Source organism: Myodes glareolus, chromosome 13, assembly GCF_982192425.1.
Source record: "Myodes glareolus chromosome 13, mMyoGla1.1, whole genome shotgun sequence".
Lineage (NCBI taxonomy): Eukaryota > Metazoa > Chordata > Mammalia > Rodentia > Cricetidae > Myodes > Myodes glareolus.
Window position 1 is genome coordinate 66,060,024 of NC_142038.1, and position 144,179 is coordinate 66,204,202.

A 144,179-nucleotide genomic window follows, 5' to 3' on the forward strand; every position below is an offset into this window, starting at 1 on the left:
ATTTCTAGTTATGTTAATAGTTCCTAGACTTTACAAAGTTATAGATTGTCGACAAAGGTTTATTAGTTCAATGACAGATAAGAGTCAGTGGACAGAACTGGCTACATCAAAGCAACATAGGCTATCTGGATGGAAGACGCTCCATAAATGTCACTTATTTGAACAAGAGTATAAATTTGGTATATGTATTTAGCTATATTCCAGGCTGGCCTCAAACTCACCGTGTAGCAAAGATGATCTTGAACTTCAAATCTTCTTTCTTTTACCTACTGAGTGCTGAGGTTACAAGCGTGCATCACCACGCCTGTTTTATGTGGGGGTTGGGGGTGAACCTTGTGCCACATGCATGCCAGAAAAGCTTTCTACCAACTGATCCACACCTACGACCGTGTGTGTGTGTGCGTGTGTGTGTGTGTGTGTGCATATGTTTCTGTTTTCTCAAGTGGTATTCAGCATTGTTGGGGAACAATGTGTATACATTAGAGAATATACTCTAGTGACAAGTTTTAGCAATTCATTGTTGACACAGCAAAGAGAAGAAAAAACGAGATGCGTTCATGACTCTGGACTTTATTTGCTGAGTTGGAAGTTACTACAGCAGCAATATTTATTGAGAGATGAGCCATTAACATAAAGACCAAAGGGCAGGAGTCATTATATTTACCTTTTAAAAGTCAGCTCTGCTGTGACTGTCATAGTTTACAACATTCAGTTGGAAACCACAGTATGGATGCCTGGCATCGGCTTTGGTTCCTGCTTTGTGCCACATTTCTCCTGGTTTCTGGCTTGGTAAGAAAATGATCAGAAAAATTAGAGGGCCCATTGATATCAGTCATCGAGTGATAATCATTTGCTCATGTTTTGTTTTATGTATTTGAAATTTTTATCTTAAATGAACATTTGTTGCTGGTGGACAAGGGATGGCAGAGTATTGAACATAAGATGTCACCCCGGCAGAGAGGTCTGGAGACTGTGAGAAAAAAATGTGTTTTCCTTTCATTTTCTCTGTTGTGTGACAGGTTTCTTTTGCTAAGAAAGAGATTGTGAGTTTTGAAAGCCATTGTTATTGCTGAGTGGCAGACTGATTGTCACTAGAGTAAGGACATGGGGGAAGATGGAGAAATGTCAGAGGCAATGTCCACACTTTAAAGTTTAATATGGAGTTTCCCTTCTGCACCATTGTGGGTCTAAACTAATCTTCCCACACTGATGGGCAGTTTGTACCCAAAGCTAGTTCAAGGTCGTAGACAGAATTTCTAATGACCAAGGAAACCCTTTAATTGGACTTAAAATTCATCATACTGAGCTGATGGTGTACAAATATGCACGGAGAGTTAAGGTGTGAGGTGCTGTTTCACCATGTTTGACTGCGGCTCAGTAGCTTCTCGGAAATCTCTTTCTGCACATGTGCCGGGATGATGTGTGACTGTGTGTGTGTGATCCTGTATGAGAAAACTAGGGTGTTTGCTGTGGAAACAAGGGAAGCCATCTGAGCAATTCATCCCCATGTCTTCTCAAGCATTTCAGAGGATTCTTTATTTCAGCTGTTGGTTTGTATTTGGAAGCAATTGGTCTTTACACTTATGTGACACACATTACATTTTTACAGCATGTTTTTGTATGGCATAATATAGCTTACAACACTCATTCAAATCATGTGGTGATCACGTCACGCATATCCTTTGAGACTCAGGAGGGTTAAACTAAATTGACTTAGTTTAGAGAACCCAGGCATAACTCACACAGACTGTCTACCAGTTCTGCCGCTTTCTTCCTAGTTTAAGATAAAGGAACAATTGATTATGAAATTTCTCAGAGGGCCTGTGGGAGACAGCCTTCAGTAAGCTGCTTGCCATTGCCAGCAAGAGGACTTCACTTTGACTCCCAGAACACAAATGAAAAGCCAGCTGTGATGGCATGTGCTTCTAATGCCAATGTTGGGGGACCAAGATGTGGGGCTTCTGGAGGCCGGTCGATGAGACATCCTAGCCTACTGATGAGCCATGGGTCCAGCGAGAGACTCAGAGTCAGAACTAAGGTGTCTGGCTCCTGAGGAATAACACTTGTGGATGATTTCTGGCCTGTATTATCACCTCCCCCACACACACACATGCACCTGTGCATAACCCACCCCCAAAATAAATTTCTGATTTTGGTTTCAATTTTTAATTACACATTGCATATGTAACTCTGTAATTTGCTTCCTATCCGTTTGAAAATATATGCTTTTTAGCCGGGTGCTGGTGGCACAAGCCTTTAATTCTTGCACTTGAGAGACAGAGTCAGTCAGATCTCTGAGTTTGAGGCCACCCTGGTCTACAGGACAGCCAGGGCTACACAGAGAGATTTCTTATAAGTTCTGGGAGTCAAACTCAAGTCCTCTTGCCTGCAATGACAAGCACTTTACTGAAGGCTGTCTCCTGAAGGCCCTCTGAGAAATTTTGTAATCCATAATTTTTTTGTTTCAAAAACAAGCAAACAAAAAGAAAAAAAGAGAAGCGAATATATTTTTTAATAAGTCACAAAATCTACCTATTGGTCCTTTGCTTAGAGATTTAGTATTCTTTTTTGAATGTAGAGTCCTGGAGAGACATGAGAATAAACATGATTTTCCTGAGGTATGAGGAAAAGTTTCTGTTATTATTTGGAAATAAATTTTTAGCTCTCCCAAGCACTGCTCCATGAGTGTTACATGATACATGTATGTAACATGAGTGTGTATGCTAGGACTAGAGTCTTGTGCATTGTGTTCTTTTCCAGCTTTGAAGTTGATTTTTTGTCTCTACCTTTAAACTCATTGAACAGGAAGGTTCAGTTTCTATAAGAAGTAAGAATATCTGTCTGGACAGAATGTCATGTAAACTCCAGCTTGCTTGTCTGGCATATATGGAAGAAAACAATATGTCTTATTAGTAAAAAGAACTGTGTGGTTGTGAGTTAGAGCCACTGTGGCTCATGCTTGTCACCCCAGTGCTTGGGAGGCTGCGGCAGGAGGATTGTAGCAAGTTCAAGGTTAGACAGACTGAAATGTGAGTTCCAGTTTGAACTAAAGAGAGACTCTGTTCACAAATAAATACAAAATTGGGGCCAGTGAGATGGCTCAGCAGGTGACACAGCCCTGGCCGCCAAAATTGATGATGTGAGTTTAGTCCTAGGAACTCACACCAGACACAGAGTACTGACTGCTACACGTTCTCCTCTGTCAGTCACACATGGACACCACATAAATGAATGAATGAGTGAGTGAATGAATGAATGAATGAATGAACAAATGGATAAAAAGTCTTAAGGATGATTATAATAGGAATCTAAAATTGTAACCTAATGTCATTTATATTATGAGTATCACAGTAATATCTTTTCTGTGTGTTTTTTTCACAGCCAGCTCCAGAGAACTTTGGTGAGTCTGCTGGAGATTTGATCTAGCATGCAGGGTAAGGAAGTTATGGGGTGAATGACAGGGACTGAAGCACCAGGCTGTGCCGACCCAAGGAGGAGGCGGCAGGTGGAATGCCGGCAGACGACACCGTGACTGCAGCAGTGACATGAACTTGGGTCAACACTGGCTGGCTCCATTCACCAGGACCCATCTGCCCAGCTGAAAAACAGAAGTACAAGAAAGACCAATAAAATGGCTTTTGGGTTGAGCGATTTTAGACCCTCATTTCCAAGTTAGTCACTCATTCCCACCTTCCCAGCTATGGTGACTGACATACAGAGTGACCAATGTTATTCCTAAAGTCAGCTGACACCCAAGGGGTGTGGAGAGGACAGGGTATGCCTCCAAAGTCCTCTCTCTAGTCCTCAGTCTGGCCCACAAGAGGGGCTCAAGGAATGAGAGTTCCCATCAGTTAATCAATACAAGTTAAATTAGAATCTGAGGTAACAACTTGTCTCCTTCTGATTGTTTGATTAATGAGATCCTCTTTCCTCTCATGAACATAACGTTCAATGTGTATTTTTCTTATTTCAGTCAAAGATATAGATGAGGGAATTGATCGAGACATATTCAATATCAATGAAGGTTTGTGGATTTTTCTTCATTCTTTTTTTGCTAACCTATTTAAAATATTTTTCGTGTGTGTGTGTGTGTGTGTGTGTGTGTGGCATACTACATGTGTGGAGGTCAGAGGACAACATGAACCAGTCGGTCCTCTTTTCCCACCATATGGGTTCCCAGGGCTCGAACTCAGGTTGTCTAGACATGGTGGTGGGTGCCTGTTACTGCCTGCACTGTCTTTCAGGTCCCTTCTTTGTTTTATTATCATGGTTTACTTATATACGACGATGGCTTTCCTTGTGTTATTTTTATACATGTATATAAAGTATTTCTTCGTTTTATCCCGTTACCCTCTCTACTTTCCCCCAGTTCCCTAGACTCCCACAAATCTCCACCCTTTTCTCAGTCCCAGTTCTACTCTTGTTTATTTTCCCTCTTGTGAAGTGATGGGTGTCCTAGGATTGCTTATAAAAGCCTGGGTGCGGAGACATTTACGAGAGAATGGTAACTTAACAGGTGCTAAACTGCTGAAAAAAGTCTCTTGTCCAATATGTGACCATTAACCTGTCTATAGATGCTTGGACATAGGGCCTTGTGAGCCCGTCTCCCTCTAGAATTTTTAAACCATCATCTATTATGTGGTACCAGAACCCAATGTAATAACATGATTTATTTGAATTCTTCTCTTAGGTTTGGGACTGAACCTTTTTGAGGGAGACATCAGACTCGAGGTGGGTTGTAATGATGCGTGCATGGTGAAACAGACAAACAAACAAAAGTTCAGTGTTTTAAGCACTTTTTTAAGAAGAAAACCAAGATATGGCTTTTTGTTTACCAGACTTTTAAAATTTCAAGAACTTACTATCCCTTTCCAAGAGTTGGAGTCAAATAGAGATACTCAATAATATGTTTGTAATTCTTATTTTGTATTAGTGTATGTAAACTTTAAAAACAGACAAAATAATAAGATCTTTGAGAAAATCAACAAAATTGACAAACCCTTATCCAAACTAATCAAAAGGCAAAGAGAGAACATTCAAATTAACAAAATCAGAAATGAAAAGGGGGACATAACAACAGACACTGAGGAAATCCAGAGAATCATTAGGTCTTACTACAAAAACCTGTACTCCACAAAATTAGAATGTGTAAAAGAAAAGGACAATTTTTTTTAGATAGATACCATGTTCCAAAATTAAATCAAGAACAGGTGAGCAATTTAAATAGACCTATAAGCCACAAGGAAATAGAAGCTGTCATCAAAAACCTTCCAACCAATAAAATCCAGGGCCAGATTTTAGTGAAGAATTCTACCAGAACTTTCAAGAAGAGCTAATACCTATACTCCTCAAAGTGTTCCACATAATAGAAACAGAAAGATCACTGCCAAACTCTTTTTTGTGAGGCAACAGTTACCCTAATACCAAAATTGCACAAAGACTTGACAAAGAAAGAGAATTACAGACCAATCTCACTCGTGGATGCAAAAATCCTCAATAAAATACTGGCAAACTGAATCCAAGAACGCATTAAAAAAATTCATCCATCATGATCAAGTAGGCTTTATCCCAGTGATGCAGGGCTGGTCCAACATACGAAAATCTATTAATTTAATCCATCATATAAAGAAAAAAACCATATGAACATTTCATTAGATGTTGAAAAAGCATATGACAAAATCCAACACCCATGTCAGCCACATTCAGAGAATCCGGTTTGATCACATGCTTGTTCAGTCCCAGTCCAGCTGGCCTTGGTGAGCTCTCATTCGATCAGTCCCCTTGTATCAGTGGGTGAACGTACCCTTTGCGGTCCTGACTTCCTTTTTCATGTTCTCCCTCTGAGAAGCCATTGACAATGGCACTGGGTCTTGTTTCGTCTGCATGTACTGTCTTTTTGGGATCCTGGTCTGTTTGGATGCTCACCTTCCTGGACCTGGAGGGAGAGGGGAGGAACTTGGACTTCCCACAGGGCAGGAAATCCTGACTGCTCTTGGGACTGGAGAGGGAGGAGAAGAGGGAGTGGGGGGAATGGGAGGGTATTGGGAGGAGGGGAGGAAGTGGAAATTCTTACAAATATATAAATAAATAAGAAAAACCTCCAACACCCATTCAAGATAATGGTCTGGGAGAGATTAGGGATACAAGGATTATATCTAAATATAATAAAGCAATATACAGCAAGCTAACAGTTAACATCAAATTAAATGGAGAGAAACTCAAAGCCCTTCCACTAAAATCAGGAACAAGACAAGGCTGTCCCCTCTCCATATCTCTTCAACATAGTGCTTGAAGTTCTAGCAAAAGCAATAAGACAACATTAGGAGATCCTTGTACGTTTCTCACAGCCTTCAAACTCATCCTTCTGTTTCAAATATTGCATTTCCCTCTCCATTATCTTTTCCTCCTGGAAGCCCATTTCCCATAGTAAAGTTATCTTCTGAATGGGTGGCTGTGGCAGAGGTGATTCAGTGGATAAAGCACCTGCTTTTCAAGTTTGAGGCCCTTGCTGCATTTACTACCCAGGCATTTCTGTTATCTGGAATGACATTTATTGCCAGAGTATATGCAATAATAAAATATCATTCATTTCTTACTATAAAATTGGAATTGCTTTACAAAGATTTTTGCTTATCTATTTTTATCTTACATGTATGGGTGTTTTCATGGCATGTGTTTCTGTGCAATCTGTGTATTCCTGGGGCCATGGGAGCCGTAAGAGGTCATTGGATCATCTGGAACTGGGATTATGGGTGATTTTGAGTTACCACATGGGTGCTGGGAATAAACTGAGCCCTCTGCAAGAACAGCAAGTGCTCTTAACAGCTGAAGCATCTCTCCAGGCCCTCCTTCAGAAAAAGTTAAAAATTTTCATTCATCTTATGTCTGCTTTTTTTCCCCCTGAGATTCATATTTTTAATGTTTAGTTTAGTCATCAGGTTTCTTTCGTGTATTTACTGAGTTATTTGTATGTGTGTGAGTCTGCATAAGTTTTTGTGTACCACATGCAGGCTGTCTCTGTGCATGCATGAGTTCATGTGTACCACATGCACACTGTGTGTGTGTGTGTGTGTGTGTGTGTGTGTGTGAGAGAGAGAGAGAGAGAGAGAGAGAGCCTGCATGGGTTATGAGTACCACATGCATGCTCTGTGTGTGTGTGTGAGCCTGCATAAGTTTATGTGTAGCACAGGCTGTGTGCGTGCCCCCACCTCTGTGTGTGAGCCTGCATGAGGTTGTGTACCACATGCATGCAGTTGCTCATGGCCGGCAGAAGAGGGCACTGAATCCTCTAGAGTTACAGGCAGTTGTGAGCTGCAGATGTGGGTGCTGGGAACTGAACTTAGATGCTCTTTAAGGGCAGCAGGCTGTCTTTACTATGGAGGTGTCAACAGTCCGTTCTTATGTGCTTTTAATATCTAAACATCTAACAGTATTCATGGAACACTTTCCAGCAACCTTTCTTGAGTGTCATTTCTTCTTTAGCTCCATGTTAATTATTGACATTGCTCTTCCTGTAAACTTTATTAAATGATGCTCAAAATTCAGACTCAGGCCCCATTGATTTGAGCTACCAGGAAGAACTGTTCACTCCACTTATTTCCAGGTTGACTATTAATTGGCTTTGTCTAGCTTACCTAACTGGTCCTTTTCACATTTATTTTTGACAGACACAAGGGAAGAATTCCATCATTGGAGACATCTATAGATGGCCACATACCATTCCGTATGTTCTAGACGATAGCTTGGGTTAGTACGCACTTTGATGTATCCACAGCTACTGTGTGTTCCTGAGCTGATAAATTAATGACTACCAGAATGGCCTTGTGAGATTGTGTAATTCACTTTTTAAAAATATGCAAAATGTAGAATTAAAAGATCTTAAATTATTCAACCTGAATATGTGAAATATGTGTTGGGTTTTGCCAAGTATAATATCAATTTTACCAACCTTAATGGAGAGCTAACTCACTTTGTGTTGGATGCTAAGGATATAGAGATTAGGGAGGCATTCTTGGTTTTAATAAGTTTTTTTTCTAGATTTTACTGTTATTTTAAATTCATATGTTCTCTCTTTCTCTATCCCTCTCTCCTCTCTTTATCCATTCCTTGCCCTTCCCCCCTCCCTCCCCCCTGTGTGTCTGTGGTGTGAGTGTAGTTCTGTGGAAGACAGAGAAGAGTGCTGGATCCCCTGGAACTGGAGTTACAGTCAGCTGTGAACCCCTGACATGCACTGGGAACCTATGTTGGGTCCTCTGGAAGAGCAGCGCATGGTCTTGACCACAAGCAATCTCTCCAGTCCTAATAATCTTTCTTTTAAAGCATCATTTCCTCATGTTTATGTATTTATTTATTCCTTGCAGACCTGATCGTAGAATCCAGGTCTTGGGCACGCTAGCAGATGGAATACCACTGGTCACTTCCTGACCATCGAGGATTAAAAAAAAGATTCATTTTTACTCCTTCTAGTTATGTGTGTGTGTGTGTGCCTGTCTGGTGAGTAAATACTACATGTGTGCAGTGCTGGCAGAGGTTAGAGGAGACATTGAATCCCTTGGAGTTGTTTGGAGCCATTGCGTGTTGGTTCTTGGAATCAAATTTCAGTCCTCCAGAAGAGCCCTAGAACAGCTTAACTACTGAGCCACCCCCGCAGCCCTAGCCCCAGCACAGGGTGTAAATACGAGTAAAACTCACAAAATAACCAATCAAACAAATTTACAGAAAATGGCATTGTTTTGCCTAGATTTTTTTTTATTTATTAAAAATTTCTGCCTCCTCCCATTCTCCATTTTTCTCCCACTCTTTCAACTCTCCTCCCCCTCCTTCTTCAGTCCTAAAAGAAGTCAGGGTGCCCTGCCCTGTGGGAAGTCCAAGGCCCCCCCCTCTCCATCCAGGTCTAAGAAGGTGAGCATCCAAACAGACTAGGCTCCCAAAAAGCCAGTACATGCAGTAGAATCAAAACCCGGTGTCATTATCATTGGCTTCTCAGTCAGACCTCATTGTCATCCACATTCAGAGAGTCCTGTTTGATCACATGCTCATTCAGTCCCAGTCCAGCTGGCCTTGATGAGCTCCCATTAGATCAGTCCCACCCTCTCCGTGGGTGGATGCACCCCTCCCAGTCCTGACTTCCTTGCTCATGTTCTCCCTCCTTCTGCTCTTCATCTGGGCCTTGGGAGCTCAGTCCAGTGCTCCAATGTGGGTCTCTGTCTCTATCTCCATCCATTGCCAGATGAAGGTTTTATGGTGATATGCAAGATATTCATCAGTGTGGCCGTGGGACAATGCCAGTTCAGGCACCCTCTCCTCTGCTGCCCAAGGACCTAGCTGCGGAAATTCCCTAGTACACCTGGGAACCCCTCTAGAGCCAAGTCTCTTGTTAACAAGAGTCCACTATCTTTTATCTTTTCAGGAAATAAGTAATTCCTAGTTGAGTATTAAATTATTAAAAGGTCAGAGAAGGTTTGCTAGGATCAGGAACTATATAGGCTCAGTATCCTTTGTTAGTATCTAGTATTCACTTATGAGTGAGTACATACCATAGTCATCTTTTTGTGCCTGGGTTACCTCATTGAGGATGGTGTTTTCTAGTTCCATCCATTTGCACACAAAATTCAAGTGGTCATTTTTTAACCACTTAGTAGTACTCTAATGTGTAAATGTGCCACATTTTCTTTATCCATTCTTCAGTGAAGGGGCATCTAGGTTGTTTCCAGGTTCTGGCTATTACAAAATAATGCTGCTATGAACATTGTTGAACAAATGTCCTTGTAGTATGATTGAGCGTCTTTTGTGAATATGCCCAAGAGTGGTATTGCTGCTTCTACTGGATTTGGGGAACCTATTCTCTTTAGATGGATACCTTGCTCAGCCTACATATAGTAGGAAGGGACTTGAACCTCCCCCAAAGCAATGTGCCTTACCCTCTCTGAGGAGTGGATAGAGGTGGAGGGGGGGGTAAGTGGAGGAAATGGAAGGAGGGGACGGAGTGGGAACTTGGGTTGGTATGTATAATGAGAAAAGATAGTTTTGTTTTCTTTTTTAAAAGATAAAAGAAAAAATTGAAAAAGGTCAGAAGAGGGTTGAGGAGATGGCAAGCATGAGGATGGGAATTCATATCTTCAGAAATCACATAAATGCTGGATGTGTGTGGGAACTGGCTGCAATTCCATCTTCCTTGGAGATAAGGGACCCCAGAGTAAGGTGGCTATGGAGACTAGTCATATCAGAAAACTCTAAGTTTGATTGAGAGTCTTTCCCTTAATAGCTAAGGTAGAAAAGCCATGGAGGATGAGTTCTGAGATCATTTCCAGACTCCACCCACCTGCTGTACACACATGTGGTTGTGCACCCATTCAAGTGCACTAACATGCACACACACGTGCCACATATCCAGCATATGTGCACACTAGGTGAGCTAGGTGTGGTGGGGCACACCTGTCACTCCAGCCCTCCTCTGGAGAAAAGGCAGAAGATCCTGAGCCCAAGACCTGACCAGGGTAGGAGAGAGATGGACAGAGACAGAGACAGATAATGACACACAGAGAGAAACAGAGAATGAGATAGACACAGAGAGTGATAGCCAGACATGGACAGAGAAGACATGGAGGGACAGAGATAAAGAAAGAGACAGAGACACAAAGACAGGCAGAGAGAGGCAAACAGAGAGATGACAGACAGATGTAGCACAATTAATAAAAAGCCAGAGACCGATATTGGGGTTCAACCTGAAGGTCAGAAAAGCAAAGCAGTTGGCTGTTTTTGCCTTTACTGATGACAGTATGCTGTCCTAATGGGATAAGAAGGATACAAAAGAAAATGACTGCCAAACATTGTCAAGACAAGAAGGGACAGCCCTTCAGAATATCCTGCTTCACAGAAAAGTCTTTTGGATATGCTAGTCCTATAGAAGAAAGATAGATGCCCCAATGTTGCAGAGAAACTTTGGGTGATGGTCTAGGCAAACAGCTGTTTCTGTCATTTTTCACACTTTTTGGAAGTTGCTTGCTCACATTTCTTGTTTACTCAGTTAAACTGAAGCTCACTTGGTAAAGACCATGTCTGGCACGCAGTCCTTGTGCATCACACACATCAGGGCTCTCCACAGACACCTGGCTCTTAGTGAGGAACCAAGAAGAGGGTACTGAGTGCGGGGATGGCCAAGGATGCAGCTCAGCCTAGGGAACAACTGCTTTGCAAACATGATAGGTTAAGAATTCAGAATAGATTCTCCAATTCAAATAAATAAATTTTCATATAATTGTAATTGTGGTGTTCTAGATCTTTCTGTTTCTTTCATTTAACCTATTGCATTTTCTATGTTATATTTTTATGGCATTATTCACTGATGGTGTGAATGTGCATGTGCCACAGTGTGCACATGAACTCAGAGGACCTTTCACATGTAGGTCTCATGATCTGCTCCCCTGTTTGCTGAGATCCTGGGATTTTTCAGGAACTTCCTTTACCCTTGCAATGACAAGAATGTCCTACATGAGCCAGGTCAAGCACTCTACAAATGACCCAAACTTAGCCAAGGCCTGTGGTAGTAAAGACACATGGTCAGTGGACAGCTTACCCTGGTAGACGTCTCTACAGTTTGTGATGCTTTCACACATGTTCTCCTTGGTTCTCAGAAGGATGAAGGTCTCCTCTCAGAGCTTTACTATCGGTCCCCATTTCCAGCCCGCTCTAAGGCAGTCATGCAGTGGCCATGGCATCCTGCCTTACTTTAAGGATGTGTTAGATTTGAAACAGAGAATTCAGCACACACTTTTGTCTTCCGTCAGAAATGAACGCTAAAGGAGTTATCCTCAATGCCTTCGAGCACTACCGCCTTAAAACGTGCATCGACTTCAAGCCCTGGTCTGGAGAAGCTAACTACATATCAGTGTTCAAGGGCAGGGGGTAAGTTTGAGGGTTATCTGATAAGGCTCTGAGGAGACTTGTTCCCCAGGACATTATGCCACAACAATGGTTCAAGGTCTGGAACAGAACTTCCTTTGCTATCTGGGCAGAGCGTGACTTTTAGACCTGGTTTCCTTGGCTATAAAATAATGTTTTCACAGCATTAGAGTTCCTGCCTGGTGTGCATATGTCTCTGGGTTAGGGCCACAGTACTAAAAAAAAAAAGCAAAGAGTGGAAAGAAACAAGGAGGAGGAGGAGAAAGGGGGAGAAAGACAAAAGAAAGGAAGGAAGGAAGGAAGGAAGGAAGGAAGGAAGGAAGGAAGGAAGGAAGGAAGGAAGGAAGGTAGGAAAGAAGGAAGGAAGGGACAGCTAACCTGGTGCTGGAGAGATGGCCCAATAGCTGAAGTCCTTGCTGCATAGACACAAACACCACCCCAGACACCTTTAGAGAAAAAACTGGGTGAGAAAGTTTTTCATTTAGGGAGATAGGATCGGATCCTTGCACATCACTGGCCAGCCAGACCAAATTGCTGAGCTTCAGGCTCTGTGAGAGAACCTGTCTCAAAAGGTAAGGTGTAGGGCAACTGAGGAAGACACGCTTCTGGCCTCCACACACATACACACCTACACAAACATGTGTACACAGATACACATTCAGGATAATACATAAGAAATTAGAAAATATTTTTATACATGCAACCAGACTACCAGTGTCAACCTACATGAAGCGTGAATGGATGCCATTTATACTATAGCCTTGTGAACTTCATCTCATTTACAACTGAATATTGTTTATTTTTCCTTCAAGTGACCGTATTGCAGATTGCGTTGAATTTGTTTCAACTCAATAAATCTTATTACTTGAAAGGTGGCAGTGTCACTGACCTGAACACAGTGATTCTCAGTGATTGCTGTCCCTATAAAATTCCTGTTTGTTAACTGATGAGATAACTCAACTGTTAAGACACCAGCTGCTCTTGTAGGGAACTGCACTCTGTTCCCAGCATCCATGGATTGAGGCTCACAACCACCTGTAATTCCAGTTCCAAGGGCTCAGCTCCCTCTTCCGACTTCTGGGGTATCCAACCACATACTTAGACCTAGACAAACACTCACAGAGATAAACAATGAAATTAGGAAACAAAACAACTCACGGTGAAGGGCATAGCAATGTCCATTTAAAAAGGGTTGCAATTCCCAGGATGAGCACAGACAACTTGTCACTTTGTTTATGCTGAGAGCAGTTCCATGTCCACACTCGGCAAGAGGACATGCAGTTAAACAAGTGGGCTAGGTAGTGAGGCCTCTGTCTTGTGACCTCGCGTTCCTCGTGCAAGCAGCCTGTCCCTGGTCTGCACACTCTTCATCAGGTGCTGGTCTTCAGTGGGGAACAGGCATGTTGGGAAGCAGGAGCTGTCCATCGGGGAAAACTGTGACAGAATAGCAACGGTTCAGCATGAATTTCTCCACGCCCTGGGATTCTGGCATGAGCAGTCTCGTTCTGACCGAGATGACTATGTCACTGTAGTTTGGGACAGGATCCTATCAGGTATGTTTCTCTTATATACTTAGTTATAGGTCAACTTTCTGAGGATGTTTGCATCAGGAACAGGCTGGCAGTGGGTGTCTGTGCTTTGATACCAGATATACTTGACTGTGTCTACAAATTCATCTGATATCAAATTGCAATTAGTTGTCCAATAGCAGGATGCCAAGCAGCCTGGTCTCTTCTCTAAATACACTCAGGGTAATGTTTTAAAATGATTGTCTTTGGAGCTCATGGTGGCTCAAAAAATAACATTTTAAATTTACCATTATAATTGTATATATTTATGGGCAACAAGATGACATTTTGCTATGTGAATATTAATAAAATAGCACATTTATTACTTCATTAAAATAAACTGAGTCAGCATGCTTGTCACCTCTTCAAGCATTTTTGGGGGGATAAGATACTTTGTTGCTAAGACACTAACTTATTTACAGTTTTATAATGTATAATGAACTATATGCAAGTGCAAGAATCCCAGTAACCTTTGAGTCCTCAATGATGTCCATCTTTTCTAATGACTCTTGGCCATGTTATCAATGCGGGGTCCCATTTTAGCATACTCCCTAAAGGCCTGTTTTTACCCGGTCTGCTTTGAGCACATTAAACCATCACTATTGCTGGCCGGTGACGCTGAATGTTTCCACACTGCTTCGCAGAACATTCCTTTCCATCCCCAGTTGTTTGAACCTTAGACTTTGGGCTGACTGGAAGTGTCCAGTTGTTAGTTTGACTGTTGCTGTCACAGTTTTGCATGATAGCGGGTCCAAAGAAAGGGGTGTCTGGAACACAGGACACTCAGGAGACAATGTGCACACAGTTTGCTCTATTACATTTTCTATTTCCCAGTTTAGAGTGTGTAGTAAGAGCAGCTTCAGTTTATGAATATAAAATAATTTATTAAAACATATCCAGGCAGAGAACACAATTTCAACATGTACAGTGACAGTGTGTCTGATTCCCTGAATGTACCCTATGACTACACCTCGGTCATGCACTATAGTAAAACGGCTTTCCAGAACGGAACAGAGCCCACCATTGTCACAAAGATCTCAGACTTTGAAAATGTGATTGGCCAACGAATGGACTTCAGTGACTATGACCTGCTGAAGCTGAACCGGCTGTACAACTGCTGTAAGTGATGGGCACCTTGAAATGACCTCTCCTTGCTGGATAAGGGATGTTCTGGACACGTTCGGGGTTTCTAAGATCATAAAAGTTTGATTTTAAAATAATCAGAACATCACCCAGGTCCCAATCTACTAGCCATTTTCAGCACTTGTCTTCTTACAGAGTTTGCCTTGAGATTTAGTAAAGCAGCCTGAGTCCTTGCAGAAATGAGCCCCATGCTGACTGTCGAAGGGTTTGCTAATTCCAGTGCAGACCGTTTCTGTATTCAAGCCTCTTTTAAGCCATACTGAAATGTGCAGTTGTCCCGTAGGTGAGACAAAATAACCTTTGCTGTGGCATTAAGGTTTGACTAACAGGAGGAATATTGACTCAGCTTTTCACAAATAGACGAGAAAAAAGGGTTGGTGTGGACTGGGAATTCACACCCACAAACTAAGCTCGTTTTGGGCTTCTGCAGGCAGAGAAGTGTCTTCCAGTCAGCAGGTCGCACAGTCAACCAGATGCTCCCTTTTCTGTGACGTTTCTCATAGCTCTGTGACCAGCTCAGGTTTGACTGCTTACATCCCTGTGTTGAGCAAACACTCACATCGGATTCCTTCTTTGCTTTTGTAGCATCTTCGCTGAGTTTTCTGGACTCCTGTGATTTTGAGTTGGAAAATATCTGTGGCATGATCCAAAGTGAAGGGGACAATGCTGACTGGCAAAGGGTATCACAGGCCCCCGGGGGCCCAGATAATGATCACTCCAACATGTGCCAGTGCAAAGGTAATGGATTTCAGGATCAGTGGCTCTGGCCTTCTTTTTCAGTCTAAAATATGGGTGATTCACCTCTCATTTCTATCAGAATTATTACTGGCTTTATGATAATCTATTTTTATTTTTCTAAATCATGTGTATGAGGCCAGGAACATGCACATGTGAGTATATGTGTGAGGTAAGGTCGGGAGTACACACATGTGATTGCAGGGGCCCTTTATGCACATGTGAGTGCATGTGTGCTTAGATGCCAGAGGCGATAGAATCTCTGGAGTTACAAGCAGTTGTGAGCTGCCTGACACAGGTGCTGGGAATGGAACTCTTGTCCTTTGAAAGAACTTAAGATGCTCTTAACTGCTGAGCAATTTCTCCATCTCCTCTATCATAATTGTTATTGGTAGCCCATTCAGTTTCTCCGAAGGACTGAGACTTGTGCATGGTAATGGGATGCTGTTTCTCTGCCTTACTCACTCAGAACGGCTTCCGTTCTACATCTCACAGTTTGCTTCTGTGAGGTCTCCCTCAGTACCTGTGCGGAGAAGAACCGCAATGCACCTCCTGCATGTACTTTTGTTCCAGGGGCTCTGTTGTCTCCTCTCACACGTCACAGGATGTAGGAGACAAATGAGCACCGCTGGGCTGTGAGTCACTGCACAGAGAATCCTAGCTGGATGCAATTGTGTGTCCTGGGTACCAAAATACCTACAATGACGACAGGGAGCTCCAGTCTAGGTGTTTCCAAATTCTTCCTGTTTTTGGAAGCTGCCGTAAGAAAAAGGGTGTCTAACTATGTCTCATTTGCAAAGTCCCTGCTTATAGAACTGCATCATAATGCCCAGTATAACGTCATGTTCCATTTGTTTCCTCTTGCTATACCCGAGTACCCGAGACTGGGTGCTTTATTTTTAAAATATGACTTTCTTATGGTTATGGACACGGGATAGTTTAAGAGCAGGGAACCTGGTGTCTGCTTGTCAGCTGTAGAGGAACATTCTGCTGCTTCCCAGGGCAAGGGTCACCACATGGTCACACAGAACATTCTGCTGGCTCAGGTCTCTTCTGAAAAAGACACAACTGCTCACACTCATGACTTCATGTTATTCTGTCACCTCCAAAGATCCCACTTCCAAATGCCCTCAACATAGAAGTTTGAAAGTTATTCCCCATGCGTGAACTCTGGGGCAAACCGGGCTACAGCATCCATGCATGGTGGGAACCCAGCCAACACTAAAGAAAGCAGCCTGATCCCAGAGCTCTGCTGTCTTTCCATTGCACTTCTGTGCCCGCAACAGATTCCGGCTTCTTCATGCATTTCGACACCAGCTCTGCCAATGAGGGGGACACAGCAAGGCTGGAGAGCAGACTGCTGTACCCCAAGAGAGGGTTTCAGTGCTTGGAATTTTACCTGTACAACAGTGGAAGTGAAAACAACCAAGTGAAAATCTACACCCGGGAGTACACTGCAGGCCACCCAGATGGGGTTTTAACCCTACAGAGAGAAATACAAGGTACAGTATCCACAGTCTCGCAGTTTGGATGCAGGTGAGACCTCTTCTATTACTGTGGCTACTTGCGGCAGAGCAGGGGGTGAAAACACCGACTTTCAATAGAACTTGTCTGTTTTATTTGATAAGGAAAATAAAATGAGGGTCCTTTGTGATACTTAGAAAGCATAGCTGGTCTCTGGAACTGTAGACAGTAATAAAAACACACTGTGAACTCTGGGTGACATGGGGAGGGTTGATGCCTAAAAGAAACTAAACTATGCACTGGATAAAGGCAGGACTGGCCTCAGGGAGGCCCGGGTTTGTCCCTCAATAAGCACTGCACTGTTGGGCCATCTCATTTTCTCTTACTGTGACCCAGTCTTCCCTAAGGGCTATACAACTGGAAAGAGAACTCTACCTAACCTCCAGCTTAAGAACATGAATCCCAGTGAAGGCGTCTGCCATGATATGAAGTAAATGTCCCCGTGGGAGCTATTTCTGTGGGAGGAGCTGTCCACATTTCAGATAACCGTGTATTGGACAGCTGGGCCAATTGACCACATATTAAAGCGGATGGGGAAGGAAGGGAGTGGGCCACTGTTTAGTGAGCCTCAGTATACGTAATACCTGAGAAAATCAAGACACGGAAGGATTAATTCTGGACCACAGTCCCTCATGGCAAGAGTGTGTGGCAGCAGGCCACCCTGCGTCTGTCACCAGGAGTATAGAGAGCAATGGTAATGCGGTCATCTTACTTTCTTCTCTGGGTGCAGTCACGACCCTAGCCTGTGCAATTGTGCTCCCCACATTTAGGATGATCTTTCCATTTCAATCGACCTAATCTCTCACCGATATGCACAGGAGTGTTCTCCACGGTGGTTCTCAATCCCACCAAGTTGACACTCATGGTTAATGACCAACAGGAAACACACTACTTTTTCTTCTTGTACACACTGGCCCCTTAATTTAGTGGACAAAAGCAAACACACTATGAAGTGAGTCAACTCTGCACTATATGCCACAGCCCCCTCCCATGCACAAAACCCTCTGAAATACAGGGGCTGCTTATGTTTGTGGCCACGCAAGTACAGTGAGGTTTTAAATCTCAGAGAAAATACACATGCATTGCACATGTATTCTACATGTAATTATGTAAGATAGATATTGAAATGACATATCTAAATTTTCTAAGTATGAATTATGTGTTAATAGGTATATTAATGCAAATATTAAAGTATATATATATGTCATTGTCCATGTTTGGGATGCAGATCTGCCCAGGATGAACAACCTGTGCCTATGAATGTAAGACAGTCACCCAAGACTGCTTGTGAGTCCTTCTGGGCCTCACGGGGAGGAAGAACCATACTGAAGCCAAACCTTCAAATGTAGATGGAAGGCTTTGTTCAGTCTGTAACCTATCCATGGACAGTAGCATTTTCTGTGATCTGAATGTTTACAGTTTATTTCCAGGAAGTTTTAATTGTCATTGAGTGCTGATACAGTTGAGCTTCCCTCCAGTGTGAACTGACAGTTTGCGTAACTTTCTGTCCTGTTGTCACAGGGGCTCCTGAAGTGCTTCCGCACGCCGTTTCTCACTGTAGTAGGGGTAGATGGTAGCTTGACTTTCCTTTCCCAGCTTCCCTCTTACCAAAGGTATCCTATGATTGGAAGAGAGACTCACCTCTCATTTCCAGCTTAAATGAGCTAAAAATCTCCCCATGCAGTGAGCTATATGTGCAAGAAAGGAAGGAAGTAGATGGTAGCAAAGGGGTGGGGGGGGTAGCATGGTCGGGTAAGCACTTGTAAGGCCAAGTCACTGGGAATGAATGGGATGTGGCCTCCGGGGCTTGTAAATTCCTGTCTAACTCTGCTTGAATACCACTGAAATTTAAGTATTCCAGTTATGTTATACACACATAAAGAAATCTTTATGAGAGTACCAGCAAATCACAGATGTTAATATTGCTCGGTTATTAACTAAGACAGAATGCCAGGTAACTGGTAAGCAGAATGTAGATCTCAGAGATTGGGTGCTTACCCATCTCTGAGAAAGGGTGAGCTATCTGAGAGTAAGTATGTAAACATTAAATACCCAGTGGACAGTTCAACTGCAGCAATGCCCTGAGATAAAGACTTGAGAAGCCATTCACCAAATCCATAAGTATCTTTGGCTCACCAACTATTATTTCCCTTTGAAGTATAGAATCCTAATACTGACCATGTCAGCAAGGAATTCATAGTTCTTCATCACCCTTAAAACAGTGACTCTTTCTACAGAAATACCCATTGGGAGCTGGCAACTTTACTACGTAACATTGCAAGTGACTGAAAAATTCCGAGTGGTATTTGAAGGACTCAGAGGCCCTGGATCATCAGCGGGTGGTCTGTCTATCGATGACATCAATCTCTCAGAAACCAGGTGTCCTCACCATATATGGCGCATATAGAATTTCATACAGCTTCTTGACAGCCAGAATGCAGATGTGTACAGTCCTCCATATTATTCTCCTAAAGGCTATGCTTATCAGGTTTACCTGGATCTGAATTCCTCAACCAGAGTAGGGATTTATTTCCACCTGATCTCTGGTGCCAATGATGATCAATTACAGTGGCCATGTCCCTGGCAACAAGCCACAATGACACTCTTGGATCAAAATCCTGACGTCCGGAAGCGTATATCCAATCAACGGAGTATAACTACAGACCCAACGATGAACGATGGTTTGTAACTTCTTATTTTCCTCATGGCTAGGGACTTGATCATTGTTCAAGGAGGGATGGTTCTTGGGGAATGAGAGATTGCACCGTTGGTTAGTTATGGAAGTTCAGCCTCGAAGTGAAGATTTTCAGCTTTAGAAAAAGGATTCCGTTGTGGAAGACAGTCTCCAGCAGAGGCTGTTAGGCATGTCAGCAAAGACTGTAACACTGGAATTAATCATCCCTGCGTTCTAGGTATTGGCTAAGGACTGTTGGCTTTAGAGGCTGGCATGCTTGGGTCTAATTCAAGATTAGCTAATCCCATTAGCTCTATGATCATGAATAAAAACCTTCCTGAAGTTCCACTGTTCTTGGCTGTTAAACCAAGACAGAAACAATAGCCCCATAGATTCGTCAAAAGAATTAGGAGAGGTCAATATGGAAGGCTGTGGGGAGGGAGAGCTCCTCTGACACTGAGTTTCATTCGCCCATGCTGCCTTGGTCACACTGCTGGCATTGTGGGAAACAATCAGCTCTTGAGAAGAGGGTTTTCAGTCAGAGTGGAGATGCTGGGACTCTGGTGGCAACAGCATGGAAGTGGATGGTGACATCTTATTAATGCACCGTAGAGGGTTATCACCAATGCTGGCAACATTCCCAGTCTCAAAAAGAGTCATCACCCAGGGAGCCATGATCACACTTGGAATTTCACCAATCTTTTGTCCCTGCAAACATAGAATTATGGAAAACCAAATATCATCAAGGGAGTTTATAAATTGCAAGGATGGATCAAAATGACATAGGAAAAATAGTGCCTGAATCTGATAGAAAAAAACATAACAGAAACTGGAGGGTTTAAACATTCAGAATATTTCATTCTTTCCAACACATTCCTCCGGATGTCACTAAATACCACTAAGTTCAGTTTTTGAAATAAATTATTCTTTGCTCATATAGGAAACTCTCAGCTACTCACTGCCTTGACTCAGTTTAAAGGACCCATTGTAGCTCAGAAGGCTGCTGAGACTTCCTACCTCTGAAAGCTATGATGATGTTAAACACAGCCTATTATAAATTGTTTTTTTAGGCAATGAAAGCTATTTTTGGGACAGGCCTTCCAAGCTTGGAAATGTGGCTTTCTTCCCTAATGGAACTCAGTATTACAGAACCAGAGGCTATGGAACCAGTGCCTTCATAACCTACGAGAAGCTGAAGAGCAGGGAGTTCATCAAAGGAGATGATGTTTACATCCTACTGACTGTTGAAGGTATAGAAATAGCAGTAGTTTGATGGGAGCCTGCGCCTTGTTGTAGCCATTGGTTGTTTGCTGTGTTCTTCTGGGGTTTGTTTTCAGATATGTTATAGGATGTGGGAGGAACTGGACATAGATGGGAACTTTTTGTATCAGTGATTAGAAATATGAAAATAACTTCATTTGAAACATCAAGGGTTTCAGAGTTAAACATTTATTTACTATTTTATGGACTAACAGTTGAAATCTTTAGGCTGGAGATATGTTGTAGTATTTCCTCACACAGGATACACAGCACTGTGGGCAGGCACTAAATGGGTGTTAGACTTAGATCTCCAAGTGCCAGTCAAGCATGAGTATTGTCACCTAGCACTCTGACTGGGTGTATGTGTGTGACTCGTGTGCGTATGTGTGTGTATGTGTGTGTGTGTGTGTGTGTGTGTATGTATGTGTGAGTGCGTGTGTGCGTATGTGTGTGTGTGTATGTGTGTGACTCGTGTGCATATGTGTGTGTATGTGTGTGTGAGTGTGTGTGTGTGTATGTGTGTGACTCGTGTGCATATGTGTGTGTGTATGTGTGTGACTCGTGTGCGTATGTGTGTGTGTGTGTATGTGTGTGACTCGTGTGCATATGTGTGTGTGTATGTGTGTGACTCGTGTGCATATGTGTGTGTATGTGTGTGTGTGTGTGTGTGTGTGTGTGTGTGTGTGTAAATGAGTGGACAACTCTGACTGCTTTGACACCACCCTCCTTGTTTTTTGAGACAGTCTCTCACTTTAACCTGGTAGGCTGGCTGGCTGGTCTCTAATCCCGTTATCCGTCTGACTCCCTGGGTCTCCAGTGCTGAGACTGTAACGATGTCATAACTATAACGTATGACTCCATACAGCTTTTTCTTAAACATGGGTTCTGGGGAGTGACATCAAGTCTGCCAGCAAAGCCACTCTCCACTGTAGCCTGATTCTCATTGACTGCACAGGAACGCTGGGGATCATGCACCAAGATCACCTACTTTTGTTACAAGCCCGAACTCTGAGTGTTATCTCTGTCCAATGACAAGTAACGCAAAAGCTGATTTCCACCATGCTCTCCCCTTCCCTCTGCAGACATAGCTCACCTCAACTCTACATCGACCACCCTAGACGGTCTATGAGACGCCTCCTCAGACTTGGGTCATACGCTGGGATTAGCGTGGAAAAGAGACTCCGCTGTCCTAGGAACTGCTGCTTCCTGCTTCTTCAGCTGCTCCTCTCCTGTTCCCCAGGACAGCTGTCTGTCCCGATGCATGGAGTGCCGTTAGGTGTGTCAGGTCCACATGGAGCCTGAGAAAGCCAGATGTTCGTGATTCAGTCTTACCCATTCAGAGATCTCACTTTATCTCTCCTTAGAATAAGGTAGCTGATTTGTATGTATGTGACTGTTTGCCTGCATGTCTATGGGCATGCACCACATGTCTACCTGGTGTCTGCAGAGGCCAGAAGAGGGCAGCACAGTCTGTGGAACAAGAATAACAGACCCGTGTGCTCCTACATGGGAGACACCTGGGTCCTTTGAAGAGGAGCTAGTGCTCTTAAGTGCCCTGTCATCTCTCCAGCTCCCTCACTTTGCTTTTCTTTAAGAGTCACTGTGATTCCACAGAGGTGGTAGAAATTTCACTACAGCCAATACAGGGCAAACTGGTTTTGTATATGTGGTGTTGGGGATTAAACTCGGGGCCTTGGAAGGGCTGGGGAAGGGAGCTGCTGCTGAAGTACACCTCCAACCCCAGATTATTTTGTGTCCAAGTTTAAAGTCCAGCGGTGTTGGCAAGGCCACATGTGATCCCCAATGTCATCTATTCTCAGGCACCTTGGAAAATTGTTCCTCCAGTTGTCTTACTATGGAAACATCCTCATTTTCACGTATGTGACCTTTCAGTGTGGGTACATTATCTGACATGTATGTATCAATTTTGGACTCACAAAAGTGATTCTCTTCGTTCCTAATACCTGCTTCCTTCTTTATTGTGGCTCTAACCAGGAAACAAGCCATTTAATTCAGGACTTCATAAACTATCCCTGGAGTATCAGGAAGACAGTGTGAGGTTGATTCATATGCGTGCACGCATGTGTGTTCGTGTGTGTGTGTGTGTGTGTGCAAGCATGCATATGTGTGAGCACGTGTGTGTGTGTGTGTGTGTGTGTGTGTGTGTGTGTGTGTGTGTGTGTACACTTGGGATCAAACCCTTGTTGTTCTAGACAAGCAACCCACCACCAAAAAAATCCATCTTCATACCTTCTGATTTTGTTTCACAGCCCTGGGACTGAATCTTAGGCTTCGTGTATGGTTTTCAAGTACTGTGTCACTGAGAAACTCCAGCTTACGATTTATTGTCACTATATATGTAGGTCAGGCAGATGCTGAGCTCCTCATTTTTCTGCCTCAGCACCCGGAGGGCTGAAATTATAGGAATGCACATTGTTCCAAGCCCACACCTATTGTTTAAAGTTTTTCATTTAAACCTTGTCTTACTCTCAGAGGGTAGTGATGGCTTGCTCAGGATCAAAAGTATCCACCTGGGCTGGGGAAATGGCTCAGTCAGTTTACTGTGCAAACACAGGGCCTGAACTTGGATGCACAGCACCTATGTAAGAGTCAGGCATGATGGTGCACATCTGTAAGCACAGCGCTGAGGGGGCAGGTGCATATCTGTAAGCACAGCGCTGAGGGGGCAGGGCTAGGCAGATTCTTAGAGTTCATGTCTAGCCAGGCTAGTCAAACCAATGAACTCTAGGTTCAGTGAGAGACCCTGTCTCAAAAAAGTAAGGTGAGGGGCATTAACACTTGAATCAGCCTCTGACCTCCCTACTTCTGTGCTGTATGAGAGCTGGCATGGGAATACACAGCACTTCTGCATGCACATAATCACACACTCACATGAACATGTGCATCACACTCTCACAAGAGAAGCAGCATCCTGGGTGCTTTGTCTAGGCCACATATCTTTTTGTGGACTTTCAATAAACACAGAATGAGACACAAAGACCAAACTAGGAAAAGACAATGAAGAAAAAGATATAGATATACTTCAAGAAAAGATATAATGTACTTCAAAATTGTCATTCTGTATCAGGCAGATGAAACCGTGGGGACTGAGTGATGTCGTCTCCAGAGAGCAGAAGTTATTCCAGGGAGAAAAGAAACTGTGACACAGACTTGAGAGAGCTTAGGGACATTTGATTAGGAGACCAGTGAGCACAGCTATCCTTTCAGCCCGTTCCCATCTGAGTTTGTCTTTGAGAACCTTCAGGGGGAGACACTTTACTATTTTGCTATTTCATGTCTGAATATCAAATATGTTCATTTCTAGTTATGTCAATAGTTCCTAGACTTTACAAAGTTATAGATTGTCGACAAAGGTTTATTAGTTCAATGACAGATAAGAGTCAGTGGACAGAACTGGCTACATCAAAGCAACATAGGCTATCTGATGGAAGGCACATCATAAATATTAATTATTTGAATAAGAGTATACACTTGATATTTCATTATTTAAATAAATTCCAGGCTGGCCTCAAACTCACTGTTTAGCCAAGATGATCTTGAACTTCAGATCCTTCTTCCTTTACCTACTCAGAGTTGTGGTTACAAGCGTGCACCACCATGCCTGGTGTATGTGGGGTTGGGGGTGAACCCTGTGCCACATGCATGCCAGACAAGCATTCTACCAATTGACCCAAACCTCCGACCTTGTGTGCTCGTGTGTGTGTGTGTGTGTGTGTGTGTGTGTGTGTGTTTCTGTTTGCTCAAGTGAACAGTCTGTATACATTAGAGAATATACCCCAGTGACAGGTGTTAGCAATTTATTGTTGGCACAGCAAAGAGAGGGAAAAAGAGAGGCGTGATAATGACTGTGGACTTTACCTCCTTGATTGGAAGTGACTACAGCAACAAGATGACTTGGGAGATGAGCCATTAACATGAGGATCAAAGGCCAACAGTTATGATGAATAGCTTTTAAAAGTTAGCTCTGCTATGACTATGCCAGAGCTCACAACTTTCTGCTTGAAGTCGCAGTATGGATGCCTGGCATCGACCTTGGTTCCTGGTTTATGCCACGTTTCTCCTGGTTTCTGGCTTGGTAAGAAAAAAATTGGGGGCCCATTGATATCAATCATTTAGTGATAATCATTTGCTCATGTTTTGTTTTATGTATTTGAAATTTTCATCTTAAATGAACATTTGTTGCTGGTGGACAAGTGATGGCAGGGTATTGGATATAAGAAGTCATCCCGGCAGAGAGGTCTGGAGACTGTGAGAGAAAATTGTATTTTCCTTTCATTTTCTCTGTTGTGTGACCGGTTTCTTTTGCTAAGACAGAGAATGTGAGTTTTGAAAGCCATTGTTACTGCTGAGTGGCAGACTGATTGTCACTAGAGTAAGGACATGGGGGAAGACGGAGAAATGTCAGAGGCAATGTCTACACTGAAAAGTTTAATATGGAGTTTCCCTTCTGCATCTCTGTGGGTCTAAACTAATCTTCCCACACTGATGGGCAGTTTGTACCCAAAGCTAGTTCAAGGCCTTAGACAGAATTTCTAGTGACCAAGGAAACCCTTTACTTGGACTTAAAATATGTTATACTGAGCTGATGGTGTACAGATATGCACGGAGAATTAAGGTGTGAGGTGCTGTTTCACCATGTTTGACTGCGGCTCAGTAGCTTCTCGGAAATCTCTTTCTGCACGTGTGCCGGGATGATGTGTGAGCGTGTGTGTGTGTGTGTGTGTGTGTGTGTGTGATCCTGTATGAGAAAGCTAGGGTGTTTGCTGTCGAAACTAGGGAAGCCATCTGAGCAATTTATCCCCATGTCTTGTCATGCATTTCGGAGGATTCTTTACTTCAGCTGTTAGTTTGTATTTGGATGCAATTGGACTTTACACTTACGTGACACACACTACATTTTTACAGCATGTTTTTGCGTGGTACCATATAACTTAATGACACTCATCCAAATCGGGTGGTAACCATGCTACACAAATAATTTGAGACCCAGGAGGGTAAACTAAATTGACTTAGCTTAGGGAACCCAGGCATAACTCACACAGACTATCTACCAGTTCTGCCACTTTCTTCCTAGTTTAAGATAAAGGAACGATTGATTATGAAATTTCCCAGAGGACCTGCGGGAGACAGCCTTCAGTAAGCTGCTTGCCATTGCCAGCAAGAGGACTTCACTTTGACTCCCAGAACACATATAAAACGCCAGCTGTGATGGCATGTGCTTCTAATGCCAATGCTGGGGGGACCAAGATGTGGGGCTTCTGGAGGCCGGTTGATGAGACCTCCTAGCCTACTGATGAGCCATGGGTCCAGCGAGAGACTCTGAGTCAAAACTAAGGTGTCTGGCTCCTGAGGAATAACACTTGTGGACGATTTCTGGCCGGTATTATCACCCCCCCACACACATGCACCTGTGCATAACCCACCCCCAAAATAAATTTCTGATGTTGGTTTCAATTTTTACTTACATATTGCATAGGTAACTCTGTAATTTGCTTCCTATCATTTGAAAATATATGCATTTTAGCCAGGTGCTGGTGGCACAAGCCTTTAATTCTTGCACTTGAGAGACAGAGTCAGTCAGATCTCTGAGTTTGAGGCCACCCTGGTCTACAGGACAGCCAGGGCTACACAGAGAGATTTCTTATAAGTTCTGGGAGTCAAACTCAAGTCTTCTTGCCTGCAATGGCAAGACCTTTACTGAAGGCTGTCTCCTGAGGGCCCTCTGAGAAATTTTGTAATCCACATTTTTTTTTGTTTCAAAAACAAGCAAACAAAAAGAAAAAAAGAGAAGCATATGTATTTTTTAATAAGTGAAAAAAATCTACCTATTGGTCCTTTGCTTAGAGATTTGGTATTCTTTTTTGAATGTAGAGTCTTGGGAGAGACATGAAAGTAAACATGATTTTCCTGAGGTATGAGGAAAAGTTTCTGTTATTATTTGGAAATAAATTTTGAGCTTTTGAAAGCACTGCTCCATGAGTGTTACATGATATATGTATGTAACATGAGTGTGTATGCCAGGGCTGGGGTCTTGTGCACTGTGTTCTTTTCCAGCTTTGAAGTTGATTTTTTTTTCTCTATCTTTAAACTCATTGAACAGGACGGTTCAGTTTCTATAAGAAGTAAGAATATCTGTCTGGACAGAATGTCAAGTAAACTCCAGCTTGCTTGTCTGGCATATATGGAAGAAAACAATATGTCATATTAGTAAAAAGAACTGTGTGGTTGTGAGTTATAGCCACTGTGGCTCATGCTTGTCACCCCAGTGCTTGGGAGGCTGAGGCAGGAGGATTGTAGCAAGTTCAAGGTTAGACAGACTGAAATGTGAGTTCCAGTTTGAACTAAAGAGAGACTCTGTTCACAAATAAATACAAAATTGGGGCCAGTGAGATGGCTCAGCAGGTGACACAGCCCTGGCCGCCAAGCTCAATGATGTGAGTTTAGTCCTAGGAACTCACACCGGACACAGAGAACTGACTGGTACACGTTCTCCTCTGTCAGTCACACATGGACACCGTATAAAGGAATGAATGAATGAGTGAATGAATGAATGAATGAACGAACAAATGGATAAAAAAATCTTAAGGATGATTAAAAAGGAATCTAAAATTGTAACAAAATGTCATTTATATTACAGGTAACACAATAATATCTTTTCTGTGTGTTTATATTATGGGTATCATAGTAATATCTTTTCTGTGTGTTTTTTTCACAGCCGGCTCCAGAGAACTTTGGTGAGTCTGCTGGAGATTTGCTCTAGCATGCAGGGTAAGGAAGTTATGGGGTGAATGACAGGGACAGAAGCACCAGGTGTGCTGACCCATGGAGGAGGCGGCAGGTGGAATGCCGGCAGACGACACCGTGACTGCAGCAGTGACATGAACTTGGGTCAACACTGGCTGGTTCCGTTCACCAGGACCCATCTGCCCAGCTGAAGAACAGAAGCACAAGAAAGACCAATAAAGTGGCTTTCGGGCTGAGCGATGTTAGACCCTCATTTCCAAGTTAGTCACTCATTCCCACCTTCCCAGCTATGGTGACTGACATACGGAGTGACCAATGTTATTCCTAAAGTCACCTGACACCCAAGGGGTGTGGAGAGGACAGAGTATGCCTCCAAAGTCCTCTGTCTAGTCCCCAGTCTGGCTCACAGGAGGGTCTCAAGGAATGAGAGTCCCCATCAGTTAATCAATGCAAGTTAAATTAGAATCTGAGGTAACAACTTTTCTCCTTCTGATTGTTTGATTAATGAGACCGTCTTTCCTCTCATGAACATAACGTTCAATGTGTATTTTTCTTATTTCAGTCAAAGATATAGATGAGGGAATTGATCGAGACATAGTCAACATCAATGAAGGTTTGTGGATTTTTCTTCATTCTTTTTTGCTACCCTATTTAAAATATTTTTATTTTGAGTGTGTATGTGTGTGGAGGTCAGAGGACAACATGTACCAGTCGGTCCTCTTTTCCCACTATATGGGTTCCCAGGGCTCGAACTCAGGTTGTCATGGCGTGGTGGCGGGTGCCTTTTACTGCCTGCACTGTCTTTCAGGTCCTTTCTTTGTTTTATTATCATGGTTTGTTTATATACGACAATGGCTTTCCTTATGGCATTTTCATGCACGTACATAATGTATTTGTTCTTGCCCATCCCATTACCCTCTCTATTTCCTTCTAGTTTCCCAGGCTCCCAGCAATCTCCACCCTCTTCTCATTTTGTCCCACTCTACTCTCTTGGTTTTTCTCTCCTCTTGGGAACTGATGTGTGTCATTAGGGTTTCTTACAAAAGTCTGGGTGTGAGGGATCATTTACAACTTAACATGGCTACACTGGTAAAGAAAATGTCTCTTCCACATAAAGCAACCATTAACCTGCCTATAGATCCTTGGGGGTGGGATCTTGTGAACCTTCTCCCTTTGGAATTGTTAAAACATCGTCTATTATGTGGTATGCGAACTCAATTCAATAACATGAATTATCTGGATTCTTTTCTTAGGTTTGGGACTGAACCTTTTTGAGGGAGACATCAGACTCAAGGTGAGTTGCAATGATGCTTGCATGGTGAATCATGGATGCCAGCTGTGAGTATCTGAGGATGAATGGGCCCAGGCTGCTTGTTGAGACTGTTTCTGAAGATGCTGTTGCCGGTGGCGCTAACTCACTGAGATGCTGTCCCCGAAGGACTCACATGTCTACACCTTCATCTTCCATCGCTCAGGTTTCTGTGCGGTGAAGGCCACTATCTCACATATGTGGGTCTCTGATTTTAATGATTGTAGCAGTAAGAATTTTCATTTAAAACCAGAACTGGTTTAACTGGTTGAAGCAAAATAAAACTGAATTTGTAAATATCTCCAATCTTTTTATCAAAAGAAATAGTAGTAATGCTATTATTATGATTCCCCCCTCCCCCATCACTTCAAATGGTGAGATCAAGAATGAGTTCTCCCAAAGCAGCTCTTCGAGTGCTGGTCCTGACATAGCTGTCATGACACCACGCTGAATATATGTGTAGATGTACGTGCAGAGTAAGGGGTTTTAGAACTTCAGTATCTTACTGGACATGGTGACCTGTCACACACCTTTAATCCCAGCACTCAGGCAGAGGCTTGTGGGTCTCTGAGTTCAAGCAGCCTGGTCTACATGGTAAGTTCCAGGACAGCCAGGACTGCACAGTGAAACCCTGTCCCAAAAAAAACAAAGCAAAACCAACCAAATAACCAACCAACAAATAAAAGTTCAGTGTCTTAGGCACTTTTTAAAAAGAAAATCAAGACATCATTGTTTGTTTGCCACATTTTTAAAAATTTAAGAACTTAGTTATCCATTTGTAGGTGTTGGAGTCAAACAGAGATACTTAATGTATTTGTAATTCTAATATCGGAATTATTTTGTAAGTTTATGTAAACTTACAAAACCAGACAAATTAACAAGATCATTCATAATTTACAATATACATGGCCTCGGACACAGACATCCGACAGAGCTTAGTGATCTGCAAAATCCCACAATTTCCCCCAAAACTCTGCAGTCACTCCCTTGTACTCCATATCAGAGACTCATCTCTCAGGCCCTCCTTGAAGAAGCAGAGCCGTGAGCTAGGCCTGGCATACTGCTAGGTAGCTGAAGCAGGACAGCTGTAGGTGCAAAGCCTGCCTGGGCTACCCAATCTTATCACAAAAACTCAAACTGAAGCTGGGGATACAGTGTAATGAGGCTCTTGCTGAGTTTGATCCCAATAGCTCAAAAAGAAGGGGAGGTGGAGGGGCAGGAGAGGAAGAGGAAAAAGGAGGGAAGGTGGAGAAAGTGGAGGGAAAGGAAGAGAAGAGGAAAAGAGAGGGGGAGAGTAGGTGAGCAACACAGAGGAATTAAGGATGGAGGAAAGGGGGGAAGGGACGAAGAGGAAGGCATGGAAGGGAGAGAAGATGACAGCCTAGGAAGAAGAGAAGGAAGGGAAATGCGGAGAGAGATGCCACTGAAAGCTTCCCCCTGGTCCTGGACCCTCCTTTCCCTCTGATTCTTCTTCTCACCTGAGCTAGGGCATCACACAAGTACCGAGGACTGTCAGTGGGTGACTCTAGTCCTGCCTTGTCCCTGAGCCCCAGGCTCCCTTGGTACACTGTATCTGAATGTCTATAAGACACTGCAAATGTCAGATGTCCTCTGACCTTCCCCACGAGCATCCTCCCCTAGAATCTTCCTCTCCAGATGTTCATCATTGCTTCACTCATGAAAACTTCAGGAGTTCCATTTGCGCCTAAGCTATCCCCACCGCTTCCCAGCCCATTAGCGCTCCCTGCCATCCTGTCTATGACTCTCCTGAGTCATACACTTTCCCCAGCATCATAATCCAAGCCCTGTCCTTTGGTTCCTTGTACGTTTCTCACAGCCTTCAAACTCGTCCTTCTGTTTCAAATATTGCATTTCCCTCTCCATTATCTTTTCCTCCTGGAAGCCCATTTCCCATAGTAAAGTTATCTTCTGAATGGGTGGCTGTGGATGACTCAGTGGATAAAGCACCTGCTTTTCAAGTTTGAGGCCCTTGCTGCATTTACTCCCCAGGCATTTCTGTTGCCTGGGATGACATTTGCTATATTGCCAGAGTAGATACACTAATAAAACATCATTCATTTTCTTTATAATGTTTAAATTACTTTACAAGTATTTTTTATTCATCTATCTTTATCCTATATGTATGAGTGTTTTGCTGGCATGTATCTCTGTATCGTGTGTGTGTCTGGGGCCAATGGAGCCTTAAGAGGTCTTTGAGTCACCTGGAACTGGGATTAAGGGTGGTTTTGAGTTACCACATGGGTTCTGGGAATAAATTGGGCCTTCTGCAAGAACAGCAAGTGTTCTAAACAGCTGAGGTATCTCTCCAGGCCCTCCTTCAGAAAAATTTGAAAATTTTCATCCATCTTATGTCTTCTTTTTTTTTCTGAGATGCATATTTTTAAAGTTTGGTTTAGTTATCACTTTCCTTCTGTATATTCACTTATTTATTTGTACATGTGTGAGCCTGTGTTTTTATTTATGTATATCATATGTACATTGTGTGTGTGTATCTGTGTGAGCCTGCTTTTGTGTATATATATATATATATATATATCATATGCATTCTGTGTGTAAGCTGGCATGAAATTATGTGTACCATATTTATTCTGTGTGTGCCTGTGTGTTTGAGCCTGCATGAGGTTATGTGTACCACATGCATACAGTTGCTCATGGTTGCCAGAAGAGGGCAATGGATCCTCTAGAGTTACAGGCAGTTGCAAGTTGTTGATGTGGGTGCTGGGAACTGAACTTGGATCCTCTTCAAGGGCAGCAGGCAGCCTTAACTATGGAGATATCAACAGCCTGCTCTTATGTGTTTTTAATATTTAAACATCTAACAGTACTTACAGTGTAGTTTCCAGCAATCTTTTTTGAGTATCATTTCTTCTTTAGCTTCATGTTAAATATATAAATTAATTAGTTATTTCCATAAACTTTATTAAGTTATGGTCAAAATTCAGACTCATGCCCCATTGGTTTGAGCTAACAGCAAGAACTATAAACTCCACTTATTTCCAGATTGATTATTGATTGACTTTGTCTAGTTTGCCTAACTGATCCTTTTTACATTTATTTTTGACAGCCACAAGGGAAGAGTTCCATCATTGGAGACATCTATAGATGGCCACATACCATTCCGTATGTTCTAGATGATAGCTTGGGTTAGTACGCACTTTGGAGCATCCACAGCTACTGTGTGTTCTTGAGGTGATAGATTAACGTCTACCAGAACAGCCTCGTGTGGTGCTAAGACTTTTGTTGTTTCTCTGCATAGCTATATACATTCACTTTTTTAAAAAAAATAAGCAAAATGTAGAATTAAAAGATCTTAAATAATTCAGCCTGAATATGTGTTGGGTTTTGACCAATTTAAGAATAATTCAGTCAGCCTTGATGGAGATTACCTACTTTGTGTTGAATGCTTTGGTTAGAAGCATCGCCTCAGCCCCTAACACCCCTATACCCAAGGAGTCTGGAATATTTGATGGAAAGTTCCATTCCAAGCCACCACCCCGGGCATTGCCTTAGTTCAAACATAGAGATTAAGGAAACACTCTTGGTTTTAATAAGGCTTGCTCTAGATTTTATTGCTATTTTTAATTTATATTCTTTCTTTTACCCTCTCTCTTTTCTTCCTTCATCCCCCCTTCTCACTCCCTCCCCTCACACTTCCTCTCCTGCCCCTCTCTGTGTGTCTGTGGTGTGAGTGTAGTTCTGTGGAAGACAGAGAAGAGTGCTGGATCCCCTGGAACTGGAGTTACAGTCAGCTGTGAACCCCCGGCATGCACTGGGGACTCAGGTTGGGTCCTCTGGAAGAGCAATGCTTGCTCTTGACCATAAGCTATCTCTGCAGCCCCAAAAGTCTTTCTTTTAAAGCAACATTTGCTCAGTTTTAGGTATTTATTTATTCCTTGTGGAGCTAATGGTAGAATCCAGGCCTTGGGCACGCTAGCAGATGCAATACCACTGGTCACTACTAGATCATAAATGATTATAAAAACAGATTCGTGTTTATTCCTTCTAGGTATTTGTATGCGTGTGTATCTGCTGAGTGAATACCTCATGTTTGCAGTGCTGGTAGAGGCCAGAGGAGACACTGAATCCCCGTTAACTGCTTGGAGTCATTGCATGTAGATTTTAGGAACCGAATTTCAGTCCTCTAGCTGAGCAGTACAAAAGCTTAACTATTGAGCCAGTCCCACAGCCTTAGTTCCAGCACAGGGTGTAAAAATAAGTAAAATTCACAAAATAACCAATCAAAAAATTTATACAAAATGGCTTTGCCAAGATTTTATTTTGCCAAGTCTAGGTGTTAACAAGAGTCCACTATCTTTTATCTTTTCAAAAAATATATAGTTCCTAGCTTAGTAGCAAATTATTAAAAGGTCAGAAAAGGGCTGGGGAGATGACAAGCATGAGGATGGGAATTTGGAAATCATATAAACGCTTTCTGTGTATAGGAACCGACTGTAACTGAGGAACCCCAGGGCAAGGTGGCTATGGAGACTAGCCATATTGGAAACTCTGAGTTTGATTGAGAGAACTTCCCTTAATGATTAAGGTAGAGGAGTCATGGAGGATGAGTTCTGAGATTATCCTCAGACTCCACATCCTGTGCACACTCCTGAAGAGGTCAATTCAAATGCCAAGATTCTGAAGTAATATTGGTTACATCCGCACCCATATCCAGTAACCAATGTTATTTATTCGTACTCTCAGCTTTGGTCTTTGATCATTTATAGAAGTTGGCCGAAATATACGTTTTTTATTTTATACTAGAATTTTTAATCCATCCTCCATGTTTATTCTTTCATTCAGAGCAGTGTGGGTTTTTTTTTAAGCTTTATTTATTTGCTATGTATACAGTGTTCTATCTGCATGTCTGCCTGCAGGCCAGAAGAGAGCGCCAGATCTCATTACAGATGGTTGTGAGTCACCATGAGCAACCCAAGTGGTTGCTGGGAATTGAACTCAGGACCTCTGGAAAAATAGCCAGTGTTCTTAACCTCTGAGCCATCTCTCCAGCCCCACCAGTATGGTTTTTTACAACAGGCACAGGATTTTTAAATTTTCCTGGGGAGACATGTTCTCCACAGTGATTGGGAATGACTGGACCACGTCTGATCTGGAGGCTTGTGAGAGGCCCCCCAAGGAATTTCCTGATGGTAACGGTTGCCTTGTCTTTTTCTTGTTGATCTGCATTCATTGGTCCAATGTCAGCCTTTGCTGCATCTTCCACATAATCCAGAAGATTGACACCTTCTATTTTGTCATTCCCAGAGGAAACATTATTTCTAGGGATACCTTCTCAGATGTCCTATTCTACCACAATTAAAACATTTAGGATTTTGATGTCTCTTCATATCTTTGGAAATTGTTTCTCCTACCCAAGCCTCAGTGTTATAGTCAAAGGACTCAGCATTGACTGTGTGCAGAATTCATTCAGCCATTGGTGCTGATCTGATCTTTAAAGGTCCAAGTATCTCTTTGCATTCTAAGTTGGCATTTTCAAAAGCCAGAGATTCAAAAAGTATTTGTCTAGCTTCTAGATCTGTTACCCCTATTTGTACAGCTTCAGTTAATCTTTGTAAAAAGTCACTAAAGGGTTCTCTTGGGCCTTTTATGGCCTTAGTATATGATTCAATTATGCTTCATGGTTCTTGAATCCTGTTCCAAGCATTTAAGGCTCTTGTGTGGCATAGAGACAAGATGTGATTGTTGTAAATAGCTTGACTCCATGGATCAGCATAACGGCCCTTGCCAAGAATTTGACCTTGGGAAGCCTCAAACCCTTTAACTCTACCTTGCTATTCTAGAGCTTTATCCTCCTCTCTCCAATAGCACTTCCACCATAACTGTAGCCCATCTGCTAGCACCACTGAGATTATTTTTAAAAAATGCTTGAGAAACCCGTCTTTACCATCTTCCTAACAAATAGTGAATGTATGCCATAAGATATTACTGTTTGCTTAATTTCTTGTAGTTCTTTCATACCTATAGGTTTCCATTTACAATTCTTTATATCCATTTGGGTATTGAATATTTGCCCGCTTTTTGGAGAAAATAATATGATAAGTAGCTAAAAACTCTTGGTAAGTCATTTCTGAGTCTGAGAGGTACTGGTGGTGCTAAATCCTTTGCCTATGCCTCTTCTCCTTGATTATCAGTTCTGACAAATTCCTCAATCAATTCAAATCTTCTAATCATTCTACACATGTGATTCTAAGGTTTTAAATTTTTCCTTTAATGTTATCTTCTCCTCTTTATAGATATTATCTTGAATTATTAACAAATTTAGTCAATTACTTAAAATCTGCATTCAGAGGTTTGAGTTGGGCAGAATATCAAGGAACCCAGAGCTGGCAGGAAGTTGAGAGCAGTGAGATTATTGGTCAAAGCTTGGGCCAGACATTTGCAGATCCAAACTGGAAATGCAAGCCAGAGCAGCCCCTGCTCCGAGAGTCAAAGCTAGACCTGATCAGAGCAGGTCTGGCAGAAGTTGCAGAGGAGCTTTGGCAAAAAAAACCACTTAGTAGGCAGTACCAAGCCAAATGAGCAAAGGCGGCAGGAAATTGCCAAGTCACCATGCAGTAGGCCAGCCAAATGGTGAAGCTGTGAGCCAGGAGGGTAGTTCAGCTGTGGAGTGGTAGTTTTGCTGCATAGGGTGGGAGACGGCCACGGACAGGGTTCTGGGCAGGGTCCAACAATGGCATGGACTCTGCTATGTTGGGCGCTAATTTGTTGGCATACAAAAGAGTTCCACAATAGACCAAAATAGAGTATAACAAAGGTTTATTTATCTTGGGATAAACTCACAGAAAGAGTAAAAATCTGCAATCCTCTGCACATGGTACGAACTGGAACTGAATCAGTAGCCAAGAGGACCACACATTCTTTTCATCTGCATTTACAGTACATGAGACAATGCCCAATGTGGGTTGGTATCTTAAAGGCTATTGGCTGAAGGAGTTCCCACAGCTTCTACCCACATGCACACACACATGCCACATGCCCACACGTGTGCACAATACACACACACAAAGGAAAAGGGTGGGGATAGTCAAAAGAATCTAATACAAAACTAAAAAAAAAAAAGCTTATCATACAAAAGAAATTTAGTTATGAGCTAGGTGTGGTAGGACATACCTGTCATTCCAGTCATCCTCTGGAGGAAAGGCAGATGATCCTGAGCCCGAGACCTGACCAGGGTAAGAGAGATGGACAGAGACGGAGACAGACAGGGACAGAGAGAGAGAAACAGAGAGAGAAAGAGGTAGACACAGAGAGACAGACAGAGACAGACAGAGAGACATAAAGACAGACATAGAGAGGCAGACAGAGAGAGCTGACAGAGAGACACAAAGAACATATACCAGCCTGGCTCAACTGTAAAGAGCTCAGTTTCTCTGTGAATTGAAGAAGCAGTGCCTCTGACGAATATGAGTCTGAAAAACATCCTTTGGGGGAAATATGAAAAATAATGTCTCTTAAGAATCAAGCATGTCTAGAGACACTGCTGTGCCTTTTGATGACCTCAGCGATGCCACGTGGAGCTGTTGTCAGTGTCAGAGCAGAAGGTGATAAGGTAGCAACAATGGACTACTGTGTGTGAGGGCAGAGCCGCAGTCACACACCTAGGAAGGTACACAAGGAAAAGGGCAGGACTTTCTCCAAAGATAGCGATTGGTTATCAGTCCCAGGCAGACACAGCTACAAGGAGCGGCTCCACTACTAAAAACAGGTTTGTTGTTTAAGAAGACACCTGAGTGTTCTCACAGGGGACAGAGTCACGCAATCGAGATTGGGAGCTGAAACAAAGCCTCATTCAAGCAAAGTGGACTGCACTGAAGTCTGATTCCATCTGAATGTTGCTAAGATATAAGAGAAGTCTCATCCGCCTTTGTCTTGTACCTCTGTGTTCATTTCTTTCCCCCCTCACTCCCCAATTTTTGCTACTGTGTCCACTATCCCAGTCAAAGAATTGCAGTATACGCCACCCCAGAATCTGCCCGCAGATGTGGCCCACACTGTGACAGCTGGTTAGAATTACCATAATACACACATTTGCTTTGCCGTGGTATTCGAAAAAGAACTTGCATTTCGTTACCATAGCAGGAGAAGGTCTGCTTCCGCTGCACTCCATGCAGGAGCGTGTTTTTCAGTTTTCCAGCAACCCGGTGTCCTTCCACAGCATGCTCCCTGCTGGGCTCTTGCTGATGGCTGCTAGAGTTTAATTGATTTGCTTCCCTCCTTGATAACATTACTGATTCTGATTTCAGTTTTGCTTTTGTTTTTTTTTTTCTTCATGTAACATTGGTAAAGAATCCAGAAATATGACAGAAAGGTAGAATAAACTTTAAATTTGCACATTCTTTGGTGGATGTTTTTATAACTACAAAGCTTTGCTACAAATTTATACATTTCCCTCAAAGCAGTAATCGATGTCTGTGTGATCCCTAAACATAATTGTAGACCATAAAATGTAACACCATACATTCCTAATAGAATTAGTATGTCTGCTTTTGTATGTTATACTGAACTTTAACACTTTGTATTACTTTTGCTCTGGTTACAAATGGCTCAAGTAGAAAAACAGTCCCATCCATATGAAGACAGTGCACAAAAGTGTAGGTAAAATGTATACAGTTACTTGACCTTAGATAACTAGAATTGTCCTTTATTTCTCCATCTGTATAGAAGGAATCTGTACTTTGTATTGCAAGGCAGTCTTTGTGTCTTCATAGTGTCTTCTCCACGCACAGCCGAAGTTTTGGAGTTCATTATTTTCTTTGTTATAATTTTAATAAATTGGATAGGTAGTATCACATATGTAATTAAACTGATGTGGCTGTCTTTTTTAAAAACGTTAAGGCACAGTTTTTTAGTCTTCGGTTAAATAATATCCTGTGAATATGTTAAAATTCATGAGAATTGGGATTTTGGTGTATCACTATTTGATAGAAACAGTGGCCATAAATTTGTTGATGTTGAGATGTTTTACCTAAAGAGCAGAAAACTAGCAGAAGGCGAGTACAGGGGAACAGTCGCTGGGAATCTTAGCGCTATTACCTGAATAAAACAGAATAAACAAGTATTAAGAACCATTTATATTGGTCAACTGCTGCAGTATGGTTTTCCGTAAACATGAAATCTTGATCTATTCTTTCCTTGCATCATTTCAAAGCAAACTTGAAGATATTTTGTCTGAACTACACAATTGTATAGTTCAAATCCTATGGAATGAGGTGTGACTATTATAAACCAAACGGTAAGCTGAACTATGGTAGCAGAATGGAAATCACTAGTTGAGAGAAAAATGTTGTCTTTACATGGTTATTATTATGAATTCATCCTTTTCACACTGATAAACTTGTAACGATCCTCCTTAAAAAAAAAAAACAAGCATTTCTTGAGTTAGGGCTGAAGCTCACTTGGTAGAAACTGTGTCTGGCACGCAGTCCTTGTGCATCACACACATCAGGGCTCTCCACAGACACCTGGGTCTTAGTGAGGGACCAAGAAGAGGGTACTGAGTGCGGGGATGTGCAGCTCAGCCTAGGGAACAACTGTTTAGAAAACATGATAGGAAGAATTCAGCATGGAGTTGGGTGAATTCTACAGTGGCGCATACTATTAGTTCCAGAACTTGGGAGGCAGAGGTAGGCAGGGCTCTGTGAGTTCCAGGCCAGATTGGTCTACAGAGTGAGTTCTAGGACAGGCTCCAAGACTACAGAGAGAAAACCCTATCTCAAAAAAGAAAAGAAAAGAAAAGAAAGGAAAAGAAAAGAAAAGGAAGAATTCAGCATAGATTCTCCAATTCAAATAAACAAATTTTTATATAATTGCAACTATGGTGTTCTAGGTTTTTCTGTTTCTTTAATTTAAGGTATTGCATTTTTCTTGTTGTATTTTTAAATGACATTATTTATCTATTCTGTTTATGTATGTGCCACAGTGTACATGTGGACTCAGAGGAACCTCGTCACATGTAGGTCTCAGAAACTACTCCAATGCCAGGCGGTGGTGGCGCACGCCTTTAATCCCAGCACTCGGGAGGCAGAGGCAGTCAGATTTCTGTGAGTTTGAAACCAGCCTGGGCTACAAGAGCTAGTTCCAGGACAGGCCCCAAAGCTACAGAGAAACCTGTCTTGAAAAAAGCAGGAAAAAAAAAGGAACTACTCCAATGTTTGCTGAGATGCTGGGACTTTTTAGGAACTTGCTTCATCCTTGGGTTGACAAGGATTGCTGACATGAGCCAGGTCAAGCACTCTACAAATGACCCAAACTTAGCCAAGGCCTGTGGTAGTAAAGACACATGGTCAGTGGACAGCTTACCCTGGTAGAGGTCTCTGCAGTTTGTGATGCTTTCACACATGTTCTGCTTCTCAGAAGGATGAAGGTCTCCTCTCAGAGCTTTACTATGGGGCCCTGTTTCCACCTGGCTCTAAGACAGTGATGTGGTGACCTTATTTTAAGAATCTAAGTGCACACTTTTGTCTTCCGTCAGAAATGAACGCTAAAGGAGTTATCCTCAAAGCCTTCGAGCGCTACCGCTTAAAAACGTGCATCGACTTCAAGCCCTGGTCTGGAGAAGCTAACTACATATCAGTGTTCAAGGGCAGTGGGTAAGTTCAACGGTTATCCAATAAGGCTCTGAGGTGGCTATTGTTCTCCAAGGAACATTCAAGGTCTGGACCTTCAGGTGGGGCCACAACTTCCTTTACTATCTTGGCAGAGTATGACCTTTAGACCTAGTTTCTCTAGCCATAAAATGAAGTTTGTTTTTTTTTTTTTTACAGTATTAGAGGACCTGCCTGGTATGTGTCCCTCCCTGAGTTAGGGTCACTGTATTATGAAAAGGAACATGTAGGAAGTAACAAGGAGGAAGGGGGAGAAAGAAAAAAAGAAAAGGAAGGAAGGAGCAGTCAACCTGGTACTGGCTGAGTTGCTGAAATCCTTGCTGCAAAGCCAGAAGACCTCCTGAGTTCAGATCCCCAGCACCAGTTGAGAAAAACCTAGATGAGATAACTTTTTACTGGAGAGATAGGGACAGATTCATTGACTTCACTGGCAAGCCAGCCTAGTCAGGTTCTGTGAGAGACCCTGTCTCAAAATGTAAGGTGGAGGGCAACTGAGGAAGACATGCTTCTGGCCTCCACATGTATACACACCTGTACAAACATGTGTACACAGATGAACATACAGTAAAATACGTAAGAAAATTGAAAATGGTTTCATACATGCAACCAGACTACCAAAGTCAATAAATAGCGTGAATGGATACCATTAATCCTATAGCTCTGTGAACTTCATCTCATTTACAACTGAATATTCTTTATTCTCCCTGCTAGTAAAATGTACTGTACAGAGTGTGTGAATCCATCTTAGCTGAGTAAGTCTTATTACTTGAAAGGTGGCAGTATCATTAATCTGAACACAGTGATTCTGAGTGGTTGTTGTCCCTATAAAACTCCTATCTGTTAATTGACGAGATAACTCAATGGTTAAGACCCTAGATGCTCTTGTAGGGAACTGCACTCTGTTCCCAGCATCCATGTTAGCTGGCTCACAACCACTTGTGATTCCAGTTACAGGGGTTCAACTCCCTCTTATGACTTCTGGGGTAACCAACCACATACTTAGACCTAGACAAACACTCACAGAGATAAACAATGAAATTTGGAAACAAAACAACTCGTGGTGAAGGGCATAGCAATGCCCATTTAGGAAGGGTTGAGATTCCCAGGGTGAGCACGGCTGACTTCTCACTGTGCAGGGTATGGTGCCAAGGAAGTTCTCTCAAAACTATCTGTTCTGCAAGGTTTGTTTATGCTGAGAGAAGTTCCATATCCACACTCAGCAAGAGGACACACAGTTAAACAAGTGGTCTAGGTAGTGAGGCCTCTGTCTTGTGACCTCGCGTTCCTCGTGCAAACAGCCTGTCCATGGTCTGCACACTCTTCATCAGGTGCTGGTCTTCAGTGGGGAACTGGCATGTTGGGAAGCAGGAGCTGTCCATCGGGGAAAACTGTGACAGAATAGCAACGGTTCAGCATGAATTTCTCCACGCCCTGGGATTCTTGCATGAGCAGTCTCGTTATGACCGAGATGACTATGTCACTATAGTTTGGGACAGGATTCTATCAGGTATGTTTCTATTATATACTTAGTTATAGGTCAACTTTCTGAGGATGTTTGCATCAGGACCAGCCTGGCAGTGGGTGTCTGTGCTTTGATACCAGATATACTTGACTGTGTCTACAAATTCATCTGATATCAAATTACAATCAGTTGTCCAAAAGAAGGATGCTAAGCAGCCTGGTGTCTTCTCTAAATACACTCAGGATAATGTTTCAAAATGATTGTCTTTGGAGCTCATGGTGGCTTAAAAAATAACATTTTGACTTTACCATTATCTTTATATACATATATGGGCAACAAGGTGATATTCTGCTATGGACATGTTAATAAAATACCACATTTAGAGCCTCATTAAAATAAACTCAGTCACCATGCCTGTCATTTCATGAAGTATTTTTTTGTGAGAAGACATTTGTTGCAAAGACACTTATTTGTAATTTTATAATAATATGTGCTGTTATGAACTATAGTCATTGTAATTGAAATGCAAGTGCAAGAATCCCAGTAACCTTTGAGTCCTCAATGATGTCCATCTTTTCTAATGACTCTTGGCCATGTTATCAATGCAGGGTCCCATTTTAGTTTACTCCCTAAAGTCCTCCTTTTACCCTGTCTGCTGTGAGCATATTAAACCATCACCATTGCTGGCCGGTGACTCTGAATGTTTCCACAGTTTCATAGAATCTTCCTTGCTAACAGCAGTCAATAGAAATTAGACTTTTGGCTGAACTGGAAGTGTCAAGTTGTTGGTTTGACTGTTGCTATCACAGTTTTGCATGATAGCCGGTCCAAAGACAGGGGTGTCTGGAACACGGGACACTCAGGAGACAATGTGCACACAGTTTGCTCTATTACATTTTCTATTTCTCAGTTTAGAGTGTGTAGTAAAAGCAGCTTCATTTTACGAATATAAAATAATTTATTAAAATATATTCAGGCAGAGAATACAATTTCGACATGTTCAGTGACAGTGTAACAGATACCCTGAATGTACCCTATGACTACACCTCGGTCATGCACTACAGTAAAACGGCTTTCCAGAATGGAACAGAGCCCACCATTGTCACAAAGATCTCAGACTTTGAAGATGTGATTGGCCAACAATTGGACTTCAGTGACTATGATGTGTTGAAGCTGAATCGGCTGTACAACTGCTGTAAGTGATGGGCACCTTGAAATGACCTCTCCTTGCTGGATAAGGGATGTTCTGGACACCTTTGGGGTCTCTGAGATCATAAAAGTTTGATTTTTAAAAAATCAGAACATCACCCAGGTCCCAATCTACTAGCCATTTTCAGCACTTGTCTTCTTACAGAGTTTGCCTTGAGATTTAGTAAAGCAGCCTGAGTCCTTGCAGAAATGAGCCCCATGCTGACTGATGAAGGGTTTGCTAATTCCAGTGCAGACCGTTTCTGTATTCAAGCCTCTTTTAAGCCATAATGAAATGTGCAGTTGTCCCGTAGGTGAGACAAAATAACATTTGCTGTGGCATTAAGGTTTGACTAACAGGAGGAATATTGACTCAGTTTTCCACAAAAAGATGAGAAAAAAAGGGTTGGTGTGGTCTGGGAATTCACACTCGCAAACTAAGCTCATTTTGGGCTTCTTCAGGCAGAGAAGTGTCTTCCAGTCAGCAGGTCGCACAGTCAACCAGATGGTCCCTTTTCTGTGACACTCCTCATAGCTCTGTGACTAGCTCAGGTTTGACCACTTACGTCTCTGTGTTGAGCAAACGCTCACATCAGATTCCTTCTTTGTTTTTGTAGCATCTTCACTGAGTTTTCTGGACTCCTGTGATTTTGAGTTAGAAAATATCTGTGGCATGATCCAAGGTGCAGGGGACAATGCTGACTGGCAAAGGGTATCACAGGCCCCCGGGGGCCCAGAGAATGATCACTCCAATATGGGCCAGTGCACAGGTAACGGATTTCAGGATCAGTGGCTCCAGCCGTCTTCTTCAGTCTGAAAGATGGGTGATTAATCTCTCATTTCTATTGTAATTGTTGTTGGTTTTAAGATAATCTATCTTAATTATCCAAAACTATGTGCATGTGTGTGAGGTTGGGGGTGTTCACATGTGAGTGCAGGTGCCCTTAGAGGACAGAGGCCTTAGATCCTCTGCAGTTACAAGCACCTGAGAGCTGCCTAACATTGGGTATTGAGAATGGAACTCTGGTCCATTGCAAGCACATTAGGTGCATTTAACCACTGAGCAATTTCACATCTCCTCTATCCGAATTATTATTGGTAGCCCATTCAGTTTCTCCGAAGGACTGAGACTTGTGCATGGTAATGGGATGCCATTTCTCTGTCTTACTCACTCAGAACAGCTTGCGTTCTACATCTCACAGCTTGCTTCTCTGAGGTCTCCCTCAGTACCTATGCGGAGAAGAACCGCAATGCACCTCCTGCATGCACTTTTGTTCCAGGGGCTCTGTTGTCTCCTCTCACACGTCACAGGATGTAGGAGACAAATGAGCACCGCTGGGCTGTGAGTCACTGCACAGAGAATCCTAGCTGGATGCAATTGTGTGTCCTGGGTACCAAAATACCTACAATGATGACAGGAAGCTCCAGTCTAGGTGTTTCCAAATTCTTCCTGTTTTTGGAAGCTGACATAAGAGAAAGGGTGTCTAACTATGTCTCATTTGCAAACTCCCTGCTTATAGAACTGCAACATAATGCCCAGTATAATGTCCTGTTCCATTTGTTTCCTCTTGCTATACCCGAGTACCTAAGACTGGGTGCTTTATTTTTAAAATATCACTTTCTTATGGTTATGGACATGGGAGAGTTTAAGAGCAGGGTACCTGGTGTCTGCTTGTCAGCTGTAGAGGAACATTCTGCTGCTTCCCAGGGCAAGGGTCACCACATGGTCACACAGAGCAATCTGTTGATTCGTCTCTTCTGAAAAAGCCACAACTGCTCACACTCATGACTTCATATTATTCTGTCACCTCCAAAGATCCCACTTCCAAATGCCCTCAACATAGAAGTTTGAAAGTTATCCCCATGCATGAACTCTGGGGCAAACCAGGCTACAGCATCCATGCATGGTGGGAACCCAGCCAACACTAAAGAAAGCAGCCTGAGCCCAGAGCTCTGCTGTCTTCCCATTGCACTTCTGTGCCCGCAACAGATTCTGGCTTCTTCATGCATTTCGACACCAGCTCTGCAAATGTGGGGGACACAGCAATGCTGGAGAGCAGACTGCTGTACCCCAAGAGAGGGTTTCAGTGCTTGGAATTTTACCTGTACAACAGTGGAAGTGAAAACAACCAAGTGAAAATCTACACCCGGGAGTACACTGCAGGCCACCCAGACGGGGTTTTAACCCTACAGAGAGAAATACAAGGTACAGTATCCACAGTCTCGCAGTTTGGATGCAGGTGAGACCTCTTCAATTACTGTGGCTACCTGTGGCAGAGCAGGGGGTGAAAACACCGGCTTTCAATAGAACTTGTCCATCTTATTTTTAAGGAAGATAAAATGAGGGTCCTTTGTGATACTTACTTAGAAAGCATAGCTGGTCTCTGGAACTGCGGTTAGTAATAAAAACACACTGTGAACTCTGGGTGACATGGGGAGGGTTGATAGTAAAGGAAGAACACTAAGGATTAATATGTATGTTATCGCAAATATTAAAGTATATGTGTGTGTGTGTGTGTGTGTGTGTGTGTGTGTCAATGTCCATGTTTGGGATGTAAATCTGCCCGATGAACAACCTATGCCTATGAATAAAATACAGTCACCCAACACTGCTTGTGAGTCCTTCTGGGCCTCACGGGGAGGAAGAACCATACTGAAGCCAAACCTTCAAATGTAGATGGGAGGGTTTGTTCGGTCTGGAATCTATCCATGGGCAGTAGCATTTTCTGTGATCTGAATGTTTACAGTTTACTTCCAGGAAGTCTTAATTGTCATTGAGTGCTGATATAGTCGAGCTTCCCTCCAGTGTGAACTGACAGTTTGCATGACTTTCTGCCCTGTTGTCACGGGGGCTCCTGAAGTGCTTCCGCACACCGCTTCTCACTGGAGTAGGGGTAGATGGTAGCTTGACTTTCCCTTCCCAGCTTCCCTATTACCAAAGGTATCCTATGACTGAAAGAGAGACTCACCTCACATTTCTAGCTTCAATGAGCTAAAAATCTCCCCATGCAGTGAGCTATATGTTCAAGACAGGAAGGAAGTGGATGGTAGCAAAGGGGGTTGCCACTGTCGGGTAAGCACTTGTAACGAAACGCCTAGTCACTGGGAATGAACAGGATGTGGATTCCTTGGCTTGTAGATTCCTGTCTAACTCTGCTTAAATTCCACTGAAATTTAAGTATTCCAGTTATGTTATAAATACATAAAAAATCTTTATGAGAGTACCAGCAAATCACAGGTGTTAATATGGTTTAACTGTTAACTAACATGGAATGCCAGGTAACTGGTAAACAAAATGTAGCTCTCAGTGATTGGGTACTTACCCTATTGGGTGAGCTATCTGAGAGCAGGTATGTAAACATTAAATACCCAGTGGACAGTCCAACTGCAGCAATGCCCTGAGATAAAGAATTGAGAAGCCATTCACCAAATCCATAATTGTCATTGTCTCCCCAACTATTATTTCCCCTTGAAGTATAGAATTCTAACAATGACCATGTCAGCAAGGAATTCATAGTTCTTCATCACCCTTAAAACAGTGACTCTTTCTACAGAAATACCCATTGGGAGCTGGCAACTTTACTACGTAACATTGCAAGTGACTGAAAAATTCCGAGTGCTATTTGAAGGACTCACAGGCTCTGAATCATCAGCGGGTGGTCTGTCTATCGATGACATCAATCTCTCAGAAACCAGGTGTCCTCACCATATATGGCGCATACAGAATTTCACACAACTTCTTGGCAGCCAGAATGCAGATGTGTACAGTCCTCCATATTATTCTCCTAAAGGCTATGCTTATCAGGTTTACCTGGATCTGAATTCCTCAACCAGAGTGGGGATTTATTTCTACCTGATCTCTGGTGCCAATGATGATCAATTACAGTGGCCGTGTCCCTGGCAACAAGCCACAATGACACTCTTGGATCAAAATCCTGACATCCGGAAGCGTATGTCCAACGAGCTGAGTATAACTACAGACCCAACGATGAACGATGGTTTGTAGCTTCTTATTTTCCTCATGGCTAGGGACTTGATCATTGTTCAAGGAGGGATGGTCCTTGGGGAATGAGAGATTGCACCGTTGGTTAGTTATGGAAGTTCAGCCTCGAAGTGAAGATTTTCAGCTTTAGAAAAAGGATTCAATTGTGGAAGACAGTCTCCAGCAGAGGCTGTTAGGCATGTTAGCAAAGACTGCGACACTGGGAGTTAATCATCCCTGCATTCTAGGTATTGGCTAAGGACTGTTGGCTTTAGAGGCTGGCATGCTTGGGTCTAATTCAAGATTAGCTAATCCCATTAGCTCTGTGATCCTGAAGAAAAACCTTCCTGAAGTCCCACTGTTCTTGGCTGTTAAACCAAGGCAGGAAAAATAGCCCCATAGATTCGTCAGGAGAATTAGGAGAGGTCAATATGGAAGGCTGTGGGGAGGGAGAGCTCCTCTGACCTTGAGTTTTATTCGCCCATGCTGCCTTGGTCACACTGCTGGCATTGTGGGAAACAATCAGCTCTTGAGAAGAGGGTTTTCAGTCAGAGTGGAGATGCTGGGACTCTGGTGGCAACAGCATGGAAGTGGATGGTGGCATCTTGGTAATGCACCGTAGAGGGTTGTCACCAATGGTGGCAACATTCCAAGTCTCAAAAAGAGTCATCACCCAGGGAGCCATGATCACACTTGGAATTTCACCAATCTTTTGTCCCTGCAAACTGACTAGATGGAAACATAGAATTATGGGAAAGCAAATATCATTAAAGGAATTTTATAAATTGCAAGGATGGATCAAAATGACATAGGAAAAATGTGAGTGAATCTGATCGAAAAAAAAAACATAACAGAAACTGGAGGGTTTAAACATTCAGAATATTTCATTCTTTCCAACACATTCCTCCGGATGTCACTAAATACCACTAAGTTCAGTTTATGAGATTAATTGTTCTTTGCTTGTATAGGAAACTCTCAGCTAGTCACTGCCTTAAAGGACCAAGTGCAGTTCGTGCAGTCCCTAAGGCTGCTGAGGCTTGATCCCACCAGACAGAAGGGTTTTTGTAACAGACACCATACATAGGGGTGATATCCCCACCTGGTAGTTCTCAACTCATTGTCTAGAGCAGCAGTTCTCAATCTGTGAGTCCCAACCCCTGGAGGGGGGGTCAAATGACCCTTCACAGGGTTTGCCTAAGACCATCAGAAAACAGTGATATTACATCATGATTCAAATTGTAGCAAAATTACAGTTATGAAGTAACAGTGAAAGTAATTTTAGGATTACATGAGGAACTGTCTTAAAGGGTCGCAGCATTGGGGGGCTTGAGAACCACTGGTCGAGGGTTTGGTTCTCGCTGGTGAGCAATCTCATTTACTGAGGTGCAGGGTGAATGAAAAAGTTACAGTGACTTGCCTAGGGCTACATCACAGGTAAATGGCATTAATTAATTCTCTTCAGCTTCATTCTGCGGGTATCTCAAGGCCTGGCCTTTCCTACCACTGAAAGCTATGATGATGTTAAACACAGCCTATTAATATAAATTGTTTTTTTAGGTAATGGAGACTATTTCTGGGACAGGCCTTCCAAGGTGGGAAATGTGGCTCTCTTCCCTAATGGGACTCAGTATAACAGAAGCATAGGTTATGGAACCTGGACCTTTATAACCTACGAGAGGCTGAAGAGCAGGGAGTTCATCAAAGGAGATGATGTTTACATCCTACTGACTGTTGAAGGTATAGAAATATCAGTAGTTTGATGGGAGCTTGCACCTTGTTGTAGCCATTGGTTGTTTGCTGTGTTCTTCTGGGGTTTGTCTTTAGATATGTTATAGGATGTGGGAGGAACTGGACACAGATGGGAACTTTTTTGTATCAGTGATTAGAAATATGAAAATAGCTTAATTTGAAACATCTAATGTTATAGAGTTAAACATTTATTTACTGTATTATGGAATAACAGTTGAAATCTTTAGGCTGGAAATGTATTATCTTATTTCCTCACACAGGAAACACAACACCCTGGGCAGGAGTTTGGCCCTCAGATCTCCAAGTGCCAGCCAAGCATGGCAATTGTCACCCAGCTCCCTCACTTGGGGTGTGTGTGTGTGTGTGTGTGTGTGTGTATGTGTGTATGTGTGTCTACCAGTGGCTGCTTTAGACACCACCACCCACCATGTTTTTTGAGACAGTCTCTCACTTTAACCTGGTAGGCTGGCTGGCTGGTCTCTAACCCCATTATCCGCCTGTCTCCCTGGGTCTCCAGTGCTGAGACTTTAACGATGCATGACCTCATATCGCTTTTTCTTAAACATGGATTCTGGAGATCGACATAAAGTCTGCCACCAAAAGTCACCCTCCACCTTTGCCTGATTCTCATTTGACTGCACAGGAATGCTGGGGATCATGCACCAAGATCACATACTTTTGTCACAAGCCTGAACTCTGAGTGTTATCTCTGTCCTATGACAAGTAACGCAAAAGCTGATTTCCACCATACTCTCCCCTTCCCTCTGCAGACATAGCTCACCTCAACTCTACGTCGACCACCCCAGACGCAGTCCCCACCTCGACCATCCACAATGCCTGCTCAGAGGTTGAGTGTCTGAATGGCGGAATCTGCACTGTCCATGACAATACAGCTGAGTGCAGGTGAGGGTTCCCTTGGGAGGTTCCCTGTCTCACTCTCTCACTAGATATGTTCTTGTCCTGCTGGAATTGATGCTGATAATGCACATGCATGACACTGAGAAAATGTCTTAGTTAGGGATTCTATCGCTGTGATGAAACACCATAAGCAAAAGCAGGTTGGGGAGTTATTTGGCTTATACTTTTACATTGTAGTCCATCATTGAAGGAAGTTAGGACAGGAACTCAAACAGAATGACCCCAGTTAAGACTCCTAGCAGTAGTGAAGAGGGTGTGAATAGTGAAGTCTTAGCTGGGGTCATCCTTGTTGATTTCCCTAGCACCTTGTTTCTCCCTTACCCCATAATGACTCTTTCTATCAAGATGTCTCTTTCATTGTTCCCCCTCTTTGTCCCTCCCCCAGTGCAGTCATCTGGAGTCTTCATGTTTTCACCCTCCATTCCCTCCCTTCTACTCCCCTTCCCGTTTATCCAGGAGATCTTACCTAGCTCCCTTTGCCGGGGCCCTCTATGTGTGTTCCTCTTAGGGTCCTTCTTTTTTTCCTAGCTTCTCTGAGATTGTGCATTGAGCCTGGTTATCCTATGCTTTGCTTCTGATACCCACTTAGGAATGAGTACAAGCCATGTTTGTCTTTCTGGATCAGAGTTACCTCACTCTGGATTTTTTTTCTAGACCCATCCATTTCCCTGCATGTATCAAGATGTCATTTTTTTTAACCACTGATTAATACTCCATTGTGTAAATGCACCACATTTTTCTTTATCCTTTCTTCAGTTGAGGGGCATTTAGGTTGTTTCCAGGTTCTGGCTATTATTAATAATGCTGCTATGAACATAGTTGAACAAATGTCTTTGTGGTATGATTGTGCATCCTTTGGGTATATGCTCAAAAGTTACTGTATTACTAGGTCTTGAGGTAGATAGATTCCCAATTTTCTGAGAAACCACCATACTGACTTCCAAAGTGGCTGTAAAAGTTTGTCCTCCCACCAACAGTGGGGGAGTGTTTCCCTTACTCCACATTCTCTCCAGCATAAACTGTCATCAGTGTTTTTGATCTTAGGTGGTATCTCAGAGTTGTTTTTGTTTTGTTTTGTTTTTGCATTGCCCTAATGGCAATGATGTTGAGAAATTCTTTAAATGTCCTTTGGCCATTTGAGTTTTTTCTGTAGAGAACTCTCTGTTTAGAGCTGTACCCGATTTTTTAATTGGATTATTTGATATTTTGATGTCTAGTTTCTTTAGTTCTTTATGTATTTTGGAAATCAGCCCTCTGTCAGATGTGGGGTTGATGAATATCTTTTTCCATTCTGTAGGCTATTGTTTTGTCTTATTTATCATGTCCTTTCCCTTACAGAAGCTTCTCAGTTTCAGGAGGTTCCATTTATTAATTGTTGTTCTCAGTGTCTGTGCTACTGATGTTATATTTAGGAAATGGTCTCCTGTGCCCATGCATCCAAGCCTACTTCCCACTTTCTCTTCTATCAGGGTCAGTGTAACTGGATTTATGCTGAGGTCAAGTCCAAATGTGGATTTAAGTTTTGTGAATATCCAGGATAGAGATGGATCTATTTTCACACTTCTACATGTCAACATTCAGTTATGACAGCACTATTTGTTGAAGCTGCTTTCTTTTCCCTATTGTGCAATTGTGGCTTCTTTGTCAAAAATTAGTTGTTCATATGTGTGTAGATTAACAATAGGATCTTCAATTTGATCCCATCAGTCCACGCATCTGTTTTTATGCCAATACCAAGCTATTTTTACTACTATAGCTCTATAGTAAAACTTCACGGATGGTGATGGGTGATGCCTCCAGAAGTTCCTTTATTGTACAGGATTGTTTTGGCCATCCTGGGTTTTTTGTTTTTTCATATGAAGTTGAATACTGTTAATTTCAATGCCTGTGAAGAATTGTACTGGGATTTTGATTGGGATTGCATTGAATCTGTAGATTGCTTTTGGTAATATTGGCTTTTAATTATATTGATCCTACCTATCCAAGAGCATGGGAGACTTTTCAATTTTCTGACATTTCTTCAATTTCTTTCATTAAAGACTTTAAGTTCTTATAATATAGGTCTTTAACTTGTTTGGTTAGGGTTATCCCAAGATATTTTATGTTATTTGTGGCTATTGTAGAGGGTTGTGTTTCTCTGATTTCTTTCTTTTTTTTTTAATTTATTTATTTATTTATTTATTATGCATACAGTATTCTGTCTGTGTGTATGTCTGCAGGCCAGAAGAGGGCACCAGACCTCATTACAGATGGTTGTGAGCCACCATGTGGTTGCCGGGAATTGAACTCAGGACCTTTGGAAGAGCAGGCAATGCTCTTAACCACTGAGCCATCTCTCCAGCCCCTCTGATTTCTTTCTAAACCTATTTATAATTTGTATATAAGAGGGTTACTAATATTTTGAGTAAATCTTGTGTCCTGCCTCATTACTTGTAAAAACCGAACACTGTCTCTATCCCAGTGGGGCCTCCAACTGTAAAACCCCCGAAAGTTCCGAGTGCTCTTCGCTCTACCATACAGTTCGTGCCTATACTGCACATACTACGGTACTAGGCCTGTAGCTACTGCCTGTGCTACGGCCTGCACTACCGGCTGGTCCCAAGCCACTACGGGACAGGTTGTGCGCCTTGGGAATGGAGCCTGGAGAGTTAAAAACATACAGACAAACACAGAGACAGAGAGACTCAGACATGGGTCATCTTTGAAACAAGAGTGCCAAGTGCCAAGTTTATTATGCTCAGGAAAATCTTATATAGGGATCCTTAGCCACGCCCATTTCTCAGGATTTTTCAGCTGCAGGCCTCCTGCTCAGATCTCATGCTCAGAGCAGCTGCAGGTGAGGTCTCGTGCTCAGAGCTCATGCTCAGTTCACCTGCAAGCCAGGTCTCATGCAGGTACAGGTGTTTTGCTCACTCCAGCAGGCAATGAATCTGAGGTAGGCAAAGAAAATCAAGGGGCCAGGAATCTGCAGCTTCCAACAATTACTCAAGGTGTTATCGGCTGTAGGAGTTCCCTAGTAGAGTTTCTGGGGTCGCATAAGTAGACTATCATATCATATCTGCAAATAATGAGTGTTTGACTTCTTCCTTACCAATTTGTATCCCCTTGATCTCCGTTTGTTGTCTTATTGCTCTCGCTAGAACTTTCAATCCTATACTGAAGAGATAGGGAAGAGTGGCCAGCCTTGTCTGTCTTGACTACAGTGGAATCTCTTTGTGTTTCATTCCATTTAGTTTAATGTTGGCTGTTGGCTTGCTGTATATTGCCTTTATTAAGTTTAGGTGTGTTCCTTGTATTCCTGATTTCTCCAAGACCTTTATCATGAAAGGGTGTGGATTTTGTTAAGGTATTTCAGCATCTAATAAGATGACCATGTTTTTTTTTTCTTTTAGTTTATTTATATGGTGGATTACATTGACTGATTTTTGTATGTTGAATCATCCATGAATTTCTGGGAGTAAGTCTACTTGATCATGGTGGATTTATTTTTTATGTGTTTGGGGATTTGGTTTGCCAGTATTTCATTGAATATTTTGACTGCAGTATTTTCGAATTTTATGGAGGCGTTTTCTTACTTGAGGTTCCCTCCTCTCAGATGACGTCAAGCTGACATAGAACTGTCCAGCACAGTTACTCTTTTGAACTCCATTTGGGTCTTTGGCAGCCACCATAACAATTATTTTTGAGGACATAGTACACAAGAATCTAACTGACGGAGTACATATCTTATTTATATTACTTGTCTTATATTACATGTCTTATTATATTACATATCTTATTATATTATGTGTCTTATTATATTACATATCTTATTATATTAACTATCTTATTATATTACATGTCATATTATTTTACATTTCTTTTATTATATTACATATGTTATTATATTACATGTCTTATTATATTATGTGTCTTATTATATTACATATCTTATATTACATGTCTTATTATATTACATGTCTTATTATTTTACATTTCTTTTATTATATTACATATGTTATTATATTACATGTCTTATTATATTATGTGTCTTATTATATTACATATCTCATTATATTACATGTCATATTGTATTACAAATCTTATTATATTATATATCTTATTATATTAAATATCTTATTATATTACATGTCTTACTATTTTACATTTCTTTTATTATATTATATGTCATATTATATTATGTGTCTTATTACATTATATGTCTTATTATATTACATATCTTATTATATTGCATGTCTTATTATATTATATATCTTATTATATTACATATATTATTACATTACTACATGTCTTAATCCTCACAGCAGTCCTGTCCCTCGACTCTGCAGGTTCTCAGGTCCCCATTTTCTAGATGAACATGCTGAAGTGCTGAGTCCTTAGCCAAAGTGTGGAGCCCACAATAGTGGACCAGATCCCCTCAGGTGGCTTTCTCCCTGTCCCCCCCACCAGCTCCTAACTCGGTATCAGATTAGTTATAATCCTCACCTGGTCCTATCTTCATTGGTTCAGGTAGTCTAGGGTCAAATAGTTACATACGTCAATGACTATCTCTGTTCAATTATGCAAGGGCTCATTAATGATGAAGACGTTCACAGTTGAATGTCATCCATATAATACTGTAAATGTCACCATATCTCTCCGTGTAGGTGTCCTGCAGGAGAAGACTGGTGGTACATGGGAAGACGGTGTGAGAAGAGAGGGTCCACCCAAGACACCATTGTCATTGCTGTTTCTTCCACTGTGGCCGTGTTCGCCGTGATGCTGGTCATCACTCTCGTCAGTGTCTACTGCACCCGGAGGAAGTACCGCAAGAAGATGAGTTCAAATAGCACAGCCTCGAACCCAGAAAACGTAAGTCAAGTGTGATGGCTATTATTCAAACCCTCTGGAGGGAAACCATGAATAAGAGCTTAGAATTTTTACATATCTCTTCATTTTTAACCTTGTGTGTCTTACTAAGTTAACTGAAAGACTATTTGCACTCCTATATTCGCCACTGTGAATCAGAGTCTGAACCTGCGGTCTTCAGAGCCTTCTTAGAGGGGCCTCATTATACTCTGGGAGTTATTTCTGGTTGTTTATGATTTTTTCTGGGGTGAACCACACAACTGACCCACACAGATGACTTTCCTGTAAGTCTCTTCCTCCCTAACAAGGGGGACATGGATTATCAGTGTCTTTATTCTGAGGGTCTTCAGATGGCTGGACTCAGGAAGTGGGTGGATGTGTGTTTGGAGAAGTGTCTCTCTTAACACAAGGTTCCAGTGAAAATTGCCTTCTTCTGGAGTAACTGCTTCCAATGCAATTTTTTTCATGTGAAAGGTTTTAAGTTTGCCTCAGATGAAACTTCTAAATGCCCCCAGATGTTTGAAATCTCCATATCCAAACATGGGTTCCCACTTGTATGTTCTGAGTACATACTTGGGTGCAGGCAGTTTACTGGGGAGTGTTTTGGGGAGCATCTGAGATAGAGTGAGGGCAGCCACACCGGGTAGGGGTGAGGCTGGGCTTTGGTGCAGGTGCACCTGGGCTTCAGCTGTCCTTCAAGGACTCTGGGGACTGCGACAGACCCCTCCACATTCACCTTGAAGGAAATGGACCAGGCCTTTGTTCTCACCACATGAATGCCAGCACATGAGGGCAGACATAAGGGGTGACACAAAACTGCCTGGGTGATGGCCTTTGAGGGAGGACAGTGCTTGAATGAAAGCTGGTAGGGTTGAGCGCGTACCTGGAATTCTCGAGAGAGCACAGATATGGGGAGCAGGGTGCACAGAGCAACACCGGTCTTACGACAGAGCTCAACGCACCAGATGTCACACTGAACACTGGAGCGAGAGCCCGAGTCATGGAGCTCCATTTTGTTCAGACCGAAGGATTTGGAAGATGGCTGGTGGGACAAATGGAAAAAAGAGCTCAGAATAGCAGCTTATTGATGAGCTAAAGGAAGAGTGTATTTTCTTTAGCAGAACTACAGGCTTAAGACCATGTGTGAAGTCTAAGTGAGAGTCTAGTATGAAGACACTATGTGTAGAACTCTCTTTCAATCTGTATCATTATTTAACTATTATTCCATCTCTTAATTTTGCAAAATCAGTTGGAAGACAGTCAGTGATGCTGTAAGCAATTGGTTCTATATTCATTTAGTATTATTCATTGTCTTAAACTTGAGGAAGATATTTAATGTCATCTTCCAGCAATAGAGCACACATTTTAAAAGTACATGAGCTGGGCATGGTGGCACACACCTTTAACCCCAGCAAGTGAAAGGCAGAGACAGGAGGATCTGGGTTACACAACAGTGCCAGGACTATATAGAGATCTTGTCTCCTCAAAATACCAAAAGCAGTAAATTAAATGTATACAAGTTGATTCTTTAGAAATTTTTTTCAGCTTTTTGTTGTGGTTGTTGTTGTTGTTGTTAAAACACAGCAATAGGACATCCAGTGTGGGACCCTGCTGGACTCCCTGTCTGCAGCTGTGCCTCTGAGCCTGGTCCCCACTGTTAGGAAGGATGCCCCAGACGTGGGTGCAGGGAGGGCTAAGAGTGGAGAGGTGGGACCCAGCAGTATAGGTGCAGGTGATTGTCAAGAGCCCTCCCCAGACCTGGGCGGTGTAGGAGAGATTGTGAGGGCTCTAACTGAGTCGGCACAAGTCAGAACAGTGAAAGAAACCTGAGAAAACAAAGAGATGAGGCTAAGTCAACAGAGGAGTAACAATGGGAGCGTACCAGGGACATGGCAGGAACACTGAGTGGATGCATTTGCCACCATGATGACACAGGGGACATGGCAGGGGTACCGTGTGGAGACACACAGTGCCATGATGCCACAACAGCCCTGCTCTGAGTCATTAAATCCACTGCCAGGTGTGAGGAGTCCTCTACATTTTCTTTCATCTTTGGATTTCTTCAATGTGTTTAGCGGTAACGGGTCTTGCAGATCAGTGTAGATCTTAACTGGATGCTCACCCTTCTGAGGCCAGTATGAGCCCTCACCATGTTTTCTATCTGAGACACTCAAGCCACAAAGGCCAGAACTTCTTCCCAGGGTCAGAGCAGACACTGCATGTCAGCCAGGAGGGGAGCCAGGAGACTGTCACAGGGGCTTCATTTGAAAACCTGACTGTTGCGTTGTGACCCACGGAAGAGGCAGCTTTTATATTTGGGAATTGTGTCATCAATTGTGTTTTCTCCTTTCAGCAATATGCTTTTTGAATATTAACTCAACCAGACAGCCAGCAAGTGAGATGAAAAGGATTCTTCATCATGGAAGAATTTTTCACCGAAGCCGTATGACCTTCACAGTATTCCAAACTGACCAACCCTGTAAATATCTGAATGGATAATAAATCACTATTTTCAGGAAATGTCAAAGTGGTCATCTCTCTCCCTCCCTGCCTGTCTCAGCAGCTCAGGCCTCTCTAGGTGCATAACTCTGTCAGTAGAAGGAAGAAAACAGAGACAACTTTTCACATTACTGTCCGTTCTACTCAGGGACAAAATATCGTATCTCACAGCAGCCACCGAGGGTCACTAGAGAAGACATACCCTGGGCTAGCCTCTCGGCTGGTTCAGTGCTATCCTGTCCCACAGCAGGGAAGAACACTGGGAGGCCTTTCTGGGCTTCCCTCACGGACTCTTCCAAACTGGCTCCTTTCTTCTTTTCTCCTGTGGTCTTGGATGCTTGAACCTGCCTTAATGTAAAACTAGGCTGTCATGAAAACTTTTAACTCAAAATCTGGGGTAGAGGACTCTCAGGAGCTTTTACATTTTAAAGCATTTTCTAAGGACTGTTAAACAAAAAAACAACTCCATAACTGTGAGCCAAATTTGAAACAAGCATTAATTAAATACTGGACAGGATGATGGGCTCTGGCCAGGTCCATCTCTGGGTTCCCAGGAAATGGTCACAAGTCACATTTTGCAGAGGCTTAAGAAGGTAACAACTGCAGAGGCATGGTATTTTCCTTCAGGTCCAATCAAGGGCAAGTATATAGCCTGATGTACTTCCTGTTTGGATACCTCCTGCCTACATCCAATCAGGGGCAATTGTAAATCCTGACATATTTCCTGCTGATGTAGCTCTCCCTGCCCTGGGACAAAACACATCTGTTTAGGGAGTGAAAACACATGGCTTGTTCTCTGGTGTTAACAACAGCCTCCAGCATTTCAGGAAGTTTCTGTCCTTGGGAAAGGGGTTCACAGGTTACTGTTGTGATAATCTTTTCGTACACTGTGTAAAGACGTGTCTCTGTCCTCCCTCACCTGCCTAAGGCACATTCTGATTGGTTTAATAAAGAGCTGAATGGCCAATAGTTTGACAGGAGAGGATAGGTGGAACTTCTTAACAGAGATAGGAACTCTGGGAAAGAGTCTAATGCAAGAGATTCATCAGCCCAATGTGGAGGAAGTCTGAGGTATGGTACTGAGGAGAGGTAATGATCCATATGGGAGAACACTGATTAATATAAACAAATCAATTTAAGTTTTAAGAACTAGTTAGGAACAAGCCTAAGGTAAGGCCAAGCTTTCATAATTAATAGAAAGTCTCTGTGTCGTTATTTAGGAGCCGGTGGTCCAAAGAAAGTCTGACTATAGGTTACAGGATCTATATTTTTGTTTCATGGATCTCTTAAGAATGGTGATCAAAACTTAAGATACAACTTATGGTTCTCACCGGACCCAGAAGAACTTTTATTTATGTGTGTTCCCTGATCAATATTGGCATCTAGAGGAACTCATGGTGAGATCATCTTAAATTTCATTTTTGGTTATTAAAAGGACAAGGGCTGAGAGGGCTCAGTGGTTGAGCACTTGTTTTGCCAGCAGACTAGAGTCAGGCTCCCAGTGTATAACTTCAGCTCTAGAAGATCTGATGCCCTCTTCTGGCCTTTGTGGGCACCTACACACATGTAGAGCAAACACACAGACAACACATACATACATTTAAAAAAAAAAGGAATGAAGAATAAGAATAAATTCTGGTACTGGGCGTGATGGCCCACAGCTTTTTTTATTTTTGATTTTTCAAGACAAGGTTTCTCTGTAGTTTTGAAGCCTATCCTGGAGCTAGCTCTGTAGACCAGGCTGGCCTCGAACTCACAGAGCCTCTGCCTCCCAAGTGCACCACCACGGTCCAGCTATTTTTTTTTTGTCACACCTTTAATCTCAGCACTTGGAAGGCAGAGGTAGTTGGATCTCTGAGTTTGAGGCCAACCTGGTTTACAGAGTGAGAGTCTGTATCTAAAAACTAAACAAACAGAAAGAAGGCATTCTCCTGGGGTGTGCTTTCCTAATATAAATGTGAGGGTTCCAGCTGAAGCCTCAGCACGCACGCTCACACGCACACACACACACACACACGCATGCACGAACACACACAATCTCATTATGAGATATATTTAGTGGACCATCACACATTTGTCAAAATACAGATGTTAGTTTAGATTTCTTTTTGCAAATCTCTGATGTCTACCTTAATACATGATTTCCTGCTGTGTTTCTTAAAGCAGGCTGTTGGGGTATGCTGTCTTGTAGGACCTGAAAAACTGACCTTGCAGAAATGTAAAACAAAGGGGAGTTCCAGTTGAAGAGCCTTTGCAAGTCAATGAGCATATTTTTAAAAAGTTAAATGGCTAATTTTTAAAGGTCAGATGCAATTAGAATCTGAAACTACAGGGTCAAATTTTATGCTCTATCCAGTAAAGTCCATGTGCATTTTCTCTTTCTTACCTCTCCTCTCCTCCCTTCCCCTCTTTACTCCCTTCCTCTTCTCCCCTTTCCTTTCTTCCGCTTCCCTCCCTCCCTCACAGAGATCTTCCTACCTCTGCCTCCCAAGTGTTGGGATTGAAGGTATATGCCACCATACCAACTCCATGTATATTTTAAATGGGTTTCAGCTGTGCATGGCTTGGTCACACACTACGTCACTCATTCAGAAAATCCTGCTTAAGCAGTGCCCAAAAATCTTGAAATACTTCATTATACAATATCAGAACAGCAGAGAGTGTCACTGCTGATAAGAAAAGTGTCAGTAAGTTTGGTACATTTGTATCCCCACCAGCAGTACATGAATGAATCGGTTTCCCTGACACCTTGCCCGTTTTTGTTTGTTGTTGTTGTTAACATCATTACTTTGTATTATTTAAGACAGTCTCACTATATAATCTGAGATGACCTTGAATTTGCAATTCTCCTGCTTTCATCTCCCAAGTGCTGGAATTATAAGCATATCCCACCACGCTTTGCTTACAGACTTCAATTTTATAATAGTCTTAGATTCGTGAACTATTAAGTGGATGATACAGAGAGCTTTCATCTACCTTCTCCAGATTCACATGGTCTTTCACGCCAACAATAGCTTGAATCAGAGGGGTCTTTCATGAGCATCAGAGCAACATTACAATGTTACTAGCATTGGAAGTCCAGTCCTTTCCCTGTGTTCACATTTGTTTTTGCATAACCTCTAGGTTTTGAGAAATGCATGGTGTGTGTATGCCCATCACCTACAGAACAGTTTCAGTTCTCTATGCTTGTGAGCCACCTGCTCACCCTTCTTGCCCTTCTAGTCCCAAAATACCTGGGCTACTGTCTTCACCACTTTTTTCTGTCTTTTAATTTCAGCATCACTGATGTATGTGAGGTCGTGAGCTGTTGTCACTTTGGTTTGTAGTTCCTTGTGTTCATGTTTTTCTATCATCTGCATATGAAATCCTTTAGTGTATTTTGCTGATGCTCAATTGCATTTATTGTTGTTGTTCTATTATAGTGATATTTTATTTGTGTTTTAATGAATAAAACTTGCTGAATATCAGAGCATAAACTAAGACACTTTAATCTCACATTTTTAATCTCAGGATTTGGGAGACAGAGGCAAGTGGATCTCTGTAAGTTCTAGGACACTGTGGGCTACACAAGATCAATGCAGAAACAGATCCGGGTGGTGATAGCGGCTCACACCTTTAATCCCAGTACTAGGAGGTCACACACCTTTAATCCCAGCACCAAAGGAGAATATAAGATGAGAAGAGACAGAGGCTCAGAGCTCAGTCTGCAGTGCCCAGCCTTGGTAGAGGTAAGACTCTCTAGTGGTTGGCTGCTTTGCTTTTCTGATCCTCAGCTTGAAGTTCAAGAGAAGTTCTGTCTCTGGGTATGAATTCATGAAAAAGCCACTGGCACAGGCCAGAGCTGCATGTGGGACTCCAACACCACACCACCTATCGAGGCTTTCTTTAATTTAAGCCTCTGAGCAAGTTTGGGATTTTTCTGTTGTAGCCTTCAGGCAGTCCCCCAACACACATGATTTTTCTGAACAATTCCCAATCCCCTGTGTGCTTTTCAGCTTTTCAGACATATCTCTCTCTCTCTCTCTCTCTCTCTCTCTCTCTCTCTCTCTCTCTCTCTCCCTTCTCCTTTTCTATCTCTCCACCGTGGATTGCTGGTTCTCTCTGAACCCTCTTCTCAGGCTACTGCCAAAGTAGGTAGCTGTCTTAAAATCCAGTCAGGCTTTTACTGTTCTACGCAGCAGCAATCGACCTCACATCATCAGCATCATCAGTATATTTGGTAAAACAGTTGGGAATTCTTAAAGGGAGAAATTAGTTAAAAGAGAATTCTTTCCCACATTTAAAAAAAAATTGGAAAAACCATTACAATGGAAATATTTGGGTCTCTGTATGATAATATGCTAGACAGTTTGAAAACGGAGCAATTAAATGAAAGAATATCTTATATATGTGTTACAGAAACTTCAGGAAGGCATTCAATAGTATTTGGAGGAAAAGACTTTGGGAAACGATGAGGTTCTACAGGTACCTAAAGAAAAATGTCTATAAAGATACCTTTGCATCAGTCAAAGTCCATGGAGAACTATGTGATCAGTTTAAGATAATCGTAGGAGTGTTGCAGGGATGCATCCTCTTACCACTACTCTTTAATACAGGCCTGGAATTAATAATAGCAACATCCCTAGGCAATAAGGAGACAGGTATACAGGTAGGTGGTGTGAAAATCAACAACTTGTGTTTCACTGACAATACAGCACTACTTGCTGAAAGTCCAAATTAGCTCCATGCCACAGTAAATTGGGTGGTAGAAGTCGGTGAAAATCTTGGTATGAAAGTAAACATCGAGAAGACTGAGATACAACATGTGGGAAGAGCGCACAGGATTTTAACATTGTAATAAAGAATCAGAACCTCAAGCAAACAGTCAACTTTGTCTATCTAGGAGGAAACCTCAGTTCAAACGAAAAAACTATTTCAGACATACAGAGGCAAATTGGGATAGCAAGGGCTAAGTTCCAGGCACTAGGAAAGGTTTAGTCAATAAAAGACATAACAACAACAAAATTGCAAGTATATGAGACACTTGTCTTGAGCTGACTTCTTTACAGCTCCAAAATCTGACAATGAAACACTCCTCAGAACAGCAGCTGAATGTGTTTGAGATGGCATGTCTCAGGAGGATTCTAGTGTCACATACAGAGATAGACTGCACAATGATGACATTAAGAAACATCTCCATCTAGAGAAGGACAAAAACTACAGGATACAGCAATGGTTCTTGAAATACTTTAGTCATGTTATGAGAATAAATGACCACAGACACCCAAAAATAGCACTGCTCAGAGGAGTACATGGGATAAGATGAAGAGGAAGACCCAAGAAATGCTGGATAGACAACATAAAGGAAGATTATAGAACCTTGAGAATGACAATAACACAAGCATCTAGGACTGCCCAGGATAGGAACAACTAGAGAACCGCCATAAATGGGCTGCCCATACATGCTTAAGCATTGCTGGGGCATAAATGATGATGATGATGATGATGATGATGATGATGACAACCTGGTTCAGAAAAGAGGCTAAGATTATTGAACAACAGAGTAAAAGTAGAGATAGGGAAATCTCCCAAGAACAAATTCTTGGAGACAGAGGATATACTACTATCAAAAAGCAAGCTATATATGATGTCCACACCCTGGATTTATGCTGTGCAGCAGCTTTGAATTCTTGGGACAGAATTGGAGAAATAGGAAATAAGTTGAGTCATTTACTAAAGTTATATAGGGCCCAAAAGAAGTCTTTACTGATTTCTTACAAAAATTGATTTGAATAGTAAATAGAATAACACCAAATTCAGAAGCTAGATAAATAATAACTGAAACTTTGGATTTTGAAAATGCCAGTTCTCTATGCAAAGAAAAGATAATTAGGCCATTAAAGGCAAGTCAAAATCATTGGAGAAATAACTATATATTTGAGATATAGTTAATATTGAATCTCATGAACATGATGATGCATGAATAGGAGAGGTAATTTCCAGAGGTTTTAGGAAAAATTGAAATGTCAAATGATATAATTATGGCAAACATGTCACCTTAAAAGGGATTGTAGACAGGCAATTTGGTGTGGAAGAATTGTCTGTATTCTGTTAATCATATTTTAATAAAACACTGATTGGCCAGGCAGGCAGGTGGGAAAGCCAGACAGGAAGTAGAGGTGGAGCAAAGAGACTGGGAGTATTCTGGAAAGCAGGAAGCTCCCTTCGCAGTTCTGCCCAGACCACCGGAGAGGAAAGATGTAAGCTGCCCCGCTGGAAAAGGTACTGAGCCATGTGCTAACATAGATAATGATAATGGATTAATATAAGTTATAAGAACTAATAAGTAGCCTGACCTAATGGGCCAATCATCTTTATAACTTATAGAGATCTCTGTGTGGTTGATTCTCTCTGGGACTTGCCGGTTGTGGGGTACCGGGTGGGAACAGATACCCCAACAAGCTGGCCCTCATGCTACAGCAATTACTAGAAACAATGTTTTTTCTAAGAATAATCCATTCAGAATACCTCTCCCTTCCGAATTACGTGGAACATGTGGCAAAGACAAGGGTTGCATTAAGGGAATGTAGATCAACAATAAATATTCATGGTAACCCTCTGTCATTGGGAAACTCCATGTGGAGCCTCTTGCAGGCCCCTATGTCAAATCTGGTTCAGTCATTTCCTATCATCATAGAGGAAATTCCTTCCTTGAACAATTAAAGAACCTAATGCCTGTAGCAAGAAACCATACTGCTGTGGATAATAGAACAGTTATAGAAGAAAGAACAAAAAATTCAGGAGAAACCATAAAGTGAGTATTTTGGCAAACTTATATAAATGAACAAAAACCAAAATTAAAAATATGAATAAATGATGTTGTCATTGAAGGTCTGTAGACACAGGTGCAGATATAAGAACAATTTCATCAGAATATTGAAGAATCAACCAGCCCTTTGGGAAATGAAGAGTGGTAGCAGATCTGAGAACTGTTAAAAATAAGATGATTCTGCCAATATGCTTTCTACAGTCTGGCATTCCTTTGCCTTCCATATTTCCTAAAGGATGGCCTCTTATAGTTACTTCTAACTTATAGTTAGAAGATTGTTTCTTCACTATACCTTTACAGGAAAAAGATAGAAAAATTTGCCTTCACAGTTCCTACTTACAGTAACTCTCAACCGGCTAAGAGATAGCAGTGGAAGATTCTCCCACAGGGAATGTTAAATATCCCCACCCTGTGCCAAAACTTTGCAAGTCAGCCATTGGAAATGATACACAAGCAATTTCCTGAATCTATAGTTTACCATTACATGGATGACATTTTGCTATCTGGTTCCGTGGTAGATACTTCAGAAAAAAATGTTTGAAGAAGTAAGGAAAATTTTGCCATGTTGGAGATTACAAATTGCTCCTGAAAAATTCCAAAGAGGAGATTCTGTTAAACATTTAGGCTATAAAATAGGTTTACAAAAGATTAGACCCCAAAAAGTGCAAATTGTGAGAGACTGATTGCAGACTCTTCATGATTTCCAAAGATTACTAGGAGACATTTCACATCTATGGAATAGGTTCTGATGATCTGATTAATTTAAACAGTCTAATTAAAAATTAAAAATTTGGAGTTGGAGTGTGGCTCTCTTTTTTCTAAACCAAAGCATGCTTATTAAAGTGAAATCCAAAATCTCTGAATCATGTCAGAAGAGCCACCTGATATGGAACAGAAAAAAAAAACAAATATTTAAGGACTATTTTATTGCCACTATTCTCAAAATCCTTTGATTTTATATTGACTCTTTAACAGTTTTTCTTAAGGTATAAGATAGATAGATAGATTGATAGATAGATAGATAGATAGATAGATAGATAGATAGATAGATAGATAGATAGATATTAAAGTTTTATCATGATAATAATGGTCATACAGAGTGTTAACTAATACTAGAAAAATGTTTCATCTACCTTCCTGTACATGATTTTAGGTTTGAATCTCTATCAGTTTTCTGCAGGGAACCATGAGCAAAAAGGCTTAACAAAGGAAATTAGATTCAAGGTTCTTGTTTTAAAAAAAGAAAAGGAGGTATAGATACGATAAGATAAAGAGGTAGTTCATTGAATCTTCTGTTTAAAAAGCAACTGCTAATTTTAAATGCTTTACATTGGATTGAATTTCTGTATATTGTATACAAATTTTGTATATTGATACAAATGTGAGATTAATTTTATTAAAACAGACTGTACATACATTTCTAATCTTGTTCAAGGTATTGTACCTATATACCTCATTAACAATGTAATGCAAATTTCTAGTCCTTGAAAGTTATTATTACCAACTGTTGAGGATAATAAGGAAATGCAGGTTAGTAACTGGTCACCTATTACAATTGAACTTGTAGTCACATTAGGTATGTTTTCAAGGTTAAACATTGATATACTTTAGAGAGGTCATCTTCAGACATTTTAGAGATCTATAAAATATGGCATTTAATATGTTTTAATATCATAGGTTCTTTTTCCTTTTATTATGACAATTAGGCATGTCTGCTCCTGGCAGCACCAATTTACTTCAGAGAAGATAATGGGCATCAAAGACACGCCACATGGATTTCACTGTCTTTGTGGCACAAGTAAGCCACTGGGTAAGAAAATGTCCTTGCCTCAATAGCTGATAACCTGCTGTCCTAAATTAAACAAGCAGGACACACAAAAAAGTGACTGCCAAACATTGTCAAGACAAGGAGAGATAGCCCTTCAGAATATCCTGCTTCACAGAAATGTCTGTCAGATATTCCAGGTCTGTAGGCCAAACATGGATGCCACAATATTGCAGAGGAACTTTGGGTGACTATGCAGGCAGCCAGCTGTTTCTGTCATTTCTCGCAATTTTGGAAGTCGCTTGCTTGCTCACACTTCCTGTTTACTCAGTTAATACTATTTCCTTCTTGGATCTCTGAAAGAGTTAAAGACTAGATAGTTATAGTTATAGTTTCCTTGTTTACCAGACTCAGAAAGCAAGTTATGGTAGAAAGTAAATTAGGTGGAAGATATTGAACTCACAAGATAGGATAGATATGGAATGTTTTCTCTGAATTTGTCAAATGCAAATGAACTAGACATTGTTGAGATATTTATTGCCTGTATATATTGTGTATAGTTATTGTACTTATTGTATATAGTTTTGTTGTATATATTAGTTATAACTTTCCTTTTATAATTTTAGACAAAAGGGTGAAATATAGTGATATTTTATTTTAAATAATAAAGCTTGCCTGAGGATCAGAGGGTAAAACTAAGCCATTAGATCCCAGGCAGTGGTGTCACACACCTTTAATCCCAGGACTTGGGAGACAGGCAGATAGATCTCTTTGAGTTCAAGGTCACCCTGAGCTATACAAGATCAATGCAAAAACAGAACCAGATGGTGGTGGCTCACACCTTAACCCCAGTACTAGGGAGTCTCACACCTGTAATCTCTGCTCTACAGGAAGATATAAGATGAGAGGAGGCAGAGGCTCAAAGCCCAGTTTGCAGTCACCCAGCCTTGGTAGAGGTAAGATTTCTCTAGTGACTGCCGGATTTGCTTTTCTGATCTTCAACTTTTAACCCCAATATCTGTCTCTGAGTTTTTATCATTTGTGTTATATTCTATTGTAGGAGGTCTTTATATAGTCTGGACAGTCTACTTTTGTTAACTATTACTTTAGAAAAGGATTTTCCCCAAGTCAGACACATTTATAAGCTGGCATCATGTATATCATACAGCTACATGGGTTCCACATTTTCATTATCTGTTGGACTGTGAGATTTGTAGGAGTCTGTGAATTTTGTTTTGTAGTTGCTTCCAATGGTTTACACAGTACTGTGTGAGTGTTAGGAAACGGTTCAACTAAAGAAGATCTCCTGTCTTACATTATTTTAGTTAAAGTGAGGCAGAAGAGCAGTCGTTTCAGCTTGCTGTGACATAGGACTTCTTGCCACAGCTGGAGACTTACTTTCCTTTGATGTTTTCCCCCAAGCTCCCTGTGATTAATTACAACACATATGCTGGGTGATATTTGACTGATTGCTTCCCTAGCAGCAGAAGTTAAGAGTGTCAGAGCAAAGAGCAAGACCTTTCAATGGGATGTGTTGGCTCTGGTGAGTGAGGGCAGTAACCTTGACAACCTAAGGGAGCAGATTTCAGAATTCTGCAAGCACCAAGCAACAGAAAAGGAGATGGAAGTGTGTGTTATCCCACCAATATCTTATTACAACAGAATTCTGGCAAGCTCTGACTGTGGTATCTGCCTATGCTTGTACCTTTGTGGCACTATTCATTTCTATCAGTTTTGACTGACAAGGGGCAGTTGTGGTTTAAATATGAAATGTCCCCTGTCTTAGTGTGATTATTGCTGTGATGAGACACCATAACCAAAAGCATGCTGGGGAGGAGGAAAGGGTTTATTTGTCTTATGCTTCTACATTACTTTTCATCATTGAAGAAAGTTAGGACAGGAACTCAAACAGGGCAGGAACCTGGAGGCAGTAGCTGATGTAGAGGCCATGAAGGAGTGTTACTGACTGGCTTGCTCACCATGTTTTCTTAAAGAATCCAGGACCACCAGCACAGAGTGGTCTCTCCCAAAATGGATTGGGTCCTCCAATATCAATGATCAATTAAGAAACACCCTACCTTCTTCCCTGCAGTCTGATCTTACGGAGACATTTTCTCAATTGAAGTTCCCTTCTCTCCAAGGACTCTAGTTTATGTCAGATTGATATAAAAGTAACCAGCACATCCCCCCATAGGCTCATGCATTTAAATACTTGATCCCCCACTCACGACACTGTTTTAGAAAGTATGAAAACTCAGGAGATATATCACAGCTGGTAGGGACTAAGCAATGGTTCTATAGCCCTGGCACACTTCCTGTCCCCATTCCGTTGCCTGACTGCAGGACGATGTGGGTGGCTAGCTACCTGACACTTCCATTGTCATGCCTTTCCTACCATGATAGACAATATCCGTTCCAGTTTCACACTGGAAAAAAATCCTACTTCCCTTATGTTGCTTCTCCCCAGATATTGTCACATCAACAGGAAGCGTAGCTGATATGCCAAGGAAAGTGACACTACCCTGTGGGCATGGCACAATCTCAGTCTTCAGTTACTGTGAACCATGGTCTTTAAAATGATGAGGTTACTAAGGAATTTTAAATGTAAGGTATTTCCCATTATGTAAAACTTTGTACATGGATACTTCCTGGATAGATTCTGGATAGGATTTAACCACACCATGCTTCCTAGGCAAACTCCTTCTATTATAGTAAGATATTCATTGGAATCACACACACTTCCACTCCTTCTTCTGAGAGTCCCTGAACATGCAGAAACCAACTAGCCTGCTTTTGTCAGGACTAGGAAGAGGTGGAACTTAGTCAGCCCAAGGGTCAACATGATCTTAAAATTCTTGTGCCTGCTTCCTAGACCTGGAGGGAGAGGGGAGAAACTTGAACTTCCCACAGTGCAGGAAACCCTGACTGCTCTTAGGACTAGAGAGGGAGGAGGAGAGGGAGTGGGAGGGAGGAGGAGAGGGAGTGGGGGGAATGGGAGGGTATGGGGAGGAGGGGAGGAAGTGGAAATTTTTATAAACAAATAAATTAATTAATTAAAAAAATCTTGTGGCTGTTCTAATAATATCACCACCCTATAGGCCCTACAAAGAATGGGGGTCCATTAAGATGACTTCAACTTCCCAAGACATGTTTAAGTAAGAATGTGGAGTGTGAAAGGAGGAGAGACAGGCATTGACTTCTTGAATTTTCACATAAAATTAAATTTTACCACCAAAGTCAAGTCTGACTGCCAGGGCCATTAAGTTAACACTATATATGTGTGTATGTGTGTGTTATAGGGCATTTGTTTACACTGTGTGAAGATATGTCATTGTGATTCATTTAATAAGACATTCACTGGCCCATAGCTAGGCAGGAGAGAATAGATGGAACTTCTGGAAAGAGAGAGGAACTCTGGGAAGAAGAGAGATAGAGAGACACCAGTGAAACACAGAGGAAGTCAGATGTAGAGAATGAAAAAAGAAAACGGTTATCAGGTAAAAATTACATTTCCCCCTTTTTGTCTAAGTAAAAAGGAAAGATTTTAACTTTAACACAGTAAATCTGTATACAATAAAAATAATTATCAGATAAGAATTATACTCACAATGTCTGGCCCATTAGCATTTGGCAAATTCAAAGAAAATATTATCTATTCTATCTTTGATTAGTCCAAAGTTTTATACCTAAACCTCTTTCTATTACAACATATTACCAACCTAAGAATTTTTTCACACTTTAAAACATTTTCTTAAATAAAAAAATAAGTTTTTATGTTTTTCAACCTCATAAACTTTACAACTCTCATATAAGTTTCTTTTCTGAATTGGTAACAAGGAAAACTGTGAAATTTTAACTATCTAGTCTTCAACCCCATCAGAGACCTGAGAAGGATATACTATTACCTGAGTAAACAGGAAGTATAGAGCAAACACCTTCCAAAACTATAAAAATGACAGAGTCCCCACAAATGGCAGCCAACTGTGGTGAGTGCTCACGGAGAGGCCCAGGTAGCAACTACAGCAGCATTAGCTGGTGTGACTTCTCCCTCTGTGTGTCTGTGTCACTCATTAGAGTGCCAGAATGCAGTTGGACTTTCTTTTGTAGATGTAGATAGTTATTGTTAATTATAAAAGCTTGGCCTCTAACTTAGGCTTGTTCCCAACTAGTTATTATAACTCATTTAACCTGCTCCTATTAATCTACATTCTGTCATGTGACTTTTCACCCCTCTTTCATTCTGTACATCTGACTTCCTCTGTGTCTTCCTGGTGTCTGTCTACCTCCCTTCTTTCCAGAGTTCCTCTCTTTCACTGGAAGTCCCACCTATTTTCTCCTGCCTAGCTATTGGCCATTCAGCTTTTTATTAAATGAATCACAATGACACATTGTCAAGGCCCAAAAATGTGAGCCTATTTCCACCTTGTCTAAAGGTCAGAGAGTTTTAGCTTTGTTCAAAGTTGTTGCCAACAACTGTGTCTACACACCCTGGCCTAGGGTGTGGTCACTTGGTGTTTTGGACATTGAGATGGCCCATACAAGTTGATTCATCCACTCCACCATGACCAAAGGTCAGAGAATTCTAGCATACTTCTGCTCCTTCTTTTGAGTTTAGAGGTTTGACCTAGGGAGTAGCTGCCTGTAGAATGCTTGTTCTAGAGTGGGTTCACTGCCTAAACAACAGAATGTTTTTCTCAATGATTAATGACTTGATAGTTGTCCTTTGTATCATGTTAAAGCAGTCTTTTGCCTTCTCCCTCCTGTTGTATTGGGGTATAAAAGTGTGTGGAAAATTAAACGTGGGAGAATTTCGATATTCACTGGAACTCCCTCCTGGTACTATCCTGTTTCTGTTTTATTATTTTCACTCCCATCTACATTCTCTTTACTAACTTTTCTAATCTCCAAGCCCCTATGCTGGTAAGTAGTATACTTGTCAAAGTTTTTCACACATCTTCACACAGTGTAAACAAACATCCTGTAACATATGTCTGATTGCCTGTATGTATGTATTATGATAATCATTAACTCATGTGGAGATGTATGACACACAGCACAGGCAGGACTTGCTATTAGGAGAGCTACAGATTACAGGAAGTTGTCCTTAGAACTCTCAGATGATTGGCAAAGCTGTTTTAGAAAGGTCTAACTTACCACTGGCCATTTAACCAGCCATGAGATTTATTCCATGGTAGCCTAGGAGGTGGGAGCAGACCACATAAGATGGACAATGCATTAACTCTGGGGATCTAGAGTAACATCCCTAGGAGCTAATGCTCTGTTGGCAAGAGGAGGCGCTGTGCTCGAGTCTAGGCTCTCGGAGGATCTTAGGTGTTATTTAATCTTCTTTGATCTTTATGTGGCAGATTGTAGCTTGTTTAACTTTCAACCATCATGTGTGTAGGACCAGGGAATTGAGAGCGATGTATCTGACCTGTTTAAAGTGGATCCTCTAATTCAGCTCCCTGGAACTCACAAGAATTCTTTAGATTTGTGAAAATGTAAGTTTTAGACAGTGGCATATTGTGTCAGAGTGACTGTGACAGATATTTTTGCATAATGAAAAGTATTTTTATGACTATGAAAGGCAGCATGAGAAAGAAATTTGTGAACTTGTAGTTTATTGAAATTTGTTTGGTGAGGCTGTCCTTCTAAACTGATAAAAAAAAAACCTCTCAGCTGTCAAACTGCATCAGAGATCTTTGAGAATGATAAAATTTTACTTGAGTTATTGATTTAAAACTGACAGACAACTTATTGGTTGGCTACTAGAACCCCTCCTCAGGGTCCTCCGTTGTTGTTGAGGGTTGTATTTGCCTTTTGCTGTTTAGCACAGGGCCTGCCAGGTTTTAGAAGATCCTGTGGGCTAAGAACTCTGTAGGAAGACAAACTTACTTTGACCTGAGAAGCTAGGCTGCAGTGATTCTGTCCACTGTCTGGAGAGCTTCAGTTTAGGTGAAAGGCAGTTTTTCCCAGTGGTCAGCACTTGGCAGTTGAGATGAAGTGTGGAAGGACGTTGTTCTGTGCCCATCTGTCTTCTGTCTTCTTTGGAAGAAGTAGAGTGCTTCTAGGAGCCAACCTGTTTCTTTTTGTTATGAAAAGTTTTTTTTTTAATAATTAAGCATTTAAGTGCCATATTCCCCAGATCTCTGAGTAGTTGAGGGCTGTTTACTGGGTATAGTTAAGGTAAGTTATAGAATCTCCCTGGAGAGCTGGGTCCAAGCTTGACCATACTGGCTCTCAACTTAACAGGTAAGATTTATACCTGTGAAGGCTCTCAACTTAACAGGTAAGATTTATACCTGTGAAAGTCAGAAAGAAGAAAAGAACTGCTTCCAATAGAAGGATAATGGTAGAACTGACAATAGTAGAGAACAGCTTAGTATATTTTAAAGCAGGGTTGGATTCAATATGCTGTATTTTAATAAGAGACTTAAAAGTACATGCCAATTTAAAACATGAGACTTATTGCTTTGTAGTCTGTAATGAGATACAATGAACAGACAATTATAACATTTAACAGTAAACATAGGTGCATTTAAGTTACATGTATGTACACACACACATCGTGAACAGGAACTGGTGAAGTGGATGCTCTTAGTGGCCCTACCAAAGGCATGCCACTGCACAAAACACAAATGTAACAGAGTCAGCTCCAGGGAACCAAGCAGGGAATGCCTTAGTAAAGATGGTGGGACATGGCCACCTGACTGGGCCCTCAGTTAAGATAGTGGGGAGGTCACCTGACTTCAGTCAAAATGACCACAGTCACGTGTTGTATCGAGAAGCCATGGGTTTGTTTTTTGTTTTGTTTTGTTTTGTTTTGTTTTTGAGTTGTGGGAATTTTAAATATAATAACAAGAGAGACCTAGAGGTGTGATCCACCCTGTCACCAAGCTGCCGCACCACAAGCTGCAGTGAGGAGCAAAGGCTGGAATTGAAAACAGCTGCCTCATGGATTCGACTAATCTTGTTGGTTTCGGTGGGACCAGTGGTAGCAGTGGCAAGGATAGTTTGAGGAAAAGCGGAGCCAGTGGGACACCAGCAGAACATTTACAGGCAGGTGGTTGATAGTTTGAGGGATTATATTCCATAGCTGAAAATGTGAAAACCCACAAAATCAGTGAACAAACACCACAAGGCCTGTAGAAGAACGTCTTCTCTCTTCACACAGGTTGTTGATGAAGCCCAACTAGCCCCAATCTGGGCAACTTGGAAGCCAGACAGGCTAGAAACTACTTCAAGCAGTCTCTCATGGTGGGGACCACTTACGAATGGTCTAAAAGAAAAGAAAAGGAAAAAGAAAAAAAAAAAAAAACAACTCGAGGAACTCCGGGCCGCAAAGGGAATGCACTTCTCTGTGCATGCAGTGCTAGTGTGGGAGGACCATCCCAGGCAGTCCGATCACATTTTTAGCTATGGGAGGCAATCAGAGATGAATGTCAGCAAAGGGTTCAACTGTAGCCATGAAGACTGTAATTGGGGTAATCCCCCCATTTCTAGGAACACCATAGGATTGCCAGAAGCTCAACAGTTAATTCCTCAGGTTCAGAGAAACGGCTAAGCTGACTGGAAGGGGAAAACTCATCACTGAAGACATTGGTTTGCGTAACAGTCAGTGCTCAGGAAGATACCCAGTTCCTGAGCACAGGGTTCCATGTGTCCTCAGCTGGTCCAGTTGTGGAAGGGAGAGAACATGGAAAGAAGATGGCCAAGTCATGAGCACCAATGTAATGATAAAAATAAAATGGTGCCATTCTCTGAGGGGCAGTATCAGGCAGTGGGCCACGAGAAACAGCAGGTCACAGACAGGAAGCCATTAGCAGGTGAGAGACATCCGATCCTACAAGGAGCTGCAGTGGGTGAGAGACAGAGACAGATAGACACACCATATAGAGTGAGGTTGGATATTTATTTCGTGGGTTATAGAAAGGAAAGGAGAGAGGAAGGGAGAGGGAGAGAGAGAGGGAGAGGAAGAGGGAGAGAGAGAGAGAGAGAGAGAGAGAGAGAGAGAGAGAGAGAGAAACAGAGAAAGACAGAGGAGGAAGAAGAGAAGAGGAGAAGCTATCTCTTTGGGAAAGAGTCAGAAAAAAGAGAAAGAACTCAGTCTGGAAGCAGAAAAAGATCCACTTGCCTCATCAGATTGGGGAGGGAGTGGGCAGGGCTTATATCTTAAAGGGACAGGACAGACCATTACAATCAGAGATGCTTCATCCAATAACTGATGGAAACAGATGCAGACCTACAGCCAAACATTAGGGAGAGTTCAGGGAATTCTTCAGAAAAGAGGAAGAAAGGACTGTAGGAGCCAGAGGAGTCAAGGACACCACATACAAGAAAACCCACAGAATCAACTAACCTGGGCACACAGGGGCTCACAGAGACTGAACTGAAAACCAGGGAGCCTGCATGGAACTAACCTAGGCCCTCTGCATATATGTGACAGTTGGGTAGCTTGGTCCCCTTGTGGGACTCCTAACAGTGGTCTGTTTCTAACTCTTTTACTAACTTTTGGGACCCTACTCCTTATATTGAGTCACCTTTTCCAATCTTAACACATGGGGAGTTGCTTAGACTTACTGCAACTTGCAAGCCATTTTGGGGTTTTCTTGGGTTTTGTTTTTGTTTTTTGAAACAGGGTTTCTCTATAACTTTGGAGCCTGTCCTATAACTAGCTCTATAGACCAGGGTGGCCTTGAACTCACGGAGATCCACCCTGCTTCTGCCTTTCAAGTGCTAGAATTAAAAGCATGTGCACCACTGTCCAGCTTCTTACTACAACTTTATGTTGTATTTGGTTGATATCCATGGGAAAACCTGCCCTTTCCTGAACAGAAAAAGGAGGAGTGGATTGGAGAGTGGAGACAGAGGAATCAGGGGGAGAGAATGGGAGGAGAGATGGGAAGGAAAATTTTGGCTAGGATGTAATAAAATAGATATATATATAGAGAGAGAAAGAGAGAGAGAGAGAGACAGACAGACAGACAGACAGACAATAAAAATGGGGAACAGTAAAAGGTTTTGAGCATACAAGGACCAAATTTTTTTCAAAACCATAATGAATTTGAGACTTTCTGGAAGCATTTATCCATACTGCATTGTGTCTTCACTGCAGACTTCATTCTGAACACGCAGTACAAGCACTTTGCACTGCTCAGGTTTACCAGTAAATTCTGCCACAACACCTCCACTCAGATTTGAAACTAATGTTCATTACTTTTTAACTGTATGTAGAGATCAAAGGACAACTTGCAGGAGCCAGTCCTTTCCTGGGTATCAAATTCAGGTCATCAGGCTTAACAGCAAAAACCTTTGCCCACTAACCCATTCTGACTGCATTATGAACTGCTGTGTTTTCATTGTATATCCCAGGTTTTTTGCTTCATAGAAACATGAAGGTTGATTATGGAAAAATATTTTTAATATTTTCCCATTGTTATTCTTCAATGTATAAGTATCAAACCACTTTATCTTTAAATTTGACTGTGTTATTCAAACAAATGCATCAATTTCATTAGGATACAAATTTGTTTTATTTAGTCTTCAATAAATGATAATATTTCATTTATACCTAACAATTTTTCTAAGACCTTTCTTGTGATTATGGAGATCCAACCCAGGGCCTTCTGTATGCTAAACAAGCTGTCACTACCGAGTGTACCCCATACTCTTCTCGTTTTTGTTTTCAGATGGGGATTTCACTGAGTTTCCCAAGCTGTTCTCAATTCATCTGAAGAACAGATTGGCCCAGAATCTGTGATCCTCCTGCCTCAGCCTCCCATAAAGTTGGGATTACAAGACTGTGCCACTATACAGCACAGTTGTGGCACACACCTTTATTCCCAGCATTGGGGAGACAGAAGCAAGCAGATCTCTATGACAACCTTGTCTATAAAACAAGTGCCAGGACAACCAAGGACCCTGTCTTGGGAAAAAGAAAAAAAAAAGACGGTGCTACTACAACCAGCTTAAAATAAATTCATCACTTACTATCAGTGAATGTTTGATTTGTAGGTTATTTTATATATCTATCTAGCCAGGATCGTGCAAAATTTTCTCAGGCACAAATAGCTTTCTAGGTAAACAGTTTAAGAAGCCCTGACCTGGATGTGCTGGAATGGCAAGTACATTCCAAAGTATGTGGAGGTAACATTACAACTGTGCCACAACAGAAACAAAACAGGGCCACGCGTGACCCCCAAGACTAGGCTGTCGTGTGGGGAGATGAAGCGAAAGTATGTTTCTACAGTGGAGAGATCAAGGGCATTGTTACAGCAGCCATTTTACTAACATGAGGAAGCTTACTAGATGACAAAATGCTTCTTCCTCCTGTCTTGACTCTGCTATTACCTCTCAGTGACGTGCCTGGGTCACCTGAACCAGAGAAATTATTGAAAGGGAGGAAAATCCAAGAACAGAACATAAACTATGATCGTGTTTATACTTAAATGGTCTGAACAGAAACGTTTAAAACAATACAAGAAATGAACACAAAATAAAATCACACCTGTAATCCTAGCACCGAGTGAAATGGAGACAAAAGGACCAGAACTTCAAGGTGCCCAGCTACTTAATGAGTTTGAGACCAACCCAGGCTACGTGAGACCCTATCTCAGAAAAAAAAGCAATTATAAAAACATTATTGTGTGTTACTATAAATAACATTTTATTGGCTAAGTACATATTCAAAACAAAAAATAATTACAAGAATGTTTTACCATTTTGCAAACTCAGTGTCTGGTTTAGTAAAATATTGGTGAATGCCCACATCTGCTGATACATTCAGCTCATCATAGAAAGTCATAACTAAAGAGTGTGAAGAAAATATGACCACAAATAAAGCTGTATTTGGAAAAGAAGTATTTTACAACATTCTGTGTTTTAGGTTTTGTTGTTTTTGTATTATTTTAAAAGTTTTTTGAGTCAAGTCCTTGCCAACCCTAAAATGGCTCCCTTAATTAAGATATATACTTCCCTGCTCCCATATCCATCCTTCCTCCATTCCAACCATCCCATTCCCCCAAGCTTTCTCCATTCTCCCCTTCTCACTTCTCTCTCCCCATCTTCCCTTACCCCCACCCCACACCCACCCCAAGCTCCCAATTTTTGCCTGGAAATCTTGCCTACTTCCAGTATCCAGGTGGATAGCTACATGTTTTTCTTTGGGTTCACCATCCTATTTAGTTTCTCTAGGATCACGAATTATAGGCTCAATGTCCTTTATTTATGGCTAGAATCCACTAATGAGTGAGTACATACCATATTCATCTTTTTGGGTCTGGGTTATCTCACTCAGTAAAGCGTTTTCTATTTCTGTCCATTTGCACGCAAAATTCAAGATGTTGCTGTTTTTTTACCACTGAGTAAAACTCTAATGCATAAATATATTCCACACTTTCTTTTCCATTCTTTCGTTGAGGGGCATCTAGGTTGTTTCCAGGTTCTGGCTATTACAAATAATGCTGTTATGAACATAGTTGAACAAATGCTTTTGTAGTATGATTGGGCATCTCTTGGGTATATTCCCAGGACTCTAGAGGGGATCCCAGGTGTCCAAGGAGATGGTCCCAGTTTGTTCCTTGAGCAGCTGAGGAAAGGGTGCCTCAACTGGCCCTATCCTATAGCCACACTGATGAATATCTTGCATATCACCATAGAACTTTCAGCTGGCAATGGATGGAGATAGAGACAGAGACCCACATTGGAGCATTGGACTGAGTTCCCAAGGTCCAAATGAGGAGCAGAAGGAGGGAGAACATGAGCAAGGAAGTCAGGACCACGAGGGGTGCGCCCACCCACTGAGACGATGGCGCTGATCTAATGGGAGCTCACCAAGGCCAGCTGGACTGGGACTGATGGAGCATGTGGTCAAACCAGACTCTCTGAACGTGGCTGACAAGGAGAGCTGACTGAGAAGCCAAGGACAATGGCACTTACTGTATGTACTGGCTATGTGGGAGCCTAGTCTGTTTGGATGCTCACCTTCCTAGACCTGGGTGGAGGGGGGAGGACCTTGGACTTCCCACAGGGCAGGGAACCCTGACTGCTCTTTGGACTGGAGAGGGAGGGGGAGGGGAATGGGGAGAGGGGAAGGGAAATGAGAGAAGGGGAGGAGGTGGAAATTTTTAATAAAAAAAATACATAAACAACTATAAAAATAAAAATAAAAGATTTTTGAGACAAGGCCCCCTTATAGTCAAGACTGGAACTTACTCTGTAGACCGTGTTGGCCTGGAACTTCTGACCCTCCTGCCTCATCCTCCCAGGTGCTGGTTTATGGGCATGAAACACCAAACTCATGACTATTCTTCTGAAGTACTCGGCCAGATTCTACAGTACTCGGCTGTAGACCTTTGGGTATTTATTTGTGGGGTTCTGTGGGAGGAAAGGCACTCATGAGTGTATAGGTCCTTGATGTTTCCCAAGGAGGCCGGAAGAGGGTGTCAGATGTACTGGAGTTGCAGTTACAAGTGATTGTTAGCCACCATATAGGTGCTGGGAATGGACCTCCAGTCCTCTGCAAGAACAGTCAGTGTTCTTAAATCACTGGATCATCTCCACAACCCATCTACCTTCCTTTTTCAGACGCGGTCTCTGACTGGCTTAGATCTCAATAATCCTCTAGGTTCACCAGCCCACCATGTTAGTTAGGGTTTTTATTGCTGTAAAAAGACTCCATGATCACGACAACTCTCATAAATGAAAACATTTAATTGAGGCAGCTCACTTACACTTCCAGAGGTTCAGCCCATTATCATCACGGTAGGGAACATGGCAACATGCAGGCTGTCACAGTGCTGGCTACATTTTGATCAGATGGCAATAGGAAATGATCAGTGACATTGAAAAGCATAGGAAACCTCAAAGCCCACTCCCACAGTGACACACTTCCTCCAACAAGGCCATTACCTACTCCATCATAGACACACACTCTAATAGTGCCACTCCCTAGGAGCTTATGGCGGCCAATTACATTAAAACTTCCACATTCCACCTCCTGGCCCTCATAAATTTGTAACAATGTCATAACGCAAAATGCATTTAGTCCAACTTCAAAAGGCTCCATAGTCGATCACAGTCCTAACAATGTTTAAAATTCCAAAGTCTCTTCTGAGATTCATGCAGTCTCTTAACTGTACTCCCCTATAAAATCAAAATCAAAATCTTCCAACATCTCATTGCACAGGACACATACTGTTCCAAAATGTAGTTGAGGGAACATAGTGAGGAAATACTGGACCAAAGCAAGACAGAAAACTAGCTGGGCAAACTCCAAACTCTGCATCTCCATGTCTGATGTCAAAACACTCTCCAGATCTTCAGATTCCTAATTCCTTTCAGCTTGGTTGACTGCAACACATGTCTTTCTCTTAAGTTGGTTCCACTCCCTGTTAGCAGCTTCCCTGCAAGTATCCTATAGCTCTGGCATCTCCACCATCTTGGGGTCTCTAAGGCAATCTAGGTTTCAGCTTCACACAATGGCTTCTCTAGCTCTCTATTCAGGGACACCCCTGACACATGCCTGTCTCTGCAGCTTTCCTTAGTTGTGGAGGCAAATTCCATAGCTCTTTCAGCTAACCTTAACTCTAGAACCATGTGTCCGAAGATGCCAAGTTCTGCTGCCTGCTGGAACTGAAACATGGCCCTCTCATTCAATCATATCTGTTCTTCACTGCCTAAGTTTGGCTCTTTTGGAATTTGCTCTGTAGACCAGACTGGCCTCAAACTCAGAGATCCACCAGCCTCTGCTTTGTCCTAGTGCCTCCCACAAGCAGTAGGGCTGTCAGACAAAGATACCCAATGTTTTAACATTGTGGCATGATGTCATGGCCTGTAACCGTGCAGGGCTGCAAGCATAGTATCCTGAGATAACAGTTTCCTTTCTGCTGCTGGGATAAAACAGCCCAACAAAAAGCAAAACTAGTTGTTGGATATCCGTCAGAGTAGACTGCTCGGAGACAAGTTTAAGTCAATAGAAAATCTTGTTAGCTGGCCAGCAACTACACTGGGTGCTCAGGATCCCAGTGTAGCCCTGAGCCTTTCTCAGGGTGAGCTTTCAAGCACAAAAACCACATTTTAGGTTGACCTATTTCAGTTGACAAGAACAGTTAGCCAGAAGCAGAACTACAGAAGTCAAAAAGCAAGGTTAGTACACTTAAAGGCTTTTCAAGACAGTCTACGGAGTTTGATGGATTACGTCTTTGATTTTATAGCAGGTGGTACTGTCTATGTGCTGAGTTTTATGAACTTCCATCATGGAGTCAGTTGTGCTATGATCTGAGGACCTATTAAGGTCTGGTGCCCTGTTACATGTCCCAATGGTAGTAAATGAGTCAAATGATTCATCCTTCATAAAATTGGACAAAATAGTTGAAGATGCAGGGTCCACCATTAATCAGTCATAATGAGACTTAAAGGCCCAGCCAGTGTTGGTAATATTGTAGCTAGCCAGGGAGACCAAGAGAACAGAGATTGGTATCAATTATCTGATTTATGTCTTTGTCTCTTTGTTTGAGGTTTTGCTCAATCATGGCAAGATTTTCTCTAATTTATTCCTGATTAATTAACACAGAAACAACAGGTTTTTCCCAAAGCCATACATAGCCCTCCTTATCTCATGAAAAGTAATTATAAGTCTCTCTCATTTTGAGGACCACTTCTGTGAGGGAATCTTACCACTGTTTTAATTCAGAAATGGAAACTTTTAATGCCTCTAGGCACCAATCAACCTGCCTACTTAGTTTTTAAAGTTTGCATCTCCCATGATAAGGACTAGTGTGTCCATGGCTGTTGCTGGCGCCAACCAAGAATGGGCTAAGAACAGGAGCAGCTCCTTTTTATAGTCCAAGGTCAATATTAAAACACATTTTTTTCTTCTTTCCCATTATATAGGGGCAGAATGAGTACTAAGATGCATAAAAGGAGTTCCTCGATTTGGAAAGCTGCTGTGTAATAATTCTCTTGCACACTGTAAAGACTTGTCACTTAAATTGGTTTAATAAACACTGACTGGCCAGTAGCCAGGCAGGAAGTATAAGTGGGGCAACCAGACTAAAGATGATGAGAAGGAGAAGGGTGGGGTGAGGAGTCACCAGTCAGACACAGAGGGAGTAAGAAATGAACATGCCATGCTAATGAAGATATTGCCACATGGCAGAGCATAAATAAGGAACATGGGTTAACTTAAAATGTAAGAGAAAATTATTAATAAGCCTGAGCTATTAGCCAAGTACTTGCAATTTAAATTAAGCCTTTGTGTGACTATTTGAGAGTGGGTTCAGTACAAGAAAACTCCATTTATGGAAAGCATTAGAAGAGAAACATTTAATTAATCTATTAGTATGTGCCCATCAAGAAGACTCAGAGGTTCAGTAATATTGCTATTGTACAGATGAGTCAACCTGCAAGGCAGAATAGCAGGCATCAGAACAAGATGAAGTGCCTAGGCTAAAGGTTTGGGATATTAGAAAAGCTTCAGCACCTTGTAAGTCCTTTAATGTTGATTTGGACTGCTCCCTGCCCCCAGTCACAGTGAGCTTTGTCACTCAGTGACTGACAGTTTGGTTAGCTCCTATCCCTACATAGTTTGGGGATTAGAGGTCTAAGAGTAACCAGAAATGCTTGCCGATTTCTTGCTGGGAATAATTAGCTAAGCGGTGGACCTTGTCAAGAATGGAAAATAGAGATGGGGATCCTCAGCTTCCTAGACAGTGAGGTGGGACTCTGGCCCTGGGTGTTAGAAGTACTTTGGAAACAAAACTAGGTCAGGGCCTAAGCACAGGTAGGAGGTCTTCGTTAGGATCCAAAGGTCTGGGGACCTCGAGGACAGGTTTGAATCTATCCCTAGGGTCCCTTCTTGTGGCATAGATTCCAGTTCTTCAGGCTCTCTCTGTTTCCCAAAGGCCAGAATATTAAGGAATTTTCTGGGAAGCCTCGGTTTCACAACCCCATCTGCCAGGCTGTCGGGTCTAAGTATAACATACCTTGGTCTGAGCAACTCAGGCCGTGTTGTAGGCTGCAGATGACCAGCCTGGGGAAGGACAGTTTCTGGGGGAGTGATCTGTCCCTCTGGTGTCCTCTGCCAACCTTCTTGCATTCTGTTTCTTCTTGGTTGTACCATGGAGTCTCAGGTAATACTGGGTCAGGGTATGTCCTCAGAATACCAACAGGCCCCACTCTCTTAGGGCCATTTGGAGACATCCAGGTCAGTTTGCCAGTGACCTCTTCTCCCAGGGGAATCACCGTTCTATGTCCTCCAACTAGAGAAGTAGAAGACAGCAATTCATAGGTGAAGCCAAATAGCCTCTAGGATGGCTACGATTTTCTCTTTGTTTTTAATGTCTGTTCCCTGAGTGGTGAGAAGACCTTTCTCTGTCGCTCATACCATGGACATGTGCAGTAGTAAAAGCACAGAAACTGTCCATGTAAATGGTGTTGGACTTTTCTTTTCCCCTTCTGAAAGCCTGTGTCACATTGGTCAGTTCTGCTCTCTAGGCTGGGACCCCTGGCTTGGGCCCAAATTGCTGCAATTAAAGTGACTGCTATAGATCTCACCTATCTGGTTACCTCTTTCATCTCAAGACCAAATGAGCATCTGTGGGTCCTCGATAGGCAAGAGGGTAACTGTTGAGGGATATATGATCACACTGTGAAGCCTGAGTTTGCATTTGTGTTAATTAAATAAAATCAACCTTGGGTCAGGAGGTGGAACCAGCAACTAGTTGACAGGAAGTAATCACAGAGAGTCAGAGAGAGTCCAGAAAACAGATAGAGAGGCACACAGGAAGTAATAGGAAGGGACTTTGAGTGTGGTGGTCCTTTCAGAAGAGACACTCTCTTTCTGAGACTCCAGTGTTCTTGTTTTACTGGTTTCTGCAAACTTTATCTCTCTCTTTTTTTGCTTTTAGCGATACAGTGGTGTACAGAGATAGAGACTTATTCCATAACTTAGACTGTCCTAGAACTCACTATGTAGCCCAAAATGGCCCTAAACTTCCATCTGGCCTCAGTCTCCCAGATGCAGGAATCACACAGGTGTGAGCCATCACACTGAGCTTCTGGAAACTTTTTCTAAAAAGAGACTGGGCATGGTGACACTCACCTATAATCCCAACACGAGAGAGGCAGAGGCAGGCAGATCTCTGTGGATTTAAGCCCAGCCATGGCTATCTATGTAGAGAGATCCTCATTCACGTACTGCTCTCTAAGGCCCATAACCAGCCAGCACTGGTGATGCATACCTTTAATCCCAGCAGCACTCAGGAAGCAGAGGCAGGAGATCCCTGTGAGTTCAAGGTCAGGCTGGCCTACAAACCTAGTTCCAGGTCAGCCAGGGCTACACCCTGTCCAATGTCAAAGACTCATAATCATCTGTTCAACTTAATGCCTACAGCTTCTTTATGTTGGGGCTATTCTCAGGGCTGGACAGAGGGCAGTGACATAAACAGGTAAGAGTCCCTGCCCTCAGGCAGAAGGGTGATAGGTAATGAGTAACCATGGACACACTGTCAGGAGAAGTCTCACGCAGAAATAAAACTCTAGGTGAGGAGCCCAAGATACTTCAGGGGGTGTGACTGGGTGGCTAAGACGGCTTAAATGGTAAAGACATCTGCCACCAAGCCTGATGACCTGAGTTCGGGACCCAGACCCATATGGAAAACTGACTCTTCCAAGTTGTCCATATAACAATAAATAAATCAGCACATTTTAGAGCATGTGCTTTACAAGGGTGACCGAGGAAGGAATCTGTAGTTAGCTGGCTTTTCCTTGCACTCACAGGAAGCCAGTGAGGGGTCAATGATGCAGACCTTGAAAAGCTCAGCATTGGAGACTCCGTAACAGGACCAGTTCGAAAGATGAGCAGGTGGAGGGAGTAGCCTGCCGAGGTTTGCAGTGCAGTCAGGCTGCCTTACACTTTGCCCTCTGCTTTTAAGAGTTCAGTTCTTTCATGTTCCACACAGAACATGAAATTGGGTGGCATTTATAATCCCTATAAATTCACATATGATATTTTAAATACTAGGGTTTCCTTTAGGGGTTTTCTTTCTTTTATTTTATTTTTCAAGATAGACTCTCACTATGTAGCTCTGGCTGGCTGGGAACTCACTTTGTAAGCCAGGCTAGTCTCGAACTCACAGAGATCTCCCTGCTTCTGCCTTCCAAATGCCAGGGTGAACGGCATGTGCCCCATGCCCTGCTTGGGTTTCCTTCTTTTCAAAGGCTGACTAGTATTCCATTAAAGATACAATGTGAAGATGGGTACAGAAAATGTGGTACGTTTACAAAATGGAGTACTACACAGCAGAAAAAAATGACAACAGCTTGAATTTTACAGGAAAATAAAGGTAGAAAACATTATTTTAAGTGAGGCAACCCAGACACAGAAAGACAATTATCACATATGCTCACTCATAGGTGGTTTTTAAACATAAAGCAAAGAAAACCAGCCTACAAACCACAATCCCAGAGAACTTAGACAACAATGTGGACACTAAGAGAGACTTACATAGATCTAACCTACATGGGAAATAGAAAAAGACAAGATCTCCTGAGTAAACTGAGAGCATGGGGACCTTGGGGGAGGGCTGAAGCGGGAGGGGAGAGACAGGGAGGGGAACAGAGAAAAATGTAGAGCTCAATAAAAAAAATCAATAAAAAAAGATACAATATGACCAGTCAGCTGCTACGACCTCACAGACTACAACTTCATAGGAGAGCGATAACTTCTTTTAAACAACGTCTACCAGGGCCTTTGTCTGTCCTTAGGCTACTTTCTTGCTATTGCTTTGTTCAAGGTTTTTATATATCTTCATATCAACCCTTTCCGCGTAAATGACATGCAAATATTTGCTGCAGGGACAGAAGGTTTCACTAACAGCCCTGTCCGCTACATTTCCAACAAAAGAATGACTGTTGCCAGGTGTGGCGGCACACACCCGTAACCCCAGCAAGGGGAGGCTGGGGCAGAAAGATGGAAAGATTAAAGACAGCCTGAGCTACATAGAGGGGCCTGTCTCAAAAGGGGGGGCACTGTAATGAAAACAGATAAATCACATTGCCTGGCCCCAAAAGAACATGACCAACAGCCAACATGCTTTGGCAGTGTAGCACCCAGCAATTGTGCATGGGATGGGGGTAACCCTCCTATAATTGAACTCTCCAGTAAAGAGGACTTCGTTCAACCCTTTGGTACACAGGCATTGTGCTGGCTTTGGGGCAAACTGTGGGTTATTTCCCCAGTCTTGAGACTCTTTGTTACCCCTGGTTTTCCTGACAGTGATTTTCCTCTTATCTTGTTGCATTCTGCCAGATTAACAAAGAAGCCTTGTTTTCGTGTACCTTAGCAGCTAACAAAATATCTAGCCTGTGATAGGTACCCTACAAGTACTTGTTCAACACAGCCAGGTAACTGGACAGTGGCAGGTGAGCTCTGTTTACACTGCCTCATTAATTGTGTGGTCAGCTCTCAAGCACCAGGACTAAAACAGGCAAGCACCCTCGCCACGAAAGTGTGATGTTCTAAGGGCAGGAAATGGGTAACTAAACTTCATAGTACATTTAAAGCAAGTGCATTAGGGAGGTCTAGCGAGATGACTCAGAGGTTAAGAGCACTGACTGCTCTTCTGGAGGTCCTGGGTCCTGAGTTCAATTCCACAATCTCATGGGAGCTCACAACCATCTATAATGAGATCTGATGCCCTCTTCTGGGATGCAGGCAAACTTGCAGTCAGAACATTGTATGCATAATAAATAAAGAAATCTTTAAAAACAAACAAACAAACAAACAAAAGCCCAGGTGTGGTGACACAGTGCCTTAATCCCAGCACTAGGCACACAGAAGTCTGAGTTCAAGGCCAGCCTGGCTGATCTACAGAACGAATTCCAGGACCACTAGGCCTACACAGAGAAACCATGTCTCAAAAAGACAAGCTCATTGGTTGGCGTTCACAGTGCTGTGCTAGTACCCTTTATAGGGGCTGGGGCTCCTTTTTTTGGTATTTCGAGACAGGGTTTCTCTGTAGCTTTGGAGCCTGCCCTGGAACTAGCTCTTGTAGACCAGGCTGGCCTCGAACTCCCAAAGATCCACCTGCCCCCCACAAGTGCTGGGATTAAAGGCATGTGCCACCACCAAAAACTGCGTTTTACACACGTTTATTCTCTCTCTCTCTCTCTCTCTCTCTCTCTCTCTCTCTCCCTCCCTCCCTCTCTCTCTCCCTCCCTCTCTCTCTCCCTCCCCACCACCATCCTTGTACACAGTCCCCTCCCCACCTCCCTGCTCTCTATCCAGGAATTTGTTTGGTTCTAGAGACTAGACAAGCTGCGTGCAGGAGGCTGTTTCTTTGGTGGGTGTTGCTGGTGCCTGAAGTAAGAAAGGCGGATATTCAGGCAGAGATTAAGGGGACCAGGGTGGAACTGTTGGTGCAAACGTGTAGCTGTCATCTCAGAGAGGATAAGAGAATTTATTCTGGAACCAAATAAGAAGGACCAGGGCCCAGGAACACAGATTCCATCATGGTAACAGTGTCATGAAATTCTTAAAGTAACAGAACGAAGAGTCATAGATTAAGGTACGTTGGTAGAAACACCAGGCAGGTGGGTTACAACAGCAGGTGGTGGAAGCTGGTTTTTATTTTTTATTTTATTTTTTTTTTTTTTACATTCTAAAATGTCAGGTAGGTGTTCACACAAACACAGAAGAGGACCACGAGGGGCTATTTACGGGTTAAACACAGCCCAAGATAGTTCAGCTCTTGACCTGCAGTGCCCTGGCTCCACTTTCACACCGAACTTTCCGTCAGCTCTGTGGAGCCTTGACACAGGTGTGCCCCGCCCCCAACTTCCCATCCGTGAAACCCTCAGCTGAGCGGAAGACAAGAGCACTGGCTGAGACACCGGTGACACAATCTTCAAGCCTCCATGCTGAGGACGGGTAGAGAGCCCCGAGGGAGAAGCCCCTGCATCCCAGGGCTGAGCACACCCTGGCCCAGGACACCGACACACTGAGAGGGGTCAGCAACAAGGCGTTGAGGGTTCAGTGACTGCCGGACGCCGAGCAGGTGACCGAAGAAGTGAGACGTGAGCCCACGGGTAAATAAGTATACACATAGGCACACCACCACGTTCTGCCCTGTTCGAGTCTTCCGTGTGAAAAAAAAGTGCCCCCTCGCGTCTGCTTTCCGTGCCTGAGCAGTGTGGTCTGGGCCTGTGCAACCTTGGAACTCTGGAAGGAGACTCTGCAAATGTAACTCTAGCTGCGCTCAGCTGACACATTATATATTCTCCATGGTTAAGGAAGGGAGTAAGGAGTGTCTGGGGAGTGCGATTAATTTTCAACGGGATGGTCAAGAAAGCATTTACTATTAGTACGGCATTTTAGCCAGGCGTGGTAACCTGCACCAGGAATCCCAGACTTGGTGAGAACAGCAGGATAATCCAAAAAAAAAAAAAAAATTCAAGGTCATCCTCAGCCACCAAAGAGCTCAAAGCTGGGCTGCATGAAATGTATCCCTGTCTGAATGGAAGGGTGGCTGTCCCTGCCAGTGCCAACCAAGCAGCCCCCACTTACCTCAGAGGTGGCTGGATCCAGTTTGCAGTTTCTCCGGGGTTTGCCGATGCTCCTCCAGAGACAACAGCATCAACCAGATCCCCTTGAAATGGTGCTGAAGAATCCTAGCCTCTCCTCTCTGCTTCCCCAGGCCCAGGGATGGTCACTGCTATTTTGCTGCTTCCTCTGGGAGAGCTTCCAGTCAACAACCCAGTGATTCGTAGGGAAATGGCTTTTATTAAACTCTGCCCTTGGAAGCGTCAACAACAAAGATGATGTTTGAATACTGAGAGGGAAGTTGAGGTGCAGGCACAGGGGACTGTACAGGAAGAGAGTTCTGAATACAGGAAGGAGTACAGGAGGGCCCCGCCGAAAGCATAACACAAAGAATAACAAAGATGAGGGGTAGTTGTGGAGCATAGGATAACAGCAGGAGGGGCCGCGGAGGGGTGACGAAAGGACGTTGTCATGACTTCGGCTTCTTCTCAATAGGATAAAGATCCACTGGGTGATCCTGAACAGCGAGCAACAAGAACGTTTCGTCAGCATTGTTAAGGATGCTGTATTGGGAACGATACTGAAAGATTTATGAATGGGGATAACGCAGTTATTGTAAAAATCTGCAGGGGAGCTGGTTCCCACCAAGGAAGTAGCCATGGGGATAGTGCAAAGAGGATCCTGGGAATATTTTATAAGTGGAGTCAGTCGGGCTTGGACAGGACATGAGCTATGGGGGGGGAGGAGAAATCAGGGTGGAGACTGATTTTGGAGCATTGAATTGTTTTTGGTTAAAATTTGAAAAACTAAAAGAAGCATGGTTTGGGTGGGGTGGGAGGAAATAGAGGGCTCGGTGCAGACAGAGTGATGCTAAGTTATAGGTGCTGTGATGGTTCATCTTTACTGTGACTTTCACTTGATTTGAAATCACCTAGGAGACACTTTGGGCATGCCTGTGGGATTGTTTCCGTAGAGGGCTGGGTAGGGGAGACTCAGCCTGAATGTAGATGGTATTTCACTGGCTGGCATCCCAAATTGAATAAAAATGGAAATAAAGTCGGAAGCAAGCTGAGCATTCAAGTCTCTGCTCCATGACTGTAGACACAGGAAGCAAGCTGAGCATTCAAGTCTCTGCTCCATGACTGTAGACACAATGGTTGGTAGCTGGGTTGGTCCACCCTTCCGCTCTCCCTCATCCGCACTACCCCAGCAAGCTTTGTAGCACTTCCTCAGCTAGCTCGTCCAAGGCAGCCCACGGCAAGAAGCCGGGTCAGTTCTCCTGCTCGCAGGTCCTCACATCCAGGTCCCCCACACTCATATCACCAGGGACAGCTCTACTGTTTTGCACAGGCGTGGTGCCCAACCAGGTTGATTAACCTTCCAACCCAGCCCAAAAAGTCTGGGACGCCGCTATCTGTGTCCTCCACCGATTCAGGCCTCCATCTTCTTAATACCTCCATGCTACCTGTTAAGTCTGGAGCGTAGCCTCCAGCCCCTGGCATCCATCCCAGCACCCCTGGCCTGGGAATTGATTGCTCTGGACTCCAAATCCGAGCATGCCAGGTCCTGACCCCTCCCTGGGGGCGGGGGTGAGGACCTCTCCCACGGGGTATTTAAGTGGGCTCCCAGAGGAGAAACACGTGGTTCTAGGTTTGTATGGGCTCCCCGCTGTCCTGTTTCCCCACCATGCGCTTGGCCACACGAGAGCATGTACTTAATAAAACGATGGGCATTTTGATTTGGTTTGATTTGACCAAATTGGACTTCTTGCGCTGGTGAAGCTGCCCCTTTTATTATTTTTACTTAACACTACCAATAGTCTTCACCTCTTGGCTTAAGTACCAACTTCTCCAAGGAGCACTCCTGACATCCAGTGTGAGACAAGTGTCTTCACCCAGGGCTACCAACATATCTTTGGTACTTGACCTGTGAAAGTGCTTAACTGTTTGGTTGACATTAGTTAGATGAACTATATATGATTAAACTACATTTGATGATATCTTGAAGTCATTTCTAGTACTGTGATATCCATGGCAAGTGAGGTTTTATTTCTGATAATTTTGTTATTAAGAATCAATTTATAGGGGGCTGGAGAGATGGCTCAGTGATTAAGAGCATTGCCTGCTCTTCCAAAGGTCCTGAGTTCAATTCCCGGCAGCCACATGGTGGCTCACAACCTCTGTAATGAGGTCTGGTGCCCTCTTCTGGCCTGCAGACATACACAAAGACAGAATATTGTATACATAATAAATAAATAAGTATTTTTTAAAAAGAATCAATTTATATACTATATAATTTACCAGAAGTGTGCAATGTACAATGACAGCATATTTATGATTTTGTAACCGTAACCCAAATATATTTTTAGAATTTTCATTACTCACTGAAAGTTTTCTGTATCAGAATATTAAGCCTCTCTGCTGACACAGTAATCCAAATCAAGCCAAATTAAAAATTAAAAGTCCAGGTTTAATGAGGTAAAGGTTCCTGGATGATCTCCCCACCATCCAGAGAGGAGACGGGGGAGAAGAAACTGAAAAACCACATGGCCAGTCCCTAGGAGGCAGTTTAAATACCCTGTAAGTGTGGTCTTGAACTTCTCGTGGGTGTAGGACCCAGCCATGGCAAGCTCATTAGCAGCCTGAGTCTCAGTAGTTTACCTTGAGGCAATACCTGGTTCTGAAAAAGACCACAAACTGAGACTACCCAGGCACCACCCAGGAACAGACCATCCAAAGGAAATCCCCAACATTACAACTATTGTAGATAGGTTGCCATTGTAGGTAAATGTGTGTCTAGGACCCCCCTAGACAGCTAATCAGGGGTCCTGAACTTTAGAAATCCCTCACTCCCCACCCCACTTTGCTATTTTAAGAACACAACTCTTACTGAGCTCGGGGCTCTCCAACCACTCCGATATGTAGGACACATGGAGAGTCCGAGTTTGCAAACTTGTGTAAGAATAAAGACTTTTTGCCTTTTACATGCAGGACCCCATCTCCTAGTTGATTTTGGGGGGACTCCGTGATCTGGGCATAACACAGGGGAGGAGCCAACATTTGATGGGTTTCTGTGACTGGGTGGGGTTTGGAAAGAGAGAGAGGTGGGGGAAGGGAGGGAGGGGGAGCTTCCACCTGAACACCCAGCCCCCAAAAACCCTATAGCATTTAGCTGTCAATGCTTCCTTTCCTCACAATGTCCCGACCTCATGTAGCCCAAACCTTCGGTGTGTCTATGGAGTTCCTACCGTGAACATGCTCTGAGGTGAAAATGAGCTGACTGTGCACAGCTTATTTAAACTTATTAGACTGGGGAGAAGTTGTTTTCTTGTGTTAGTCTGAGTAAAAGGAACAAAGAAGGCGTTTAAGTGCCTGAAAGTCCTTGTGGGACAATCAATCTAGTCATAAAGCATTTACTAGTATATTTCCTATGTATCAAAATCATACAGTTAATGAGAAATCATCTTCCCGACCACTCACGGGTATATGTATCCATAGGATTGAGATGCAATCGTGAGATTACATAGACACATCATATGAGATTGCACACTACAGTGCAGGTATTGGGGAGACACCACAGCTGCTTTTGCACCTGTGAAATGACGGTCAGGAGCAACAGTTTCCAGAGTCGGCGGTCCCACAGGCCTTTCCCAGATGGGGTTCTCCTCTATCAGAGCATCACTCCTCTGGTGGGTTGACATCTGAACACAAGTTGTCACCTGCTGCAACTCCCATGGCCTCTGACAACTTTGTCAGTTAATGGGCATTTGAATAGTACTGCTATGAGTTTTGTTTGTTTTGTTTTGTTTGAGACAGAGTCTGTGTAGCCCAGGTGACCTTGAACTTACAATCATCCCACCTCAACCTCCTGAAAGCCTAAATGCTGGGGTTATAGGCATGTACCACCATGACTAGTTTATAAATTTTTTGTACAAATTGTTATGTGGATATTTGTTTTCATTCTCAGAGTCTACCTTGGAGTATAATGCTGGATTACACAGTAATCTTGTGGTTAACCTTTTGAATGGACAGGCTACAGCAGGTGTATTTTTCCATTACCCTGGTAAGACTGTGTTTCTCAGTGTGGAGGACTGAACCCAGGGCCTTGAGTAGAGTAGACAAGTACTCTACCACTAAGCTCTCCACAACCCCCATGCTGTGGAAGTAGATAGCATTAGTCTTTACAGAGATCATGCAGTGGCTGGCTGGAGATACCAATGAAAGGATTTTAGATTCAGCTTAATTGACCCTTTGAAGGACCAGGGTTTATAGCAGACACCGTCCAACTGACACACAAAGGCTGTGACAACAGCCAGTCAGCAAGATGATTCAGCAGGTAAGGGCATTTGTAACCTAAGTTTGATCCCTGAGCACACAGTGGAAGGAGAGAACGTATCTCCCCGCCACACACAAAGCCACACTCTACACTGGGCACTTAAGTGGTGTCTGGAATCAGACTTCTACATACATGACATCATTATCATTTTCAACTACTCCCCAACAACAACTTAATTTTTCAAATTGTGCATTTAAAAATGATTTAACATAATTTTCAAATTTATTTAGCCATTTAATCTTATGTGATTAATTTATTATCTATATTTGAGCACTTACATGCACACGGTAGCTGCAGGTAGGATTTTATGGTGTTTAGATAATTTGTAAGAATTTTTTTACATATTTATTCATTTAGAATTGTATATGTGGAGAGCAGAGGCACACTTGTGCCACAGCGTGAATGTGGAGGTCAGAGAAAAGCTTGTGGGTGTCGGTTCTCTCCTTCCACCGTGTGCGTCCAGAGGATTGAACTCAGGTTGTCAGGCTGCTTTGCTGAACTTTCCCTTCCTTCCTTCCTTCCTTCCTTCCTTCCTTCCTTCCTTCCTTCTTTCCTTCCTTCTTTTCTCTATCTCTTCTTCTCTTCTTGTCACATGTAACCTGAAACTGGCCTCAAATTCTGTAGCTGAATTTCTGACGCTCCTACCTCTAACTTCCTGAGTGCTGGGATTACAGGATTGTACCGCTAATCCCAGTTTTAGTGACACTTGGGATCGAACCTAGGGCTTTGAACATAGCAGGCAAACTACTAGCTATATCCCCTTTTAGTATTAACAGAATACAGTTAGTATTGACAGAATACAGACTCAGTAGAGAGAGAAGTCAATAGTCATGCCTTTGAGGGATTATCTTGATTGCATTCACTGAGGTGGGAGGGCATGCCCATTGTGGGTGGCGTCATTCCCTGGCTGGAATCCTAAACTATATAAATGGAGAGAGAGAACTGAGTGACAGCATGTCTTCGTCCCTTTCTGCTTCCTGACTGTGGCTGTGGTGTAATCAGCTACTTCGTTCTCCAGTTACCTTGACTCCCTACCATAATGGACTGTGCCCTTCAATTATGAGTCAGAATGAATCTATTCTCCCTGAAGTTGCCTTAGTCAGGGTGTCTTATCACAGCAACAGAAAGAGGTTAAGATACCCTAGATGACTTTTTAAAACAAAATATTGCTTCTACTCTTATGCAGGCCAATACACCCTGCATATTTCCAAGTTTATACTACCCAGGTCACTGCCTTAAAGGCCTTCTTTTCTGCCAGGGTAAAGGGCACACACTCTTTGTGCTTGCCTCCTGGGGGTCTTCAGATTGCACCATGTGCATCTCCTATTGCCCTCTGCTGTAGCATTTAAATCCACTGGATAGACCAAAGTCTTAGACTCAGTTCAACTTTAGGTAAAATGAATTTATTCTTACTGCTATCAGAAGGATGGCAGCCTTAGAGCCAAACAGCATGCTGTGTGGAAGGGGGCTAAGGTGGGATTTTAAGATGGACATAAGAAAGGTGTGTTTTACAACTATCCATAGAACCTACAGCTGGGCAGGGTAATTGTCTTATTTCCTCAGCTTTTTTTCATTCTTTCTCATTATATAGTAATAAAAAGACCATTTCATCCCTTGCCAATAGAAGTAAGCAGATTTTGCCAAAGCAAAGGCAGCTTTTAATGCCTTACAACAGATTATCCTATTACTATCTTACCTGCAGGCCGCTAGGATCTCCCAGGCATTCCAGAGCAAAAGGTCAACGGCCCTTAAGGGATGTCTGGCTCCACATTAAGTTTCTTTAGCCAACACAAGAGACCTGTGTAAATTATTACTCATGTCTGAGGATTTTAATGACTGGGATAAGGCACTTCTTTTCTGGGCTGACAATAACACAGTGCCATCAGGTCAGGGCTGACTGTCATGTCCCCACACCTCCACACCTTCCATGAATATGTACCTGCTCACCCTCTTTCTGAATCTGTCTCCTGATCCCAGAAACCAGGATGTTGTAGAAGACTACTTGTTCATTCCCAGCTGCCCGGAACTGAAATAATTACACAGAAACGATATTATTTGCAATACTGTTTGGCCAGTAGCTTAAGCATATTTCTAGCTTGCTCTTATATCCTAAATGAATGCATTTTTATTATTTAATATTTTACCATGTGGTTCGTGGCCTACTGCCAAGGTTCCAGCATGTCTGTCTCCAGTGGTGGTTCCATGGCTTCTCATGACTCTGCCTTCTTTCTCCCAGCATACAGTTTAGTTTTCCTGCCTAGTTCTGCTCTACCTTATCACAGGCCCAAAACAACTTTTTAATAACCAATGGTATTCACAGCATCCAGAGGGGGATCCCCATCACCTCCCCTTTTCTGTATAAATAAAAAGGAAGGTTTTAACTTTAACATAGCAAGATTACATACAATAAACAGATATCAAGCAAGAATTATAGATACAATATTTATATCTACTTTATCTTTTATCATAACTTAGGAAAACAATAACTATATATTAGTCAATTCCATTGAAGACTCCAGAAAGATATAATATTACCTAAGGAAACAGGACAGTCATTCTAAGCAACTTCCAAAACTCTAGAATTGACAGAGACATCTCGCTGCCTGGACAGTCACCCAAAGTTCTTCTGTACTGTTGGGGCATCCAGCTTCAGCCTACAGGCCCATTGTATATAGCAGACTTTTCCATAAAGTAAGAAATTTCAAAGACAATTTTGCCTATATTGACAGTTTGTCAGTCACATTTTTCTGTGTCCTGTAGAATGTCTAGCAGAGTCTTTCATGAAGCAGGAACCCAAAGGATCATCTCACCTTTAGGCAAATTCAGCAGTAATTTCTCTGTGGGTCCTATATGTCCAGTTCATACAGCGTAGCATCAAGCAGTCCAGGTAAAAGCAGTTTCTTGCCCAAATGGCTAATAAACTCCATGAAGAGCCTCTTCGATTCCCATCTTACTCTTGAAGTAATTTGTGCTGCCAGGAGTAGATGTGTCTCATTGTCATGAAAAGTTCTAAGTTATTAAAACATTTTAAATGTCATATTCTGAAGGTCCCTGAAAGATTTGAAGAATACCTATATAACTGAAATATATCTCTATATATCTCGAAAACCTAACTCACATGACTACAAGCTTGACTATTATAGATGACTATCTATTGACCTATATTTCTGAATTATACATTATATTTTTAAATGAACTGCACAAACACAATATCTTAATCAAGAGCAAATATATATATATATATATATATATATAGAGAGAGAGAGAGAGAGAGAGAGAGAGAGAGAGACCTTAAATTTGCATCAACAAACCAAGATCCATACCAAAGCAAATCTCTATAGTATATCCCCCTCTAAATGTAAACAAATATTTATAAACAATCATTTAGGAAATTTGGGCATTGTTCTCTCCAAACTACTTCCTGGCTTTTGTTGAGTGAAGTAATTTTTGGGGATGTTCACGGTGACCTTTGGGGGCGGGGGTCTTGGTCCATCAGTACGCATTAGTCTGGAAAAAAATCCACAGGTTCTCATCCCCTGTGGAAACAAAAGCAGAAACTCTATTCCAAAGCAATAGATCCTTAGACTCAAATTTTGGACTCAAGAAATATTTAAAATATAGAGGTTGGTTTAACTTAGCAGACCATACAATGAAATGTCTTTCTGTACTTAGCTCCTTCACAATCAAAAAATTCAAGGAAAACACTATAGTATACATAGTCCAGATTCTCTGTGTGGATTCCATCTTTATGTGACTTATTTTTCTTTACTCCTTTTAATATATGACTGTCTGTACTCTGTCTCTTTAAAGGTTTTATTTTATTTTTTTAAATGATTTACTATTTTTATAACTCTCTATAGTTTTTTTCTTCTTTCTCCCAAATCTATGTACATTTATCCAACACTGTGACCCATTTAGAGGTCTTTTTCATCTGAATCTGTCCTTATTGAATATCTGTAATTCTTTTCTGATCAGGACAGTTTCTTAAAATACTAAATACTTCTTGAAAACGTAAACGGAATCATTGCTAGGGCAAACAAGGCCTTGACTGCTTGTTCTTCCCATTCTAAAATGTCAGGGCAGAGATCTCTTTAGGGTGAACCGTGATCACAGCTCCATTTTCAGGCACACAGTGGGTCTATGTTGTCATTAAGCAAGTTCTAACACTATGCTCACAAGCCCCATTTAAACGCTTGGCCTCCTAAAAGAGCCAGAGTTCACACTGGAAGCATAGCCCAGGAAGCCCATTTCAAAACCCTGTGGCTTTTTTCCCTGTTATCTATGAATCAGGAAGACCTCTCTTAAAGGAGCTGTGACCAGCAAACAGAAAATGTGGCTAAACTTTTTTTTTTTTTTTGTCTCTAGAATTCCTTTCCAAGCCCTCTCAGGCTTTTTTTTTCATAATTTTTTATTGATATTTATTGAGCTCTAAATTTTTCTCCGCTCCCCTCCCTGCCTCTCTCCTCCCCACTTCAACCCTCCCCTAAAGTCCCCATGCTCCCAATTTACTCAGATCTTGTCTTTTTATACTTTCTACTTCCCATACAGATTAGATCTATGTAAGTCTCTCTTGGTGTCCTAATTGTTGTCTAGATTCTCTGGGATTGTGGTTTGTAGGCTAGCTTTCTTTGTTTTATGTTTAAAAACCACCTATGAGTGAGTACATGTGATAATTGTCTTTCTGTGTCTGGATTACCTCACTCAAAATAATGTTTTCTAGTTCCATCCATTTCCCCGCAAAATTCAAGGTGTCGTTATTTTTTTCTGCTGTGTAGTACTCCATTTTGTAAATATACCACATTTTCCTTATCCATTATTTGGTCAAGGGGCAATTATGTTGTTTCCAGGTTCTGCCTATGACAAACAAAGCTGCTATGAACATAGTTGAGCACATGTCCTTGTGGTGCAATTGAGCATCCTTTGGATATATACCCAAAAGTGGTATTACTGGGTCTTGAAGAAGGTTATTTCCTAATTTTCTGAGAAATTGCTATACCAACGTCCAAAGGGATTGTACCAGCTTGCATTCCCACCAGCAATGCAGAAGTGTTCCCTTTTCCCCACAACCTCTCCAGCATAAGTTGTCATCAGTGTTTTTGATCTTGGCCATTCTTACAGGTGTAAGATGGAATCTCAGAGTTGTTTTGATTTGCATTTCTCTGATGACTAAGGATGTTGAACATTTCCTTAAGTGTCTTTTGGCCACTTTAGATTCCTCTGTTGAGAGTTCTCTGTTTATGTCTGTACTCCATTTTTTTAATTTATTTATTTACTTTGTATACAATATTCTGTCTGTGTGTATGCCTGCAGGCCAGAAGAGGGCACCAGACCCCATTACAGATGGTTGTGAGCCACCATGTGGTTGCTGGGAATTGAACTCAGGACCTTTGGAAGAGCAGGTAATGCTCTTAACCTCTGAACCATCTCTCCAGCCCCTGTACTCCATTTTTTTAAAATTGGATTACGTGTTCTTTTGGTGACCAATTTCTTGAGTTATTTGTATATTTTAGAGATCAGACCTCTGTCTGATGTGAGGTTACTGAAGAGCTTTTCCCATTTTGTAAGCTGTTGTTTTGTCTTAAAGACCATGTCCTTTGCTTTACAGAAACTTTTCAGCTTCAGGAGGTCCCATTTATTAATTGTTTCTCTCAGTGTCTGTGCTGCAGGGCTTATATTTAGGAAGAGGTTCCCTGTGCCAACGCGTTCAAGTATACTTCCCACTTTATCTTCTATAAGGTTCAGTGACTTTATGTTGAGGTCTTTGATCCATTTGGACTTGAGTTTTGTGCATGGTGATAGATATGGATCTATTTTCATTATTCTACATGTTGATATCCAGTTATGCCAGCACCACTTGTTAAATATGCTTTCTTTTTTTCAATTGATATTGACAATGGTTGAGGAAAAATTACAGGAGACACATGTGGATAGGGTGAACCCAAGTCTTAATTGTATCCTAGTCATATTGCCTTCAGAATTTCTCCTATGGGAATTTCAGTGCAAAGGGAAGATATTATTTTAGAATGAATATTTATGCCACATAAATCAAAGTAAAAAAATTAAAAACTTATGTGGAAAAAGTCTCTGAATAAGTTATTAAAAGTAAACTAAGACTTTGTCAACTAGCAGGTATAGACCCAGCAGAAATTATGGTGCCTTTTACTACTGATTAAATAAAAAAGTTATGGGAAGACAATGAACCATGGCAAAGAGCTTGTGCTAATTTTTGGGGAGAAATTCATAGTAAATATCCCAAAAGTGATAGACTTAACCTCATAAAGAGAACTTCTTGGATTCTTCCTTGAGTGGTATGTGATGCACCAATAACTGGAGCCCGTACATTTTATACTGATGCAAATAAATCAGGGAAAGCAGGTTACAAATCAGAGGAATTGAGTAAGGTGGAACAAAGTCCTTATAATTCTGTCCAGAAAGCAGAATTATATGTCATTCTTATGGTGCTAAGGGATTTTAAAGAACCTCTTAATATAGTTACAGATTTACAATATGCAGAAAGAGTTATCTTGCATATTGAAACTGTTGAATTTATACCAGATGATACAGAATTGATTTCATTGTTTATCCAGGTGCAAAACATAATCAGGAATAGGCTTTGTCCTATGTACATAACACACATCTGATCCCATATGGGTCTGCCTGGTCCTCTAGCACAAGGTAATACAAAAATTGATTAATTATTGATTGGAAGCATGTTGCAGGCCTCAGAATTGTATAAAAAAATATCATGTCAATAGCAAAGGTTTAAAGAAAGAGTTTTCTATTACATGGCAACAAGCTAAGGAGATTATAAAGAGATGCCCTGTCCCGCGCTACGGTCTCGCCAGCAAGAACGACGCGGGGCACTTAGGATACTTCTGCAGTAAAGCTTTAATGCCTCTTGAGAGGGAGAGCATCAGCTTCCAAAGCAGAGACCCCGAATGACGGGAACCCAGCCCTTATAAAGGAAACAGTCCTCACTTTTGACGTGTCACTCTTGGATCGGTCCACTGCCCATTATCCCAGATGATGCCTCGGGAGTAGGCAGGGACGCAGCGGTAGAGAGTTACAAAGCACGTGCGCTGGGATTAAAGGCGTGTGCTACATCACCTTGAACTCACAGAGATCTGTTTGTCTCTGCCTCCCAGGCATTGGGACCAAAGGCGTATACTACCACGCCTTGAGGTCACAGAGGTCAATCTGCCTCTGCCGCCCAGGCATCAGAACTAAAGGCGTGTGCCGCCACACCTTGGGGTCACAGAGGTCAATCTCTACCTTTGTTCCTAGAAGCAATGGAGAATGTGGTCCGGCCCTCCACATATCCCCCTTTTTTTACTTCTTTGCAGAAAGGCAACTCCCTAGGAAGGTAAAGATAGAGGTCGCACTTCCCAAAATGAAAACATAAAAATGGGCTTACACAGAATCTGTCCCTAGGCTCATGACACCTGGAACCTATCCGGCCTGCCCTCTGCCAATTTTCTGGGAAAGGGAATATACGGCAGGAAACCCTTAAGCAGAGCGACTTATCTCTCAGAGAGGGCCATTCTCTGTGCGATGCTCTTCAGCTCGACAACCTTCAGGGCTAGCTAAGCCAAGCACTCCACCTTGTGCAATGGACCACAGTCCTAGGGGTGCAGGAGCTGGTTGGCTTAAACCTTACTGCTTTAACATAAATAACCACACATCAGTAGAGGCCCCCTGTTCCAGGGCAGCCAGCGCTTGTGCAATAACCACTTTGTCCCTACGATTTTGGGATTTGAGTCAGCAGACCATCCAGAGGAGAAACACTAATCCATAGCATAGGACTGTTCCAAAACATTTCCACCCCCACCCATTCTTTGAAGTAGGGGAATGAGAGACACGGCCCAGGACTGGAGTCCTACGGCTAAGCTTATAAATCATCTCTAGGACGGTAGGGAGGGGGCCCAGAGTCTTATTGGTTGTAAAAAATCGGGGAGACACCGCCATCCTATGGTTGACTGGTAACAGCTTTAGGAAGGCTGAGAGTGTCCTCCATCGGTGCTCTGTCATCCATCTGCAAAATGGCAGGAGGAACAGCAGCCAGGTCCTCAGGCGAATCCGTGTGTTGTGGATCACTCTTCACTGTTCGGGTCAATCGCTCTGGCAGCCAGAATGGGCTTTCTTGATCCTGTGGGCAGACACAAACAGCTCCCCTGGATCTCAATAAGATGGGATCCGGGCCTTTCCACTCATTAGAAAGCACATCTTTCCACTTAACCAAATCTTTGGGCCGCTGCGGATCCGAACAATGTCGTGTTGCAGCATTTTGGCCATTATCATCCAGATTTTAAAAATTTATGGTGAACAGAGCCATGGCGATGGCCACCCTTGGCGTCGTGGGCAGCTCTGTCAATATTCCCCCTTTCTGTTTAAGTAGATAAGATTTGAGGGTGCGATGCGCTCGTTCTATGATACCTTGCCCCTGGGGGTTATAAGGCAGGCCTGTAATGTGGGTGACCTGTATCTGCGCACAGAACTGCTTAAACTTTTGAGAAGTATAGGCAGGCCCATTATCCATTTTTGAAGATGTGGGCTTGCCCCAAGCACTCCATGCCTCAAGGCAATGTTGAATGACATAAGAGGTTTTTTCTCCTGTAAGCGGTGTGGCATGAATAATGCCAGAGCATGTGTCAATCGACACATGCACATACTGAAGTTTTCCAAAGGCAGTGATATGAGTTACGTCCATCTGCCATATTTGCAAGGGCGTAATCCCTCTGGGGTTCACGCCAGTGTGTCTGATAGGAAGAAACTGGCAACAGCTGTGACATTGGGTTACAATATTGCGAGCCTCTTTTCTGGTAAGAGAAAAACGTTTGCGCAGGGTTTCAGCTGTAACATGAAAATTGTCATGAAAGGTTTTAGCGGTCTGTAACGGGGAGGCAAGAGCTACTGCAGCAAGCCGCGTAGCACGATCAGCCAGGTTATTGTCTAGACTCATTGGGCCTGGAAGCCCCGAATGTGCTCTTATGTGTGTGATAAAAAATGGAGCTCTCCTACTTAGTAAACAATCCTGTATCCTCTGGAAAAGAGCTGCCACTGTACTAGTAGGTTTTATAATTCCAGCGGCTTCTAATAATTTAACAGCGTTAACCACATAGGCAGAATCAGAAACAATATTAAGGGGACAAGGAAATCTTTGAAGAACCTCTAAAACCACCATACATTCCACCACCTGGGGCGAGGTGGCAGAAAAGTTCTTTATATATGTTTTAGAACCGACAACATAGGCTCCCACACCATTCTTGGAGCCATCTGTATAAACCGTCATCCCATCTTTTAACGGAGCAAAAGATGTAACTCGGGGAAACACAATGGGATGACATGCAGCGAACTGCAGTAGAGGGTGTTTAGGATAATGATTATCAATTTTCCCCGAAAAGGTGGTAACCAAAATGGCCCAATCGTCAGAGGCAGCGGCCAAAGTTTGTACCTGAGAGGAGGTATAGGGAATTATCATAACCTCTGGGTGCTTGCCAAAATGACTAACAGACATTTTAAGGCCTTTAAGGGCAATTTGAGCTATAGCGGCGGGGTACCAATCAATACTTTTGTTAGGAGAAGCATGCGGATGGATCCACAGTAACGGTCCGTCCTGCCATAGCACAGCGGTGGGTAGCTTTCTTGTTTTAAACACGCATAGAGCAAATGGTTGAGTTTCATCAATACGGCACAGCTGTGCCTCCTTAATGGATTCCTCCACTAGCAACAAGGCTGCCTCTGCTGCCGGCGTCAAGGCCCGAGGGGAGGTAATATGAGTATCCCCTTTCAAGATATCAAACAATGGCTTTAAATCAGTAGAGGGGATTTTTAAAAACGGTCGCAGCCAATTAATATCTCCTAACAACTTTTGGAAATCATTTAACGTTTGCAAATCATCCCTATAAATTTTTATTTTTTGAGGCAGAATCTTTTCAGGAAGAATAACAGAACCTAAAAATTGGCCAGTATCTGTAATCTGGACCTTCTCAGCGGCTATTTGAAGACCCCATAGCTGTAAACTTTTAATGAGCAGTGGGTAGGCTTCCTTTAGGACCTGTAAGTCCTCATGACACATAAGTACATCATCCATATAATGAACCACGAGCAAACATGGAAACCGTTCACGAAGCGGTTTAAGAGCCTCCTGTACAAACATCTGACAAATAGTCGGACTGAGACACATACCCTGAGGTAGGGTTTTCCATTGAAAACGTTTATCAGGCTCTATATGATTAATTGAAGGAACCGTAAAAGCAAAGCGAGGCCTATCAGCAGGATGCAATGGAATAGAAAAGAAACAATCCTTAATATCTATTATTACCAGACTCCAATTTTTGGGCAAAGCTGAAAGCACCGGGAGTCCTCGCTGCACAGGTCCAAAGAGGTGCATTTGTTCATTAACGGCTCTCAAATCATGCAGCAAGCGCCACCTTCCGGATTTCTTTCTAATGACAAAAATGGGTGTATTCCACGAAGAGGTGGATGGTTCTATGTGTCCCAGAGCCAACTGCTCATTAATTAGCTGATTCACTGCTTCCAGTTTTTCAGAAGTAAGTGGCCACTGGGGAACCCATACGGGGGTCTCTGTTTTTTACGGTATGGGCCGTGCTGCCCCAGTGGTGCCTAGGAAAAACCCAGGCCCTGTTTATCGACATTAGGTTTAGGATTTATTGGCTCCCGTATTCCCTGCTGGGAGCGACCCAAGCCCCTTTTTGGCCTATGACCCATTCTGATTATAATATCTTGGGCCTGAGATGAATATGTATTAGATAAGGTCAATCCCATGCCCTGCATCACGTCTCTTCCCCACAAGTTGAATGGCAGGGGGAGGACATATGGTGTAAAATATCCCGACTGCCCTTCGTCTGTTTTCCAGGTTAATCTGGCGGAGCTAATGGTGGGGTTTGCACTGTAGCCCAAGCCCTGTAGGGCATGAGACGACTCGGTAATGGGCCAGGACCGCGGCCACCAGCGCGATGAGATAATACTTTTGTCCGCACCGGTGTCCAAAATGTCTTTGAAGCATTTACCATTGACCCAAAGGGGCAGTTTGGGTCGATCGTGAAGGCTAACAACCAAGTAGGCTGAGTCCTGTCCTGTTGACCCCATTAATTTATTCTCCAGCCTCTGGTGGATGTCTGCCGGGAGAAGCAGTAGTTGAGCTATCCTGTCTCCTTTACTGATGGGAAAAACTCCACTAGGGCAAGAGCATAGGGCTTGTATCTCAGCAGTGTGCTGACTATCAACGAGACCTGGGTGGACGATTAATCCCTGTAGGGTAAGCGAGCCACGTCCTAAAAGCAGGCCCACGCTTCCAGGGGGTAGGGGCTCAGGCAGCTGCACAGGGACGGGCTGTACCCCCATTTGAGGCATCAATAAGAAGTCGGTGGAGGCACACAAGTCCATTCTTGTTCTGCCTCCGAGGGTCCCTCGGTCGTTGCCCTGACGAACTTGTTCCCATATTTTTGGGGGCCCTGGGACCGAGGGCCCGCCATCCCGTTTTTTGGATCATCAATCTGTGGGTTTTCTAATGGTGGGAGGATCTTACCATGGGCGTCCCTAACGGAGCGGCAGAGCTCTGCCCTATGATAACCTTTACCACAGCGTGAGCAAAGCATAGGGGGCGCTCTCTCCTTTTCTGATGACCTACAGTCCCTTTTTAAGTGTCCTGGCTTCCTGCATTTAAAGCAAACTCTTGTGTCTGGTCCTTTAAAAGGGCGTTGTTGTGACCGCAAGATGGCTGCAGCCAAACCTGCATTCGTCAGGGGTCCTCCTAGTTCTCTACAGACCCTGAGCCAGTCCTGTAGCCCTTTATTTTTCCTAGGGGCTATGGCGGCACGGCACTCCTGCGTGGCTTGCTCAAAGACAAGCTGCTCAATTAGGGGCGTGGCCATATCAGTATCGCCAAAAATGCGTCCTGCTGCCTCAGTCATTCTTGCCACAAAATCTGAAAAAGGCTCCTGCGTCCCTTGTATAATCTTGGTGAGCGGAGTGCTCCCTTCTCCCTTTTTTGTCAAGGCTTTCCATGCTCTTACAGCTGTATCGGCTATCTGGCGGTAGGCGCCGTAAGGGTAGTTTGTCTGGGCAGCGGCATAGTGCCCTCGCCCAGTCAGGAGGTCAAATGTCCATTGCTGTTGTTCTGGAGTTAAGGCCTGAGCGTTAGCTCTGGCCTGTTCCTGGGCTGCCTCGTGCCACAGCGCTTTCCATTCTAAATATTGACCCATGCTGATGAGCGACGCTTTTGCAACTGCTTCCCAATCTCCTGGAGTCATGGCAGACGAGGCCAATCTGTCCAACTGGGCTAAGGTAAAGTTAGCTGTTACTCCATACTTTCTGACTGACTCTGTTAACTCCTTGATTTGGTTGTACTCCACAGGCGTATGTACTCGCCCATTTTCCCCTTCATAAACAGGGAAGGCCAGGTGTAACTTTCTTTTGACCTTGTCAGGCATAAATGAAAAGGTCTTTGGCCCAAGGTGTTTCTCATAAGGAGGCGCTGAAGGGGAAGTTGGGGGAGGGCGCGGCTCGTAAGGAGGCGGATGGGCCGTTTGGGATGACCTCATGGCCCTGTCGCTGGCTAATTTTACTTTCTCCTCTGTATCCAGTTTTTCTTCCTCTTCTCCTGAGCCACTTTCGTGTTCATTTTCATGGTCACTTTTAATTTGTAGAGCTTTAAGCCCCTGCAGAGGATATAAACTACTGGTTTTTTTTATTATTATTATTGATATCAGAAAGCTTTTGACCTTGTAGGTTAATCTTCTCCCCCATTTTAATTTTCTCAGAACCACCGGGGGATCCAATTTTCCTATTTTTTTTTTTTGTAGGCGCGCCTAACCTCTCACTGCACTTAGTTTCTGATATGCTATCCTGGACTTTCTCCAATACATTTTGTCCGTCCGCAACAACAGCCTGGCAGGATTTATCTTCTAAGCAATTTTTGGCAAAATATAAGAGGACTGCTAAAAGAGGTAGCAAGGCCCCTACGAAACCTTCCCAATGCGGAAACAAGTCAAGCCCAAAACCGAAAAGTCCAAGAATAGTCATACCTCTCTGAGCAAACACCCTGTAGTTTTGAATCCTCCTTGTGTCCAAGGGGTCTCCGGCGGTGCGAGCAGTTGTCAGGGTCCCTCGGCGTCCCGGGTTTCGGCACCAGTTGTCCTGCGCTACGGTCTCGCCAGCAAGAACGACGCGGGGCACTTAGGATACTTCTGCAGTAAAGCTTTAATGCCTCTTGAGAGGGAGAGCATCAGCTTCCAAAGCGGAGACCCCGAATGAGGGGAACCCAGCCCTTATAAAGGAAACAGTCCTCGCTTTTGACATGTCACTCTTGGATCGGTCCACTGCCCATTATCCCAGATGATGCCTCGGGAGTAGGCAGGGACGCAGCGGTAGAGAGTTACAAAGCACGTGCGCTGGGATTAAAGGCATGTGCTACATCACCTTGAACTCACAGAGATCTGTTTGTCTCTGCCTCCCAGGCATTGGGACCAAAGGCGTATACTACCACGCCTTGAGGTCACAGAGGTCAATCTGCCTCTGCCGCCCAGGCATCAGGACTAAAGGCGTGTGCCGCCACACCTTGGGGTCACAGAGGTCAATCTCTACCTTTGTTCCTAGAAGCAATGGAAAATGTGGTCCGGCCCTCCACAATGCCCTACTTGCTCTTTCTATAATCAAACACCAATGCCTGCAAGAAGTAACCCAAAGGGTAATCAAAGGAATGAAATCTGGCAGATGAATGTTTTATGGAATTTGGTAAATTAAAATATGTACACCACACCACAGACACATATTCAGGTTTTCAGTGGGCCACTGCCCTGAGCTCAGAAAAGGCTGATTTGGTAATCACACATTTATTGGAAGTTATGGCTATTGTGGGTATACCTGCACAAATAAAGACAGACAATGGTCCAGCATATGTATCTAAGAAAATGAAACACTTTTTGTTTATTATAATATAAAGCACATTTCAGGTATACCAAATAAACCTGCAGGTCAGGCAGTTATAGAAAGGTCAAATCGTATTATAAAGGATATGCTGAACAAACAGAAAGGTGTGGAAAATATCCCCAGAAATAGATTGTATAATGCTATATTAACCTTGAATTTTCTTAACGCTAATGAGAAAGGAACAACAGCAGCGGAGAGGCATTGGATAATGGAAAAAACTTCTGAATTGAATCAACCAGTATATTTCAAGGATGTGTTGACCTCACAATGGAAACCAGGAGATGTACTACACTGGGGAAGGGTTTTCACTCTTGTTTCCACAGGATAAGAAAAATTATGGATACCATCAAAATTAAAAAAGATTCACTTTGAAAAGGAGAAACCTCTTGAAAAAGAGAAATGATACCACATCCACAATGATGACAATCATATAGGTGGTAAGCAAAGTTCATAAGGGTTAGGGCAGGGTTCTGCTCTTATCTTTGCAGGAAAATACACATCATCAAAAATTCAAGAGACTCTGGATTGGTGCGGGAGAATTGTCTGTATTCTGTGAATTATGTTTTAAATAAACGCTGATTGGCCAGGCTGGAAGTATAGTTGTGTCAACCAGACAGGAAGTAGAGGTGGGGCGATGAGAACAGAAGTATTCTGGGAAGCAGGAAGCTCCCTCTGCAGTCCAACCCAGATCACCGAGAAGCAACATATGACCTGCCCTGTTGTGAAAGGTACCGAGCCATGTGGCTAACATAGATAAGAATAATGGGTTAATATAAGTTACAAGAGCTAATAAGTAGCCTGAGCTAATGGACCAATCAGTTTTATAACTTATGGAGATCTCTGTGTGATTTTCTTTGGGGCTTGCCGGCTGTGGGGTACTGGGTAGGAGAGAAACCCCAACAAGCCAGTTCTTCATGTTATAATGGATATTTGAATGCTGACAGAAGATAAAATAACTATCCACTAAGGAACATCTAGAAAATAGAATATCGTTTATGAATTCAGGTATGGGTTACACTTACATTCACACACACACACACACACACACACACACACACACATGCGCACACATGCAAATTTTTATTAATATATTCAGCTGGTTTTGGAGTTGGACAATGGTTCTATACTTCGCTAAATCCAAGCGTGAATGAAAGAAACATTCAGATTTTCTGTCTCATATCAAGAGCCATCTGGGCACAGAAGAAAGACTTTAGGAAAAATTTTTATTTTCTCCATGCCTTTTTTGTCTATATCATATTCTTCATTGAATATATGTATATATGAATAATGTTTAAGTTTTTCATGATGAACAATAGATTTTTCTACAGATCCTTTTCCTGCAGTAATCTTTGAAGTTTCCAGGAAGAAAATGGAGTCCCACAGCAACAACTCTACCTAGTTGTGATGACATCATGATGCAGACAGCACTACTATAACACTGCTTCTATATTTGGGTACCAGCTGCTGAAATGGTGCACCTTCTCATGACATTCTGGCCAGAACTCCGAATAAGAATTTTGAAGGAAAAACAAACTATCTGTCGACTGCTTGAAAGTCATTTGCTACTATACTAGACAGTAATTTTGAAACTTAATCATCACTTTAATTTTGCAGGATCCCATTAAGAGAACATTACCCCCATGACAGCAGGAAGCAATCCTAGAAGATGACGCCCCCATTCCCAAAAAGTTTGTCCATAGGGTTGGGAACACTGTTTAGGGGTTGTTCATTATTACTTGTATTAGATAAGGGGTTGGGGTGAAAACTATATTTGTTTTTAAAAAAGGGGGTAGTAATAGTAGGTAATATAACTTAATATATAATAATATATATTTAATAATATAATTTACATTGGTATAGTTTTTGTATATTGATACAAGTTCAAATTATATCTGTTACTTTTGTTTATTTGTACACCTATATGTACAGATATATACAAATATACATTGTATATGTACAATGTACAGATTGTATATATGTATATGATTATTTCTTTTAGGACATTTTGTATATTGATACAACTTTTAGAATATATTTTCATATTGCATTATATATTACTCCTACTTAGATAGATACTTATATATTGTTTACATTTTGAGGTCATTGTCCTCATTTGTTGCACATTTGTTTACAGGTTATTTTATATTCTGACATGAAGTTTTAGTCTTTAAGTTATACAGGTATTAATTATTATAGGTCAATAGTTGTTCATGCTTGATATACATACAGTTAGATCAATTAGGTTCTTTAGATACATAGAGATTGTATTCTGTCTAGATAGGTATTCTTCAACCACTTCAAGTTTCCGTGGAACATGGCATTCAAATAACTTAGGGTTCTGTTGACATGAGACATGACTGCATCTGACAGCACCAATCTATTCCCAAGAGAATGTTGAGCACCAAAGACACTCCACTTGGAGCTCCTTTTCTTCTTGGCAAAACTGACCTTTGGGCAAGGAACTGACAATGCCTCAACCACTGACAAGTTACATGATATCCGAAAATGGGGAAGCAGGACTGTCAAATCTTGCCAAAACAGGATAAGATGGTTTTGAAAATTTTTCCGCCTCTGAAAATGGTCTGTCAATTACGCTAGGCCAAATCCAAAGTTGGTTGTTTCAACGTTGCAAAATGAGACTTTGGGTGATTGTTCAGGTAGCTAATTGTCTCTGTCATATATTGCTTGCTTTGGAAGCTACTTGATAGTACTTCCTGCGTGCTCAAGTAATATTATCTCCCTTATCCAGCCTTTGATAGGGCTGAAGATTAGATAGTCATAGTTACTGTCCTCTTATGACCTACCCAAGCCATTTTCTATACAAGACTTAGACTTCATAGGAGAGAATGCTTATTAAAACATTTAGCATATATTCCTTGTTTAATATTGTTTATGCTGATTGTAATTCTAATCTGATACTTAATATCTGTTCCTAGTGTATATTGTTTTGTATTGGGTTTAGAACTCTCTTACTTAAACAAAAGGGGGAGGTGCTGTGGGAGTTCCTTCTGCTCCTTCAGCCGATAACCTTTAAGATACCAGCCTACTTGGGCATGGTCTCTTTTGCTTTAAAAAGCAGTAGTAGCCATGCACTCTCTCTCTTGCTTCCAGCTCCACTTCTGGCTGCTAGACTCCTTTCCTGGTTGTGTAGAGAGTTGTTGTCTAGGAGGGTGATCTGTAAGTTTTTCCCTTTAAATAAATAACCCTTTTATTAATCATAATTCCAAACTGGTTTGGGATTGTTTTGTGACTTACACCTTCACCCTTCTATGAAGGCTTCCTTCCTCTGAGATTCCATAGCATTTATTTTTGCCATTCAAGTTGAATGTGTAGTTGTCTATCTACTTACTAACACAAAAGCCTGGGAGTATATGCCTGTATTCCCAGCACTGGGTAAGTAGAGGCAGGAGGATCCAATTGAGAGGTCTAGGTCATTTTTGACTACATAGAGAATTTGTGACCATCCCTTATGAGACCATGCCTCATACAAATAAATGACTATTAATAAGAAGCTGGTGAAAGGCCCTTGAGTTTCATGAATGTAGCAGGTTTGCTCTGAGAAGAGGATGAGATGCAGGCTCGTTCTTTTCCCTTCTCTTGCCCCTCTGTGACCCTCCACATTGTGTTGAATTTTCCTTCTGCCACCAGTTCCTCATCTCCCACTTCCAGGTAACTTTTCTCCGTTTCCCTTCCATTCAGTCAGCCAGCATCTACTGAGCACCTGTTGTGTGTGAATCACGAAAGAAAATACTAGTTTCCCTACTTATCAATGGAGGGTATATATTGTCATGAATTACAGATAAATCTCCAAACTATACACATTTACAAAAAGCTCTGAAGTTTGACGGCAACTACCTTAGGTGGAAACTGAAAGGTTAACTAGCCTGTAAAAGTGTATTGGATAGGTGTGTAATTTCACTGAACCTTATAAATCCCTCACCCCAACCTCTGCTATTATAAAAACCCCACCCCAACTGAGCTCGGGGCTCTCTGATCACATCAAAATGTTGGACACACGGAGAGTCCGAGTTCAAACTTAAATAAGAATAAAGGCTCTTTGCTATTACATACCTAGGACTCGGTCTCCTAGTTAAATTTTGGGAGACTCCATGATCTGGGCTTAACAGTGTGCAATGTGTAAGGCTTTGTGTGTGTGTGTGTGTGTGTGTGTGTGTGTGTGTGTGTTTAGGTGTGGATGTGTGTTATACTGTTCCACAGAGAAAACAAGATGAGAGATGGTACAAGTACATACATAAACTGTACTCTTTCCTCCCTTGTCCACTGACTCCCAAGCGACTGGATTTGGAACGCCCTGTCATGTTATAGTTCTAAGCTGCCATCTAGTGGCTCCTGCATGCATGTTCTCATCAGTCTGCAGTGGGAAGCCTGGCTTAGTCTGATGTCAAATTCCTTTTGCCTTCTACATGCGGCTCCTTCCACACTCCCTGAAATCTGGGAACAATGTTTCTCACATATGACAGGAGAAGAGCTGAAACGCATGCTTCCTTCCGCAGCAGCACCAGTATTCCTCTAAGAATCATGAAAATGGGTTACAATACTCCATGTTTTTCAAGAAAACAAGCATCCCAAGACCTCCAAAACAGCAGGGTTGCACAGTGTGTACAACTTCCCATTCACCTTGAAATTTGCATTTTAAAGACTCATTGTTCCCCAGGCAATACAGATTCCTTTCATGTGCACTTATTGGGCATTCGTGAGGCTACCTTGTGTAAGACCATGTGACAATTATCATCACAAAGGAAACCTGAGACAAAATGCTCACACCTCTCTTTTAGGGTGAGTGGTGCCTTCTAGAAGCATCCCTCAAACAAGAAAGTCAACAGGTCAACAGTGGAAATAGAGCAGATCTTCAGAGAGAGGAGAAAACTGAGCTGTTTGGGTAGGGAAGCACACACACACACACACACAGCACAGCACATTGTATCACGACTAATAAAAATCCAGAGGCAGATATTTGGGCTCAACCTGAAGATCAGAAAAGCAAAGCAGCCAAGCCATTAGAGAGCTCTTTCCTCTATGAAATCTTCAGACTGAAAGAGAGTTCCTCATCCTGCTTTATATTCCTCTCTAGTACTGTGATTAAAGCCATGCACCACCACTACCAGGCTGCTATGGTTAACTAGTGTGACTGCTGGGATTAAAGGTGTGTGCCACCACTGCCTGACCTGTATGGCTGACTTGTATTGAAATTACCTGGCACAAGAGAGAAGGAAACACGGGACATGCAACAAACCTGCTAAGGAGTTTATAAGAGGAGGCATGTATAGACCTGGGGAAGTCAGTGTACAGAGAGAGAGAGAGAGAGAGGAAGATGGCACAGCCAGCTTTGAAAAGCTGCCTAGCGCATGCACGGGGGTTGACGTGGCATCGGCAGATGATGGGGCTCACACATGCACACAAGGGCTTAACTGAGTCATACGTGGATTATGTAATCCATGCCTCATGTGGGTCATGCAGGGGCCCTTTAACATTCCGGGGGGGGGGGCATTAGGCACTTCTGCCTGAGGGCTTGTCTGCACCTGCATGACCCCTAGAACCTGGAAGTATCAGCCTTATGTGGCTGAAATCATTACAAGACTACTTTGCACTGACCTTCAGGCAAGCTTTATTTATTAAAACACAAATATTATACCACTAACACACACACACACAAAATTCTAGCAGTCTGTTGCAAGTTCTACAAATCCAAATAGCCATGCTTTCAAGAATACATTTAAATGTTCTTAGGGAAACCATCTCCTTTTTTTTTTTCTTCCAAATAAAATCTGGTACTGGGACTGGGGAGATGGTTCTGAAAGACCCCGGAGTGGGAAGACTCTCAAGTCTCAGGATAACACAACCCCCCAGGAACTCACGAGAGACCGTCCTTTCTGCAATCACACGAGGTTTATTATATTATAATCACACAGGACAGAAACCAGTGCACTGGGGCTGAAACTCATTTCCCACACAGCGGTAGAGTTCGACCCCGAGTAGCTGGGAGAAGGGGTATTTAAGGGAAGAAACCATAACCCAATAACCCAAAGGGGGTAGGGAGGGCATCATTGGAAAATTCTGAAAATACCAGTGATAATCACAAGGGGGTAACTCCCTGTTTCTCAAGATTATTCTCAAGATTATAATCTAACTTTATGGTCAGCTAGTTCCTAGAACACAGTCACTGAACCGGCTAACCTAGATTTTTGATTCTTCTCTCCCTGCTTAGATTTTTGGCTCTATTTTTTTCTGCTAGAGGGGTCTGGATTTATCCGGGTCTTTCAGTTCAGTGGTTAAGGGCACTTGCTGCTCTTTCAGAGGATCCAAGTTTGGTTCCTAGCACCCATATCACGTGGCTTATAATCACCTGTAACTCCAATTCTAATGACATATAATTCCTTCTGGCTTCTTCAGGCACCTGCACTCAAGTGGATATTAGCACCCTTCCCACATACACACAGTCTAACCCACATACACACAGTCTAACCCACATACACACAATCTAAATGCCTTTGGCCTCCTCTGGCATCTGTTCTTGTGTCCATACCGATATACAGATACACAAAACCCTACATACAAAAAAAAACTTATAAGAAAATCTTACATTGACCCATAAAAGATTTTTGACATAAATTTTGCCCAGCATTTGCTCTCTTTAATACAGTTAAAATACAGTCTTTCACTTCAAAATTACTAATTCTTTTTGTTTTAGGTTTGAAAAAGGAATATAGCCTAGGCCAGTCTCAAACTTTCTGTAGCCAAGGATAACCTTGACTCCCTCCCTGGTCCTCACGTGCCCACCTCACTCAGCTTTATTCGGCTAGAAGTTATTCCAGAGACTCTGGCATACTAGGCAAGCAGCCCATCAACTGAAGTGCATCCCAACTCTCAAATCAGTAATTCTAAAGCAACACTTGGCATTTGTGTAGTTCACCCATCCTTGTTACTGGACTGAGCATGGCTGCAGTGACATCTCCAAGGAACTATTAAAAATACGTTTAGTGTCTCACAGGGAAGGCAAAAGGAAAAGGAAGGGGGTCCTGTTTTCCCCCATTCTGTTTACATGCCCACAACTTGGCTCAGAGGATTATTTCTGGAGAACTTCAGAAGGCCCAGAGAACACCATGTTGGCCACATTGTGTTATTTCCACAGTAATTAAGAAATGACATCCTGGGCTAGAGAGATGGCTAGTGGGTTAAGAGCACAGGCAGTTCTTTCAGAGGACCTGGGTTCATTTCCCAGCACCCACATAGCAGCTCACAACTGTCTGTAACTCCAGCTCCAGGGGATATGATACCTTCATACCAATGCACATAAAATAAAATAATTTAAAAAAAGAAATGACATCCCACAAAGAAAGGTTTTATTTTTTTATGTACATTGGTGTTATGTATGTCTGTGTGAGGATGTTAGAACCTGGAGTTAAGGACAGCTGTGAGCTGAGCCGTTACATGGTTGCTGAGAATCAAACCCAGGTCCTCTGGAAGAGCAGTCAGTGTTCTAAACTGCTAAGCCAACTCTTCAGCCCCATGAAAATGTTTCAAAGACATCTAAATTGTAGATTTAGAAACATGACAAACCAATTCAGTCTTGCCAGTAGATTTATGAATATTACATTTGTCAATTCTTAAAGATGATCTGCACAGGCCTGGGAGTGTAGTTCCACTAGTAGAGCTGCTCAAAACACAGGCCCAGTGAAAAATCTAAGGTCCTGGCTCAGAAAGACAAGCATAGCATGTTACTTTTCATACATGAACTTAGCTCAAGTTTATGTATCTTTATGTGGAAGTGACTGGAAATACCAGAGAACCAGAAAGGGATCTAGAGGGAAAAAGGTTTTAAGAGTAGGTTAAGGAGGGCAATAAAAATACAACATGAAAAGGGGAATACTGATGGTGGAAGAGTTAAGTGTGGAAATAGGGTGGAGGAGGGGAGAGGTTCCCCAAAAACGTATGTTTGAAAATGCCAAATGGTTGAAGAACTTTTGCTCCCATCAAGGCTGGATGACAATAATTTGCTCTGCAACTATTTTTTAGTTTTAATACTTATATACTTTTACTAATATGTAAAACAAGGAAGCAAGAGGGTTCTGTAGCAGACAGACAACCCATACCTATAAAATGCCTGGAAGACTTCAGGCTTGTTAGCAACATGTCTCAGATGGTGAAAGCACATACCTGATGACCTGAATTTGATCCCTGGAACCCACAGTGGAAGAAGAGACTCTTCAAAGTTGTCCTCTAATTTCCATATGCACAACACTCACACGCCCAGTCTTTCCCTACCCTTCGTGTCTCTCTCATATACACACACACACCATTTGTTGAAAAGACATGTAAAACATAGTCATGGAGAGAGCATGGATAGGTGTTAGGCCATCTGCACCTTTCTTAAGTCAGTTACAATGAGACCAGCCAGTTTTTGGGTTTTCATTATATACAGCACCCCTAAGGTCAAGAGACGGCCTAGTTTCAAGCCAATGTTCACAAACACCAAAACTTGGGTTAGGTATTGTGGCACGTGTCTGCAATTCCAATGTTCTAGAGGCTGAGACAGGATTCAAGTTCTAGGTAGCCCAGGCTACAGAGGAAGATCTCGTCAAGAAACTGAATTTTTATTTAAAACAAAAAAAAACTTTTTTTTTTCTTGGAGACAAGGATTTTCTGTGTAACCTTGGTTGGCCTCTGCTTCTTGAGTGCTGGGATTAAAGGTGTGTACCACCACCGCCCAGACTCTACATTTCTAATCTGAGCAAAAGACAAGTTAGATATGTGGGAGATAGGTTGATGTGACCACCAGTCACTTACGCTTGTCCTCCTTGTGTATGCTCAGTGTCACGTACATCATGGCCATGAACAGACCAGCAACTTACTTTCCCACATCCTGTGTGTCTGCTCCATGTCCTTCATTAAATAGGTTATTAATTCATCTAATATTTTCTGTATCCACATGTAAGCTCTTGCACCTTACTCATCTCCAACTACAAAGTCTCTTTTGTCTCATGTAGATAAGAGGAATGACTTGGTTCTCCCGCCTCCATCTCTCAAGTGCTACCATGATCAGTATTTTTAAGATTTTCACTTTATGTGCATGGAGACTGTACAACCATGTCTGATACCTGTTGGGGTCAGAGGTATCAGAGTCTCTAGAACTGGAGTTACAAGTGATTGTTAGCTTCCATATGGGTGCTGGGAATTGAACCCTGAACCTCTGGTAAAACAGCCAGTGCTTTAATCCCCTAAACCATGCCTAGACAGACACAGTTTTTTAAAACCAGACTGGTCTCAAACTTCTGCCTCTGCCTTCCACATGCTGACACCTTTTCAAAGCAAGGACCTTGAGAATAGGCTGGTCTCTACCTCTCCAGTGCTGGGATAAGACAGGTACCACTACGTCCAGAAATCTATTGTTTAGAGAGGGTTTAGACAGGTCTAATTACATAGCTCAGGCTGTTCTTGACCTTACAGAGATCCCTTTTGCCTCAGCTTTCCCAGAACTTATAAGGATCCCTTAGACAGGGGCTGGAAGCGTACCTTACAAGTAGAATACATACTTCAGTTACAAGAAAAAAGATAGAGACATACTGAAACCTTGCATTGCAGTTTGGTTCCTTAGCAGGAATGAAAGGCACCCACATCTTTTACTAGTGAGTACTGTGTGATGGTTGGCCTCTCTAAAGCCTATGACAGACAGGCCAAGTGCAGTTGGTGTGAAGGGCTGTTAATCCCCCTTCCACAAGACCCTTGTTTATATGTATATATATATATATATATATATATATATATATATATATATATATATATATATAGTGTCATCAGGGAACAACTTTGTGGAAGTCTGTGCCTCTCCTTTCACCAGTTTTAGGGATCAAGCCCAAATTGTCAAACTTTGTCAGTAAGTGCTTTGTAATTTCCAGAGCCATCTTGCAGACCTTCTATTCCTTTTACTCCAATCTATGAACAACCTCTTAAAAAGATTTGTGTGCACTAGTGTTTCGCCTGCAATGTCTACCATGTGCAGATACCCTGTAACTGGAGTTATGGATGGTTGTAAACCAAATGCAGGCCCCCTATAAGAACAAGTGATGAGCCATTGCTCCAGCTCTCAACATATGACCTCACATATGCTTGGTCTCTATTCTCCTTTCCCGAACCCTGTAGGTGGGCATCATGTAATAAATCCACCTCCACTACAAACTGCACATGGATGTATTTGGGTGTATTCTAGAACACATCTTTTCTAAATAAGCTACAATAGTATTCCTCTGATGGGAGTATATTTGAATATAAGATCTACAATTCCTATAAAGGGAGGGCATGGGTCACTGAAGACAGTGATATTTACCAAGCAACCCAACACAAAGATGACACTACATATGCAAAATATTCTTAAAGCCCTATCTTGCCTACAGCCGATTTCTCCACATTAAAGGTGTCACCTCGCTGACTTTCTGCTTGACTAGCAGGACTTGACACATCTTGCTGTATGAATACTTTATGAAATAGCTATACGCAGATGTTTTAACATTGGAAATACGTACAGACAAAATTTTATACAGTTCAACCCAAAGGACAGTAGTATCAGCACTAACAGCAAGTCAACTTTTTCAAGTGCAAAATAATGGAAGTTTCATGCATATTTTGCAAGGTCTTATGAGACCTAAAATGTTTATCTAAGGACAAATTTTAATTAAGACACACAAGTAGGAGAAAACCATTTTTAATTGAAAAAAAATAAAGTAGTACATCTCAGATAACACCATATTTGACAACATAAACTAAATTGTAAGGAGAAATAGCTTTCGTAATTGGTCTGTGAAAATGATGCCTCAGCATATTGCTACAACTTCTTAGCTTTATCCAAGAGCTACGGACTAAAGAAAGTAGGGGATTTCCCTTCTATGAATTAAATTATAAAGCCTATCTTTCCTGTTCTTAATTCACTGACAAAGAGAAGTTAAAAATTTTTTCCATAGTTAGGAGTTCCCCGAAGTATGTGTGTGTGTGGGGGGGTAATTCTTATGAAAAAGTTATTAATATTTAACTCATCCACAAGACTTTCAAAACAGGATTTCAAAATGGCCTCTAGTATAAGTTTCCGTTTAAAGAAGTTTGTACATCCAAGGATGGTTTACGGACACAATGGCTAAATTAAACTTTATAAAAGTATCAAAGTTATTGCTTTAAGCTGGAAGAACTGTGGACAAAAGTCTCCTTTTAAAGAGTTCATTATATAGATGCTTCTAAAATTCCTGTATGCCAACTGAAAGTGCTAGAAAACATTCAAGAAACAACAGAAAAAAAGGCATTAAGATGTATGGCTTTTGTGTGTGTGTGTGACTGTATTACTAAACATAAATAAAGTTATTACTGTTTAACTGAAAAAGGTTTTTACAAAATGCATGTTCAAAATTAACATTTTTATTAAATCAAGTTAAAAAATGTTTATTGTAGAAAAGTCAACGAGGATATTAAGAAAATCAAAATATACCTTTTTTTTTTACAATATATGTATATATTAGCAGCAAACTACCTCAGAGATTTTCTTTTGAGTTTAGTTATTTTAAAGAAAGCATAACAGTGTATGTTAGCAATGGAATGTCAGGAATTCACTCTTCACCCTATACTCTGTAACCTGGCCTCCTCTACAATACTTTACATCAAAGACTAAGAACAAACTTAGTTTTGACTAAAGTGTAGTCAAACAGTAGCTGGTAAAGTCTCTCTCACTACATCACCTATGCATTATTTTCAAATATAACTAATGAGCACCATATAACAAATGTTTCAGGTGTAATAACAGCCAACTGTACAACTCAGTATTTGGCTTACTGTTTAAAAAATTTGGTAACATACAAAATTTTAATCAAATGAGATAAATACTTCAATCCTATATTGCTTGCCCATTATTAAAACTCTTAATAGAAATTCTATACATAGCCTGACAAACTCTAGGCAAAGATATATATGTGTACAGATACATGCTAAAGTGTATGTACATATATCCACATATATCTTCAAACTTTGGATTTTTAAAAAACTAATTTAAGTGTGATATCACTGACTGAAGTCAGCTAATGAGAAATACTAACTACAAAGAACTGCCATACAACTCATTTATGCTTACAAATTATTCAAGCTAGAGTGAATAACAAACTAACCACAGAAAACTCTTTTCTCTTCTCTTGCTATGTTGATCTAATAGCAAAAGAAGAAACATTTGTACAATACACTTTCAAAGTCAAAATTATTATAGAAATTTCACTAGTCTTCAAAAATACAAAACATTACATAAATACAATTTTCTTATTGTTGAATTCCTCAGCTAGAATCTATACTTTAAAAAATCCCTTTGGATTATTCCATTTAGAACTTCAAGTTTCCATTCTGCAGCTCTGACAAATGGCTCAGGTTTATTATTTTTATAGGAATCACATCTTTCAGAATTTGCTAGTTACCTTTGTAATAAAGTACTGTTACCTCTCTGTACTAAAGTAAATAGAAGAAACTGTATCAAATATCAAAAACAACTTAATGAAACATTCAGAATATGTAATTCAAGGAAGAAAAGGACAACAGGAATTCCCTTTCACCACACAAATAAAACACAACCTTTTCCATGCTGTTAAAGTAGCTGTCTAGAGAATGGAGTTAGGGTAGCCCACCTTTTATTTTCAATTAAAAACCTAATACAGTAGAGTGAATTATTTTTATTAATATGCACAGCAAATTACTGAAATGGTGACTTCATGTTGTCTTTCCCTTAAAGATGGCACTTGTAGGTACAAGGATGCAGAGATGTGTACACACATCAGATGTTTACTTGAAAAGACTCTTCTACAGCAGTTTGATACTGGGCTTCCTCATCTAGCTGAAGATTCTAAAACAAGGAAAAAAAAATGTCAACAGGAAAATAACTATTCAATTTTATCTAATGTATTATACATCTTTGCATACATTTGCATTGATGTTTTAGGTTTTAAAATGCAAGATTAAGCTGAGCACCATGGTGTGTGTCATATTCTCAGACACTAAGAAGCATGAGGCAGGAGGATATACCTTGAGCCCAGGGGTTTGAAACATGCATGGACATAATGGGACCCCCATCTCAAAAATAGCAAAATATAAGGTTTCAACACACAAAATTTAAAAATTAAATTCTGCTATAATTATTTAGTAATAACTAATAACTGCTCAGCTCAGCAGAGAATAAAATTTATACTGACTAAACATATAACTAATAACACAATAGGGACTGGAGAGATGGCTCAGAGGTTAAGAGCACTGACTGTTCTTCCAGGGGTTCCCAGCAACCACATGGTGGCTCACTACCATCTGCAGTAAGATCTGGTGCCCTCTTCTGGCCTGCAGGGACACATGCAAGCAGAATGCTGTATACATAATAAATAAATAAATCTTTAAAAAAAACTAATAACACAATTAAGTTGTATCATTTCTAGAAAAGATTTGTTGTGAAGAGAAGCTAATTTTAAGAAATATAAGCATTTACTGAATTAATAGCTGAATAACAGCTTCTTAACCACAGTGTGAAACTAAGTAACTCTAGCTCAGTCATCTTTAAATTATAGACTGATTCTATGACTCGGGCATAGTAAGTACCTCGGTGTAGAACAGCTACTTAGAATGCACTGAGTTCCCTCTCTCTGACTCATCAGTCAAACAACAGCAACAACAAAAACCATACTTTATCAATGCAATTTGCTGTCGATTTATGCCCATGGATTCGCTTTAAAAGACATCAAGCTGTCTACTTGACAAGTGAAATAGTTTTTTATGCCATGGTAAAACAAAGAATTAAGAGTAAAAATAGCTGACAAAACCCATTTTGCTGTTCCAAATATAGCCCTGCAGGCACAGTATCTGTTCTTAAAATGGAAATTTAATAATATACAATTACTTCCTAAAGTCACTAAATAAGCACATGTGAATTTTACATACATTTATACTCAAATAACAGACTAAAACTGCAAAGTCCATAAAAATGAAAATTATGCATGCCTGTGTTTACCTGAACAGGAAAATGAATATCAGCTATTCTTTACTGAGAATCGTGTATTAAATAAATAAGATCTTAATCATATACAAGCTAAGTACAATTTTACAATTAATAAAGTAAAATTATCACATCATTTTTTAAATTATCATGAATATGAAAAGTAGAGGATGACCCATTTGGTTTGAGGGCCTTTGTTGCCTTTCTTAAGTAGACAACCTGGTTTTTGATGAGTTTCTTTGGTTTTGTTTGTTAATGTGCCTCATATAATAGCAACTAACTCTGTATTTGTAACACATTCTCCCCCACATGTTGTACCAATTTGACTTTTCATTTATTTATTTATTTATTTGGTTTTTTGAGACAGGGTTTCTCTGTAGCTATAGACACCTGTCCCAGTACTAGCTCTTGTAGACCAGGCTGGCCTTGAGCTCACAGAGATCCGCCTGCCTCTGCCTCCCAAGTGCTGGGATTAAAGGCATGCACCACCACCGCCAATTTTACTTTTCAAGGAGGTATAATTTTCTCTTAATTCTAGGCAATTTTTACTTAAACTTTCATTTTGCTATTAAGGGGTTTATTTTTTTCAATAATTATCACTCTAGTATAAACAATAAATTCTCAGAACTTCATGAAGCTTAACAATTTTACTACTAAATACAGCACCTTTCCCTTTATCCAGTGGTCTGATTCCACAATTTGCCTGAAAACTCAAATTTAGATTGAAAAGTTAATTTAACTTTCTTAATCTTGAAGAACTCACTTACCACAAATTCTCCATAATCAAACTGATGTCTCTGATTTAGATGACTAACGAAATTTCTAGTAATCTGGCTAGGATCTCCCCAAGGAAGAGACACACAAATAGGACATGTCTATGAGAAACAGATTGTTTTAAATAAAAAAAATTACAAAATAATGAAACATTATATACTTATTGAGAGCATTAAAATACAAGCTCACGTTACTAAAAACGTCAGGTATACTTCATTGTTGCATTTTGCAGATATTACGTTTCTTTAGAAATTGAAAGTCTGTGCCAACCAGTGTTAAGCAAGCCTATTTGGCAAACAGCTCGAATGATCATTAACACTGTTTAGCAATGAAGCATTTAACTCAGATAATGTTATACTTTAGACAAAGTTCTATTGTATACTTAACAGAAACAGTATATATAGTCAAGTGTAATTTTTATATGCACTGAAAAATCAGAAAAGGTGTAGCTCAATTCACACCAATCCCTGGAGACAGGGTCTCTCTAACGTAGTCCTAGCTGTCCTAGAACTTGCTATGTAGACCAGGCTGGCCTGGAACTCACCGAGATCCTCTTGCCTCTGCCTCCCAAATGTTGGATTAAAGGTGTGCAACAGCACACCCAGCCCTCACATCACAATTTGCTTTACTACTGTGTCTGCACTCAAATCTACAGTGTCTCTTAAGGTTTGCCTGAACACACACACACACAAAAAAAAAAACACTAGATAGTATAAAGACATTGAGACAGAGTCTCACAAGGTAGTCCAGGTTGCTTTGAACTTGTGATCTTTCTGTCTAAGCCTCCCAAGTCCTAGAACTGCAGCCATGTGCTACCACATGCAGTTCTTGAAATCCATTTCTAAGAGTCAAATCCCATAACTAGGTCATTTCCCAAGCAAATTACATAAGATAAATGACACTATTATAGTAAGAAAGACCATGGATAGTCTATTATTTAAATTTAGTAACTTAAATCCAAATATATAACTATTTAAACAGGAAACAACACATACAGCCTATACTAACATCAATGTAGTAAGTTTTCATTACCTACAACATGTGCAACATCTTATTTAATCTAATTAAAAACCATTATAGAATTATTATTAGCTTGATTTCATGTAAAATGAAAATGGAATAAATTATAAAGTTTAAATTATATTCTCAAAATTTTAATGAAGTACATTTAACTATCACAAAAAGAAACTAATAGCTGGATTCTAGCCAAAGCTGACAATGTACAAGTATTATGCAGAAAAGAATACAAATCAAATCAATTCAATATAAAACCAAGCACAATGTCTTAAGTATGAAGATTCCCTACATGCCTCTTTGGTACTGTATTTGCTTATTTAACCCCTTCCCTTCTAATGAATGGTTGCAGAAATTGAAAGGAATCCTCAATGGTTACTAGGGCATTTTTCTGAAACATGTTCTACTAGCTAAAATTATCTAAAGAGTGGCTGTAAATGTTACTAATACATTTTACTCACTCTTCAAGAAGCAGGTTGTGGTAGCTCAAACCTGTAATCCCTAATCCTGTCTACATTAATTCTATCTACATAATACTACATAATACTACATAATACATAATACTGTCTACATTATTCTCCTTTATATAAGGTAGTAAAATTTTATGTCACATTTTGCATCATGGTCAATCATTAGCAAAAATATGTTGTATTAACAACTTAAATCCAAATTGCAATCAACAACCTTCTCCTATAAATGTATAGAAATATACAGAATTATCTACTGATGCTGAGGCAGAAAGAACACAAATGCAAGATCTACCTAGGCAACTAAGTAAGACCCCATCATAAAATTTTATTAGAAAAAAATTAAAAGGCTGGAGATATATTTTAATGGCAGGATGCTTGTGGGGCAAGTGCCCCAGTTGAAATTCCAGTACGGGGTAGGGATAAGGTAAAAGAGATGAAAGATTATCTGTCAGCTTAATATGTCCTCTTCCATTGTCTAAGAGTTAAAATTCTATGAAATGTATGCTCAAAATAAGTTCTTCTGGGATCATTAACAAAATGCTGGAATCCTGTAATCTACAAATTTACACTAAAATGACAAAGAAGATAAGTATGTATCAAAATAAAAATATAGCATGATTCTTGCTTTACACATTCTTTACATATTCTTTAAAGATATAATTAAAAATATCTACTGGTTTTACTCTTTGCTTTTTGAAACAAGGTCTCACAGTATAGCTCTAGCTGGCCTGGTACTGTTCACCAGAGCTAGGATTAAAGGCATTTACTACCATGCCTAGCTCATTTTTATTCTTATATATAGGTATTATCTTCTGCAACAGATTTACATGACTGGATCTAGTTCTCTGCATCCAGCAAAATAAACTGAAAGGACCCAATGAAATTAGGCTCTCCCACTACACAGAAATGATTCCCTAGTTCACCCTTCATTCTTTCTTAGACTAGTCTACATTAACTCACAGTTTGATTAATGAGGTAATCAAATTTTAAATCTCATTTTTTGCATCACAATCACTTATTAAAACTTTTAAATCCAAATTTAAATAAAGAACCCTCCCCTTTATATACGTGAAGACAGATTCATGGAACCACATGCTTTAAACAGAAGATTCTTTTGGATATATGTACTTACCACAGGAACTATCTGAAATAGATGGTTACTATTACAGTGATCCAATAAACGCTGTCTGGTGAAATTTGACTCTTGACATAAGGGACACTTAAAGGTAGGATGCCCAGAAGAACTATAAGGCAATTCAAATGAGACATACTGAAATTCAAAACCATCAACATAAAAAACGAGATGTTTCTGTTTTTTGATACATTGTTATGAATTTATTGTTGTGTTTTATTGATACATTGTTATGAATTTATTGTTGTATTTTAAGTCATAGTTCAGTCTCATTTTATATAGTACTAATGTTTATCATTTCAGACCATTTTTTCACCTGGCCACATAAGGGCTAAAGCTAAGTACGATAGTCAATGCCTTTAATTCTTAGTACTCAGAAGGCTAAAGCAGTAAGATTCTGAGTTCAAAATCAGCCTCATTTACCTAATGAAACCCATCTCCAAACAATTACAAACAAAACATGAGATCATGCCTAAGAAGTCCAAATTTAATTGTAACCATTCATATGATGCCAGAAGTCACAGTGTGTTCACTCAAGTTTCTAACTGTTATATGCTGTGGGACAATAGTCTTGTACCCTGTAAAGATTTGTCTCTTATACTTGTTTAATAAAATGCTGGCTGGCCAATAGCCAGGCAGGAAGTATAGTCGGGGCTACCAGAAAGGCTCAATCTGCCATCGTAACCCAGACGCAGAGAAAGCAAGATGAGAATGCCTCGCTGATAAAAGGTACCAAGCCAGGTGGTTAACACAGACAAGAATTATGAGTTAATGTAGAATGTAAGAGTTAGTAAAAGCCTGAGCTAATAGGTCAACATGTTTATAACTAATGTAGGCCTCTGTGTGTTTCTTTGGGACTGAATGGCTGCGAGACCGAGCGGGACAGAAATCTGTCAACAGTTTTACAGTCTACCATGTAGAACCATGGACCAGTGATATAGCTCAATAAGTGAAAGCACAGTAGTTACCTAAATTGCACAAGTATACAACAGCACGTGCTTTACTACCCTCCCCAAAGCACTTAAGATACAGTTAAAAAAGGGATTCCCATCAAATTCTAACTTTAATATACCCCAGATTAAGAATCTAAGACAAAATTCAAAGAAAAGGCAAAAAAGTAAAGACTGAAATGTGTAGTGGCTTAAATAACAATGACCCCCAAAGGATCATGTTTGAATACTTGGTTCCCATTTGTTAGAACTGTTTGGGAAGGACAGGCAAGTATGGCCTTGTTGGAAGTGTGTCACTAGGCAGACTTTGAAGTTTCAAACAACTGATACCATTTCCAGTGTGCTTTCTGCTTCCTCCTTATGTATCAAGATAGGAGCTGTTCCAGCTGCCAATCACCAAGCCTCATACCACCATCATGGACTCTAATCTAGAAATGTAAGCCCCAAATAAATTCTATCTTCTGTAAGTTGCACTAGTCATGGTGTTTTACCACAGCAACAAAAACCCTAAGACAAAGTAATTCAAAGCAATCTAAGAATCAAGCATCACTGGGGTTTAACATCTCTGAATGTTAGCAAGTGACAGTTCAATATTGACATCTTTGCCTGAATCATGCATGGAAAAAATCTGACCAGGAAAATAGATAAGCTCTTACATGGTCCTGAAAGCAACAACTATTTAAGCACTGTTTTTATTTCTGAAGCATTAGAAATAAATGGTAGAGAGAAAGAACTTCGGCAAGCTATCCTCTATATATGTAATGTGGTATACACACGAACACACAGCACATATTAAAATCTACTAACTAACCAATTTTTATAACCTATCAGCCTGTAACCCCAAGTACTCTGAAGGCTTAGGCAAGAGGATCATGATTTTAGGACCAGCCTAAGCTATACAGCAAAATCATGTCTCAGAGGAAAAAAAAAAAATCTATTATGAGAATCAGGGTTATAGCTCAAGGGTACAGTGAAATGTCTAGCATGCTCAATCTCTAGCTTAAATTCTTATCGCCACAAATAATAATCACCTTCTATATTATTCAACAATATTATTTACTAAAATAGAATTTTTAAAAACTTACCTTGTATTCTCTTGGTAAGTTTCTGTGTTATCAGATGAAGGTGTTTCATTCCTATTACTTAAGAAGCACAGGGAGGAAAAGAGTTAATACCCCGAATAATAAAAGACACCAGGACTTCATTAATGTGAACTGTTTAATGAAGATGATAGGACTAAACTTCAGGGGCTGGAGAGATGGTTCAGCGATTAATACGTCTGATCTCCATAGGCACCAGGCACACATCTGTTACACGTGCAGGAAAAACACTCATCCATATTTTTTTTAAAAAGTGTAAACTTCAAGTAGTCTTAAAATACAAAATATTCATGATACTCACGGCATTACTTTCTAAATCAAGTAAGACTGTTCAAATATTCATCCTTTTAAAATAGATTTTTACAGCAGGGCATAGTGGCATACACTGATAATGTCACCACTACTCAAGATGCTGAGGCAGGAGGGATCATATATTTGAGGCCAGCTCTAGATTTTCCTCTAATCCCAGTATTTGAGAGGCAGAGGCAAAAACAGGTGTATCTCTGAGTTTTAGCCATCCTGGGCCACAAAGAGAATTCCAAGCCACTAGTGAAGAAAACACACACACACACACACACACACACACACACACACACACACACACACACAAAACCTTTTACAATATTCAGGTACAAGTGTAAATTAGAGAACACAGAACTGTAATTACATAAAATCTTTTCCCTCAACTAGTGATATGGTGAAGTGGGGGCTTGGACAAGGTCTAGAAGTTATTTCAGGATGTCTTCAAACTCCTCATGTTCCTGCTTCATTCATCCTTCTGGCATTACAGGCATGAGCTATCACGGGGTGTTTTGCTTGCAGGTGCCAGGAAAGGGTATAGGATTCCCTGTATTTGAAGTCACAGATGGTTGTGAGACTCCCACGAAGATGCTGATTCAAACCCAGGTCCTATGGAAGAGCACCTAATGCTCTACTAACTACTAAGCCATCTCTCTAGTGCTCCCTGTTAAATTTTTAAACCGTTGGATAAACTAAAATATTGTGAACCTTTGTGATGTAGCTAGGATATGGTGGAAGGTTGTGGCTTCCAAAGTGTAGGAGTAGGTTTCACAAAATATTTGAACTTTTATAAAGATTATAATATATTTCTAAAAAGAAACTAGGCATCATTAGCACACTTCTCTAGTACACTGACCATCCTGACCTATTTGCTTATACCCTATGCTAGAAAAGTTAGTGTCATATAGAATACAAGAAAAAGGGGCATTTCATATAGGTACTGTAACTAACATGCCATAGAATTTCCTCAATGTTGTCAATGTTATAAAAACAAGAACTTGCTGGCTTTGGGGCTTCTTTTCCAGTTCACTACTCTACCATGGGGAAACACCTTTTTTTTCTTTTAGAGATTAGTATTATTTTTCATTCTATGAGTGTGTCTGTATATGAGAATGCAGGTAACCTCAGAGACCAGAGACATCAGCTTCCCCTGGAGCTGGAATTAGATGATTGTAAGCCACCTGATGTGGGTGCTAGGAATCAAAATACATCTGGAAGCGCAAGAAGTGTCCCCCGCAAAGGAAAACATTTCTTTTGCCACAACACCTATAATCCTACAATTCAGAGGCCAGCTCATCAGTTCAAAGCCTATTCAAAACTACCTAGTAGTCACACAGCAAGATTCTATCTCAGAAAAACTAAGGTCTAAGGATGTAGCTTGTGGTATAGTGCTTATCTACAATATGTAAAGCACTAAATCCCCGTGTCTGACGCCTAAACACCACGAAACAAACAAACCCAACAACAAAAATCACAACTCTGCACATGTCCATACTGAAAATTCATGGTACCTTCTATGGTAATTACCACACTGCATAGGATATAAAAACAATACTAAGCCGGGCGATGATGGTGCAGTCCTTTAATTCCAGCACTTGGGAGGCAGAGGTAGGCCGGATCTCTGTGAATTCAAGGCCAGCCTGGTCTACAAGAGCTAGTTCCTGAACAGGTTCCAAAGCTACAGAGAAACCCTGTCTCAAAAAACCAAAAAAAAAAAAAAAAAGGATTTAGTAGTAAATAAATAAAGTTTTAAAACTTTAGTTGGAATACAAACTACAGTTTTACTAACAAGAAATTCTAAAGGTTAGGAAAGATTTCACAGGGGAGCTAACAGTTAAAATTTTTAAAAAAGGCCAATAAAATGACTCAAGGGTTATAGGAGCTTTCTACATAGGCCTGAAACCTGAGCGTTTGATCTTCAGATCCCACAAGATGGCAACAAAGAACCATATTCTGAGAGCTGTCCTCTTATCTCTAACACACACACACACACACACACACACACACACAGAGAGAGAGAGAGAGAGAGAGAGAGAGAGAGAGAGAGAGAGAGCGCAAACATTAAAAGAATAAAAAGTCTACCAGCTCAAGTGGTTAAGAGCACTGCCTCCTCTTCTAGAGGACCTAGGTTCAATTCCCAGCACTCACATAGCAGCTTACACCTGCCTGTAACTCCAGTTGCAAGGGATCTGACACCTCACACAGACATACATGCAGGCAAACCACCAATCACATAAAATAAAAATTAAATCATTAAAATTTTGCCAGTCACACTGATGTACTCCTTTAGTCCCAGCACTCGGGAAGCAAAGGCAGGTGGATCTGTGAGTTGGAAGCCAGCCTGGTCATTAAGTTTCAGGACAGCCAGGACTAAACTGAGAAACCCTGTCTCAAAAAACATAAATAAACAAATACCAGGCGAGCTGATAAAGTATAGATTACAGTGCTAAGGAAAAACAATACCACTTGTAAAGGATGGAGGGGTAAGACATTATACAACTTAATCTCACCTATACTAACACATTAACCTTCAACCCCACTTATAAAGAGGTGAGAAAACCAAGGCAGTTTCTTGACAAAGTCAAACAATTATGAAAGAACAGAGCTGGAATCTGAGTCAGGGCACTCTCAAATCCAGTGTGCATGCATGCATACGCGTGTTCATTTATTCATTCATCCATGTGCTCATCTGCAGTACAGGAGCTCTAACCTAGGCATTAAACGATAGTCCAGCCCTACCTCACAGCACCCCCCCCCTTTCTTTCTTGGATCAAAGGTTCTTCTAAAGCTGTCTCTTCTGGCCATGAAAGCCCAGGCAGGTCTTGAATTTGTGCTTTTCCTTCCTCAATCTCCTGAGTAGCTAGGATTATAGCCCTGTACCACCAGGCCTATCTCTATAGTTTTCATTTTATTGTACTTATCCTTTTATTTTTCATTAAAAGCAAGATTTCACTACATATTCCAGGTTGGCATTGGACTCATCATGTAGCTCTGACAAACTTTGAAATCATGATAATTCTCTTGCTTTAGTCTTTTGAATGCTGGATCACAGGTGAATGCCATCATATCCAGTTAAGCCTTCACTGTTTTTTCGGTTGGTTGGTTGGTTTCTCGAGACAGGGTTTCTCTGCAGCTTTGGAGTCTTTCTTGGAACTAGCTCTTGTAGACCAGGCTGGCCTCAAACTCACAAAGATTTGCCTGCCTCTGCCTCCTGAGTGCTAGGATTAAAGGCATGCATCACCACTGCCCGACTTTCACTGTTAACTGAATTAAATGTCTTCCAAAATAGTAAGGATCCATCTGGGGAGCTGTCCCAGTGGTTAAAGTGCTTATTGCACAAACATGGCATTTGAGCTTACCTCAGAACCTATTTGATGGCAGGAGCACAGCAGCCATGAAAAAAGTCAGGCACAATAAGGCACTCCTGTAAGCCAGTGATGGGGAGGCAGAGAGAAACAGATCCCTAGCCTATCAGTGATCTCCAGGTTCAGTGAAAAGACTGTATCTTAAACACAAAGGTGGAGAGCAACTAAAGACATGATACTGTCCTTTGTCCCCCACCACATGAACACATATGCATATACACTAACACATATACATAATACACACAAGGTAGCACGGATATGTTAAACATGGTTTAAAATATATATGATGATATGTAGAATTACACAGCAAAGACAAAAGTTAAAAAAAAAGGTCAAATAAAAAAGAAGTCTGGAATAGGACTTTGTGCTACAGCCAGTTATTAGAGTTTGGAGATGATATCCTTTTTCCTAAACACCAAAGAAAACATATTGCCAGGGTTGTAGAGATGTTGCTAAAAAACAAAAACAAAACACAAAACATATACTTGCAGAGGACCTGACAACGACATCAACTGGCTCACAACCATTTGTAACTTTAATTCTGGGGGATATGACACCCTCTTCTGGCCTCTGCAGGCACCTGCACTCACATGTACAAACACAGGTCTACACATAATTGAGCAGATTGCAATGCCCAATCAGGCAGATTAAAGAACGATCAACTGAACACTAATACTATTCAGAAAAATAAGAGGGATTGAGTTAGGGAAGTAACAACAGGAAAGAAACAAAACAGATAAAGAATATTGTTATTAAGACTAAACATTGTCTGACCAAATGAACCTAAGGAGCCAAGTGAGCAAGGTCTGTCTCCTAGGAATACGGCAGGGAACTGTCATTTAACAAGTACTGCAGAGTACAGTGGTGTATACCTATAATTCACAACAGAGGCATCAAAGTTTAAGGTCAGGATAGTCTATATATCAAGGTCTACACCAGCCAGGGCTACATAGTGAAACCAAGTCTCAAAAAACCAGAACAAAACAAAAGCAAAGCAGCCCAATAAGCAGTGACTGTATAAGTAGGACACTCTAGGAACTTTGCTGACAATTCAGAATAGTGTTGAAAAAAAGATAACATTACCCCATATTAAGAAGAAGTGCGAGTGCACACGCCTTTATTCCCAGCACTTGGGAGACAGAGGCAGGCAGATCTCTTTGAGTTTGAGGTCAGCCTGGTCTACAAAGCAAGTTCCAAGACAGCCAGGGTTACACAGAGACTCTGTCTCAAAAAACCAATAATAAAAACAAAAATACTAAGACAAAAACCAATAAATGCGTGCTTATAATACAGCAGAAGTACAGTAAACAAAGCACAGGAATGAAAGAATCCACAGGAATTTGGTTAAAAAAATCACTAAATGAAAAATAACAATTTTATCTACTGACAGTAAATCAAGTAAGTTGAGAACCGGGGTTAAGCTCTGCAGAGCAGTGAACGCATCCTAAAGGACTTACCAGAAGTTTCAACTAAGTACTCAGAAAAACATTCAAAAGCAGTAGGATAAATATACAGACAACCAGAGTGCTTAAAGATGGTTAAAATATGAATATTAGCAACATGGAACAAGCACTGAAATTAAAATTTTATTTATTTGACTTAGCACACTGATTTCCACAAACTATTATAAGACTAAAGAAACTGCATTTCTTCACACATTAATTTTCTAAATGAAGCAAAACATTTAGGGATACATATTTCTGTTCCGCGCTTCTGTCTCGCCAGCAAGAACCACGCGGTACACATAGGATACTTCTGCAGTAAAGCTTTAATGCCCCTTGGGAGAGCGGGCATCAGCCAACATGGCGGAGACCCAGATAAGATGGAACCCATCCCTTATATAGGAAACAGACCCTGCTTCGGACGTGTCATTCTTGGATTGGTCAACTGCTCCCAGTCCCAGGTGATACCTTGGGAGTAGTGGAAAAATATCAACACGTGTGAGCTTTCTAGCTCACCTGGCGGTGCAGCGCCATCTATGGTGGAGAGTGTGGTTGCGGCCTTCTACATATTTCAACATTGGAAATGATGAAATATGAAGAACAACTGTGGTTATAGGAATATGGAGTTTAAATGGATACAGCTCACAGGAAACTGTTCTGATAATCACTCTATTTATTGACCTGGCTTAGCAGCTTACTAGATATACAAATTACTTCTATTATTTATTTTAACAGTATTGAGCTTCTGTTACTTATTCAATATCATACCTGGGTGTACATATGGAGAATAACAAAAACAAATTACCAAAAATACCTCTATTCAAAATTAGTTAAAGAATGTTCATAGAAGGGCTGGGGAGACAGATGGCTTAGCAGGTACTGGCTACTAAGCCTGATGGCACTAGAAGTGGGGGTGCAAGCCTTTAATCCCAACAGAAGCAGGTTAATCTCTCTGAGTCTCTGATGCTAGCTAAGGTCAGCCTGGTCTACAAGTTCCAAGGCAGCCATTTATATATATATATATATATATATATATATATATATATATACACACACACACACACATATGTGTATATATGTGTGAATATGTATATATGTATATATTACAATAGTAAAAATTGTGTTATAATATATAAGAAATATTGCAATATTAAAAATTATTATACATTAATGGAGAGAATTTATTCAGAAAAAAAATAGAATGGTGAAAGAGCTGTGAAAAAAGCAGAGAAGTACAAGTAACAATAAACCTAGACAATATGATCCTTTTACTGAAAATTTCAGGACTATTTATTGTATTCTAGAAGCTTCTGATAGCTCTAAATCAATCTCTAGTAAATAAAACACTACCTAAATATTTACCAAATATCAAAAAGTATTTATTATATTAAGATCAGCTGGTTGCGGGAGAATGGCTTAGTCAAAGTTTAATATCTAGTTAATTAAACACCTGCCTAGAATCTGCTTAGACATTTGTTTACACCCAGCCCACTACTCCATATATTCTCTCACCCCACTTAAAAATAAATAAATGAAGGCAGGCAGGCAGGTAGGCCTGGACCCGAATTCAATCACCAGGACCCAGGAGAAAAAACTGAGTCCTCCAAGTTGTTCTCTGACTTCCATATATACACAGCAGCACACATACGTGCGCACACACACAAATAAACAAATGTAATAAATGATGCAACAACAAAACAATAAAAAATAAATCACTATTTTATTTTAACTATATGGGGTACCAGGTTTGGGATAGTAAGCCCAGTGCCCAAGAGAATCAGAAGGAGTTCAAAGCCACCACAGGCAAAGTACAAAAACTAGCTGTGGATACACTATATACAGTCTCAAAATAATAGTTTTAAAAAAAAAAAAAGTAGAAGCACTATCAGAATAAAAACTTCAAATGCTAAACCTATTCCGTAGAGGACAATGAAGGAAGAAAAAAAAAGCAAAACAAAACCACCCCACTATTTAAATACATTATTGAAAGTGATTTTGCCAAATTTTCAAATTGTTTCACATAAAAATCAGTTGAATCTTCAACTTCCAGGTACAGTTTTTATTCAAAGAAAGACTGCCGGAATGATTTTAAGTAACATAAACTTAGGTACAAGTTTAGGTATCATGGAGTTGGTATCCTCAATACAACTATCAAACAAATTTTGAAGGTAAATTCTAGTTAGGACACCTAGTGTAATTTGTTAAACATATACAAACCAAAATTCCCATAGCAATTTCCATTTCAATTATTAAAATTTTGCTTTTAAAATAAATGCTGCTTACCTGCTCCTTACTGGATCTTGAGAAATCTTAAAGTTTGGAATGACAGAAGAAACACCATATTCATCCTGATACTTCTTACAAGATTTGTAATGATGTCTCATGCGATAGAATTTAATCTGTAAATTATTGGTAAAAATATATCTTTTAATTTAAAACAGAATACACAACGTTTGAGACACTGTCAATAAGAGGAAAAAAGATGAAAATAGATAACTAAATATTTCATTTAAGTGTCAGGCAGGGTGGCACAAAGCTTTAACCCCATTCAGCACTAGGTAAAGAGATCTCTTAGAGGTCAAGGCCAATCAGGTCTACACAGTGAGTTTCAAGTCAGTTTGGGCTACAAAGAGAGACTCTGCTGCAAAAAAACAAAACAAAACAAAAATAGATAACACATTTTTGTTCATGCACACAAGTTCAGCTTCAACTAAACCATTAGTGGGGATTAACAAATAATTTTACACTTGAAATGATGATACTGATAGAAAGTCAGGCAAAAAAGAGAAAGAGAGAGAGAGAGAAGAAAGAAAGAAAGAAAAAGCCAGGCACAGTGATGCATGCTTATCTCAGCATTTGGGCAGACCAAAAAAAAAAAAAATCAGCTGTTCAAGGTCATCCTCAATTATGAGCTCAGTCCACTTGGGCTACCTGACAGCCTAGCTCAGAAAACAAAATGCAAAATAAATACTAAGAGGTTGTCTCATGCTTCTAGGTGTTTGACTATTACAACCTGTAAGAATTAGAAAGAAGGTTAAAGAATGATGGTCCCATGTTCATATTGGGAAAATTTTTTGTGGTTTCTCACTGAGAAGTGAGGCAAGAATCCTGCAAGTGTGTTTTCATTTCTCTTCCTTTTCAGTTCAGCATCTTCTTCAAAGATGGAAAACAAATCTGACTTGTGTAAATGCTCTAGACACAAGGACATATCAAAGCCTAACCACGTCTCACCAGTCCAGCCTTCTTCAAGTAGATTAGAGAATGCTACTTGTTTATCAATCTGATTATCCCGTGTCTTAAAACTTAAACCAGTCTTCTGCAAAATATTTCATGATTTCTTAAATACCTAAGTGAGCAGCTATAGGGGTTTGAGTTCTATTAGGCTAAATAAATTAACATTTGAAAGACTGTGAGCTTATTGAGAAAATAAAATTTTAATCTTAAAGATAAAAAAACTCAAGGTTTTTGATACACAAAGTTTCTGATCTTTTCTTCATAACTCAATCTAAATAACATCCTGTTTATTTTGTTTTTGAGACTATCTCAATTTGTAGCCCAAACTGCCGGTGAACTTGCAACCCTCCTAGTTCAGCCTCCTGAGAGCAGGGATTATAGGTGTACACCACACTGCCTGGAAATGTCTTTCTTTTCAAAACCATGTTCACCAGGAAAAGTAAAACACTATCATAATATAACTCTACCTTTTTTGAACAGCATCTGCAGCTACCAGAAAACTTCCTCATGATATTTTCAAGATCTAAGGCCCGTTCTGGACATGCTCTTTCTCTTCTAGTCACACTTCCACGACACAGGGGACAATGAATTCCACTTTCTCTCATTGCAGTCAGGAAACATTTTCTACAGAAACTAAACCAAACATTTGTGACATGTTAATTACAGAAAAAAAATAACTTTTTATTTCCATAACTAAGCATAAATAAGTGATATGGATATGTACATATACAAGGTTGTAAGGTTATTCAAATGTAAAAGTATTTACATTTACATTTTTAAATTTAAAAGTATCTCTCAAACAGTAAGACTAATAATTGGATTAGATGGTAACAAAATGAAACTACATTCAAGTCCATTTTACAACTTTCTGAGAAAGGGTCTCACTCTGAAGCTGAAGTTTAGACCCTAAGGAAGCAATTCAACTTCCTGAGTGATGGGAATTACAGGTATATGCCACCACACCCAGCTACATTTGTGTTTGAAAACAAAGGCGGGTGTGAAGCAAGAATTTAATCCCAGGACTCAGAAAGACAGGGTAGAAGGTTGTCTTTGAGCCAGAGTCCAAGGCCACCCTGGTTCCAGGACATCCAGAACTACATAAAAGGCCTTCATTCAAATAAAAAAAGAAAACGAACAAACAAACAAAAAAACCAAAACCACCACCCAGTAAATAAATACTCTCATTCCCAATTTTACTGTTTTTCCTTCTGTACAGACTGTCTCCCTTTGCACTAAACTAGATAAATTTGCTACACAGAAACCTATTTTAAAAAAAAGTTTAGTGATTTTTGGTATGTGCACCTTTTCTTTCTCTTCATCAAAGGAGGCTGTAACTTTAGAACAGAACATTACCCTATTACTTACTATAAATACCTCTTACCAGGCAGGTGGTGGCGCACACCTGCAAACCCAGCACTCCACAGGCAGATGCAGGAGGATCTCTGTGAGTTTGAGGCCAGCCTGGTCTACAGAGCACGTTACAGGACAGCCATGGCTACACTGAGAAACCCTGTCTCTAAAAACAAAACAAATTCTTCTCAGTTTGCAATTCCCAGATGCCACTCATATTTGCCTTTTTTCATTCTCAATCAAGGGATACTGGGAGAGGAAAAAAAACCTAATTTTCATCCACCTTGCTTTTAGTGTAAACTAAATACCTAGTTACTAATTCATAGAATCAAAATCATTCCCCCATCTTTTAAAAAGAATCTTGGGGGTGGAGAGATGGATCAACAATTAAGAGCACTGGTTGCTCTTTCAGAGAACCTGGGTTCGATTCCTAACACCCACATGGCAACTCACAACTGCCTGTAACTCTAGTACCAGAGCATCTGATGCCTTCTTCTGACCTTCACAGACACTGCATGCAAGTGATGCATAGACACAAACACAGGCAAATCATTAATACACATAAAAATAAAGGCTAATTTTAAAAAAAAAAGTCTCATGTAGCTAGCTAGAGTGATCTCAAATTCTTCACATAAGCTGGGTTTGAACTCCTGTTCCTCCTGCCTCCAAATACAAGGATCACAGGCATGTGCATACCATGCCAGGCCTTTTTTCTTCCTTAAGACAAGGTAGCCCTGGTGTGGCTCAAACTCACAGCAACTCTCCTGCCTCAGTCTCTTTAATGCTGGAATTACAAGCAAGTACCAAAATACACAGCTCCCCAAAATAACTGAGGAAGAAAACTGTCAGTCTTCTGGTTTTAGCACTAAATCTGTTAAGTAAACAGTTCAGTTTTTTTAAATTACACCACTTTATAAATAATGACAAAGGATTTGGATAGCTTAAAAAAATCTTAAGGCAAAAGGTGATGGTGCATGCTTTTAATTCCAGCACTTGGGAGGCATAGGCAGGTGGATCTCTGAGTTTGAGGCCAAGTTCCAGGACAGTCAGAGCTACAGAGAATCTCTGTCTTTTTTTTGAGACAAGGTTTCTCTGCAGCTTTGGTACCTGTCCCAGAACTAGCTCTTGTAGACCAGGCTGGCCTCGAACTCAGAGAGATCTGCCTGGTTCTGCCTCCCGAGAGCTGGGATTGAAGGCATGTGCCACCACAGCCTGGCTGAGAAAAATCTTTAAAAAAAAAAAAGCATGAAAATATTGAAGAGGGATTTGTTGGAAAGAAGTTCAGAGGAAGTTAGAGGGAGGTAAATGAATGAGAAGGTAACTGAAAATAAAAATGAACAAAATACATTATATGTATGAGACTATCAACAAATAATTTTAAAAAATCATATCATAGTGAGTTCCCAATTAGTCAGAGCTATATTGTCAAACTTCATCTCAAAAATTAAAAAAAAAAAAAGCCCGATAGCTTGGGCTATCATCCCAGCACTTGAGTAGAGACAGGAAAATCAGAGTACAAAGCCTGTCTTAACTATATAAAGAATTCAAGGTCAGCCCTAGCTATATAAGAGAAGTCTCAAAGAAAGAAAACTAATGTTTCCCAGATATGTTATTACATGTAAATTTTCTTTTGGATTAGAGTTTCTAACAGTGTACAAATGTTCCTTGACATTTTAAAAAAGTGATAGAAACTATGGTGATTGGTTTTAAGCATCAACTTGACGCAACCCAAACCGCCTGGGAAGAGAAAGTCAATTGAGGTATTATCTAGATTAGGTTGGCTGATCTGTGGGTATATTTTAGGGTTGTTTTGATAGTTACTGATGCAAGAAGACCCAGACCATTCAGACAGCAGTCTTCCCTGGTTTGGGGCCCCCAACTGTGTAAAAGAAGGCTGGCTAAGTAGACAACAAGGTTCTGTGCATTTACTATATACCTGTTCTTGACTGGATGTGACACTTTAAATTCCTGCCTTGATGTCTCCAAAGAAACAGACTGCAATTGTAAATCAAATAAACCCTTCCTTTCCTAAGCTGCTTTGTGTCAAAGTATTTTATTAAAAAAACAAAAATGAAAATAAACAGAAACTAAGATCTTTAAGATTACAAAATAAAATAAGAGAAATAACCTTATCAATAGCTACTCTATTTTCTCCTGAAATGTCTTTTGGATACTTGCCTCAAACACACTTTATTTTTGACCTTTTGAAAAACAGTATTGCTATGTGGCCCATGCTGGTATCAAATTCGTGACAATCCTCATACCTTACCTCACCTCCCAAGTGCTGTTTTCATGCCTGGTTGGGGACAGGGAGGGGGGCGTGGGAACCTTGCATATGCTAACACTGGGTTATGTCCCCCAATTTATTTTGGTGTTTTGAGACAGAGTCTCACTTCGTTGCATAGTCTAGCCTTGAAATTGCAATTGTCCTTTCTTTCTCAGTCTTCCCAGATGCTTTTGCAGACCTGTACCACCCAAGCCAAATTTGTTTTGTTTTTCAGTGCTGGGGATTGAACCCAGACCCTTGTGCATGCTAGGCAAGCATTTTTACACTAACCCCCTCCCTCAGTCCTTTGTTTTTACTTATTCTTTAAAACATTATATCTGAGTATTATAAGGTATCTAACAGAGCTGTGGTTAAGTCTTTGTTATTGCTTTGCTTTTTGTTTTAATTCTTTCAGTTTATGTCTTGTCTGTTTTTTTCTTATCCTGTATCTCAGGATACAGCTCTCTCTACTTATGTTAAGTATTCTCCAAAACTTGGGTCTGTCTAGGACCTCTTCCCTTCTTCCTTTCAGTTACACACGTTCCTCAGTGAATATACCCACAAAGGCACTCTATTTATTCCAGATCAATGTACAGTATAACATTGAAAAAATGGACATGCTGTCATTAAATCTTATACAATATTCTTAAACGGTCAGGGGTCTCTTCTTGGCATAACTACTATCACCTTAGTTTAAGGCTCTAATCATTCTCTTTCCTGACATATCAATGTGTCATCAATCTTACTAGTCTCAACCACCAACCTGAAATTTGACATTAATAAAAACTTTCTAAAAGTGAAACCACACTATCTATGCTGCGTCCCTGCCAAAATAGGTCTCTGGTTTCTAGGAAAACATTCAAATGGCTCACCCATTAAATTCCTGCCAATATCCAAAGTCTGTATGAGGATAGCCATCTTCTGTACTCCTCTTTATCACAGTACACGAAGTAAACCTATAGAAGGTACACCGCACTGTGCCCCAAATACAAACTGTCACCAGTAACTTCATAAAGAAAATCAGTCATTTATATTTATATTCCTAAACTGATTTAGACATTTGCTTCTTGTTGCTAACATACAAATTTCTACCTAAAATCTTGTAAATATCAGTAACACTCATTTAGTTTTATCCACTAGACCATCAACAGTTACCAGAAAAAGTACTTCTTGTTCCAAATAGAAAGCATTAGACAATTCCTATATGGAGAAATAAATGAAGATTAAAGAGACATTTATATCGTGATAAAGTTATTAAAACGATTCTGTTCCTTTCCTGTCACTGAAATGGTCATGAAAACTTATTTTTAATATCTTCAAGATCCCCAATAATCCAAATCATTAACCCATCCCTCTCTATAAATCATAAAGTAATCTGGTGCTCTTTCCTTCTGCTTGGTATTCTGGAGTGTGTCCATACATTAAGATTAAGACACTGAGCTCAGCCGGGCTCCCAGCACTCAGGAGGCAGAGGCAGGCCAATCTCTTTGAGTTCAAGGCCAGCCTGGTCTACAAGAGCCAGTTCCAGGTCAGGCTCTAAAAACTACAGCGAAACTATGTCTCGAAAAATAAAATTAAAAAAAAAAAAAAAGACACTGAGCTCAATCCTAAACCCTACCTCAAAACACAATCTGATTTTACAGCAAAATATAAACTAGCTTATAGGCACAATTTGTCTTTTGTGAAGAAGAGATAATGATGTAAGAAACTAATACAGTACTTTCAAATAATTCTAGTTATAAAAAAAATCAATTTCTTCACCCCATTCAGTCCAGTCTATGTAGACCCTGTTCCATCATTACTCGCCTTCCCGTCTATATAAAACTTTTCCTCCCTCTTCCTTCTTTAAATACACTGTTCAGCAACTGGAAGAAAAGTGGGGGTAGAAAGCTATTCTGCTCATGTCAAAGTCCAATAAGTTAATCTGAAGAAAGTCGGAACTAAGCTAAAAAAAAAAAAATCACTTGATGATGTAAGCCAAATTACAGTTCTTCATTTTAAATATAACATAGGAAATACAGAGGAATTTTGTGCAGTTATGAGGGGACTAAAAATTACAATGCGGTCTGAGTTAGTGATCCCAGAGTATCTGAAATAATTCTGTACATAAGATCTACCAAGCACACACACACAGCAGCTACTATAGTTTCCTCTCAGCTCATCTGCATCAAAAGGAAAGTCAGGCTGTCATTCATATTTTTCTGTGTAAAACAACTTTATTGTTTTAAATTATATTTGTGTGTGCGTGCGTGCATGTGGAAATGTACATGTGAGTGCAAGAGCCCAGAGAAGCCAGAGATGTTGGAACCCTTAGAATTAGAGTTAAGGGTCAGTTGTCTGTCTGCTGTAGGTGGTGGGAACTGAGCTCAGGTCCTGTGGAAGAAGAGTAATTGTTCTTAACCTCAGAGCCATCGCTCCAGTCCCCATCTTTCTTTCTCTCTTTCACTTTGTTTGTTTTTGTTTTTTTTTTTTAAGACAAGGTTCTGCTGTGTAGCCCTGGCTGTCCTAAAACTTGCTCTGTAGACAAGCGCTGGCCTGGAACTCACTGAGATCCACCTGCCTCTGCTTCAGAGTACTGGGATTAAAGGCATGCACCACCATCACCAAGCTCCTTAATCTTTCTTGATGAGCATCTTGATTTCATCCCTAAAACCTAATTCATATGACTACCACAAAATAGTGTAAGGAGAGATGGAGAAATGTGGAGAGCTGGCCCTAGCCCAGGAGAAGATGGCCAACACAAAAGGAGCTCCATGCTTTTTCTGCAGACTTTTTAAATCATATTGCTTTGTGTGGGCATTTTTTTTGTCTGTTTCATTATATATTATCGTCCCATAGTTTTATGGGTCTTATTTGTGTTTTCATTTTTTTTTTTTTAGTCTTGTTTGTTTCAGCTTTTTCTTTGTTTGCTAAAGACTGAGATAAAGGGCAGGTAGGTGGGGGAGGATCTGGGAAAGGTGAAACCGTGATCAAACTATAATGTGCGAAATTTTTTAATTAAATTAACAATGACAAAAAATTAACAACAAAAAAGTCATCTGTAGTTAGACCTGTGACTAAGAAAATAAAGTTCTATCCATCACCCTTATTCCTTTTTTTAAAGGGAATTGTTGGTACTACTGGGTGGTTGTGTTCTGTGACCAGTCTTGCAGGGTGGCCTGGAAGTCACTACATGGCAAGACTAGCCTCAAACTCAAAATCTTTCTGTTGTTTGAGCCTCCCAAGCACCATCTCACCTGGCTTGTAATTATGCCTTGAAAAGTCATAATTTTGTTTTTAAGTCCCTTCCTTAAAAACAAAAGGTTGGGAAGAAAAACTTAACTAGAGGCTTGTTCAATTCTTTGCAGCTGCTTGGAAGCAGAGAACCATTTTAGGCCGCACCTGCCAGAAATCCATCTAAGTTTGGAATGGGGCCTAGGAGTTGGTTATCTTTACTTTAAAAAGTTCCTCAGGGGAGCCTGGCGTGATGGTGCTCGCCTTTCAGCCCTAAGGCAGGTAGATCGCTGTGAGCTCCAGACCAGCCAGAGCTACAGGAGAGGTCTGGCTTGACGGTGCACGCCTTTCATCCCTGAGGCAGTTAGATCGCAGTGAGTTCCAGACCAGCCGGAGCTACAGGAGACACTGGCTCAAAACAAACAAAGTTCCCGTGGGTTCTGATCACCACCCAGGTCTGTCATTCGCTTCCATACTTGATTGAGGTCTGTTTCCCACCCTCCCGACACTGGCTGTCTGGAAAACGATTGAAGCTGTTCCGGCATCTACCTCCGGCCACCCTGACTGCCATCTTTGTGCTCCACCTCCTCCCCGGAGTAGGTACATCCTCCAGCGATAGTAAACAGAAGGAAGGCACAAAGGGGGCGACCTCAAGCCCAGGAAATCCTGCCAGATCCAACCCACCGTGGGAGGAGAAGGCTAACTCAGCTTACACCGCTTTATCCCCGAGTTGTAAATTCGCTCAAAGACGGTGTGAAGGGGGGGGGGGTTGTCAAAGGTCGGGAGGGGGGGCGCTTCTCGCATAGCCAGGGGCCAGGGTCTCGAAAATGAAGAGGAGCCCCGAAAACGCGGCAGGCGGGTCGCCCAGCGCGTACACACGCCCGACACCTCCGCGGGGCCCAGTGCTCAACGCCCGGGCCGCCACAGGGGTTGCTAGGAAACAAAAAGGCACCACGTTCTCTGCCACTGCCCTCCGGCCTGGCAAGGAGGCCGCCGGGAGGGCCCGAGCGCCTGGCCCGGGCGCACAGAGCGGGTGGCGGGGGCCAGGCCGGGGCGCGCGAGGCGCGGGCGAGGGGCGTCCACTCACACGTGCTGACAGGCCGCGGTCCGCACCGGCGTCTTGAGCACCTCCTGACAGACGGGGCAGTAGAAATCGTCTTCCGTGTAGGACGTGGCCGCCGAGAGCTCCTCGGACATGGCGAGGGCTGGGCGGGAAAAGCGGCGGCGCCGGCGGGGGCCCGGGTGGCGGTGGCGGCCCTCGGCCCTCGGCCCCGACAGAGCCCTGAGGGGGGAGGGAGCGGTGTCAGGAAGCGGCTCGCTCAGGAAGCGGCCAGAGCCAGGAAGGGGGCGGGGCTCGGGGGCGGGGCGGAACGCCGAGACAAGGCAGCAGCACGAGCAAGCCCCGCCCATTCTCGGCGGGCGCGCGGCGCAAAGGCGGGGCTCAGCGGGCGGGGCGGAAGAAGACGCGCTCATTGGTTGCGCCGCGGCTTCTGTCGCCGGCGCGCGCCGAAGCCCCACCCCTCCCGGCCGCCATGGTGCCGAGGCCCCGCCCCCAGCGACCAGGCGCCGCCGCTACCCGGTTCTACGCTCCGCGGCTCTCCCACTCCACACGGCCCGCCCCCCGCGCTCTGAGCGCTTCCGCGCGGCCCGGCCCGCCCCTCCGCCGCGCTCGCCCGGCCTCACCTCACGTCCCCGAGGAGCGCTGGCCTTAAGCGCCCTCTCCGTCACGGGCCGGCCCAGCGCGGTCGTCTGACTCCAGCCCCGCGGCACGCAGGCCTCACGGGACTGGGCCCGACCGAGGCTCGTGGAGCACTGTCGAGCCCCCACCCCCGGAGCCGCAGTCCCTCGGCATTGCGAGGCCCGCAGCCCTCCCGCAGGTCACCGCCCACCGCCGGGCGGGGGCGTGGTAGCCTCCCCGGCCCCCATGGCAACCGGGGGCGGTGCGGCAGCGGATTGTGACGAAAGCAATAGGCGGCCGGCTTCACCCGGTAGCCTAGGCCGCCTTCCGTTAGGATTTTGTTTCTTGTCCTCTTACTGTGTTTCCTGGGAATTTTAATTTCGTTCTCGTTACCTTTCTCTCTCTCTCTCTCTCTCTCTCTCTCTCTCTCACACACACACACACACACACATCTCTCTCATCTCTCTCTTTTTCCAAATAATACTAATATAAAGGATCTGATTTTCATTATTTGCACTGGCCACGTTTGGATTCACAATCTGGTTAGTCGTCTGTAATTGGGGAGACTGAGCTGGACAGCCTGAGCTACTGTGGAATTTGAACTTTGGTTTTAAACAAAAAGGCAATTTGCACGTTTCAGACTACTCACATTGACTTAATACCTTTTTTATTAAAGAGGGTGAGAATGATAGATTGGGAAAAGAATGAGCTAGAAGCATGTACCTACACATTCCATCTAAGTCTCTAATTCGTTCTTTTTGCCTCACTTCGGAAACAAGTGTGTAGTCTTGAATGAGCCCTTAATTACTACATAAAACCACATGAAAAAGGAACACAAGTAGGGGAAAAGAGAAGGTAAGGAAAATCCAGAGTATATGAGGGAATCTTCAGTACACTTTAAAGTTCCAATGTCATCCCATGCCAAAGAGGGTTTTGTTTAAACTCTTAAAACACAGTCTAAATTCATTATAATAGATGTCATCTAAGACACTTAGGTAGGGGGACAGGGAGATGGTTCAGTGGTTATGAGCACTGGCTGCTCTTCCAGAGGTCACATTCAATTCTCAGCACTCACATGGTAACTCAGGGCCATCTGCAACTCCATTTCTAGATCTGACTCCCTCTTCTGGCCTCCATGGGCACTGAACATGAAGGTGCACGGGCATCCATGCAGACACAACATTCAGAAAAGAAAAAAAATGCAAAGAAAAGTTATTTTTTTTTTACAAAAGACTTGCTGGATGGTGGTGGTGCACGCCTTTCTTTCATCCCAGCACTTGGGAGGCAAAGGCACGCAGATCTCTGAGTTTGAGCCCGTCTAGTCTATCTAGTCTATAGTGAGAGTTCCTAGACAGCCAGGGCTACACAGAGAAACCTGTCTCGGAAGAAGAAAGAAAGAGAGAGAGAGAGAGAGAGAGAGAGAGAGAGAGAGAGAGAGAGAGAAAGGTAACGAGAACGAAATTAAAATTCCCAGGAAACGCAGTAAGAGAACAAGAAACGGAATCCACACTGAGGGCGGCCTAGGCTACCGGGTGAAGCCGGCCGCCTATTGCTTTGTCACAATTCGCTGCCGCACCGCCACCGGTTGCCATGGGGGCCGGGGAGGCTACCACGCCCCCGCCCGGCGGTGGGCGGTGACCTGCGGGAGGGCTGCGGGCCTCGCAATGCCGAGGATAAAGGCATTTATCCAGTGAAGGATAAAGCGCAGGAGACTTCCCTAGACAGGCTAAAACTGGGTTATATGAGAATCTGGCTATTTCTCACTTTCCCTCCTGACTCTCTCTCTCTCTCTCTCTCTCTCTCTCTCTCTCTCTCTCTCTCTCTCTCTCTCTCTCTCTCTCTCTCTCTCTCACAGACACACACACCTCTCTCATCTCTCTCGTTTTCCAAATAATACTAATATAAAGGATCTGATTTTCATTATTTGCACTGGCCACTTTTGGTCACAATCTGGTTAGTCGTCTGTAATTGGGGAGACTGAGCTGGACAGCCTAAGCTACTGTGGAATTTGAACTTTGGTTTTAAACAAAAAGACAGATTTGCACGTTTCAGACTACTCACATTGACCTAATACCTTTTTATTAAGGGGCGGGGAATACCTCAGCAGACTGGAATCCTTGTTCTAATCCCGCTCTCCTAATCTACTTCTGTCAGTGTGGCCAGACTCCTCTACTCACAACACTGCTTTACTTGATGGAGTGGGGTGTTGTGGATTCACAAATTGCAAATAAAATTGAGATTTCAAAATTTATAATTTTTCTAAATGTTAGGAATTTTGCAGATGTCATGAGTTTTAGTGTCAACTAATTTCACTCTGCGATCAAAATGATGATTCGAAGAGAGACTGGAGAAACAAAACATGCTGCTTCATGAAGTATTAAATTTTACATTAATGGTGATTATGAGGGTAGAAAATGGAAGAGTTAGAATCTGGATTTCTAGAAAACCTTGAGTCTCAATGTGCATGATAAAGTGAGGAGGAGGAAGAGGAGGTCCTAATCAGCACGTGAGAGGCTGAAGGAGGAGGATGGAGAGTTCAAGATCAACCTGAACTGTACAGCAAGACTGTATATCAGGAAAGAAAGAAAAACTTGTGGGGAGATGGATTTCTAGAATAGCTAATTCCTTCTACCAGGATATAACCGCTTGTATTCTTGTTCTTTTTGTTCCATAACATCGAGTACAGTGGGAGTGGAAGCAGGACAGGAAAGCTAATATTAGCTTGAAATTTCCTGGGAGGGGAAAGAGCATGTGGTAGGTGGAACATGCTAGCTTCTCAAATTTCCATCGATGTTTTCCAGAAACCAGTGTCACTGTTTGATAGTGTATATAAACTCTTTCCACTTCTCTGACCACCTTAAGAAATATAGTATCAATATGATATTCTGCTTTTTATTTACAATTTATACAATATATTCTAATTATGTTCCCCCCTCCCCTGTCACCTTCCAGATCCTCCCCAACTCCTTGCCTATTCAGTCTATGCCTCTTTTTCCCTCTTTACAAAACAAACAGGCAGCCAGGCAGTGGTGGCACATACCTTTAATCCCAGCACTCAGGAGGTTGAGGCAGGCACAGAGTTTGAGGCCAGCCTGGTCTACAAGAGCTAGTTCTAGGACAGGCTCCAAATCTACAGAGAAACCTTGTCTCGAAAAACAAAAACCAAACCAAAACAAACAACAACAACAAAACAAGTAGGAAAGAAACAATAAAAGTAAATAAATTAGGGGCTGGAGATATGGTTCAATGGTTGAGAGCACTTGCTACTCTGTGTGTGTGTGTGTGTGTATGTGTGTGTGTGTGTTAAAGATTT

The 144,179-nt window shown here is 41.7% G+C and overlaps 2 protein-coding genes, 2 long non-coding RNA genes and 1 pseudogene across 11 annotated transcripts; 3 read left to right on the forward strand and 2 right to left on the reverse strand.

The window, feature by feature from the left end:
* Window positions 1-653: 653 nt before the first annotated feature.
* Window positions 654-22,766, forward strand: LOC146891813 (meprin A subunit beta-like; annotated as a pseudogene). The gene is made up of 13 exons (XR_015734734.1): window positions 654-789; window positions 3,382-3,400; window positions 3,974-4,024; window positions 4,691-4,731; window positions 7,668-7,746; window positions 11,787-11,904; window positions 13,276-13,454; window positions 14,370-14,588; window positions 15,198-15,350; window positions 16,634-16,849; window positions 19,109-19,552; window positions 20,616-20,795; window positions 21,888-22,766. The product of XR_015734734.1 is annotated as a meprin A subunit beta-like (transcript).
* A 1,924-nt stretch (window positions 22,767-24,690) lies between these two features.
* LOC146891814 (meprin A subunit beta-like) lies at window positions 24,691-56,189 on the forward strand. Of its 4 annotated transcripts, XM_087896228.1 has the most exons (15): window positions 24,691-24,901; window positions 27,542-27,560; window positions 28,133-28,183; window positions 28,824-28,864; window positions 31,965-32,043; window positions 39,390-39,507; window positions 40,851-41,029; window positions 41,961-42,179; window positions 42,790-42,942; window positions 44,163-44,378; window positions 45,727-46,170; window positions 47,712-47,891; window positions 48,674-48,806; window positions 53,468-53,672; window positions 56,023-56,189. In XM_087896228.1, exons 1-15 carry the CDS (start codon window positions 24,839-24,841, stop codon window positions 56,035-56,037), a joined length of 2,115 nt encoding a protein of 704 aa, XP_087752354.1. In that variant the 5' UTR covers window positions 24,691-24,838; the 3' UTR covers window positions 56,038-56,189. The 4 variants fall into 4 exon arrangements, with proteins under 4 accessions (XP_087752354.1, XP_087752356.1, XP_087752355.1 ...); XM_087896230.1 differs by lacking the exons at window positions 24,691-24,901; window positions 31,965-32,043; XM_087896229.1 differs by lacking the exons at window positions 24,691-24,901; window positions 27,542-27,560; window positions 28,133-28,183 and adding an exon at window positions 28,592-28,659.
* A 1,144-nt stretch (window positions 56,190-57,333) lies between these two features.
* On the forward strand, window positions 57,334-76,805 carry LOC148120043 (uncharacterized). The gene is made up of 5 exons (XR_015734735.1): window positions 57,334-57,565; window positions 59,679-62,429; window positions 64,683-64,786; window positions 65,632-65,697; window positions 76,399-76,805. It is a non-coding gene; the product is annotated as an uncharacterized LOC148120043 (long non-coding RNA).
* LOC148120044 (uncharacterized) lies at window positions 70,482-86,599 on the reverse strand. Its single transcript, XR_015734736.1, has 3 exons — window positions 86,307-86,599; window positions 76,955-77,116; window positions 70,482-70,826 (listed from the first exon to the last, which is right to left on the reverse strand). It is a non-coding gene; the product is annotated as an uncharacterized LOC148120044 (long non-coding RNA).
* A 29,370-nt stretch (window positions 86,600-115,969) lies between these two features.
* Rnf138 (ring finger protein 138) lies at window positions 115,970-141,078 on the reverse strand. 4 transcript variants are annotated; one of them, XM_085686165.2, is made up of 8 exons: window positions 140,872-141,074; window positions 140,276-140,470; window positions 132,827-132,992; window positions 131,409-131,524; window positions 124,004-124,060; window positions 121,969-122,080; window positions 119,346-119,453; window positions 115,970-117,444 (listed from the first exon to the last, which is right to left on the reverse strand). In XM_085686165.2, the coding sequence occupies exons 2-8, from the start codon at window positions 140,383-140,385 to the stop codon at window positions 117,376-117,378; spliced, it is 738 nt and encodes a 245-aa protein (XP_085542291.1). In that variant the 5' UTR covers window positions 140,386-140,470; window positions 140,872-141,074; the 3' UTR covers window positions 115,970-117,375. The 4 variants fall into 4 exon arrangements, with proteins under 4 accessions (XP_085542291.1, XP_087752359.1, XP_085542292.1 ...); XM_087896233.1 differs by lacking the exon at window positions 119,346-119,453 and having other exon boundaries at window positions 140,872-141,078; XM_085686166.2 differs by lacking the exon at window positions 140,276-140,470 and having other exon boundaries at window positions 140,872-141,073.
* Between the last annotated feature and the right edge of the window lie 3,101 nt (window positions 141,079-144,179).

Excerpts from the sequence above, each read along its gene's own strand:
- LOC146891814 (XM_087896228.1), top strand. The coding sequence starts at position 24,839 with ATGGATGCCTGGCATCGACCTTGGTTCCTGGTTTATGCCACGTTTCTC. Across the intron at positions 41,030-41,960 it reads TTGGGACAGGATTCTATCAG|GCAGAGAATACAATTTCGAC; the intron begins GTATGTTTCTAT and ends AAATATATTCAG. Across the intron at positions 48,807-53,467 it reads GACAATACAGCTGAGTGCAG|GTGTCCTGCAGGAGAAGACT; the intron begins GTGAGGGTTCCC and ends CTCTCCGTGTAG.
- Rnf138 (XM_085686165.2), bottom strand. The coding sequence starts at position 140,385 with ATGTCCGAGGAGCTCTCGGCGGCCACGTCCTACACGGAAGACGATTTC. Across the intron at positions 119,454-121,968 it reads TATTTCAGATAGTTCCTGTG|ACATGTCCTATTTGTGTGTC; the intron begins GTAAGTACATAT and ends TGTTTCTCATAG. Across the intron at positions 117,445-119,345 it reads TTGATTATGGAGAATTTGTG|AATCTTCAGCTAGATGAGGA; the intron begins GTAAGTGAGTTC and ends TCCTTGTTTTAG.